The sequence below is a fragment of the Macaca fascicularis genome, chromosome 4 (assembly GCF_037993035.2).
Source record: "Macaca fascicularis isolate 582-1 chromosome 4, T2T-MFA8v1.1".
Taxonomy (NCBI): Eukaryota; Metazoa; Chordata; class Mammalia; order Primates; family Cercopithecidae; genus Macaca; species Macaca fascicularis.
In genome coordinates this window covers 37,950,357-38,070,794 of record NC_088378.1, presented here as the reverse complement: position 1 = coordinate 38,070,794, position 120,438 = coordinate 37,950,357, and the positions used below count along the sequence as shown (strand labels likewise).

At 40.5% G+C, this 120,438-nt stretch overlaps 2 protein-coding genes across 4 annotated transcripts; one reads left to right on the top strand and one right to left on the bottom strand.

Moving 5' to 3' along the window:
• The first annotated feature begins 16,683 nt into the window (after positions 1–16,683).
• On the top strand, positions 16,684–79,983 carry SLC2A12 (solute carrier family 2 member 12). 2 transcript variants are annotated; one of them, XR_012433452.1, is made up of 6 exons: positions 16,684–16,942; positions 39,945–42,947; positions 43,237–43,302; positions 63,258–63,380; positions 68,048–68,180; positions 79,157–79,983. XR_012433452.1 is itself a non-coding variant. In XM_045391505.3 (5 exons), exons 1-5 carry the CDS (start codon positions 16,828–16,830, stop codon positions 79,308–79,310), a joined length of 1,866 nt encoding a protein of 621 aa, XP_045247440.2. In that variant the 5' UTR covers positions 16,684–16,827; the 3' UTR covers positions 79,311–79,983. The 2 variants fall into 2 exon arrangements, 1 of the variants encoding a protein (XP_045247440.2); XM_045391505.3 differs by lacking the exon at positions 43,237–43,302 and having other exon boundaries at positions 39,945–41,285.
• A 2,218-nt stretch (positions 79,984–82,201) lies between these two features.
• TBPL1 (TATA-box binding protein like 1) lies at positions 82,202–118,657 on the bottom strand. Of its 2 annotated transcripts, none has more exons than XM_005551890.5 (7): positions 117,959–118,657; positions 90,242–90,420; positions 87,859–87,941; positions 87,629–87,692; positions 86,015–86,118; positions 85,823–85,917; positions 82,202–83,502 (listed from the first exon to the last, which is right to left on the bottom strand). In XM_005551890.5, exons 2-7 carry the CDS (start codon positions 90,374–90,376, stop codon positions 83,423–83,425), a joined length of 561 nt encoding a protein of 186 aa, XP_005551947.1. In that variant the 5' UTR covers positions 90,377–90,420; positions 117,959–118,657; the 3' UTR covers positions 82,202–83,422. The 2 variants fall into 2 exon arrangements, with proteins under 2 accessions (XP_005551947.1, XP_045247441.1); XM_045391506.3 differs by lacking the exon at positions 117,959–118,657 and adding an exon at positions 117,261–117,459.
• Positions 118,658–120,438: the final 1,781 nt, after the last annotated feature.

Here is a 120,438-nt window from a genome sequence, read left to right as displayed (position 1 = left end):
TTTATCTGTCTGTCTTTAATGGCCTTATGTTCCCACTTAGGCTACAAGTGGGGATTGGGGAGTAGACAACATGGAGTGTAGGAAAAAGAGGGGTGGAGAGCTGCAGTCTGTGAGGCCCTTCTGTGAGTCAGCGGGCTGGCCAGCAGGAAGCACTTACAGAGGAGGAGAGAGGGCCTGCCCTTCGGCCCTTCAAGGCAGGGCAGCTGCTCAGCTCTCCCAGCTTTTGTCATGAGGACCTGCACAGACCCTTGCTTTACCTCCCCACAATCCAGCTTTGGCAAATCTACATCCAGTGTAGACACAGAGAACAACTTATAGCAGCTCTCAGTTCAGAGACCCAGGGCTGGCCTCATATCACCTTCCCTGCAGCCACTCGCCTGCCTCCACATCCAGGAGCCAGCCCCTCTCACCGCTGGGCCTCCAGCAGCAATTCCCTGGGCGAAACCTCGACCCTGATTCTTGAACCCTTCTTCTCTAAAGTCCCAAAGAATGAAACATTTCTCTCCCTTCCCACCCAGTTTCTTCCCCCAATCTTGAAATTTTCATTTGTGGTTTCAGATCTGCCCCTTCTCAGGATGATCGTGGGAACTGCCACCTGCTGCGTGGAGCTGCATCCCCACTCCAGAGGGGTTGACCTTCTTGTTTGGTGCCAGCAAGACAATGTGTCTACTATGTATAGCAGAGCAGACAGTAGACTGAGTCGTCTACTGTGATAGACACCATTGTCTTATTGGCACTACATTATTGTAGTTCCCCAAGCCAGAGTGATTTAGTCTGGTGTCACACCACCTGCAAGACATCGATGGACTAGTTCAGATTGAGCCTGGTCAAATCTAGTCCAGGTTTGTTTTTTTTTTTTTTAATATACTTTTTTTTTTTTTTTTTGGAGTAATTTTAGGTTCACTATAAAATTTAGCTAAAAGTACAAAGATTTTCCATATACCACCCACCCCCACTACACAGGCACAATCTCTTTTATTCATCTCCCCTACCAGAGAAGTCCATTTGCTAACATTAGTGAGCCCACATTGATGCATCACTATCATCCAGAGTCCAGAGCTCACATTAGGGTTCACCCGTGCTGTTGTATATTCTGTGGATTTTGGCAAATGTTTAAACACATGTATCCACCATTATAGTATCATCCAGAGTAGTTTCACTGCCCTAAAAATCCCCTGTGTTCTGCCTGTCCATCCCACCTTCCTCCCTAGTTCTAGCAACCACTCATCCTTTTAACCTCTCCATAGTTTTACTTGATCCAGAAAGTCATCTTTGGAACCATACAGTATGTAACCTTTCCGGATTGGCTTCTTTCACTTAGTAGTATGCACGTAGGGTCCCTCCATGTTTTTCATAGACTGACAGCTCTAGTTGCTTTTTCACCATTTTTCAGTATAAGTTGGGGGTTGGGCCTGCTTGCTCCTCCTGCAAACTTCAGGTCTCAATTCCAACTCATAGTGAGTCTCCCTCCCTCCCTCCCTTCCTTCCTTCATTCCAGTTATCATCAATTTATTTTAGAGTAAGAATTCAAAAATGAGGATACTGTCACAGAAGATGCACATGTATGTTTTTATCTGAACTTAAAAATTTGCTGGTGGAAAATAAGTATTATTTGACACTTGGTTTGACACCAAGGCTGATTAGCATATGTAGCAGATGTTATCTACAGATTGGATCTGTACTTCCTTGCTTTGATGCATATAATAAAGGAATATGCATTATACAGTACCTTGGAAAATATAGACTCTGCAACTATTTTAACTTATGATAAAATACTTAGATGCCATCTTTAAAATGTGTGAAGATGTGTGGAGTTTTTGAGTTTTTTGGCCAGGTGTGGTGGCTCACGCTTGTAATCCCAGCATTTTGGGAGGCCAAGGTGGGTGGATCACTTGAGGCCAGGAGTTCAAGACCAGTCTGGTCAACATCGTGAAACCCTATCTGTACTAAAAATACAAAAATTAGCCAGGCATGGTGGTGTGTGCCTGTAATCCCAGCTACTCAGGAGGCTGAGGCAAGAGAATAGCTTGAACCCAGGAGGTGGAGGTTGCTGTGAGCCGAGGTTGCACCACTGTTCTCCAGCCTGGGCGACAGAGTGAGACTCCATCTCAAAAAGAAAAAAAAGAGAGAAAAAAAGAGCTTTTCAAATTATTTCATGGTGTAAATGAGCAAAATGTTGAGGACTGTATTAGTCAGTGTTCTCTAGAGGGACAGAACTAATGGAATAGATCTATACATCTAAATAAAGGGGAGTTTATTAAGTATTAACTCACATGATCACAAGGTCCCACAATAGGCTGTCTGCAGGCTGAGGAGCAAGGAGAGCCAGTCCAAGTTCCAAAACTGAAGATTGGAGTCCAACGTTTGAGGGCAGGAAGCATCCAGCACGGGAGAAAGGTGTAGGCTGGGAGGCTAGGCCAGTCTCTCTTTTCACATTTTTCTGCCTGCTTATGTTCTCACTGCACTGGCAGCTGATTAGATTGTGCCCACCCAGATTAAGGGAGGGTCTGCCTTTCCCAGCCCACTGACTCAAATGTTACTCTCCTTTGGCAACACCCTCACAGACACCCCCAGGATCAATACTTTGTATCCTTCAGTCCAATCAAGTTGACAGTATTAACCATCACAAGGACCATCAACTAGAAGCAACTGAGTGAAGGAGCAAAGGTGACTGTGTATTTGACCCATCAGTTACTCTTCAGGACATCATTGTATGACAACACAATGCACTCATTACCCAGAGTAATCCAGAAGATACTCATTCTGGTTCCTACCATATGTTAACTAAGGCATATGAATTAGGATAGTTAAAATAAAATTTCAGAGTGGTCATCAAAAAATTTACTAATTATCTAGTTCCCTAATGGTGGCAAATGTGGATATACTATACATTTATAATTGCCTACTATGGTGTATAAATATTTTGCCATGTATAGAAGAAAATAGAAAGTATCATTGAGGATAAGGAATAGAAAGATCATAGTAAGATTATAGTTTATATTTAGTGGTGTTTGATATTCATCTTTGTCCTATTCTTTTTTTTTTTTTTTTTTTTTGAGACGGAGTCTCACTCTGTCTTGCCCAGGCTGGAGTGCAGTGGCGTGATCTCAGCTCACTGCAGCCTCTGCCTCCCGGGTACAAGTGATTCTCCTGTCTCAGCCCACTGAGTAGCTGGAACTACAGGTGTGTGTCACCACTCCTAGCTAATTTTGCATTTTTAGTAGAGACAGAGTTTCACCATGTTGGCCAGGCTGGTACCGAACTCCTGACTTCAGGTGATCCGCCTACTTTGGCCTCTGAAAGTGCTGGGATTACAGGCGTGAGCCACCGTGCCCGGCCTTTGGCCTATTCTTCACCAACTCCTCGAACTTGGACAAGCAGATTCCCTTGTCAGTCCTTTCTCAGGGTGAGGCAACGTGAGAATTGCGTCTGTAGGGTCCAGGCCACAGCAGCACCAATTGAGATTCTGCAGCACAAGTGATACAGACTTAACTAATGTTTTTTGATAATTTTAAAAATTAAAGGTAACATGAAAGTAGTAATTCTACTACCTAATAGTTGGCGGTTCACTTTGTAAACTAAAGCCACTGAGTAAGTCACTATGTGGCCAACCACTTAACCACGGACGGGGCTCAATTTCTCTATCTGTCAAAAGGGGTAGAAGGTCTCTGAGGTCACTTTCAGTCCTTACATGTTGTAATTCTTAGTGATGTCATTATAAAGCTGAAGAGAAGAAATGATCAGGAATCATTTTATGTATTCAATTATGACTGCACATCAGAAAAAAAATCTTTTAAAGCCCTAGAATGGTTAGGCTGTGGGTAGAAGACTTTAGAAAAATGCAGATCTCCTCGTCCGGGAAATAGTCTTCTGGAATCCAATGAAGAAAGGTATCTCAATGTTGTTCTTCTGAAAAGTGCTCACTCTTTGATTAACATGTTTGCTAACTCCTTTTTCTTAGCTTTCTTCGACTTATCAATCTTTGAACCTGGGTTTTCTCTTCTTTCACTCTCAAATGTTTAATTAAGGGGTAGAAGGATCATTTTGAGAAGAGGAAAGTGCAGTTCGCATGAGATCAAATTATTATCCATTGGATAATCCACATCCTATGGATAATATCAATTATCCATAGAGTTGATTGGGTTGTGGAAGGGCTTAAAATGAATTACGATGAAGGTGAAGTTTGGGGAGAGGCTAGACTCTGGTTGCTGGTGAGTTTGTTGGTGGAGCACTCGGGACAGGGTCGAGGAGAGGCCGCTGTCACTGCTGAGCTGTCCAGCGAGGTGGATAGGTCCCAGTTCTTCTACCTTTTTCAGAAGGCAGATATAAGGTGTTGTTTACGCCGGTCTAGCAGACATTCAGAAAGCAATAAAAAAGAACAGTTTTCATCCAGCCAGTGAGTCCTAGATAGGAACTCCAACAGTAAGGAATTTGAAAGGCTCATCTGCACATCAGAGCTTCCAGATCCCCAGAATCAGTAAGCTGTTTTGAGAACAGATTTCCAAGTGCCCAGGATGACTGAAGATTTTTTTTTCTTCTACCACTTTACTTCTCATCAGTAAATACCATATATTGATGATGACTAAAGTGGCAAAGTACCTCAGCCTGTCTAGGCCACTCTGTGTTGCTTTGAAGTGGGGCAAGACTCTAGAATTAGGAAAAAATCCTTAATTGCCACTTACAAGTTGCTGTAAAGTTAGAGCAGCCAGGAAAGGGTTGGAAGTGCTAAACACTGTCTCATGACCTTTGCCTTTTTTTCTGTAGAAATTTTTAAGTGTTCTATTTCTTGTGAACCATCACAGAATAGTGACAGCTCTAGATATTAAGAATTCCATTAAAATTTCTTCCCCGAGTGAATACCCTTCCATGCCCAGGGTAACCCCAAGTAGTGTATTCTGTGACACAGACTCTGCCTCCAATGTCAGCAAAAAACAGAATAAAATAAGAATTCTGGACATAGTGAAAATATGAACCTGAAGAGGCCATTTATAACTAAAAACAAAAAAAAAAGTGTCCTTACTAAACAGAATTTGGGATCTGGGAAGCTGTGAAAAGTTGGTTGTTGGATGTGATGTGATAAGAAGAAAGCGATCTTAGATCAAAGACTTCAGTCTTTCAGATTCACATTTAGAAAGGAAGAATCTTAGAGTCAAAGAAAGGTCAGGCACAAGTGTAATGAATATAGTCAGCCTGGAAGAGCGTCTGGTCCTTCGATAAGAATGTCTCACTTATCTTTCTCTTTGTATCTCCCTGCACTGCACCAGGCACATGGTAAGCATCCAATATTTAGAGGGAGGGATAAGTGTCTAAATGAACGCCTGCGCCCCCTTTCCTCTAGGGCCCAAACACACCTGGGCAGGCATAGATAGAGCACAAACAAGCAGCTAATAGGTCGCAAAAACTGTACAGAGCAGTTGACAGGAGCAGTCCTGAGGATTCAAGTGACTCTCTCTTTCCCTGATAGACTCTGTTACCAACTTGAAGTCTCCCTCCTCTGTCCATTGCACTGGAAGCCTGTTCTTCCCTCCATCTATCAACAGGGGGCAGCAGACAAGAGAAAATTCAGGTTTGTGGCCTGCTGTGAGCAGAGCTACCCCACTCCCATGAATGACTCAATGCAGATTTCCCAAACTGTGTTCGTTTAAACGTTACCAGCATTTTTTTGGGGGGGGGGTGGGGGGCAGGGAAATTAAGAATCCAAAATTTAAAAGTGTGAGGAAATCTACACTAAAACTGTTTACACATGCAAAATTTCTTAGACATGAAACTTTTTTTATGTCCTGAGAACAGCATATAATGTGAAGAATTTCTCAAACTTTTTGAACGATGAAACAGCCTCCTCATTTTTTAATTCCACAGAATATCTATTAACATCTCAATGGTCATACAAGCTCTGCAGAAGATGAGTTTGGAAGCTCTGTCCTAGCAAGTCCCGTCCTATTTTCATGCTGAAGTTGATTCTCTCAGCTTTCATATATCGGCTCTCTTTCACAACAGGGAGAGAAGGATCGCGACTTTGACAAATGCCATGTCATGGAGTAGACTCTCTGAAGATGGAGCCTGAAGAATGGAAATATACTCCAGTCGTTTATACTTGCCCTTTCTCCTCCTGGTAGCTGTCTCACCACTCCTGGGAAGTAAGGGCAGCCCCGGATTTTCACCTGGAGTTAAAAGATCTCACCGGGGGCCTCCAGTTGTGTATGGGCCTCTATGAAATGCTGAGTCAGGCCATGCTATTGTAAAAACTGGAGATGCCTGGACCTTTCTGGTTTTTCACCACTGTTTCAGTTGCCAGTCTCCTGTCATATGCTGCTTCTATCATTATTTAGAAAGGGAGAGCATGGTTTGAATGGATAAACAAATGGACTAAGCATTAACTTGATTCTCTTCTACAGTTGTATTGCTGTTGCCTTGGTGAATAGTTCATATTTATATAGCACCTTAATAGTTTTTAAGATGTTTTCAAATACTTCAACTGATTTTATCTTAACTAAAATCCTTTGAGAGAGTTTATGTTAGAGAATCTTTGCACTCTGGGTCACACTAGCTAAAAATGAATTTGTTGCTTGGCCTTTGAGTGGTTCATAGAACTGAAGGGAAAAATAAGAAGAACGAAGTCTTGGGCAAAAAACAGAATAACTCAGGAGAAACAGGTCATAGAAACTGATAAATAGATGGTATTTTTTGAGTTCTGCCATTGGGCATGGCTGTTCTATTCAGGTGTACTCTAATGCTACCTCTCAAGACTCTCATTTTTGGGATAGAATATCTAATTGTCATTGCAGGTAGAGGGAGGTAAACATTAATTGGCAGGTACATCAAATCAGTACGCAATACGCAATCCTCCCTTGCCCCGACCCTGAAAAAAAAATTACAGGAATATTGCCAAGAGGAGAGAGCTTGGCTTCTGGGCAAGCAATTGACAGCTTTATATGAGGGAAGTATATGTCTCCCTGCCTTAGAGATGATGAAACTGAACCTAAAGGGATTATTAGACTTGTCCAAAGTCATGGATAACAAAGTTCCAACATTAGAATTTATATTCTCTTACTCCTGAACCAATAATTTTTCTCTTTTTTTTTTTTCCTTTTTTTTTTCTTTTTTGATGCAGGGTCTTACTCTGTTGCCCAGGCTGGAGTGCACTGGAGTGATCGAGGCTCACTGCAACCTCTGCCTCCCAGGCTCAGGTGATCCTCCCACTTCAGCCTCCTGAGTAGCTGGAACTATAGGCATGCACCACCACAACTGGCTAATTTTTGTATCTTTTGTAGAGATGGGGTTTCACCATGTTGCCCAGGCTGATCTTGAACTCCTGGGCTCAAGTGATCCACTCACCTCAACCTTCCAAAATGCTGGGATTACAGATGTGAGCCACTGGGCCCTGTCCCAGCATTTTTTCTATTATTTCTTTATACTTCTATGGAGTCCCTTGGATGCAGCAACAGCTATTATTTATTGCAGATGACTATGGTCAGATACTGTTCTAAATACTTTCTATATATTAATTCATTTAATCCTCACAAGAAGGTTATGAGATGGCTTGTCCTTCTCTATTAGAAAAAAGGAAATTGAGGCATTAAAGAGATTCTAGAGCTTGCAAGTGGTACAGCCAGAATTAGAACCAAGACTAGTCCTAGACCCTACTTTCAAAAGCATGCTGCAATGAAACAACATAATTTGATTGGAAGTTTGGTTGAGTATACCCTTTTCTCCTTCCTCCTTTTCTCCTGGATTTCTTTAAATACATATTTAGTGAACAACTCAAGGTTTCAGACACCATGCCAAACTCTGAAGGAGTATGAACAAGGTGCGCTCACAGTGTTGACACACTAATAGGGAAAACAGATTTGTGAATTATCACAGCACTCTCTGTTTAATGCTCCATCCGTGAGAGCAATATGTGCCCTGGGAGCAGAGAGGAGAGCACTTGGCCCAGTTCTGGGGGAGGGAAGGTCAGAGAAGACCGAAGCGCCTTGCAAATGGGGATGGGTAGGGACTGAGGGGGGATAGAAAAGAGGATATCAGTCAGTCCCTCAGCATAGAAGGGCAAGTGTAAAACACAGCCAGGGCCAGATGCAGTGGCTTATGCCTGTCATCCTAGCACTTTGGTAGGTGAATCAGCTGAGGTCAGGAGTGAATCAGCTGAGGTCAGGAGTTCGAGACCAGCCTGGCCAACATGGTGAAACCCCATCTCTACTAAAAATACAAAAAATTAGCCAGGCGTGGGTGTGGTGGTGGGCACCTATAATCCCAGCTACTCGGGAAGCTGAGGCAGAAGAATCGCTTGAACCCTGGAGGTGGGGGTTGCAGTGAGCTGAGATTCTGCCATTGCACTCCAGCCTGGGCAACAAGAGTGAAACTCCATCAAAAAACAAAACAAAACAAAAAAACAAAAAAACCCACAGCCAGGCCTCATAGAAAACCTGAAGCCAAGACCATTGTCATGGGGCCATAGAGTCTCGCTTCTGCTTCACTCTGTGAGTTTCCATTGTCCAGCACTCACCCTTCTTTTACTATGCATGTCCCTTTTGCTCCTGCTATTATAACTTCGGCTTACACAAGCTTTGGCCTGCTAGGGCCCTGACCTGAAGCCCCGGCTCATATGATCTATTAACACAAACATTCGCTATGATGCTGGATACAGCAGCGTGACCCTCTCAACTTCCATCCTGCCTTCCCTCCCACTGGAGAGATTAGAAAGCTACATTTCCCAGGTTTCCTTGCAATAGGGTTGTAGATATCAGTTAGATGCACCTGCACGAAGATGAATATGAAGGGAGTGTTTTTGTATTCTGTTTTTTGTTTTCCTCTTTGGAGAGTTTCTGCTGTCCTAGGGAATCAGGCAGATATGAGATTTTCCTGAGGTGGCATTCCAGTATCTACAGCTTCCTAGAGAATGCAGATATGGGAGCAGAAATGATCTGATCTCTGGGTTTAAACAATGCATTCCTGAACTCATGGCTCTATTGGGCAGCTTAGATGTAGGAGCCCAGCTGATGAGTCAGCTCTGTATTATTCTGGGAGTCATTCCTGAATGCTTGGAATCTTTCAGGCTTTCCAATGAAAATATAAGCACCCAATTCTCTGTGCTAAATTTCTTCCTACTAAAAGTTCCTGCACCAAACTCTGATTGATGTAACAATCCCTAACCTAATCAGAGAGGCAAAGGTTCTGAAAGAGGGGACCCTAGCCTGTCCTATCGGCTCCCTGAGCATGAGTCATCTACTCCTGGTTAATTTAGTTTTGCTGGAGGCTGGTGGGGGGCAGGAGTGGGTGGGGAGATGGGAACCACAATAAGATGTGAGACAAGAGTGTCTAAAAGAATATCAGGTTAAGGAGGCGATGATTGGCATCTCCACCATATAGTTCAGATTGCAGAGGGCAAGTCAGGAAGTGGCAAGAGATGGACCTGGAGGGATCAGACCATGCAAGACCCTGTGGGGCATTTTAAGCCTTGTGAAGAAATTTAGGCCAATCCTAAGAACAATTAGAAGTTGGAGAAAAGTTTAAAACAACTGGAAACCATTTAAGTATTTAGATTTTAGAAAAAAAATATTGGCACCACTATGGAAAATGGGCTTGGGAAAGCAAGAATACCCACAGGAAGACCTGTTAGAGGTTATTGCAGCTCTCCCCGTGGGAGATTATAAGGTGGCCCGGATTTAGAGAGTGGCAGCGGTGGGGATGGGGAAGACTGAATGGAGAGGTATGAGGTTTTTAGTAAACATGGTCATCTGGAAAGAACTTCTCCAACATATTCATAGGGGCAGATCCAAGTTTTGTGGGGCCTGATGTTTATAAAATTTGGGGACTCTGTTTTAAAAAATGAGAATACAAAAAAAAGAAAGTGAATATGTATTTTGATAAATTACAATTTTTAAAAAATTGAGACAGGGTCTATATAGCCCTGCCACCCAGACTGAGGTGCAGTGGTGTGATCTCAGTTCAGTGGCATGATCTCAGCTCACTGAAACCTCTGCATCCCAGGATCAGGAAATCCTACTTCAGCCTCCCAAGCAGCTGGGACTACAGACATGTGCCACCATGCCCAGCTAATGTTTGTATTTTTTGTAGAGAAAGTTTCACCATATTGTCCAGGCTGGTTTCAAACTCCTGGGCTCAAGTGATCTGTCCGTCTTGGCCTCCCAAAGTGCTGGGATTACAAGCATGAGCTACCATGCCTGGCAGTAAATTACAAATGATAAAAAGCTGCTGAGTATTATAAAAATTGCATAATCCAGGAATTACCTGATACACTTCCATAATACTTTCTTCCCTTCATTTATTGATTGAATACATTTTGGTCTTTTTTTCACAGCACAATGTTTTTTGTGTGTGACATTACTTTCTATATAGAGAAAATCAAAGAACCCAGTCTGTCCTCTAGCATGGCCCTCTGCCATGGCCCTGGGAGCTGTAGGACAGGTTCACACTGAGAGATAGCCTCTAGCCCTGTGCTTTTCCATCTTTGTGCCACGTGAGTGATAATGTGGGATATGTATGGCATGAGATGGCATAGTGAGGAGCAAAAGAATTCCTGGAAGTCCTTTCTATACCAAGAGAGCTAGTGAGAGCTTAACTGCACATTAGTTAAGTGCTTTTGAGCCATCTGTAAGAAACCAAAACCAGACCCAGTACAGTGGCTCATGCTTGTAATTCCAGCACTTTGGGAGGCTGAGGCAGGTGGATCACTTGAAGTCAGGAGTTTGAGAATGACCTGGCCAACATGGTGAAACCTCATCTCTACTAAAAATACAAAAAATACAAAAAAACAAAAAAAAAAAATGAGCTGGGCGTGGTGGCGTGCACCTGTAATCTCAGCTACTCAGGAGGCTCAGGAAGGAGAATCAGGAACCCGGGAGGCAGAGGTTGTAATGAGCCGAGACTGTGCCACTGCACTCCAGCCTGAGTGACAGAGTGAGACTCTGTCTAAAAAAAAAAAAAATACAAAAAAAAATATTTTTCAAACTTAACTGATCTTAAGTCAGATCCCAAATATTCCATGGCCACCCTTATGTCACACGACACAAAGGAAATGAGATGTTGCTGGCCAGGTGCAAAACATTAGTGGTCTTAACTGATTGCAGTTATTTCATTTTAGCAAATTTTACAAAACATATCATTATATAAATGCATTGCTGGGTGCCTCCCAGGGCCTTGGAAGGGCTGGAGTGAGTGAGGGGCCCTGCAGCTTAAACTTCATTAGCTTTCTGATTAATCTGCCTCTGCACACACAAAAAAGGACTTATCTAGTTGAGTCCGGTGTCATTCCTAGTTCTCAGTTTAAAGCAACAGAAACCAACTCCAACTTGGAAACTGTAGTCAAGAATAACTCCCCAAATGCTGCTTTGATCTAATCTAGCCACCCCTGAGCACATACCTAACAGCATATATCTAGCAACTCTGACATTAAATATTTTGGCCAGAGCCACTGCCACCATCCTCGCTGGAAGGTGGGGCCTGTACATCCTGCTACTTTGTGCCACAGCTTCTGATGCAAAATCCAAGGTGTATGAACTGCTTGGCAGAGCCTGGTCCTAAGTGAGAAAAGGGAGTATCAGGCTTTTCCAGCTTCTGTTTAGGAGACAGGTTCTTCCTTGCGGAGGGGGATTCCCAACACAGGAAGGGTCTTCCGATCCTGGGCAGCCTAGAAGAAAATAAAAGCCCACGACAAGCTCTAACATGTCCACCTGCACTGAAATGTAAGGAGTTCATCTTCAGAAGCTGAGCATGAGGTTTCACATTTCAGTAAGCTTTGTGCTCCAAATTTTCCCTGAGTTATTCAGATTATTTAAACTTGGAAAGTAGTCATTTTCTGTGCAGTGTCCTCCTCATTGTCTCACAAACAAAGGACATGTAATGAAAGTGGACCAGAGCTCCCAACCCAATAGCTACTGCTTGTTGTCATGTATGATCAAGCAACTTCTTCTGACTTTATGGTATCAAAGGCAGGTTAATCTCAAGGAAAGGGTTAATCATTGAACAGCTTTTTGTTAATGGCTTCCATCCAAGGGTCAGGGCAATCGGACTGAGGGAGAGTTTTAAGTTAAAAATACTTTATTTGGAAAAATAGCTGATCAAAGGAAGAACAGTGCTCATGCTATGTAGCTGGGCAGTTCAAAGACAGGCATAGGCCAAACTAATAGATGCGACGTTGGTGTGATTTAAAGGGAGCTGAGAATTTGAACAGCCCCATCAGTTGCCCAATGTACCTTTGAGCAAATTAGAAAAAGCTGCCTTTTCTTCAAGATTAGTATTGTCATATTCTGGAAAATTTGCTTTATAAATAAGCAAACGTCTGCTGTCTGCAAATGAGAATGACCCATTTAGAGTTGTACTGTGTCCAAATTGCACAATGGTATATGGCAGCCCTAAGTATGAAGAAGTTTTCTCCAGATTTATATTTATTATATATACAATCTGATAGAACCATTAAGCAAAAAACTTTTAAGAGAGTACTTTTTACACATGACTTACCACCCCAACTTATTAGTTATTTTCAGTTGTTCCAAGTTTCCTTCCAGTCTCTACCAATAGGCGCATATATTTATAAAAAGTATTGTAATAGTAATGAGTATGCAACTTTCTGTATGGCACTTTGATTCACCCACTTAAAATAATTGAAAAACTATTTTCTTGCATGGCTACATTGTCTTTCTTTTAGTGACTTATCACATGTTATATAAAGTGAGCATACCATAATGAATTTAACCACACTTACTTTGTAATTTGAGGAACTTTAATCAACATGTTATGACTGATAATATTCTACACCTAAGGAAAGAAGTCATAATGAAAACTTTCAGATAGAGAAGTTATTTAGATAGTATAAACAGGTGAAATAATAAATATCCTTCCAAACAATCATACCAAAATGAATATTTTATTGGAATAAGGCTAAACAAGAAGTGAATTTGTATTTCGAATTTTTTTTTGTTTGCATAAAGACCATATTTTCCCATTTGTGTTTACACTGTAATGAACCATTGTAGAAGGTGCATTCCACATCAGTGTGCTCTGCAGGGTGCACTGTAGAGAAGCAATAGGGTGTAGTGAAAAGCATGTGGGTTTTGGAATCAAATGGACTTGAACTGCTGTGCTCTGAAATGTCATGTTCTGCAACAAAAGACTTGTGCAAGAATGCTCATAACAGTTTTATTTTTAATAGCAAAAAATTGGCAACAGCCCAGATGTCCATCAATAGAAAAAAGAATAGACTGCAGTATATTCACCCATATAACACTGTTCAGCAATAAACAAAATGAACTACTAATATACATAAAAACACAGATGGATATCAAAACTACGCTCAGTGAAAGACGCCTTACACAAGGCTGCATTCTCTATGGTTCCATTATATGAATGAAGGTTTAGAAGAAGCAAAGGTAATCTATGTGGAAAAATATCAGAAAATTGGTTGCTTCTGGAACTTTTTTTGTCTCAAGAAAAAGAACCTAAACAAGTATTGAACTCTATTTAATAATATGCATTCTGAAGTATTTTAAACTGACTTTGATATGTATAAAGACTAATATGGATCGAAAGATGGATGGAAGAATTATTATACATAGAGGTGAATGAGCAAACATGGTAAAATGTTGAGTGTAGGTTTTCCTGTGGGATTCAAAATTTTATAATTCAACATTGGAAAATTTTTTGATCTTGGAAATGTTTCATAAGCTTCTTGGTTTCAATTTCTGCAAAATGGAAGTAACAGTATTTACTTCACAAGGTTGTTGTGAAGCTTTTAAAAAATTGCCATGAAAATAGGCATGCTCTATGGTAGATGTTTACATGCCCTGTGAATCTGCTTGTCTTCTCTTTCATCCCTTCTTCCCTGCTGTGCCAGTTCATAAGTCAGGATAGGTGTTTTTGGATTTGGTAGCATTGCCTATGAGCAGTAGTCTAAAGTGGTAGGTAGCAAAAGTATTGGGGTTATGAAGAATGAACTGTCTGCTGTCTGCTGATTATGTATTCCTTGAGTGGAGGAACAGATTTTAATAATGGAAGTGGCTCAAACTCCAGAGAAGAGGGATAGCCTGTGGTTATACTTGGTCTAAAGGAATTGGCAGAAAGCAGAGGAAGGACAAAATGTTATAGGCAATCATCATATGGATTTTCACATTTAAAAACTAAATAGTTATTTAGCTCACTAAAAGCTCTATTTGTGAGCCCTCATTTATCTAACAAATATTTATTAAGTGTCTACTTCATGCCTGGCATTGTGCTAGGAGCTGGATGAATGTGCAAGATAGAAATAGGTGCCTGCCCTCTTGGAGCATACATTCTAGTATTGCTAAAGTTTATTGGATTTACAGGGATCAGTCTGTTAGCCAGCAAATACTTACTATTTGCTGAGTGCCAGACACGCAGAATACTATAATAAAGTAAACAAACATAGTCCATACTCTCACAAAGTTTGCAATCTAGTAGAAAAGGCAGATTTAATCGAATCACTGCATGTGACTATATCAAATACACTATATTGTGCAAAAGACTGGGAAGGAGAAGTACAGGGTTCTTAACAGAATTGAGGCAGAGTTCCCCCCCTCTAGTCTGGGTGAAAAAAATTTTCTCCCCTAAACTTTTCTCTGAGTTAAGAGATTGAGGTAAGTACAAACAGAGCTTGAGACAGCCAGTGGCCCAGGTCAGATCACCAGCAGAATAAAGACAAAAATTAGGAGCACCAGGAGGTGATGTTGTCAGTTGCATTGCTGAGCATTCTTTTTGAATCCTGGTTGGCTTACTATGCCTGTGGTTTGGCTACACAAAACAGAGTGGGAAATGTTGGACTGCTTTTAACCATAGTAAAGTATTCTGGAATTAGGTTTGTCTTCTGCCTAGTCAAGCACTATAGCAAACACTCAAACACTCCCATGGGGCCGAGAAGCTGCTAGAAACACAGGTCGTGGGATAACGGAACAAAGCAATGATACAACTAATCCATTGCAAGAACATTTTACCCCTAATGAGGTCATTGGTTCTGAGCAGAAAGAAGTGAGAAGCCAAGAGAATATATAGAACTTATGGGAAGCATGTGTCTCACAGATAGAAATTGAGACTCCTATATAATTGTAACGCACCCTGGGAACTAATAAAATGAGTTGCTTCAAACCATCGTTGCATTACACATTCTTTAGTGGGGACACTGATGTGTGGGATTCTGAACTTCTTACCCTCTTAATCAGAAGGGGCCTGGATTATGCCTGGACGACTTCCATTTTCCAGCACTATCAGCAGACATACAACGGGTACATAATAAATAATAGTTGAATTATTATAGGTTTGTTTCCATATGCTACCTGTTTCCCTGAAACATAAGAAAAATATATAATTATGTAGCGATGAGCAAAGGAAATGTACAAATAAGTGAATTGAGAGCTTTGCGGTGATTCAGCTAAAATGTTGAAAGGAAGTAACAAAAATTTAGCTTCTGCTTATACAAGCACAAATTTGTTTTCCTGTCCAGAGAAATGCCTAGGACTAAAAGCCATATTTCATGGCATCTTCTTAAAGTCAGGTAGGTCTGAATGTGTAGGAAGCCAAGAAAATCAGAAAAGGACAACGCTGGGAAGTTAGAATATAGGAGAGTTACAGTTTTAGACTTCCTGGATTCATAATCTCAGCTCTACCACTGATTAGCTGTGAGACTGTAGGCAGGTTACCCAACCTCTATTTCTTCTTCTATAATGTTGGTACCTGCTCAAAGTTATCATTTGAGTTATTGCGCTTAGCACAATTTCCGGCACATAAGTGCTCCATACATGTTAGTTTTTATTCCGAATGATTTTTAAGATGATCTCAATTTCCTCTATGAGGTGTTTTTTTTTTTTTTTTTTTTAAATAAACATGATTTGTTGAATGAATAACTGAAAGTAAAATGTCATAACCTTGTAAGATTTTTTAAATAAATATGTTCACAAATCAGAAAAAGATCCTCTCATGCCCTGATTTTGTTTGAGATTACATGACCACCCCACCCACACAATGGGTCACTTAGTCTGGCCTCTCTGAGTGGGGAGTATCCTCCTCCTACCTAGGCAAACATGAAATCTAATAGAAGATTCAGTGTTAATTTGTCTCTTAAAGACAATTCTGCGTTAAAAAATGGATTACTTTGCTATAACCTCAGCATATAAAAAGTCTAAAGAATCTGCGCATTCTGAGTTTGTGTATTCTTGATTTCAGGCTGTGATTTATCTGACAGGCCTTGGAGAGAAAGATACAGGCATTTGCCTAGATGAAAATCAGGTTGAAACAATAAAGGTATTTTATGCTTTGTGTAAGCTGGTAAATACCATGACTTTTGGAATAACAGTCTCGCTGAAAAATTGACACACTTTTCCCTCTGGTATGTCTTTGCATAAATTGTTCCTCTTTCTGCAAGATTAACTGATACTATCTGCGAGTATTCTATCTCCACTCTCAGCTTGCATTTAAATCTGCATGTTTCTTTTCTCTGCCTCTTTTCAAAGGTGCTAGAGTACAAGAGCTACCCTTAGCTAATGGCCAAATACTCCGTCTGAGCTCCCTTTCTTTTAACCCCTTGCTTCCAACTCTGCATCTAAAGGCAAAAACAATCCTCTGACTCACGGCCCTCCCCCTGCCTGTGATAGGCTGCTTGGAATAGCAACAGCCTGTGTCACCGAAAAGGGCAAAGCCTTCGGAAATAGAAACAAAGTTGGTCACAAATCACATTAGCTTTGCCCGAAGTTTTTCCCCACACTCTTCTTTAGCATGCTATTATGGGGAAAGTGACCTCTCGTGGGAGCGGGGGTGGTCGGGGCTGTTCGGTGGCGGGGGAGCGGCTGTAACTTCTACGTGACCATGGTACCTGTTGAAAACACGGAGGGCCCCAATCTGCTGAACCAGAAGGGGACAGCCGTGGAGACGGAGGGCAGCTACCGAGCCAGCGGCAGCCGGCATCCTCCCTGGGCGAGAGGTAAAGTGAGCCTGCGGTGCTCGGGTGACCGCAGAGAAGCAAGCTGTACTCATCTCCCGAGTGTACTGTCTCCTGAGTCTGCGTGTGTGTGTGTGTGTGTGTGTGTGTGTGTGCGCGCGCGCGGCGCACGCGTGTGGGCGCGCTGGATGCGTGGAGAGAAGGGGACAGGGTCTGGTGGGACGTGGGATAGCTCTGAGCTGTAATGCTGTGAAGATCGAAGTCTTGGGGGAACCTTACGTGCCAAGAAAATACAGGTTACACATTCACCACCGGTATGATGGATCCCCTTAATTGTGTTTACATAATACAATGTATGAATCTTTTTCATATTGGAACGGTCCACCGGCAAGGATAGTCTCATTTGTAAACACACACAGGCACACGCATGCCCACACTTTTTCATTTATTGTCACAAATGTACACCGTGTAACCAGTTGACATTATAACCACTGTTTTGAAAATCAGTATTTTAAACAGGCTTCATAAAATTATTAGTTATGTAATCAATGAGAACACAAACTTCCTTTTTAAATTCCCAGCACGTTTGTGATGAATTTGAGCGTTACTCAGAGCCTGAAACGCTTGCTTTGCTGGGTGCTGCCTTCTTTTGAAACTGGCCTTGCAAACTGGGTTTGTTTGCTATGTTGTCCTTCTGAAGGTGAAATTTGGAAAAGTTTTTTCATTTAAGCCATCTTTGATAAATCAGGGGCTGGTCTTCCCTTCCACATTTACAATTCCCACAAATACATTGTACACTTTTTGCTGCCTCTTCCTGTTCATTTAGTTTGTGCTGAAAGGAATTGAAAGTAATTGTAATATGAAATGACAACAAACACAGATAATCTTCTCTTTCCTACTACTTTCCTCAGCTCTGTATTCTTAATCAGATATTACATTCCCAAGCAGCATATAGAAATTTCATGCAAAATCCAATACATTAAACGATACAAAAGACATCTGTCTTTCTCTTGGGAATGGTCCTAATACTGACGTTTGCCTTGTGGGTTTGTCTGATCCTGGGGAATTGAACCTGTGACCCCTAACATCGAGGCATGAAGCGGCCCTCTTCAGGAGTGGAGAAGCCCTCCATCTTCCATGTCTTCGTCTCAGTCTTCTCTTGCTTTCACACTTCTCGTCAAGAATGAGGCTGGGCGTGGTGGCTCATGCCTGTAATCCCAGCACTTTGGGAGGCCGAGGTGGGCAGATCACCTAAGGCCAGGAGTTCCAGACAAGCCTGGCCAACAGAGTGGAAACCCTATCTCTACTAAAAATACAGAAAAATAAAAAAATTAGCTGGGCATAGTGGCACATGCCTGTAATCTCGGGAGGCTGAGGTATAAGAATCGCTTGGAAGTTACAGTGAGCTGAGATCACGACACTGCACTCCAGCCTGGGTGACAGAGTGAAACTCTGTCTAAAATAATAATAATAATAATAATAAAAGAATATCTGAGGTCATCTTTCAATATGGCCTGCCGTCTCTTATGCAGAGGTGCCCTTTTCCCTAAGTGTTTGCTACTCATTGGCCCACAAGTTCCCTCAGAGCAGGGAAACATATTTGGAGATAAAGGGAAAGAGTTGCAAAGTTCTTTTCTCCAAATTCCTGGAAACATGAGCTGCAGTGTAGACTGCAGAGCAAGCTGAGGTGGTGATGTTAACAAAAGGACTCACTAAATAGAGTCAGTGATAATGTCACAAAGAAGATGAAAAGAAACTGCCTAGGAAGTCCTCTTGTAGTAACCATTAAAAATGGACTGTTTATTTTGATACGGCTTTGAAGGTACAATGTGCTCTTAATAGCTTATATTGTACAAATTCATAATTATCCAGAAGAAAGATAATGTGTGTTTACATTTGCAATAGTTGGTTACATGCATAAAATTCAACTTAAAGTGCAGCTGTTTTCGTTGTTGTAAAGAAATAATAAATGAATAAGTACCATAAATTATCTTTCAAATTTCATTTTAAATTAACTTTCATTATGTAGCACAGAAAGCCTAAATGTTTCCTTAAAATGTCGGAGGAACACAGCTTCGATTTGTGCTATATATAATATGCATTTACATGAATGCAAACCTTTTATTTCCTACTTTTGTAAATTTTCTTAACTTGTCTTAAATGTCTTTTGGCACCCGAAAGCAATTATACACACATATGTATAAATGAATGCAAAGTGCAGACTTGCTGTATGGTTTTCCTAAGTTACTCAAAGTCTCCATTCATTAATACTGGGATGGTATCTTCATCTATTTTATGAAGGTGTTGAGATTTAATGAGATCATATTTGTCAAATACTCCATTTGGCTTCTTCGTATTTTCAACTTCTATAGTTGCTTTCATCTAAGAAATTCAGAATATTTAAATTATGCTCAACAATGATCATAATATGTCTGCATTTGAAGGTAGCAAGCTTTTCTACCTTCCTAGATGGAAAAATCAAAGCACAAAGAGGAATGAGTTATATAACTCAGGACAAGGTAATTAAATCATGTGAGATACTGAAAAACAAAGCAAAACCAACCCCCTAAGGTCTGCAGTTGAACTCCCTTGATGCTACTGTGCACAGTGAAAAATTTTGGCAGGTCTTTCTTGACTAACCCTCTTTAACTGAAAAGAATGCTTTGTTCCAGTGACTAGAAGCTAATGAACTTAATTCATTTTCAATAAGCTATGACTCAAAGTGGTTACATTTTTAGTAAATTTTTTCACTTTCATGGACATGTTCCAATTCATCTTAGTATAAGGCAGGATTAAGCTCAGTTTGAAATTCTTGTGCCTAGAGTTGACAACAGACATAAGTGAAGTGAGATACTAGATGGATGGACCAACTCACACAAGCGAAACCTGAGGTCAGAAGATGTGTGATTGGCCCAAGGTCACACAGAGGATGGTGCAGAACTGACCCTGGTGGCCTCTGGCCCAGGAGATTCAACACTGACTTCTGCAGCTCCCAGGTTTCCTTTATTTCATGATCCAAACAATTGGCTGTGGAGAGAGTCCTCTTAAGTTTCCCTTCACCCCCATCTGCCCAAAGGTTCAGAAACCGAGAACAATATTTACCGTATGAGTGCAGGTTGTCAGCACTGCAGAACTCTCTGGCAGTGGGACCCAGAACATGAAGAACGGGACTCATGAACCCAGCTGAAAGGACTGTCCTTCATCCCCTCTGAAGATGCCCCAGTCTGAAATTTAAGAAATACATACTTCTGCTCAGCAGGTGAGCATTCTAAGCCAGTTGTTCTGAAACACGTTTAAAGCTGTGAACTCCTTTTTCCTAAATGGAAGCTGGGCAGGTGGTGAGTATGTAAGATGTAACTGTAACTATGTTCCTGCTGAGTGCTGGTCTCCCGAGTTTAGCTTAAACTGGGCCCCCTGGAATTTCATCCGGCCAGGCTTTCTCAGGCTTCATCAGTCAGCTCTAGGGGAAGTCAACTTGTAAAAGAGATGGAGACTTGGAAACAAACTCATCCTCAGGGAAGAGAAAGTCAGGCCAACCAGCTTGAGCAGAGGTCAGAGCTTTGGTTGTGAGAAGACAGATTCTAGTAAGAGGCCAGTTACCTTGGGCAGACCCAGGCATCTCAGAGTTTTTGATGCTGGGCCATTCCCATTTTTCCACACTTTCTATATATTAAAAAAAAAATCAAGCATCAAAACCCGTGACAAAAATTATAGTGCTTTAAAAACATATGTATTTAAAAAGTCAATATCTGACAACAATGATTGTGTCTACTGTGATACGCATTTCCAAGGAAATAACAGGTGTTTTTTTGTTGTTTTGTTTTTTCTGAGACGGAGTCTCGCTCTGTCACCCAGGCTGGAGTAAGGTGGCACGATCTTAGCTCACTGCAACCTCCGCCTCCCGGTTTCAAGTGATTCTCGTGCCTCAGCATCTCAAGTAGCTGGCTACTTTTTGTATTTTTAGTAGAGATGGGGTTACCATGCTGGCCAGACTGGTCTCCAACTCCTCACCTCAGGTGATCCTCCTACCTTGGCCTCCCAAAGTGCTGGGATTACAGGTGTGCTCCACAGTGCCTGGCTGGAAATGACAGGATTTTTAGACATGTTCATTTATGGAGGACCACTTGCTCTTCTGTGTGGTCACGAGACCAGATTTAAACATAAACATCTCCTCTTTCAGTCCAGTCAGCGTATCTCTGTGACTGTACATTTAAACTCACTTGGAAATCACATCAAAAGTCTAGATTTGAGGCTTTTCACCACTCTGAGCATTGGGCAAATGGCTCCTCTGGGATCTCCTGGGAAGGGAAAAGGCTGTCAACATGGTGGGAGATGTTTCTCTGCAAACTCTGGGTGCTATGCGTCATACTCAGCAGTGGGTCCTGCTCCTCTTTAAGGACGTGTCACCCAGAGAGGGCAGAGAGGTTGCCACAGACCCCCTCCGAGGCTCTGAAGCAGCAGCAGTCACATGCTGCAGGAAGCCTGCCCTGCCAGGGCCTGGCAGACCCGGATCAAGCCATCCTGAGAGCAGCCGGTCAAGCGGTGGAGCCCACCTGAGCAGGCTGAGATGAGCTGGTGCACACCAGCATGCCTGAACCAGTTTTTACAGCCATTCTGATAGGTCGGTGCCTCTGTTCTAGTTGTTAAATATTCTCAACATCACCTTTCTCTCTGTCAGATTACCAACAGTTGCTGAGGCAGCTGAGAGCCCAGGAATAGGCCTGATGGTAGCTGATAGGACCTGAATATGAGCCCACAGGGTATCTTTCTTGTGAATTCTCAAGAGGGTGTTCTTTAGTGGTCTAGGGCTTACACTAGTTGGTAGAGACAGAACTCAAAATATACTGAATCTACCTTGGAGCAGCCGAAGGGAGCTGAGATTTGCATGTGTATACAAAAGATGAATCCGCCAATTTTAAAATGCAATTTTTAATTGCTGTAGGTATGTAGGATTTTATTATTCATTCAAGAATAGTTTGTCTTTGAATCATGGTTTCATAGGGAGCATTTTCTCTGTACTATCTAGCCTTTGGGTTAAAAAAGTTCTGAGAGCTCTAAAAGGCCCTCCACCACTATGCAACAGTTGAAACAGCTATTTACTCAGTGTATGAGCAAAAACGAGTTATATAAGATTTTAAAATTGAGTAGAGTCAGAGCTCCTTCATTCAGTTTTTTTTCTCATGAACAGTTTTCCCCAGAAGGATGAGTTATTGAAAAAATTAATACAATGGAAGCCACTTAAAAGATACCAAGTTATGGTGATGAGAAAGGAAAAGTTGGAATTGGCTCCTTCCCAAGAGGCTATTTGACCAAATATCAAATGTGGATGATTTCTCATCCCTTCTTCCCTTCAAAAGTACTCAATCTCAGTTAACGTCACTGAATATGACATCCTCAAAATAATTCCCAGCTGAAACTGAGTCAAGTATATTACCATTAGAGTAAATCATAAATTCAAATGTTTTTTTCTGTATTATTTTGTTTTGTCTTTGCACATTGGCATCATTTTTCTTCCCATGTTATAGCACACTTACTTATTCTTTTGCTAAGTGACTATGCCTCAGTAATATACTAATCATTCTTTTTTAAAATTTAAGACAGAGTTTTGCTCTGTCACCCAGGCTGGAGTGCAGCCTCAGCTCACCGCAACCTCTGCCTCCGGGGTTCAAGCAGTTTTCATGCCTCAGCCACCCAAGAAGCTGAGATTACAGGCACTCACCACCACACATGGCTAATTTCTGTAAATATATTTTTTAGTAGAGACAGGGTTTCACCATGTTGCCCAGGCTGGTCTCAAACTCCTGGCTTCAAGCAATTCACCCGCCTCAGCGTCCCAAAGTGCTGGGATTATAGGCGTGAGGCACCGCTGCCCACCTAATTATTCTAAACTACTTAGTAGAAATAATAATAAGACTAAAATAATTTATTACATCATTCTAGTTTTAGGAGATTTCATTATTTTTGAACAATGATTTATTTCATACTGTTTTGCCAAAATTCCACGGAGAAAAATGCAATTCTTTGTTTGACTTTCAGGAATATATTTTTTAAGTAAAGCAAGTGTAATTTAATTTTAAACTGTTAAATTGTGATTGCCTTGGAAGTAGCTGTTTCTCAAACAACCCATGACTCAGGTCTGCCTGGCATCCCTGGGCTCTGGAGCTGTTAGCACTGTCCATTACTATTTTATACAAAATGTTTTGCTCCCACACACATCTCCACACTTCATGGAAGTCAGCGTTGGGAGTCATGTGTAATGCTAATTAAAAAGCCATGACAGCTCAGCTTCAGATGTGCAAAGTTTTTAAGAATAGGGGAAACGGAAGTTGTAATTAGGGTCAATTTGTGTGGTGAGAGCGCATCCTCACACTAATGAAATGTTTTATTTATATTGGGAAACTAAGCTGCAGAAACCTTCAGGCAAAATCACAGGAGGAATTTTTCATGCTGCAAGCCCAATTATGTAGGTACTGCCAATTTTGAAAGCAAAGGAATTCAAGAATTTATGAAAGACACAATTGTTATGCTGGAAATAAGGTATTATTTTATTTCTGTTGCTATCAGTAAAAGGCTGTTTCAAAGCTTTACCTCTGTATTATGAAGATTTTACCTTCTAGATTCAGATTAAAGGAGCTTTTGTTGAATGATTCTTGTGGGCCAAGTGGTTCTATTACTGTAATCCCTTCAGATCTTTACAACAACCCAATGAGGCACCCCAGTTCACAGATACGGAAACTGAGGCTAAGAACAACAGCCAACATTTACCAATCACTTATTACCAGGTACCAGGGACTCTTCTGTCTCATTCATTCTTATAACTCTACGGAGGAGGTAATATTATTATCTTTATCTTGTGAATGAGGACACAGAGAGACACAAATCTTAAGGGACTTGTCAAAGTCTAGCCGGTAACTAATTAGGCCTCTGATTCCACACTGTCCTTCACCTTTAAGTCCAGGTTCCTCCTGGAAAGAAGCAAAGGGACTTGTCCTGGGTAACACAGATATTAGAGGACAGCACAGTGATCTGAACCTCACTTTCCTAAATCCAGGGCAGGTTTGTTCTCTTGACCAATATTACCAGCCAGCACTGATGTTTCTACTTTCTGATCTGTGAATTTGGGTTCCAGTTACACTCATTTCAGGACTTGTTTGCATTCTATTTTAGTTAATTCCCTAATTTTTTATGTAACTTGTATTTTTCTATAAGATTATACGTTTCTGGATAAAATATGTATTTCATGCACCTGTCAGAGCTCTGAGCTGACTGACAGTGCTTGGAAAGTTCTGTGCGATTCATAATAGGCTGGAATCATGCCTTTTTCTCTGTATTTCAAGCCTACGCATGAGGGATCACATCTATGCGGCACAAGTACCAACTTCTAGTGCCATTAAATCCAGATGTAACCTAGGAAACATCTCAACACGATGCTGCCAGCAACCACGAAGGCTGATTGCAGTCGCCATCAGATGAAACTTGCCTGCCAGACAGTGCTGGCACATAGTACATGCTTAATTGTTGAAGGAGTCAATGAGTAAAGAAGCGATTGGTGAACTAAAGAGCGTTTTACTTCTGCAAATACATATTGAGTACCTACTACATGAGAGGTACAGTGCTGGATGCTTCAGGGTTAAAAAATGTATCTAAGACATTATTCTTTTTTTTGAGACAGAGTTTTACTCTTGTTGTCCAGGCTGGAGTGCAGTGGCGCTATCTCGGCTCGCTGCAACCTTCTCCTCCTGGGTTCAAGCGATTCTCCTGCCTCAGCTCCCGAGTAGCTGGGATTACAGATGCCTGCCACCACATCCTGCTAATTTTTGTATTTTTAGTAGAGATGGGGTTTTATCATGTCGGCCAGGCTGGTCTCAAACTCGTGACCTCAAGTGATCCACCCACCTCAGCCTCCCAAAGTGTTGGGATTACAGGTGTGAGCCACCATGCCCAGCCTATTATCCTTGTCTGTAGGTTTTACCAACTTATCAAAAAGATAAAAATCAAAATAACTGCGAGATAACCATTCAGCAAATACTGAGTGGGTAGTAGGAATCAGATATGATGCCAGGCCCTGGAGTCTGGTGATAAACGAAAGGCATCCTCACAGCGTGGATGCTTATTGCCAAATAGCGGAGAGAGATGAGGGATCAGGAATCCTTTGATGGAGGAGATGGCTTGATATTATAGATAATACTATGATAGCAAAGGGGGAAGTTCAGCCAGTCCCTGAAGACTCCCGGAAGACAGGATGGCTAAGTTGAGCCGAGCATGTAAAACTGAAGCCAGTAGTTTTACAGAGCATTCTAAGGAGGGAAAATAACTTGAACATGTTTGGAGAAGAGAGAATAGCACATTCAGGGAGCTACACATATTTCGGAATTCTGGGAGCACAGAGTTCAAAGCAGGAAAAGAGAATGACAAAGGAATCTGAAGCTGGCAGCAGGCACAGCTTCCTTAGCTTAAAAAGGATGTCACAAAACCTTTGTGAACTAAGTACCATGAAAGCAGGAATTCTTAGGAAGGAGACCATATTAATTTAGAGAAATCAAGAAAATTTCTTTTTTTTTTTTGAGATAGAGTCTCACTCTGTCACTGGGCTGGAATGCAGTGGCATGATCTCGGCTCACTGCAACGTCTGCCTCCTGGGTTCAAGCGATTCTTCTGCCTCAGCCTCCCAAGTAGCTAGGACTACAGGAACACACCACCATGCCTGGCTAATTTTTACATTTTTAGTAGAGACGGGGTTTCACCATGTTGGCCAGGATGGTCTTGATCTCTTGCCCTGGTGATCCCACCATCTCAGCCTCCCAAAGTGCTGGGATTACAGGTGTGAGCCACCACCCCCGGCCTGAGAAATCAAGAAAATTTCTAAAAGTGCTGGTAGTGGTGACGGAAGTAGGGAGTTTTAGAAATCCTCGTTTACATGTCTCCAAATTCTGTAGCTTTATGGGGTCACCATTCTTTTAATATTAAAATAAAAATAACCGCAGGTCCCATGTGGCTAAATCCACATGCCTCCTTCCTCCCCACCAGCCTCCCATCCAAACACACACAGTGCACTTCAGGAGTTTCGTGGTTCTGATCACCCTCTTGCACCAACTTCCTGCTTTTTCTGGGTCCTTGCCCTCCACTCCAGCAACTGGTCTTTTCTCTTATCCCTGCTCCAATCCATTCTTAGATGACAGCAGCCGTCTTTCCTTCACATTCTTGAATCCCATTCATATATACTCTTTGTAGATTTTTACTAAGCATTTGAAGAGGGCTGTAGTGCAATCGAATATTAGGTAGGCCCATTCTAAGCATTCTCTCGTCAAATCCACCATAAGGAGTTTCTTTTTTGGGGGGTGTGTGTGTTTGGTTTTTGTTTTGCTTTGTTTTGAGACAGAGTGTTGCTCTGTCACCCAGGCTGGGGTGCAGTGGCACAATCACAGCTCACTGCAGCCTTGACCTTTTAGGTTCAAGCGATTCTCCTGCCTCAGCCACCCAAGTAACTGGGATTACAAGTGCACGCCACCACACTCCGCTAACTTTTTGAATTTTTAATAGAGACAGGGTCTTACTATGTTGCTCAGGCTGGTCTCAGACACCTGGGCTGAAGCAATCCTCCCACCTCAGCCTCCCAAATGTGTGTGTAATCTGTTGGGGTTACAGGTGTGAGCCACTTAACCTGGCCAGGAGTTTCTTGTAAATCAACTTGTAAAAAATCCGCAGGTTTCTTATCATACTGAGCCCTTGGTGTCTCTCTTTCTCCCCATTCCCCACAACTTGTCAACTTGTCCTGACCTTCTATTTTATTTTTTTTCTATTTCTGGGCTCTCTCAGCCTTTCATTCTCTCTTTCTCTTTCTCTGTCTCACTCTCTCTTTCATCAAAATCCCCCCTTTGTATTTGATAGAGCACTTCAGACTTTTCTCCCTCCCTCTCTCTCTCTCCCATAGGCCATCTGTCCATTATCAACATGATAATGGTGAGCTTAACCCTTAATGTTCAGGTGGTCATTCAGGTATTAATTTTAGTAAATTGCTCTTCCTAAAAGGACCTTCATCCACAGGCTTCACAAATATAACTTATATTCTTCCCATTTCATTTCCCTAATTAAATAATTTATAAAGCACTATTGGTGATTCTCAACCATTATTGAGTGCAGGAACTCCTTTTAAAATATAAAAACAACTTCAAATCCTCCCAAAACAGTCTTCGCAGTTTTATATTTATCGATTAGAAAATATAGAGTGACAGAAAGTTGCTGTGTACTCACTAGCACATTGAATTTTTTTAAAAACAACTTTCCATCCCATTTATATACTTTTGAAATTGTGAAGTACAGATAAGTCTTTTTACTATTTTTTCAAGATTAAATAATGTTTAGTGGACTGGGGATCCTTTCGGAGATGTCAGTTTTCAAATGTCCATGGCTCACCAAGGCTCACACACATTGAGTATCCCCTTCCTGGAGTGTCAGGGGACTCTAGGAAAGACAGCTGCGGGTTTATTCTCCAGGTTCCCTCCCTCTTTACCATCTGTCATCGAAAATCTCCACAAAAATACAGACAGAAGTGCAAAATCACCACACCATTGAAAGCCCGAATATTTGTCAATGAATTAGGATTTAACAGTAAATAAAATGGGGAGCCTAATGTATAAGATTGGGGCGTAAAATGTTGGATTCCCATAGACTGCCACTGTGCCTCCTCATTTGACAGTGATGGAACTTTCACCAGGCAAGGAAGGGAAAGAGCTTCTCAGACCCTCAGAGCTGCTTTCTCTTAGGGTCAGAATTTCTTGCCTTAATACCTGATTGATTCTTCAATCCCATCCCCCCATCCTGTCATTATCACTTCCCTCTCTCTCTCTCTCTCTCTCTCTTATTTATTTATTATTATTATTTTTTGTTTGAGACAGCTTGCTTTGTTGCCCCAGCTGAAGGACAGAGGTACAATCATGGCCACAACCTTGAACTTCTGGCCACAAGCAATCCTCCCACCTTGCCTCCCAAAGCACTGGGATTACAGGTGTGAGCCACTGTGCCTGGTCATTTCTCTTTCTGTATCTCTTCAGGGACTCCCATTTCCATGATTTCGACAACTCTGGGCTGGATAGGCAAGACAGTGACTCATGGCACTTTGAAATATGAAACTAGTGTTAAGAAGGGATAAAGTCTGTCAGAGCCACTGGAACAATGCACTCCAGAAGTTTGTTTTGCACCCACTGTTTCTGACAAGTAAAGAACTGCAGGCTGCTTTAAATAATCCAGGAATGATCTCCCTCATTCATAATCGGGGGATCAAAAAGTGGAAGCAAAATAAATAAACAAATAAATAAATAAAAAGTTCCTTTCTCGGTTCAATGGAACCACACCAGAAAAATAACAGACAGACATCAGAAAGTTGGCTAGCAGCTGTACACATCAATTGCACCTCCAGTGCAAGAGACCTAAAAGGAGTTTCTAACTGAAACCAGGTGGCTAGAATAAGGTGTGTCACACACTGAATATACAACAGCCTTTCCAACTCCCCTCTGATTTTCTACTTTTCCTACATGGAAACTAACTAACTAAAAGATCAGATACACACTTGTCAGTCTCTCTCACAGCCAAGTTTGACCAGTCATCCAATGGTTCTGGTCAATGAGATATTAAGTAAGTCTTCCAGGGTGCTTCTTGAAAGTTTTCTTCCTGATAAAAGGAGAGAGGCACAGGAGGATAAACCCTTGTCCCAAGCCTCCTTCTATTGTCTCCTGCCCATGGATGTGGTTGTGAGGGAACATAATTCCCAGAGCTGCGGCAGCCACCTTACACATATGGTGGCAAACCAGGGGACAACAGACAACCCTTTGAGGAAACGGGAACAGAAGGATGAGTACAGTGTGAGTCCTTGGAGATACCAAACCCAACCTGGTCTTTTAGTTAATTAAACAATAAATGCCACTATGATGGAAGCTTCTGTTTTTCAGGGCTTGGGGTTCTTGCAGTCTGTGTTAGCCTGTTCTTACATTGCTATAAAGAAATACCTGAGGCCCGATGTGGTGGCTCACACCTGTAAGCCCAGCACTTTGGGAGGCTGAGGTGGGAGGATCACTTGAGCTCTGGAGTTCGAGACCAGCCTGGGCAACATGACGAAACCCCATCTCTATCAAAAATACAAAAAATTGGCCAGGTGTGATGGTGTGCTCCTGTAGTCCCAGCTACTTGGGAGGCTGAGGTGGGAGGATCACTTGAGCCTATGAGGTGGGGAGGTGGCAGTGAGCTGAGATTGTGCCACCGCACTCCAGCCTGGGTGAGAGAGTGAGATCCTGTCTCAAAAACAAAAACAAAACAACAACAACAAAAAAACCTGAGACTGGGTAATTTATTTTTTAAAAAGAGGCTTTACTGGCTTACCGCTCTGCAGGTAATTCAGGAAGCATAGCGGTATCTGCTTCTGGGGAGGCCTTGAGAAGCCTCCAATCATGGCAGAAGGCAAACGGGGAGCAGGTACATCACACGGTGAAAACAGGAATGAGAGAGGGAGTGTGGGGTGGGGGGAGAGAAGCCACACACTTTTAAACCACCAGATCTTACCTGAATTCAGAGTCAGAGCTCACTTATCACCAAGCAGATGGCCCAAGCCATTCATAAGGACCCCCATGACCCAAACACTTCCCACCAGGCCCCACCTCCAACATCCAGGATTAGAATTCGACATGAGATTTAGTGGGTATATACATTAAAACAATATCACAGTCTTGGAATGGGACATCAATTGCGATAAAAAAAAACAAACAAACTATGTCACAGTCAAAAATATCATAATTGATTTGGGGGCCAGGTGAAAAGAATGCAGCAAATCTAGTTATTGCCAAGTATGTTTCAAATACAGAGGAAAAGGGTGCATTCTAATATTTCTATTTATAGGAAACATAAATAAATTATGGAAAGCATCTGATTTCTGTTCTCAATATAATTTTTGAAAATAGACTCTGTGGCAAAAGATGTAAACCACGTCTGATGATAAGAATAAACTGAGGTGAAGATAGAGCTTGCTGAGAACTGAGATGCAAATAGATCCATGATGTGTAGAGTGGAAGGGAATGAAACTGCAACAGCAGAATCATCATCTGAAATCTGTGATGTGGAGGATGAATATGAGATGCTCTTCCGGATGCAGATAAAAAGGATGAGAAGACAAAGATGAAAGAGGAAATGAATATATTAAACTAACATATAAATAATTATGCCTAAACAAATAGAACAAAAATACTTGAGGAAATCTTTTCTGAATGGATAAAGAACTCAACAAGTAGCAGAAACATTTAGAAGAAAATGCACCAGACTTATCCTGGTGAAAGTTTTGAATTGAAGAAGGGAAGAAAGGAGGCCGGGTGCAGTAGCTCACGCCTGTAATCCCAGCACTTTGTGAGGCCAACGTGGGTGGATCTCCTGAGGTCAGGAGTTCAAGACCAGCCTGGTCAACATGGAGAAACCCTGTCTCTACTGAAAGTATGAAAATTAGCCAGGTGTGGTGATAGGTGCCTGTAATCCCAGCTACTCAAAAGGCTGAGGCAGGAGAATCGCTTGAACCCAGGGGCAGAGGTTGCAGTGAGCTGGGATCACGCCACTGTACTCCAGCCTGGGTGAAGGAGCAAGAATCTGTCAAGGAAAAGAAAAGAAAAGAAGAGAGGATAAAAGGAAGAGCAGAAAGAAGCCAGGCGCGGTGGCTCACGTCTGTAATCCCAGCACTTTGGGAGGCCGTGGCAGGTGGATCACTTGAGGCCAGGTGTTCAAGATCATCCTTGCCAACATGGAGAAGCCCCGTCTCTATGAAAAATACAAAAATAGGGGGCATGGTGGCCCACACCTGTAATCCCAGCTATTTGGGTGGCTGAGACAGGAAAATCGCTTGAACCTGGGAGGCAGAGGTTGTAGTGAGCCGAGATCACACCACTACACTCCAGCCTGGGCACCAGAGAGAGACTCCGTCTCAATAAAAAAAAAAAAGGAAAAAGCAGAAAGAAAAAGAATGAAAGTCATACACATACACATAATCAGGCAGAAAAAGTGAACCACAAGTCAAAGCACAGGGGAGTACTAACATGCAAATTTAAACACTGCCTCCTCTTAATACCTCCTCAGCCAATAGGAGTGGAAGAATATGAGAGTTTCAGGAAAGGATGTCTGTAAAATTGCCACTAAATCAAATCCGTGTTTGGAAAACTAACAAAGAAAGATAGCAACATTTCTATATTTTTTTCCATAGAAAATTCAAATAATAATAGATGTTAAGAGAGGCCAAAATTCCTGTTGGTCCGAGTTTCACTGTGTGCTGAGGAGAGGATCAGGGTGCAGGGGAGGGATGGGAGATAGTAGCTAGATAAGCCTTGTACCCAGTATCTGTCACTACAGGGGTGGCCACGCAGGGCCCAAGGCCAAGGAGCAGCATGTTGGACATTTGGTGGGCTGGAAACACCACACCAGCACTCACCCTGGGACGTGCCCTCTGGGAGGTTATAGGAGGTGAGCTTTCTGCTAAGCTCCTGCATCTCCTTCCAGGGGCATCCTGTAACCTCTACTGAGCACTGGCCCCCATGATACAGACATTCCTGCTCCCAACATGCTCCCAGTCTAAGGCAGGATACAAACCTAATGAAATATAATCCAGGGTGCTGTAAGACCTTGGACGTAAAGGCAAGAGAGAGAAGGGAGATTAAAGCTAACCTGGCCAGGTGCAGTGGCTCACACCTGTAATCCCAACACTTTGGGATGCCGAGGCAGGCAGGCAGATCACGAGGTCAGGAGATTGAGAACATCCTGGCCAACATGGTGAAATCCCATCTCTACTAAAAATACAAAAATTACCCAGGTGTGGTGGCACACGCCTATAGTCCCAGCTACTCTGGAGGCTGAGGCAGGAGAATCGCTTGAACCTGGGAGGCGGAGGTTGCAGTGAGCTGAGATCGTGCCACTGCACTCCGGCCTGGTGACAGAGCCAGACTCCGCCTAAAAAAAAAAAAAAAAAAAAGCTAACCCAAGAGGGTAAGCCTATGGAGGAGGGAATATTTGAGCTGGCCCTTTAAAAATGAATCAGGGGCGGCCCAGGCAGGAGAATCAGTTGAACTTGGGAGGCAGAGGTTGCAGTGAGCAGAGATCACACCACTGCACTCCAGCCTGGGTAACAGAGTGAGACTCCTCAAACAAACAAACAAAAAAAATTGAATCGGGTTTCCTTGGGCTGTGAAGGAAGGCGAAGGACCCTGTGGTGAGGGGAATAGCATGAGTCTCAGCACAAAGCTGGGAAAGAGCACAGAAGATTCTGGAAACAGCTAGTGGTGCAGATGGGCTGGAGTGGTGGTACCTGGAGAATGTTGTGAAACCTGAAGACCTGGTCCACTGAAACAGAGCTGCTAAACACTCTGTCTGAACAACTGGAGAACAATTCCATGCATAGGGCTGAAGTTTAATAAAATATAAATATAGTTGTGACAATAAAACACTTTATGGTCCTTGAAATGGTGCTATATCAGCTAGCTAAACATAGTGCTAAAACCTTCATAGAAATGCTAACGGATTGCTATTCAATTGCTAAATATTTATGTGAAGATAAAGTTCTAGATGCTAACCATTATATAACACTACAGATTAACCACAGTCTGTTGATACAACTGTGGGGAGTAGAGGTGTAAGGATCAGTATCCTAGAGTGTTGTTTTCATTCATTCATTCACTCGGCAAACATTGAGTGTTCACTTTGTGCCAGAAGGCTGGGGTGAAAGGACAGGTCTCAGCAAGGCAGGGTTCTTGCCTTCAAGGAACTTCCAGTCTAATAGTGAAGACAAGCAGGTCAATCAAAGAGTGCCTTAAAATGAGATGGACTCTAAACACACATTCTGTGCACAGTGGGTGCACATAGGCTGGGGGCAAAGTAACGCTGAGGACTGAGGAGCGGGCTTCAGAGGTGAGATGAGGTGCTAGTAGAGATGACTATTGGAAGATGAGTTGGGATCAAAGGCATTCAGGGAGAAAGAGCAGAGGAAGGGCAAGCCGTAGACGCAAGGCCATTTTTGGACAACTGCAAGTTTTTCTTGAACAAAATATGAAGTGGGGGTGGGGGAGTCTTTTAAATTTGTATTCACAGTTGGTCAAGCTACATAATTACCTGGCTGCCTGCCAAAGAAAGAAAAAGAAAACACCTGTGTATGCATGCTTTTCAGCTGGCTGTAGGATTTAGTCAGCTGGCAAGTGTTTATTGCGTGCCCATTATGTCCATATGCAAAAAAAGGCATATGGGGAAGAAAGAGACGAAGGAAGCAGGCAGAAATTCAAATATTGTGAAAAATGGATTGTTTTGTGTTGAGTGCCAGCTACAGTTGTGGTTTCATCTGACTCACTGTGACCAGCAGACAATGCAGCTATTGTGGTGGTGGCTGGCGCTGCAGTCTCGTGGCGCCCTTGGTGCTCTTGCGCTGCAGGTCTCAGCACCTGTTTGCATAAAGCTGTTGATTGAATCACAGCTTTGATAGGAATGGTTTTACTTTATCAGCTTAATAAAGAATTGTCATTGCATCAAAAGGCAAATTGGAGATCTTCCTCCTACTGCTGCTGCTGTACTTCTAGCAAAGCAGTGTGGAGACAGAAAGGTGTGATGCTGTTCCTCGTTCATCAAGGGTCACAGCTAACACTCCTATCACAGCAGACAGAGTGACAAGAGAAAAGCATAACAAATTTAGTTAATCAAAGTTTGATGTGACATGGGAGGCTTTCAAAATGAAGATCTAAAGACTCAGGGAAAAATGTCTGATTTTATGCTTAAGTTTGATGAAGAAAGGATGGGCGTGTAGAAATGTGATTGAATAAAAGGATATGAGTTAATAGTAATAAACTGACAGAGGAACCCAGCAAGGCCTGCCCAGATTATTTTGGGCCTCACTGTGTGGCGTTTCTTCCTCCTGGGCAGAGGGCAGGACTCCCATGAAATAAGGTTTTCAAGGGAAAAGGGAGAGAGTGACCTTTCTAGGTTTTACGATTTGCTTTGGGGCAGAGTGGTTCTGGTTTCTGTGACCCACCTTGGGGAAAGAAATTCTGCTTTCCATGACTTGCTTCAGGGGAAAATGGACGAGGGTCAGAAAGACCTTGTTTCTGGCTGAAATCCTACAGCTAGCTGAAAAGCATGCACACACAGGGTTGTTTTTTTGTTTTTTTTGGCAGGCATCCAGAGGCCTTTCCTACGTTCCTATGTCTAGTTCAAAGTACTCAGCACACCAATGTGCCATACTTTGGGGTATCTTGTTCTGAGCCCCAACAGTAGGAAGAAGACAGGATAGGCATAACCAAACCACCTGTGGGTACCACTTACAAGTCCCCAGGTAGTTTCCACTTCTGTGATGTCCACAGAAAGCCAAGAATTCCCCATGGCACTCTTTGGGAGACCTGGGATGTAAAGGAAGGGCCCCTGTGAAGCAAAGCCATGAGCAAAATGGCCGGGAACGCTCTACTTCATCATTATTAAGGGCAGACTGGCCTCAGAGCTGGGTATTTTTTGGAAAAGCATTAATTCTGAATCCTCATCTTCCTCTGTCCTTCAGCACTGGCAACTTCTCAGTCCATGCGGCTGCCCAAACTCTCACCTCTGTGTGTAGACAAACACAAATGCCACCTTCCTGCCAGTGCTTCAACCTACATTCTGATCTCTCGCTTCCTGCTCACTGCCAGATTTCTTAGAAAAAGGTGTCTCTACTTTCCAGCATCCATAGGATAGCATCTTGTTCTTCTCGTCATCGCTAATCAACACACAGGAAAAACCCACTCCTTATGCCTCTCTTCATTGTTATTCCGTGGTAAAATAGCACCAGGAAAACTTCCTATGGTGGAAGTCTTGAGGTATCAAAGCCACAATCTCAGAAGCACTAAGGACTAGCCTTATACGGTGAATTAGAATTCAAAATCCCGGATGGGCAGGCTGAGGATCAAACAGCAGTCCTAAGTATCAGTAGGAGGGGAACGGGGAAAGCTAGTTTGGGGCAGTATCCCTTAAAGCATACAATAGGGAAGATATTAAAATTCAGAAGACTGAGACCATAGCTAAATTCTGTAGCGTATAACTCCATGTTGGTAAGCCCTCCACGTGGGACTAGGGTTCTAGAATGATCTTGTGCAAAGTTTTAACCTCTTAAAGGCAAATTGCCCAGAGATAGGAAGGTAGAATAGAAAGATGGATAGCAAGCAACAGATATATGTCATCATATAGAAAATTGAAAAAGGTTTTTATGATTCATATAAAAATAATTCTTTAATGTCGCTGCAGAATTATACTCCATGGGTTTCAAGGGGAACGTTGACAAACTGGGATGGCTTCCAGACCCTTTGCACATATTCCCATTTGTCAGTGTGCTATGAGTCCTGGCCCGAGAAACCAGGCAAATGATCTAAGTCCAGAAAGCAGCAGCAGGGATTGGTTGCCTCTTCTGTCAGGAGCTCTTTTCTCCAGACAGAGAAGCCAGCACTTAGCAAACCACTTCAGACTCTCTAAGGTAGGATAATGGAGCACAAAAGGAAGGGACTCTTGCATCTCAAGGCATCTTTCTCATTGTAGGGACACAGTATTTTCCATCTAATGAAAGAAGAAAATAAGAAAGGAAAAGGAGAAGTGCAGGGTGGCAAGGACAATCTTCTGCTATTAAAGCAGTTACAGCATTGATTTCCCTGTGTCCTTAACTCCACAGCCCCAGGTGCCCTCTGTCACACTACACGCCCTTCCCAGGTCCCTCACTCAGTCTGGCCTCCCAAGTGGTCCATTCTCCAAATTCACTTATTTCTCCAATCAGAATGTCAGAGACCAATCATCAATTGCCAAAACACACACACTAATCAACACAGCAAACATAGATAAAATGAACAATGACAAGTGGAGATAAGAATAATACAATATTCTTATCCAAATGTGGAGATTTGACCTAATTCTCCTTGTGGTAGAGGCATTCGTTGTTGAGGATTTTAAGATCACATGGGAAAAAGAATATGGAAACCGTGGACATGAGTGAACCTATAAGAGAGTACTTTAAAGTCATTTTGCATGCCAAAAAAGTCACATAAAATTAGTAAATAATAGGTAATAAAGGTATCACCAGAATGTTAAGTTTTTTGGCCCCATTATACTTGGAACACAATGAAAAGTCATAACTGTGACCCACAAGGCCTTACTTGAAGTGCCCCGTCTGTACTTGTCCAAATTCACTTTAAGCCCTTTCTGTCCTACCTCTCCAGGCTCATGATGTGCCCCACATGTTATATGCTGGCCATCTGACAGTTCCTACAACATAATGAGAACTTTCCTGTCCTAAGGGCTTGGAAATTGCTTTCTCCTGGGCCTTAAATACTCTTCCCTCTGCTACTTTTTTGTTTTGTTTTGTTTCTATTTTGACAAGTTGCAAACATATAACAAACATCTGTGTTTCTTTTTTTTTTTTTTTTTTTTGAGACGGAGTCTCGCTCTGTTGCCCAAGCTGGAGTGCAGTGGCCGGATCTCAGCTCACTGCAAGCTCCGCCGCCCAAGTTTACACCATTCTCCTGCCTCAGCCTCCCGAGTAGCTGGGACTACAGGCGCCTGCCACCTCGCCCGGCTAGTTTTTTGTATTTTTTAGTAGAGACGGGGTTTCACCGTGTTAGCCAGGATGGTCTTGATCTCCTGACCTCGTGATCCGCCCGTCTCGGCCTCCCAAAGTGCTGGGATTACAGGCTTGAGCCACCACGCCCAGCCAAACATCTGTGTTTCTACCACCAAAAATTTATATATATATATATATATATATATCAGTGAAACAGAACAAATGTGGTATCAGAGCCATAATCTCAGAAGCACTAAGGACCAGCCTTATACAGTGAATTAGAATTCAAAACCCCAAATGGAAAGGCTGAGGATCAAACACTAGTCCTAAGTATCATAGTAAGGGAAGTGGAAAAGCTAGTTTGGGGCAGTATCCCTTAAAGCATATAATAGGGAAAATATTAAAATTCAGACAACTGAGACCATAGCTAAATTCTGTAGCATATAACTCCATGTTGGTATATATGCTATATATATAGCAGTGAAACAGACCAAATATGTATATGTGTGTATATATATATATGTGTGTGTGTGTGTGTGTGTGTGTGTGTGTGTATTTCTCCCTGTACCCAGGTAAATGCCTGCCATGTAACGGTGCCAAATATTTTGTTTTCTGATTAGCTAAATTGCTGATTTAACTTCAATTTACTAGATTTTGTTCAAAATGCTCATAAATTTGCTTTATTTCTTGTGGATTATCGCACCTTTATTTGCTCCTCCATCTAAATATTCAGTGCTTTTATTCCCCTTATTTTTGGGGCTGCCAAATTCCTATTTCCTATCAGGATCCTACAGATGGAAAATACCTTGAGTATTTGTGATAGAGTTTTAGATCACCTCACCTTTATTTGACCTGCTTATTTCACTAGAGCTGAATACCTTTTTTTTTTTATTATTATACTTTAAGTTCTAGGGTACATGTGCACAACGTGCATGTTTGTTACATATGTATACATGTGCCCTGTTGGCGTGCTGCACCCACCAACTTGTCATCTACATTAGGGATATCTCCTAATACTACCCCTCCCTCCTCCCCGCTCCCCACAATAGGCCCCGGTGTGTGATGTTCCCCCTCCTGCGTCCAAGTGATCTCATTGTTCAATTCCCACCTATGAGTGAGAACATGCAGTGTTTGGTTTACTGTTCTCCCCCAACGCCAAAAAGGCAGCCTTAGCTCAGCCTATGAAAACTGTGTGCCGAAGCACATTTCTAACATTTGAGTTACACCTCAGTTCTGATTCTCCTCCATCTCTTTTGCTGGCGCTACTTTTCTAAATATTGGCGTTGCCTAGGTCCCAGTCTTGATCCTGCTTCTCCTTTTCTCCTATTCTATCTTCCTAAGTGATCTCACCCATTCCTGTGGCTTTAAATACCAAATGAGTGCCGCTGGTTTCCAAATACATATGTCCAGGCTTGACCTATCTTTAAGCTCCAAATCTGTATACCCAATCCCCTACTTAACATTTTTATCTGAATGTCTTACAGGTAAAATAAATAAACCATTTTACTAAGTCCAAAATGAAATTTTTTTATTTTTGCCCCTCCTCTTATCACCACTCACAACCAGGTCTATTCCTAATCTTCCCTGTGTCGGTACGTTGCGCTACACAGTATATAGCACAATGCCCTCTACATCTTTCAATGGGTGTTGGCCCCATATAGTACTGTATTGAGTATATAGAATATTGTAAATCACCCACCCAACTGCTCAAGCCACAGAGCCATCCTGGGTTCTGACCCACTTCTTACCCTCCATCTCCAATTCTTGAACAAGTGTAATGGTTTTTTTTTTGTTTTTTGTTTTTTTCGTGAGATGGAGTCTTGCTCTGTTGCCCAGGCTAAGTGCAGTGGCACGATCTCAGCTCACTGCAGCCTCGGCCTCCTGGGATCAAGTGATTCTTCTGCCTCAGCCTCCCAAGTAGCTGGGACTACAGGCATGCACCATCATGCCCAGCTAATTTTTGTACTTTTAGTAGAGACGGGGTTTTGCCATGTTGGCTGGTCTTGTCTTGAACACCTGACCTCAGGTGATCCACCCACCTCAGCCTCCCAAAGAGCTGGGATTATAGGCGTGAGCCACCACACCCGGCCTTGAACAAGTGTAGTGGTTTTTAGCTCCAAAATAAGTCTTGGAATCTGCCTACTTATCTCCAGTTCCACTCTTAACACCCGAGTCTAAGCTACCATTATCTCTTGTCCAAACCAAGGCAACAAACTCCTCCCTGCTGCCAGTCTTGCCAGTCTTGCCTTTTGAAGAACTAATCTCTACATTGCAGGGAAGGTGGTCTTTATAAATAAGAAACCGATAGCATCAATGCCCTCTACACCTCTCAATGGATGTTGGCCCCATTATACTTGAAACACAATGAAAAGTCATCACTGGGACTGACAAGGCCCTACTTAAAGTGCCGCCTCTGTACTTATCCAAATTCATTTTAACCCCTTTCCGTCCTACCTCTCCAAGCTCGCGATGTGGCCCACATGTCATATGCTGGCCATCTGACAGTTCCTACAACATAATGAGAACTTTCCTGTCCTAAGGCCTTGGAAATTGCTTTCTCCTGGGCCTGAAATACTCTTCCCTCTGCTACTTTTTTGTTGTTTTGTTTCTATTTTGAGAAGTTGCAAACATATAACAAACATCTGTGTTCCTACCACCAAAAATCAATAGTTACTAACTTTTTGACATTTTTCCTTGGATTTGAACATTAACAAAAAAACAATATAAAGGTAAAGTCTCCTTGTTCTGCCTGTGTTCCATCCCCCTTTCTCCTTACTCAGAATGAGTAAGGGATATTGTTGGTTCCTTACACTACATACATTTCTTCCTTCCTTCTGTTTAGCAAAACCTTGATTTTGTTAAGGCATTCACACACTGCCCACTCCCACCTCCACCCTCTGCCCCAACACCCTCCTGTGTTCAGCAGAGCCATTTGCAGCACGATTGTGGCCCAGGGGATAAGAGGGCAAGTTTCCTGGAGGCTGTGTTTCATTTTGACCCAGGCTATCCAGCAGGGAGCCTGTAGCACTTTTAGAGGCTCCTATTCTCTCTCTCCTGCCCTCAAAGATTTGCCTTTAGAGAACGGGGATGGGACCAGAAGAGTCAGGCCCTTTGAATTTCTGATCCACTGCCAAGGCATGAACAAAATGATATTCTTGTTTGTTCGGTCTTCACCGTGTGTCAACTTCTTATCTCAACATCGCTGTCTGATCTAAACCAAAAACATCAACATCATAAATAGAAGGCAACTGGACTTCCTACATGTCTCCATGCCTCTCCTCCCAAAAAAGAAAGAAAAATGATTTCTCCTTCTATATCAAATCATTTTTTGGTTAGTGTATTATTTTATCACAATTGTGTGCGTGTTTAAACTCAGTGCTGTGAAAGACTTCTACAAGGTTAAATCTCCTCCCCAACACAAAATGTTTAAAATCTCAACTGAGAACTGACCTCCCTGTCTCTTCTCTCTGCTTGTAGGTTGCGGCATGTTTACCTTCCTGTCATCTGTCACTGCCGCTGTCAGTGGCCTCCTGGTGGGTTATGAACTTGGGATCATCTCTGGGGCTCTTCTTCAGATCAAAACCTTATTAACCCTGAGCTGCCATGAGCAGGAAATGGTTGTGAGCTCCCTCCTCATTGGAGCCCTCCTCGCCTCACTCACCGGAGGGGTCCTGATAGACAGGTATGGAAGAAGGACCGCAATCATCTTGTCATCCTGCCTGCTTGGACTCGGAAGCTTAGTCTTGATCCTCAGTTTATCCTACACGGTTCTTATAGTGGGACGCATTGCCATAGGGGTCTCCATCTCCCTCTCCTCCATTGCCACTTGTGTTTACATCGCAGAGATTGCTCCTCAACACAGAAGAGGCCTTCTTGTGTCACTGAATGAGCTGATGATTGTCATCGGCATTCTTTCTGCTTATATTTCAAATTACGCATTTGCCAATGTTTTCCATGGCTGGAAGTACATGTTTGGTCTTGTGATTCCCTTGGGAATTTTGCAAGCAATTGCAATGTATTTTCTTCCTCCAAGCCCTCGGTTTCTGGTGATGAAAGGACAAGAGGGAGCTGCTAGCAAGGTTCTTGGAAGGTTAAGAGCACTCTCAGATACAACTGAGGAACTCACTGTGATCAAATCATCCTTGAAAGATGAATATCAGTATAGTTTTTGGGATCTGTTTCGTTCAAAAGACAACATGCGGACCCGAATAATGATAGGACTAACACTGGTATTTTTTGTACAAATCACTGGCCAGCCAAACATATTGTTCTATGCATCAACTGTTTTGAAGTCAGTTGGATTTCAAAGCAATGAGGCAGCAAGCCTCGCCTCCACTGGGGTTGGAGTCGTCAAAGTCATTAGCACCATCCCCGCCACTCTTCTTGTAGACCATGTCGGCAGCAAAACATTCCTCTGCATTGGCTCCTCTGTGATGGCAGCTTCGTTGGTGACCATGGGCATCGTAAATCTCAACATCCACATGAACTTCACCAATATCTGCAGAAGCCACAATTCTATCAACCAGTCCTTGGATGAGTCTGTGATTTATGGACCAGGAAACCTGTCAGCCAGCAACAATACTCTCAGAGACCACTTTAAAGGAATTGCTTCCCATAGCAGAAGCTCACTCATGCCCCTGAGAAATGATGTGGATAAGAGAGGGGAGACGACCTCAGCATCCTTGCTAAATGCTGTATTAAGCCACACTGAATACCAGATAGTCACAGACCCTGGGGACGTCCCAGCTTTTTTGAAATGGCTGTCCTTAGCCAGCTTGCTTGTTTATGTTGCTGCTTTTTCAATTGGTCTAGGACCAAGTAAGTACTTTATTCTTTATTCCTTCCCTCTCTCCCCCGTGAATATTAATGTATTGCTTTTGACCAGTCAGAGCATCCTACTGCTATAGCACCTCATGCATATAAGTGCTAGAAGGAAGACAAGGATAACATTGGTTATCTGATGTTCCTTCTAATGCAGATGGTATGCTTGGCTTATATCTGCTTCTGAAAAGTACAGGGCTAGTATTCAACTGAAAGATAAGTTTCCCATTATCTGTCACATGAGGATACTTTAATTCCCATTAATTGAGGATGAACCAGACCTGGAAACATATTTATTGCCCAAGGGAATTACATTGCTTTATGAAAGCAAAATTTGCTTTCGTAAAATGGTGTAACGTTTTCCTCCATATCATCTCTGAGTTTCTTCCTATGTAGAAGAAAAAAATCAAGTGTTTAGATTTTCTTAAAGACACAATAGTAGGTGCATTCCAGTGATAGTAAAGAAGGAGGACATTATGAGTTGAGAAGGAGAATGCATTATTATTATTATTATTATTATTGAGTACATCTTATTCAGTAGAGTAGCCCCCCGTGGCACTTTACTCTTGTCCATTAAACAGAAGCATGAAAGTCTAGTTGCTATCATTCAACATAATACAAACAATTTACAAGGACATAGCTATGAGGTTGTTTTATTTTATGTAACTAGTCTGCTCTAATGACAAAGTATAATCACCTCTCTTGGGCAAACTTTTTACAGATGGATTTACTAGAATAGGCTGTTTGTTGCAGTTATCTTGTCTATTCACCTTACATCTAAAGCCTGAATGTCTCTGTAGGGAGGCTGTGAAGGGTCTTTTGTATACCTCACTAGAAAAAAAAGGAAGACTTAAAAGCTTAAAGGTAGCCTCTATCACCCTACCTCCTACCCCATTCCTCTCTCTCTTTATTCCTCTCCTTCCTTTCTCTTTCTTTCTAAGTCCCTCCCTCTCTATCACAAAGTTGGTTTTGAAACTTGTTGACAAGGATCAAGGAGGCAAACAAATTGACTCAAATAATGGGAAGCATTGGAGGCTTAGGCCAATAAGAAGACATAGGCTGTGCTGAAGAAGGAATTTCGTGGGGAGATGTAGGGCTCTGGTTCCAGGTACTGGACAGGGTTTCTGGAAAGAAAGCCATGTAAGGGGCTTGCTCTAGTCATCCACTGCTAACTCATTAACTATTCATTCAAGCAATATGTATTGAGTGACAAATTTTTTTTCTTCATAACCAAGAACTATGCTAAATATTGGGGAAAGGGTAATGAACAAGACAGACACTATCCCTATCTTCAGGGAGATTGTAGGTGAATGGACTGAGTTATACTCTCTGTATCTGCCTCTTTCTGGTCATCAACCAGCAGGTTTGGCCTGCTTAATCTCAATTAATAACTAGACTTGCACATGGCTGATATGGCCTCTCCTGCTCTAACTCTACCTCCTCATTTTTCAGCTTCTAATCCCACTTTTAAGTGCACTCAGTCTCTAGATATTGATTTGTTCAAATTCCAAAGAGAGAGAGAAGGGTTGGGTGAGATCTGATTGACGCTACTCTTTGCTGTGCCAAGTCAGAGATGGAAGTTCAGGCCTAAAGAGCTGTGGCAAGATTGGATCATGGTCCAAGACATGGAAGACCAAGACATGGCCCTTCCTCTGCACTGTGAGTAGACATATTTCCCCCATAAGACTGCTTGGGCAGATAGAGTAAACATTACAATACCACCAGCCTCTGATGCCTCAGACTTGCTTCTGAACCTTAAATCTGCTTTTTAAGAGCTAACAATGATAATTACCATTAATGAACAGTTTCCTGGAAACAGATTTCTACCATTATTTTGGGATTCAATTATCTTGAGTGTGTACCTATGAGATACTTATATGGCTATTATGAGACTTTAAGCTAATGAAATTTGAGCTAACATCTTATCTATTTACATTTTTATTTTAAGAAACTCTTCAAAGCAGAAGGACAAGATATAGGTGCAGTCTTGTACCAGGGAGCAACTCAGATTTGGGTATGAAACTTCTCTATGTTAACAAGTACAATAAGCTTTGCTCATTTGATAAACTTCAGGTGGTAGTTATTGTTCCATTGGTTTCTTCTGCAAGCATCTCTTGTTCTTCTTGTATATTCATCATAAAACTAAAAATATTTCCTTTTTACATCAATTTTCTTGGTCCAATTTTTTGAAATGTCAAGATTAGCTAAGAGTCTAAGAAAAAGCCACAGAAAAAGAAAGGGATACCCTCTTCTTTCTAATTCAGAAAACCTCTCGGGTTGAAAGAGTATATGTCATGGCACATATCATAATATGAGAGACATTCATCTTAGGCCTCCTGAACCAACCTACTCATGGTTAGAGTCCTTTCAATCTCATGCTACCCATCTTTCTTTAGTTTTGGGGTAATTTTGAAAAATGCAGCAACTCTTCCAGTCTCTAACACATCATTTGATACCTTATTGTATTAGAGCAAGAGTTCTCCTTTTCAGAAAACCAAATTTTATTTTTAAAAAAATTACTGGAGGCAGGGCATGGTGGCTCATGCCTGTAATCCCAACACTTTGGGAGGCTGAGGCTGGTGGATTACTTGAAGTCAGGAGTTCAAGACCAGCCTGGCCAACATGGTGAAACCCCGTCTCTACTAAAAATACCAAAAATAGCTAGCATTGTGGCGCACAATTGTAATCCCCGCTACCCAGGAGGTTGAGGCAGGAGAATCTCTTGAATCCGGGAGGCAGAGGTTGCAGTGAGCATTGCATTCCAGCCTAGGTGACAGAGTGAGACCCTGTCTCCAAAAAAAGAAAACAAAACAAAACAAAAAAAATTCTGGCAACTGTTTGTCTTTCAATAACATTCTATGCTAATTCTTTTAAAATACAGTTTAAGCTTTAGATTCCACTAATATTTATCGACATCTAGTATGTCAAATACTGTGCTAGGCAGTTTTTACATACTTTGGAGTACTTCATTTTACCTTCAAAACAAGCCTGAGAAGAAAGGATATTCACTGCATTTCACAAATGAAGATACTGAGTCTCAGAGAAATTAAGTGACTTGCTGAAATAAATGAAAATATGTTTTATCTTCTGAAATTCAACATTAATCTGAAGTCTAAGACAGATATAGGCAGTCCTGTGTTGGTCTTAAGAGTAAATGTTAGTTTTAGTTCAGTCTTCTTCTTGAAAGTCCACTAGAAGGAAGAATGAATAAAAATAGTGTATCATTGTCCATCCATCAGGATACTAATGGATCATTGTGCATTTCTGCAAAATGGAGAAATAGTCTCTCCTTTTCTGAAGCTCTGCTAAGTAAGTGAACATGTACTTTTTGTAAGGCTGAGTTATAGGATGAAAGAGAAGATGGGTAATAACAAGAAGAGCAATTTTGCTGTGCATTTACTTGCATAACTGAATGTATTAAGAAAATGTTGGCCAGGCACAGTGGCTCACACCTGTAATCCCAGCACTTTGGGAGGCTGAGGCCGGCGGATCACGAGGTCAGAAGATCGAGACCATCCTGGCTAACACGATGAAACCCCGTCTCTACTAAAAATACAAAAAATTAGCTGGGTGTGGTGGCGGGCGCCTGTAGTCCCAGCTACTCGGGGGGCTGAGGCAGGAGAATGGTGTGAACCCGGGAGGTGGAGCTTGCAGTGAGCCGAGATCACGCCATTGCACTCCAGCCTGGGCAACAGAGCGAGACTCTTGTCTCAAAATAATAATAATAATAATGATAAAATAAAATAAAATAAAATAAGAAAATGTTGAATGTAGAATTCAAGCTCAGCAGATGTAACAAGGACCAAAATAACAATGGCTTAAACAAGTTAGAAGTTTCTTTCTCTCTTACTTAATAGCTGGAGTTGGGTAGTTCTGGGGGTTGTGGAGGTGCCCAAGGTCAGACACCTGAAGTCTATAGTTTTTCTGTACATTATTTAATCCTGGTTTCTAGTCTGTCATGATGGCCATTTATATAAGATGCATTTAAAAATCTCATGCATATTAAGATGCATTTAAAAATCTCATCATCATTTACTAAGAGCTAATGGTCCCTTGGGAATAAGTGAAAATGCACAAGTGCAGTCAACTAAAGAGAGATGGGGTATAGTAGGGCCTGGGTAATCTGTAGACAGCCTGAGCAACTGCAGCAGGGAATTAGAACCACTGCGAGTGATAACGATAAGAAATTTCCTATAGGGATTCGGCATCACACAATTGTAGGAGAAGCTGAGAACACAAAGGTCTAGAAGGGGACAATTGGGGAAGAGGGAAAAATTTATTAATCAAGGCACAGAGGGAAGCTGGTGAAGAAGCATGTGGAAGTCTGCGGTCTTGGCATCTGGTGGTGGCCTTCTGAAACTTCTGCTTGACAGCAGGGCAGGCCGGAGGAAAAGCTGGACTAAAAGTAGAGAGAAGCAGAGAGGACTCACTGAATCCGGTAGACAAACTGGAATCCATGCGAGGAAACTGCAGCACGCGCATCTTTCGCCACATCACTCCAGTGAGGCCGGCGACCTGCAGAAAAACTGCTGCCTTCTCCCAGAGCCCGGTCTAGTGCTTGGAGAAGTTATAGGAGGAGATCTGGCCAAACTCAAAGGGCCCGCACTCCACCCAGGGGAACCAGTGATCGGCAGCGGGGTGTACGAGCTGCGGTGGTGGCTAGGGCCCGGCACCAACGCCTCCAGCACAGCACTGTGGGGTCACTTTGGCCTTCCAAATCATGCAAATTTCTCTTCTTTCCAACCCTCGTCCAGAGCTACCCAGGGAAGAGAATTCTGGGAAATGTCCTTCTAGCTTAGCTAAGCAACACAGCACAAAATCACCACAGTAACAGACTCTGGCCTAAGAGAGAATACATGTGACTACCGGGGAAAAAAATTTCAAAAAGTCAAGGGCCCTAAATTCAGTCCATTGCTGTGATAGACTTTAAAAATCAAAATGTTAGTTATTCAAATATACGACTAGCTTCCATTCCATCTAAAACAAGAGGTGAGGTCATTTCATTAAGGTCTCCTGGCCTTCTGTTTCTTTAGCTATAAAACTGAAAAACACATTTGCTAATGCATTGCAAAGGCTTTCATGCTTGTTTTCTCAGGAACGTTAATTATCTCCCTTGAGCTGATGACTCTCGCTTATCTCCGGTTCCATCGTCTCACATGACTTCTGGTTCCTTTTTTCCCAATGAGTACTAAACTTTTCCCCCTGGAAGCTTCACTGTCAGCCAAACACAACACCCCCAAAGCTGAATTCCTTTTCCTTTTATACCAGGATTCTTTACCACTTCCATTCCCTTTCCAGAGGGCAGTCACTCTTCCTGCCACTCGGAGTGATGCTCTGGAGCTTTTCCTCAGTTCAGTCAATCATCACAATGGCTCTTGCTTTTATGGTTTCCTTCCTATTTCTGCCATCCTATGCTACCTCTTATCATCTCATTGTCAGGTTACTGGGATACCCTTCAAGAAGTCTTTGTCTAGTCCAGGCCCTTCTCACACCCATCCATCCTCCAGACCACTGTCAGCCTAAAATGAGTGACCAACTCTCCAAAGCAAAGAGTTTAATAGGGAGTAGCAGGGGTGTTGCAAACCTGTGATATGCATGCTGTGATGGTTCATGACGTATCTGGGGGTTGGGGCAAAGGAGGAGCTTTTAAAGACAAAAAGAATTCCACATAGACTGTAACCAAAAGTTACAAAGGCCAAAGGTAACAGGGGTTTGTTATAGGAGTTGGCATTAGCCAACTTATTGGTTGGTTGAGACAGACTTGCTAGGCAAGTGTCTTTGTGAAAACAGATTATTTGGAATACTGCAGTCTTGAGGGATTTCCTTGCAATAAGTCCTGTTACAGGAAAACCATGTAGTACCTGCAGAAATCTCTCATGATAAGAGCTCCTTCTTTCTTGCCCTCCTGACTCCATTTTGTTTGTGTTTTGACATACGTGACTCCATTTTGGTACTGGCAACTTTCACATCAGTATTCCTTAAATACTATTTTCCTCATGTCATCAATGTTTACAAATCTTCAAAGATTTCCTCCTTTCTTCCATGACATACAGGTCAAATGCCTTTCAAGATGAAAAGGAGATTAGAAATGATCTGGCGCAACATTTTTCTTTTATTTTCTTTTCTTTTCTTCTTTTTTTTTTTTTTTTTTTTTTTGGAGATGGAGTTTTGCTCTTGTCGCCTAGGCTGGAGTGCAATAGTGTGATCTCGGCTCACTGTAACCTCCGCCTCCCGGGTTCAAGAGATTCTCCTGCCTCAGCCTCCCAAGTAGCTGGTATTACAGGTACCTGCCACCATGCCTGGCTAATTTTTGTATTTTTAGTAGAGTCGGGGTTTCACGGTGTTGGCCAGGCTGGTCTGGAACTCCTGACCTCAAGTGATCTATCCACCTCAGCCTCCCAAAGTGCTAGGATTACAGGCATGAGCCATTTAATAGAAAAAAAAAAAATAAAAGAAAGTCTGGGAGATTGAGGACACACAGATTTGGGACTAGAACCTTAGGTACCTGAAAGCTAATCCATGTTCTTTCTGCTTCTATATCACCTATGTTTCAGGCAAAACCTCTGGTTTTTCAAGACCCTCCATTATCTCACCCAGCTCTACTAGGGCGTCTGCACTACCATAGGGCCACGATTTACTTGTAGTCTAAGTTTTGTGCTCCAGGGTCACCAGAGACTCCACGTAACAGAAAAGTGAATGACGCCTCCTGGGATTGTGCAATGAGGCAATACTTTGTCAGTGTGGGTTTATTCCCCACTGCTCCACACCCAAGTCAATACACACAAAGCACTTGTTGCGGCCTCTTCCTTCCCCCTCTCCTCTATCCAGATCCTTCCTCTTTTTGAAGTTTAATGGAAGCTTTATCTCCTCTTTGAATCCACTCCATTTTTTAGAGGTCTTTATTTATATGAACTACTACTAGTGTGTTTCTAGAGTAATTCGGTTCTGGGCTACAAAGGGTGTAAATTTAAAATCAGAAAACCTCTGTTCTAATCCCAGCTCTTCTACTTACTGGTGGTGGGACCTTTATGTGATTTTTCTTCTCTGAGCTATTTCTAATCTATGAAATGGGCATAGTAATATCTGTCCTATCTCCTAGAGTACAGGTGCACATCAGATGATCTAATGTATACGAGAGTGCTTTAGACGCTATAAAATATGAGAGTATGATATAATGTAGGTTACAACGTGAGAACACATCTTAGTTCTTAGCAATAGTGTATTACTTCTGTATGTTTATTTTGGTTTATTAACCAGAATGTAGTTATGGACTGTAAGCATTTTGAAGGAAGAAACATCTCACATATTTTCTTTCTGTCCCTGTAAGTGAGCACTGCATGAGTCTGTTTAAAAATCATGCTGGTTTATTTACCTTTGTGTTTTTAAGAGAGAATGAGGAAAAGGACTTAAAAATACGATGCAGACATAGAAAAGATCTCAAACTGGGCTTCTTTACTTGTGTAAAGATCTGGCTAGTGGGCAGGCTAGGAACTAAGTAAGCTAGAAATACTAGGATGCCAAAAAAACTTCTGTTCCTGCCAGACACCATCACGAGGCTTTTTGCAGAACAATCCATCACTTGGACATGATTTAAAAAAAAATCTCTTTCTGATTTTGGCTGTAAGAAAAGATGCAGGAGATTTAGTAGTGTTAAGAAACAATTGGTGGGATATATTTAGGCATTTCTTTGTTAAGGCATAAATAGTTATTCGAGAATTTTGAACACAATATCTAACAGTTGTTGTGGATGCTTTTTGGATCCTCTGCTTTTTGCTACAACATGGAGAAGAGGAGCTTCAGAGAACTACTTAGACCAAAAGCAATGCCAGCAAGATGGAGAATCTCAAGGTTGAAGGAAGTTTGGATCTAGGAAAAGGAAATACTGGACTGTCCAATTTATAATTGCAGGTGCAAGGACTGGCCTGGGTAATCACATGTGAGGCTTGGAGTCATGCTGTCAGAGGCACGAATCCAAATCACACCTTCTAAAGAGAACAGTCATTTCACATTCTTATCCTGAGGCTATGAATTCCCCTCGTGTTTTTAAAAGAGACCCAAATAATTCTCCATTTTTTTTCTTGCCAAGAGTCAATCCTTTATGTCCATATTCACATTTTAGTTTCTTTTTCTTTTCTAAAGAAAATATACCATAGTAATTTCATTTCAACCCCCAATTGTATTCTAGGGCATTGGTATAAACTATATAAACTAGTTGGAGCTTAAAGAAGATTTTTATTAGGAACAAGCTTTTCATACCAGATCATGAATGCATTACCAAACTTATTAACCTGATGCGATTAGTGCTCAGGTATTTAGAGAGTTTATTGCTTGTAATACAAACAAATCCTTTGTGTAAATAGAGGTATGAAGGGAAAAGTACTTGCTGTTCTAAAGTAACATTGAAAGCAAGATTAAACCATCCTTATTAGACCTTCTTAAATATGGACTGGCTCGGAACAACATTCCTTAATAGTGTTAGATCACAGCATGATTTTCTTCTGCCAGGAAAGTGTGTCTATTCTTAGGTTAAAGCGGATGTCCTACATCATTTTACTTTCTGGTCCCCTGTTCCCCTAACTGTAAAATAATGGGGTTGCCCCAGAATTTAGAATTCAGGAGGGAGTACTCATGTAATCCTATGTACTTTTTTTTTTTTTTTTTTTTGAGATGGAATCACTCTGTTGTCCAGGCTGGAGTCCGGTGGCTCTATCTCGGCTCACTGCAACCTCTGCCTCCCGAGTTCAAGTGATTCTCTTGCCTTAGCCTCCCGAGTAGCTGGGATTACAGTTGTGCACCACCACCATGCTTGGTTAATTTTTGTAGTTTTAGTAGAGATGGGGTTTTACCATATCGGCCAGGCCGGTCTTGAACACCTGACCTCAAGTGATCCACTTGCTTTGGCCTCCCAAAGAGCTGGGATTATATAGCCATTGCACCCAACATCTCATGTAATTTTAGAATGCATTTAAAATATTATTCTAAGAAGAGGTCCATAAGCTTCACCAGCCTACCGAAGAGGTTCATGGTCCCAGAGAGGCTAAGAGCCCCTCCCTTCCATTTTTCTGTAGCTAACATTAAAACTCTTAAATCAAATAAAATCAGGATATATACTTATTAAGCACTCTGTTGTCCATATCTTATCTTTCACTTCAAATGTGTTCAAAATCTTACCTCAGCTCTCCACTGTTTCTGGGGTGCTCTTCATAATCTCTTTAGTTCCCTTTAATAACAGAATTTTTCTGACATGGTTCTTTCACAACATAGAATCACAGATTCTTGACATTGTGAAGACACAGAACAATGCGAAGATTTTTGTATTCATGCTTCACAAGTAAAGTCAAGATGAGCCAAAACCCAAGGCATAATGTTATTATTTCATGAGTTCATGTGAGGTGATACTTGTGTAGAAACCCAGCCCTCCTGAAAATAGCCACTGTAACTCAGAAAAATATGTGTGACTTTTTAAAATGATAATTATTAGGGCTTTTTATCCAAAAATTCATATGCCCATAAATTAATTAATTGACCTCTTCTTTCATCTCATGATGAATAATTTTTTACGGTGAGCAGATGAAAGGCATTTTTCCCAAGGCCACATATGAAGTTAGATAATAAAGCTGTGACTGTCATCCTTCAGCTACTTTTGTATTCACATATTCAAGTGACAGATGACACCAAATAATCTCCCCTGATCTCTTCTACCAACTCTGAGGACTCAAATGGGCAGAAATTCCAGCAAGAAAACATCTTAGAGTGAGCAAGAAGAAAAGATAGAGAGAGAAGTGGTAGGGATTCATTGATTCACTCACACATCCAGCACATGTGTCTTGCCCACCCACGAGATGGCAGGCACAGTACCAGGTGCTGGAGATCCTCATCTTATCTTCACGAGCTAGTGATGGGGACAGGCAAAAAGAAAAAAAAAATGAACACACCTATGACACAGTTTCAGGAGACAGAAGTGTTAAAATTTAGGTGGAGGTAAGAGTGACAAAGAAAAATACAAGAGGGTAAGTGAAAGGGCATGCTTGGAGGAGGGTTATTTCCAATATGATAGTGGCAGAAGGCATTTCTGACCAAGGTTTGATGAAGAAAGCAGTGTGACAATCTCGGAGGAGGGGGTCTTGAAGCAGGGCGAATGGCAGGTCAGATGGCTTTGAGGACATGAGCTTGAAGGGTGAGGAGAGCTGCAAGAAAGCCATCGTGTTTGAATTTGGACCAGACTTTGCCATTGGACTACCTGGCCTTGAATCTGGCACCACCGTGTAGGACTTAGGGCAAGTCTGTTGCTCTCTCTAGCTTTCAGTTTTCTTATCTGGAAAACAGGGCAGTTGTATTCACTTGATGGCCTAATTGTGGAGTTAAATGAAGGAATCTGTATAATGTGCCCCTAGTTCAGTGCATGGTGTGTGGCATGGACTTCATACACTTAGTCATTAGTGTTATTAAATGTCTGGCTGTGGTCTAGACATGAGGTGAACAGTTCTGATAATGCCAGCACTGACTTCAACAGGCATTTTGCTTAAGTCACTCTGGGACACACAGGAAGTGCTTCAAGCCCTTTATTGATTTACGATGTTGTGGTCTTCTTTCCCTCCCTCTACACATAAATCCAGCTGAGTCAGGACCACAGAGACCAGATTGTGGCTTTGAGAAGTCTAGTTCAATCCTAGGTCACCTGCAGTCCAGAGGACTTCCTGGGAAACCAGACAGGTTTTACAGAAAATCATGAAGCTTTGGTAAAAGAAGAGGAAAGGTGAGATACAGGCTGAGAAACAGACAAATGTCCATTCTTCTGTTTTTTTTTTTTTTTTTTTTGGAGACAGAGTCTCGCTCTGTCGCCCAGGCTGGAGTGCAGTGGCGCGATCTTGGCTCACTGCAAGCTCTGCCTTCCAGGTTCACACCATTCTTCTGCCTCAGCCTCCCGAGTAGCAGGGACTACAGGCGCCCACCACCATGCCCAGCTCATTTTTTGTATTTTTAGTAGAGACGGGGTTTCATCATATTAGCCAGGATGGTCTTGATCTCCTGACTTCATGATCTGCCTGCCTTGGCCTCCCAAAGTGCTGGGGTTACAGGCATGAGCCACTGTGCCCGGCCTACATGTCCACTCTTCTAAGTTGGTACAACGAATTTAGACTGTATGTCCTGTGCAAACATCAACTCTGCCCTGTTCACATTGGCTTCTCCAGGCCTAACATGGCACCCGGCCCACAATTGGGGATCAATAAATATTTGTTGGATGAATAAAAAAATTCTTTCTAGAACTCTTTCAGCTTCCATAATTAAGGCGGAGCTGCCTAGTCTGGGGCTGGATATCCTGATCTCCTCTGATATGACTCTGACCTAATATCCAGGGAATGAGAGGTGAATATGGCTTGTGTGGAACCTCACACACATTTGGCCAAAAATTATTTCTGAGTAAAGCTACTAAATTGAGGACGCAAGGCCATCTCCAATATTTGGTGACTGAAGAAGTTTCATGTTTTAGATTCACTAAAATGAAGACCATTTTAAAAAATGTACAGTGTTAGACAAAATTTATTTTAAGTTTTTCCATGTTTTTCTCCAAATATGAGACCCAGCTTCCTCTGACAAAAAGATTGAGAATAGCCCATCCAAGGTAGGATAATTATTCCTACCTTGGTTTCATGTAATTGAATGTTTTTAAACTTGACTCTTTACCAAAAAGATTGGAGGAAATTCCTTCATGGTTCTCCTAAGAGAAATATGTGACAATCTAAAGCTGGAATCTGGGAGGGAAGTGTTTTTGCTTACCTAATTAAACATTAGAGTTTATAGAAATATTTCAATGGATTATCTCAGCCTTAAGAATCACATTAAATCTCTCAGATGTGAATGGGCAATCTAAAGTTGATAACAGTACTCAAAGATCTTTGTAGAAAAATCATACCATCGCCACAAGTAATTAAGCTGTCAATAAGTGTAAGGGGCTGAGATTTTACCCCACTTGCAAGCTAACAAGTTAGCCTGTCACAGTTTAATGATGTTGACGAGAAACACAAGAGTCCTTGGTCAGAGACAAAGGGTAGTTTATTATCCATAGCAAAGCAATAGCCAGAATATCAACACTTGCCCAGGTTCTCCAAGCTGCAATACAGGTTAACATGAAGGGGGTCAGATAACACCTGCATATATTTTCTTTTTTGAGAGAACACCCCAGTCTAGCAAACCCATATTTTTTATAATAGAGACTAAGTCATCCTGATGTCTTCCCCAGAGGGAGACATTTTATTTATTTATTTATTTTTATTCTTTGTTATTTTTTCTAGGAGATGTTATCTTTAGCGGACAGTCAACAAACTTGCCGTTTGTTCCAGAGGGTGACACTATCTCTATCTCCAAGACTATTTATTATGCAGCCTACAACAAGGCTATTATACAAACAGCCTTGGAAAGACAGCTTAGAGCTGTCAGTGCCTTTTCCCACAAGACATGAAGAAATGTGAGAGACCCATGGAGAACTGGCTCCCAACCCAAACATCCTGAAACTCAGATGTCTTTCTTTCTATTCGAAACAACAAACTAGAATTTTGAAAAACTCAAAGACCATAGAGCCTAACTTTTTGTTCTGTTTGGTTTTATGGAGCGGAACCAGCCTATTGGAGGGTGGGTATCAATGTTGGAAGCATGAGTCATCTGCCATAAAATTTAAACTTAGATTTAAACAAATAACTCTGGCTCTTAAAAAAAATTTGTTCATGTGATATTTGCACAGCTAAAGATTATGACAGTTACAAGGATGTGGAGCAGCAGGTTCTAATTTGGAAGTTTACTTAGTGGCTTCATTTCAAGACCTACTGGGTTTCAGGCAAAGGGGCTGACATTGCAGAAGCACAGGTGTTTCAAAAAAGATTCTGGTATTCTTCAGATTTTCTCCAAGGCTCCAGGTCCTAATATGCAGAACCATCACAGTCAAAGGCTTTTTTTCTGCTCATCTTGCTCTTCCACCATTCTTATGGGATAATTACATATCTTTAGAGAAAAGGCAATTTCAGACACTGTTATTTTTTGAACAAGAGAGGATTATTTATTTTTTAAATATATATTTATTTCCAACTTTTATTCTAAGTTCAGGGGTACACATGCAGAATGTGGAGGTTTGTTGCAATAGGTAAATGTGTGCCGTGGTGGTTTGCTGCACAGATCATCCCATCACCTAGGTATTAAGCCCAGCATCCATTTGCTATTCTTCCTGATGCTCTCCCTCCCCACACACACTCCTTCGACAGGCCCCAGTGTGTGTGTTGGTCCCCACCCCCCACATGTGTCCAACAGTGTAAAAGTGTTAACAGGAGAGTTTTATTATTAAATGTAGCCATTATACAGTAATAGTCACATAATGAGTTTACGTTGTGCATCTACCTTTAAGATATTTCAAATCTTATTTTTCCCGTTAAATCTTAAGTTTCAGTTATCACCAATATTTACACAAACACTGTTCATTTTTCTCAGCTAATTAAGTCAAAGGTCATTTAGAGTGACTGGAATCGTGAATTATTATATGGAAAACGGCATCCATGTGGTTTTGTACTAACTTTGCATCCAAACAACCAGGAAAAACTTAAAGAAATATGTGCACTTAGCTAATTAAATCCTGTTTTTCCTTTTGGAGTTAGATGATGCAGCAGTAGTACCTAATAGAACCAAAGAGTTTAAAACTACATTTTTGTAGCATAAGCACAGCTAGAAGTATGGCAAAATGACACCATCAATCCTATCACCATGGGCAACTACTCACATGATACGTTGGTGTTTAACTTATCTCTCAGTCTAATACTCTAATTATAGTTCTATGACCTTGAAAATGATAAATATTGGACTGTAAAAGATGTTAAAGTGTCAGGCTAAGGTTTTAATACTATCTTAATAAACACAAGTATTCATGTGTTACTTTACTGTTTTCCATGACTCAATGTTAAGAATTTTTCAAGGATAATTTGCAACACTTGAAACTATAATACTATCCTAATTAAAGTATCAATAATGAAAAATGTACATCAAATATTATCTCTGAAGCCATGACATTTAAGTTATAGTTCAAACTAGAAAAGACTAATTTCTTGCAGCGCCTTCCCTTTTGGCTTGGCATTTTGAACTATTAGTTCAGTGGTCTTCAAACTGGGGTATGCATGCTCCAGGGTAGGGGTTCCCAACTCCTGGATCATGGACTGGACCGCTCAGGGGGTTTCCCAACTCCTGGACCATGGACTGGACCGATCAGGTCTGTGGCCTGTTGGAGACCCGGCTGCACAGCAGGAGATGAGCTGTGGGTGAGCAAGTGAAGCTGAGCTCTACCTCTTGTCAAACCAGCTGCAGCATTAGGGTCTCATAGGAGGGCAAACCCTAGTGTGAACTGCCCATGTGAGGGATGTGGGTTGCATGCTCCTTATGAGAATCTAATGATAAATGTCATGTACTTGAATCATCTCGAAACCATCCCCCCTGCACCCTGTCTGTGGAAAAATTGTCTTCCATGAAACCAGTCCCTGGTGCCAGAAAGGTTGGGGACCACGGCTCTAGGGAGTTTACTTTCTGAAGCATACTTCTTCCATGATAATTCAAAGCTAATCAATTTCCAGAGATTCAGGTTCAAAAAAATCTGTTCTTTGATATTTCTCCTTCTGCATCTCCCCAGTTATAACTGTTCTCCCACTTAAAAGAAAGCACACTTGTTACTATCAGAAATATTATTTTGATACATATTCAAAATTGTAAAAACCTGAGAATGCTAATCAAAAAGACAACTGGAAATATTGGTGTAGGTGTTCAAAAATGAGTCTAAAGCTTAGATAATCATCATTTTATAAGTCAAGATATTTCTGATAATTTATCAGCACTATATTATTACAAATAACTTCTATTACTTAATTCTTTAATTCTTCTATTAAAAAATTTTTCAACTCCCCATATTTTAATTATTCTTGAGAACAATAATTTTCATCCATTTAAAAAGTAGAACTGTATCATGTTATTCTAGAAATAAGTGACATTCAACCACAGATACAAAATAAAGAAAAAAACTCCCCATCCATCTAATTGAGAGGTATTTCTAATACATTTTCATTTTTCCTGTTTAATAATCATTTCTAAAATATGTAAGATACTTTTATAATTTTTATCTATTTATAGTAATTATTATGTTAATAGTTTAATTCAGACAAATTCTTAGAAGCTCTTAGAGTAAATAAAAAAATTCCAATTTAAGGTCACATTTTAAAAAATTATTATTATTATTAATATTATTGTTTGAGACAGAGTTTCACTCTTGTCACCCAGGTTGGAATGCAATGATGCAATCTCGGCTCACTGCAACCTCCACCTCCCAGGTTCAAGCAATTTTTGTGCTTCAGCCTCCCAGCTAGCTAGGATTACAGGCATGAGCCACTATGCCCAACCTAAGGTCATAGTTTTTTTGAGAGATGTATGATGGGATGATCAATAAAAGACTTTCCAGATTAAAAATGCAGTACAGTAGAGTAAAATACTAAGTTCAAGTGAAAAAGAAACAATGTAAACTTTCTATTAAATACCTTGTTCCTATACTATTTATTTATTTATTTATTTACCTTCCAAGAGACAGGGTCTTGCTCTGTTGCCTAGGCTGGAGTGTAATGGTGTGACTGATCATAGCTCACTGCATCCTCAAACTTCTGGGTTCAAGCCATCCTCCTGCCTTTGCCCCCTGAGTAGCTAGGACTACAGGCATGCACCATTATTCCTGGCCATGTTTTTTAAATTTTTTTTGTAGAGAGAGAGTCTAGTTATGTTGCCCAGGCTTGTCTCGAACTCCTGGTCTCAAGGGATCCCCCTGCCTCAGCCTCCCAAAGCACTGGAATTGTAGGAGTAAGCCACTGCACTGGCCTGTTCCTAAAATTTTTTAAATGGATGACAATGGCTATCAAATAGGCATGGTATTTGAATTCCACAGGAAACATTTAAAAGAGTAATACAACTATTCTACGTTAAATGTTAGAATTTAAATAAAATACAAATTGCATCCTTTGCTATTATTTAAATTTATGGTGAAAAATGTTAACTGTTGGCTTATAAATTAAAGAAAATTGTTTTTAAAATTCCAGGCCGCTCAAGCAAGAGAGTTTGAAGATCACTGCCATAGTTCTCTCTTATCCCCAATTGGTGCCTGCTCACAAAAGAGTTCCATTTTTGATTCTAGCGTTCATTATTGAGGGTTATTCCATTTAGTCCAATTTCCCTTTGTATACTTTTTTCAAAAATCATTTCAGTTGGTTTTGACTAGAAATCTTTAGGCAGAAAGATTAGAGAACATTGAGCCTTTATTTAATTGCCTTTTTTAGTTTGTAATTTAAGTAATCCAAGATAATATTCTTGAAAAAGTATTTCTTTTACAAAAGGCCATGAGTAGATATGACTCAGGGAGACTGAGAATGCAAAATAGAAAAAGAAATTAAAGCAACCACATGACTGCCAATGTTGGGGATGGTATCCTATAGTGGGGTTTATTTATTTATTTATTATTTATTTATTTTTGGGGAGACAGCCTAGCTCTGTCTCCCAGGCTGGAGTACAGTGGTGTGATCTCGGCTCACTGCAACTTCCACCTCCTGGGCTCAAGTGATTCTCCTGCCTTAGCGGGATTCCATAGTAGCGGGGACTACAGCTTGTCTACCACGCTTGTCTAAGTTTTTGTATTTTTAGTAGAGATGGGGTTTCACAATGCTAGCCAGGCTGGTCTCAAACTCCTGAGCTTAGGTGATCCGCCCACCTCGGGCTCCCAAAGTGCTGAAATTACAGGCATGAGCCACCTCCCCTGGCCTATTTTTTTTTTTTTTTTTTTTCGAGACAGGGTATCACTCTGACGCCTGGGCTAGAGTGCAGTGGCATGATCACGGCTCACTGCAGCCTCGATCTCTGGTTAATAACTTAATTCAGAAAAACTCTTGGAAGCTCTTAAATAAAAAGAAATTTCAATTTAAGATTATATTTTTAATTTGATTTTAAAATTAAAAGAGCACTCACTGCAGCCTCGATCTTCCTACCTCTGCCTCCTAGGTAGCTGAGACTACAGGCATGCATCACCACACCTGGCTAATTTTTGTACTTTTTATAGAGACAAGGTTTCACCATGTTGCTCAGGCTGGTCTCAAACTCCTGGGCTCAAGCAATCCACTTGCCTCGACCTCCCAAAGTGCCAGGATTACAGGAGAGAGCCATCACACCCAGTCGTGTACTTATTTTTAAAGAACCCAATTTCTCCACTTCGGCAACTTATGAGGCCAGAATTTAAACATCTGGTTGGAAGCGATGGGCACAGTCCCTCCAAATTCACATTTTAATTACTCCTTTGCGGTCAGAGAGATAGGTGTGCCACTTACAAAGGCAATAAAAACCAAGGATTTTTCACTCCTACGAAGTATAGGGCATGGCTCCTTTGCAAATCAAGTTGTTGAAAACTCTGCAGCCTGAGTGTAGAGCTTCCTCCAAATTGTTAGTTCTCTGGCAAGACTTTCAAGACCTCTGTGAGCCTTTCAAACCCTGGGCTAGCATGCCAGGTGGTTTCGGAAGGACTCAAGCCAAACAGAAAGTGTGCCTGGAGAGCTGCAGAATTTAAATCTGAAGGCATAGAAGTTTAAATGACAGTTTCTGTGGGAATTAACTGGGGCAGGAACCTGAAATAGGTAGGAGGGTGAAACACACAAGTGGCAGGGCTGCCATTTCCATTGAATACCCTTATTAATGCAAGTCCATGTCCTCAACCGGACACAGAGAGACTTCAACGTACTTGCCCTTCATGATCTTTTTATGACATTCTGTGTAGCCATAAGCACTCTGTCTGTGGATTTCATCTGGATCAGGCAAGTTCTGATAGGCAGCCCTGATGATTTAATACCATGTGAAATATGAGTTTCCTATTTGTTTTCTTGTTTTTTTTGTTTTGTTTTGTTTTGTTTTTTTTGAGACAGAGTCTTGCTCTGTCACCCAGGCTGGAGTGCAGTGGCCGGATCTCAGCTCACTGCAAGCTCCACCTCCCGGGTTTACGCCATTCTCCTGCCTCAGCCTCCCGAGTAGCTGGGACTACAGACGCCTGCCACCTCGCCCGGCTAGTTTTTTGTATTTTTTAGTAGAGACGGGGTTTCACCATGTTAGCCAGGATGGTCTTGATCTCCTGACCTCGTGATCCGCCCGTCTTGGCCTCCCAAAGTGCTGGGATTACAGGCTTGAGCCACCACGCCCGGCCGAGTTTCCTATTTGTAAACAATCACCACTCCTCCGCCCCCCACAAATCCAAAACTTCCTCCATCATTGCAACATAGACAAGACCTTCAAGATTCGTGCGGACCCTGACATTTATAAGGTTATGAATTGCTGAGGCAGTCCTGAAATGATGGGATTGAAAGTGGAGTAATAGGAGTCAAGGAGAATCATTTTAGTGCTTGCTGAACTCCAGTGACTGCGCTCACTGTAAGAGTTCACCGTGTCTCTGTTATGAGTGCTCTGTGGATTCCTGATGTGCAAATAGGGCAATGTGCATCCCCTTTTGGCGTGTCATCGGGGTAGGGAATAAAGAAGATGCCCAGAGAGAGTCACTACTTCTTTACTGTGGTAGTGAAAGGGAGCCCTCCCCTGTGGCAATAATTTAATTTTCCTTGGGGAGAAATTGGGCCATCTCATTGGGAAAAGGAATTGGTGATTTTAAGAAAACTCCCACCTGTTACTATAAACATAAACACTAAATCCCCATGTAGTGATTCATACCTCTATGAATGAGTAAGTGTTTCAGTCCTTGCTTATGAACTGAAACTGAGTTTCTCCACTGCTTCTGCTTTAGGTATTGACAGCATTCTTTCCAGAGAACATCAAGGCTGGTGAGATTCTGGCACTGTCTTGCTTCTAGGTCAGCCATGGAAAGACTCTGACCCTTTCAGTGAGTCTATCTTGTTGCACATGATACTTTCAGATTTATATTTCCCTCTCTCTGGAGCTGAAAACCTGTGATTCTACAATCTGGAATCATTGTTTAAATAATATTCTTTCTTTTTTGGGGTGAGGGACAAAGTCTCATTCTGCTGCTCAGGCTGGAGTGCAATGGTATGATCATAGCTCAGGGCAGCCTTGATCTCCTGGGCTCATATGATCCTCCTGCCTCAGCCTCCCAAGTGGTTGGGACTATGGGCATGTGCCACCACGCCTGGCTTTTTAATTTAATTTAATTTTATTTTATTTATTATTTTAAGTAGAGACAAGGTTTCGCTATGTTGCTGGTCTCTAACTACTGAGCTCAAGCAATCCTCTCACCTCAACCTCCCAAAGTGCTGGGATTACAGGTGTGAGTCACTGTGCCTGGCTCAGTATTCTTATTTTTAACTTGACAGGCTCCACATTGGGAGGTTGAACTATCCTTGTCAAAACATTTGTCAATTTTTGTGACATCCAGTTTGTCAATATTAGATAAACCAAGCCATCAATTCTTTAATTCCTTCATTCAATCAAAAAAGAAGTAGACTCTTTCCGCAACAATACAGTTATTTTTGGAAGCATCAGGTGTAGGGCTTGCTTGACAAGTTTCTTTTTGAACAGAGACTGAGGGAAGTCTCTTTTTCAATATTCAACTCACTGCTCGCTGACTGGTGAAACTACTGGAGGACTTGGCTTAGCTGTTATATTGAATGAATGTCTAGGACAGGCTTGCAATGTGGATCTCGAGTTTTTCTAGACAAGCCCCTGGCAGTTCAGACTGAGCACATACAACTGGTGTTTTGTGCAACTGTCCCATCTTCTTGTTGGCGAGGTCCACTTTCTATCACAGCAGGATCAACTCATTTTCATTTGAGGCCAAGATGGTTCTGATGAGCCTAGCAATGATTCTCCCCAAACCTCACTAAGTAATTCCATGGCCACCATGATGAAAGATGGGGAGGGGAAGAAGGAGGTTTGAAAGGTGATGAGGTGAGGATGGAAGTTGAAACAAGAAACCCTGAGCTATCTCCTCTACTAAAAGAAAACGAGAGTGCCCTTTACCCCACCTCCTCCTCATGGCTTTTAAAGCAAATGATTGTAGGGACCCTCAGCTTCACCTGGCCAGCATCGAATACTCATGCCAGGAAAGGGTATAGGGAGGTTGGTCCATGGCATATATTATTTAGCTTAAAATTCAGATTTATATAATTTTATCTTGCATTTGTCCAAGGACAGGTCTTCATTACAAAGGCTTCACCAGAATTATGCAGATATCAGTCTACTCAGAGCTGGATCTTCAGTCTTGCAAAGCTCAAGACAGGGTTACCTGAGCACGAAACTGGTCTCATTAAAAGTAAAGCGATTCCACCAAGGATATAATCTGCAAGAATCTAGTGAAGCTCTTTCAGCATGGATAGGGGCAGGGGAAGAGAGGTGAGGTAAGAGTGTGGCAGACATGGGGTTTCCTAGTTTTGAATTCCCCATTAATAAGAACAATAATAATAATTATACTACTTTTTATTATAATTATCTTCCACGCATGAAAGGTAACCCTATATAGATTCACTTGGAGAAGATAAGAAAAAAATAGATTTTTCCAGTCTTCTGCAATCAAATTTAGTTTTTTCTTCCTTTAAAGCAGCAAATTTATACCCAGCAGATGTTTTTTCTACAGGGTGTAATCTTGTCAGGAGAGGCAAATTTTAAGTTAGAGGCATGACTGACTGCTGGATTCTGGCACAGGGAACCCAGGTGGTTGCTGGCCAGAGCGGCCTCTCCCTGGCTTCTCGTTTCTTCTTCCCGTCCCCTCTTCTGGGATAAAATTATGTAGTTGGTTGATATATCAGTGCTAGTTTTCTAAAACACAGTGAACCAGCCAACAGTGAGCCTGAGCTGGGGCAGTGCCGAAGGCCTTCTTTCCACTGAATCAAAGATGCTTACACTCCACATTTATTTATTAATTAATAAATATTTATTGAGCCACTATCAAGAAAGCACAGTGATAAAAAAGCATGAATCCCAGAGACTACTAGGGATAATGCCACCTTTGTCACTTACATGCTCTATGACCTGGGCAAGTTAACTCTTCTAAGCCTCCATTTCCTCTTCAATAAAAGAGGTATCGTAATAGTTCCTACCTTGTTGGGGTCTGTGAGGATCAAATGAGATGAGGTTGTAAAAATGTTTGTAAAAGCCCACAGTAAGAACTCCTGGCTGTTTTTCATTAGGCAAACTGGGTTTGATAGGCTGTGAGCAGAAGACAAGTTAATTTGCTCCTTTATTGCCCCGTCTGATCCCATCAGCCAAGCCCCATAATGTTTCTTGTCACTCTCAGATAATAAAAAGTCCTCTGATGAATTTTGGTGCCAATAAGACTCTCCTTCTAGTAATGCAAATGTCCAGTCTGGTAAAATAATCAAATCTTGTAGCTCTATTTAATTTAGAACTTCTCTCCACCCAGCTTGCTTCAGGCCAGGACGCCCAAGTCGGAGAAGGGAGAGTAGCCGGCTTCCTCATGCCCTCCTGGCTCCATTTCCTACCCACTCATTAGCTGTGATTTCTGACTCCTCCAAGGTCAGGGGGAGAGAGACAAGGAAACAGCCCAGTCCTACAGCAGGTACACCTGGGCTCTGGCACTGAGGCCCCTGTGCTTGGCAGATGTCCCGAGCTGGCTCTCTTGTTGCTGCCAGGCAGGTGGCCCCCGCCTCTGCCCTGTGGTTTGCATTTCTTGGGCCTGTGTCAGATACCAGCACTTCATGCCCCTCACCCTATCTGTGGGGACCATGGTCCAGCTCTCCTAATGTTTCTGTGAGTCCTTTCTTCCTTGGCTGGAGGTGAGGAGGCAGCACGTCCCTGTACTGTCCTGGCCTTCTGAGGTAGGAAATGGCCCTGCTTCCCAACCACAAATGCCGGCAGGATGAGGGCAGGGAGAGATCAGGGCGCGGCACTCAGATTCAATGGGTTTTCGCTAAGTGTGCCGTGGGCCACCCACTCTTCCCTTTCTTCTAGTGCCCTGGCTGGTGCTCAGCGAGATCTTTCCTGGTGGGATCAGAGGACGAGCCATGGCTTTAACTTCTAGCATGAACTGGGGCATCAATCTTCTCATCTCGCTGACATTTTTGACTGTAACCGGTAAGAAGTCTTTGTTTTCCTCTAATGTCTTTGGTCCTCATAGGACAAATGTTCGGGAATCACACCCACCTAAAGACCATTTTTTCGTGAAAAATTTCAAACACACTTAGAAGGAGGACGGCCATGACCCTGAAGTACCCATAACCCAATTTACACAGTTTTCAATCTAAATCTATTTTAACCCCACCTGCTCTTCCCCCTACCCAATTATTTTGAGTTACATCCCATATGTAATGTTGTTTTGTCTGTAAAATTTCAGCATAGACCTTTAAAAGACATTCAAATATAGCTACAATGTCATTATCACACTTAAAAATATAAATAATCATCCCTTAGTATCAAATACCCAGTCTGTGTTCACGTTCTAATTGCCCTATAATTGTTTTTTATATGTGATTTGAATCATGACCCAAATACATAACTTACAAGTCCCTGAAATGTGTCATAATTTGTAGGTTTTGTCTCCATCTCCTCTATCTCCTCACCCCCCACTGTACCTCATATTTCTAAAGAAATTACAAATCTATTAAAAAACAAATGATTTGTTTCATAGCATTTTCCAGTCTGAATTTTGTTGATTATAGTCATGTCACGTGTCCCTTTCTGTTTTCTTTTTTTTTTTTTTTAGACAGTCTCTCTCTCTTGCCCAGGCTGGAGTGCAGTGGCATGATCTCAGCTCACTGCAACCTCCAGCTCCCGGGTTCAAATGGTTCTCTTGCCTCATCCTCTGGAGCAGCTGGGATTACAGGCGCACAGCATCACACCCAGCTAAGTTTTGTATTTTTAATAGAGACAGGGGTTTCACCATGTTGGCCAGGCTGGTTTTAAACTCCAAGTGATCCACCTGCCTCAGCGTCCCAAAGTGCTGGGATTACAGGCATGAGCCACCATACCTAGCCTTCCTCTGTCTTTTATGTTTCTTGTAACTTGCTATTAGATTTAGATAGAGGCTTGAGGAGAAAGGGAAACCAATCCACAATAACAAAACTCATGTTTAGGTGTCAGGCAGAATTGCTTGTAATAATAACGAACTTTTATTTTCAAGGGGAATCTCATCAAATTTAATGATACAGAGAAGCAGAAGCGAGATTCTTTTTTATTTTTTGTTTGTTTTTGAGACAGAGTCAAGGGTCTCACTCTCTTGCCTAGGCTGGAGTGCAGTGGTGCGATCTCGGCTCACCACAACCTCCACCTCCCGGGTTCAAGGGATCCTCCTGCTTCAGCCTCCGAAGTAGCTGGGACTATAGGTGCGTGCCACTACGCCTGGCTAATTTTTTTGTATTTTTAATAGAGATGGGATTTCACTTTGTTGACCAGGCTGGTCTCGAACTCCTGACCTCATGATCCACCCGCGTCAGCCTCCCAAAGTGCTGGGATTACAGGCGTGAGCCACTGCGCCTGGCAGGGAGATTCGATAAGGTCAGGCTCATTGTTACTTTCACTGAAGCCTGAAATTCAACCGCGTTGTATAGAAAATTTGAGGATCCCTATGTCGGAAATAAGGCAAGGCATAAAAAAAGTGTTACAAACAAAACAAAACATTGCTGTTTGTCTGTTCCATTCAGCAGCCCCATAAATTAGATTGATACATTATAATAAAATAACCCAATATTAGGGATCAAATCAGAAACAGAAGCATTTGCCTTGTTTTCCTAGCTCCAACTTGTAAACATGGGCAGAGTAAGAAGGGAGACCCTTGGGGATTACAAAGAATGATAGAGCTAAAATAAATAAATAAAGCCTAAATTTATTTAAAAAAAAAAAAAAAGAGAGAGGCTTGAGGAGATTTAGATGTCATTTGTTGGTGAACTCTGTGGCAGCTGCTGCCGTGTGAATTGCCAACAGGAGGCACATGAGGCCTGGATGTCTTGCTGTTTGTCACGTTGGCCTCCTTTGATGATCATTTCCCAGACCTACTCATTATATCATTCCTTCTCCAGTTTTATCTGAAATGCCTCTCTAAAGAGAAATTTCTTCTCATTAGCTCTTTGGCTACCCTGAAGTGTGGATCATGTAAGAAAGGTAAAACACGTGCTTGAAACTTTCTCTTTATTTTCTAGTTTTCAAAATAATGTGGCCGTTCCCCAGTATCCACCAAAACTGACCAATGAGTCAGTTTCTCTTTATTTAATATACAGATGAGGAACACGTAGCATGACTACAATCAAGAAAATCCAGACCGTGGGAAATTCTGTGAAACAAATAACTCAGTTTCTTCATTTCATATATATTGTCTTTATAGATGTAATTTTCAAAAGTGGATGTTTGCTCAAAACATGTGCATATATATAAACACACATATACACATATACACACACATACATACATATATATTTAGTATATCCACTTTTGGAAATTAACCTTTGGAGTTACTATTTAAGCATGGTTTGGGTTTTTATATAACATTTTCAAATGTTTCTCTCCTACCTTTTGAGAAATAGCTCAAGATTAAAGGAAACAAAGAAACTGGTCCTACTCAGATCACATACATAAACACGTGCCCTCCGCCTTCACATGTGCACACATGTACACAACATACACATACCCTCCATGTGCTATTTGATGTGGAGAAAGAAAAATGTAAAAGAAAAAATGGAATTGATGAGGGATGGAAAAGATGGCTCACATCTCTGGGAGGGTGATAGCTAATACACTGGAGGAGCCAGTGAAGCTTTAGAAGTTCTGTACCGGCTTTTAGAACAAATGTTAGGAAAACAGATCCACTTACCAAAAAAAGCCTAGAATGATCTACAACCTTTAGATGACATTTAATCGGAATGCTTGACATTTCCTACTTATTTTCAAAAATCAATTTTCCAAGTGTGGGATAGAGGGATCTAAAAGATGTGAGGTTCTACTTGGCAGCAAGCCCTTAAATACCAACATTTTTATGCAATTTCAGCTGTATCAATAAAAGCAGAATGTTCCAGATAGATAACTGTACTCTGCAGTGGTCATGACACAATTGTAGTATTGCATTCAGCTCTGAGTAAAATATCTTGAGAGAGCCATTTAAAAATTGCAGTGTGTTCACTGAAGGAGGGCGGCCTGAATGGCGAGGGCAGTAACCTATGCTGTGGGAAGAATGGCTGAAGAGTTCAGGATGTTTGACTTGGACAAGGGGATTCTCAGAGAAGGGCTGAGGTGCATTCAAATATTTGAATGGCTGCCATGGAGAAGGGGTGGGGAGAGCTGATTCAATGTGTGTCCTTCCAGAGGACAAAGCACAGCCTCTGAAAGGCAGATTTAGGATCTAAGCAAGGAATAACTTTTTAGCAGATGCAGCTATTTCACAGGGCAATAAGAGGCTTTGTGAAATGGTGAGCTCCCTGTTACTCAAAATGCTCAAACAAAACTGGGGACAATTTGATGAGACAACCTTTGGGATTCTGACAATTTCTATATTCTGGTTTTATGCTCCAGAGAAGGAAGAAAACCCAATTCTACAAGGACTTTATTAAGCAATCACTTGGGCAATACCCTGTGCCAGCTAGAAAAGCACAGAGAGACAGGAGTTTAATTAAAATTGCCAAAACAGCTGCAGTGCTGTTCCTCCTTCCTGCTTCTCCCACCCTCAGCACAAGTCACCGACAAGTGGTTACTATGCTTCGATTCTTTCATGCTGCATTTACAAACACTGCCTCAGTACACAACTGCTCAGTTTTCCTGCCTGACCAACTATGGTTTGTGGCTGCAGCTGTTAAAGGCTATTTGTAAAATCTTGTTCATAGTTGGTTTGAGCCTATGTTCAGAAAGAGCCATCTTCTTTCCGACTACTCCTTGCCACACTAGACCTTCTGCTGCTGAGTCAGGGGCCGCCACAATGCAAATAGCAGACTCAAGTGCATTGGGGGCCACTGCTCCCCACTGAATGTGCCTTGACTTGGTCCATGACTACAAAGGGACTGTATCTTTGGCTGGAAGGGGTCAGAGGAAAAACTAGGTTTGCAGATGAGAGTCATCAGAATCTTGAGGATCCTGCTTCTTGTGATGCATCTTGGCAAGTTGATGCCTTTTACTGGATCCATGATCACTTTTTTCTCTGAACCCAGGAAGAAGCATTACAAATACACTGTAAGCTATTAAAAATGATGAAATATTGCCAGCATGAAATGATTTATTCAAATCAGAGCAAAGAAGGGTGAGCTCATTCCAAGAAAAATTCATCTGTACAAATGTCATTAAAAATGTCCACCATTGGGAATGATAGTAAGAGGGGGAAAAAATTGTCCACCAAACAGAAACTAAACTGCTACCATGGCGATTCCCAAGAGGGGAACTGAGGAGGGGGAGAAGAGAGATTTTACCTTCTACATCATATGTTTCCATGTTATTTGAGGCTCCTTTTTTGCATGTGCTTTTTTATATTAATAAAGACACATTGCCATTTTGAAACAGAAAGACATGCCCACCAAGAAGATGAGATTGGGTGTAAATTGTGATGGTTACAAGACTGTTATTTACTTCACCAGAGAAAGCTAAGGTAGTCTGTAAAAGTAACACTTTCAGAGCTGGCTACATTTTAAATTTGTGATTGCTATTTTCCTGGATACTGCTGGCATGTTTGAAAATACATATGGTATTATGTATGCCCTAAGTGGCTGTTCACAAATGGGATCAAAGCCACACAAAACACATTTATAATCAATTTCTTTTGTCCTTTATAGATCTTATTGGCCTGCCATGGGTGTGCTTTGTATATACAATCATGAGTCTAGCATCCCTGCTTTTTGTTGTTATGTTTATACCTGAGACAAAGGGGTGCTCTTTGGAACAAATATCAATGGAGCTAGCAAAAGTGTAAGTATTACATGCATTGGTTTCTGAACAATACTCTTTGGTCAAAAGTGCAGCTTTCATATGCAGCAAAGGAATAATATCTGAAAATATTTTAGGACATTCCCTTTAGCGTAAGACTATATCTTAGTGCATAATTCCAATTTCCCTGCCTTGTCTTTAATTTGGGTGATGCAGCTAAGGAAGAATAACCATTTCTTCCCAACGAGTGAAACTTTTTTTTTTCAAACTACAAAGTGAATGCATTTGATTGGCAAGTGCGAAATTTCATTTATCGATGAAATATTGTACTGAATTTGAATAAAATCTTTACAATTGGATTTTTTTTTTTTTTTTTTTTTTTTTTTTGAGACGGAGTCTCACTCTGTCTGTCGCCCAGGCTGGAGTGCAGTGACACAATCTCGGCTCACTGCAAGCTCCGCCTCCCGGGTTCACGCCATCCTCTTGCCTCAGCCTCGCCCCGCTAATTTTTTCTTTTGTATTTTTAGTAGAGACAGGGTTTCACCGTGTTAGCCAGGATGGTCTCAATCTCCTGACCTTGTGATCCACCCACCTTGGCCTCCCAAAGTGCTGAGATTACAGGCATGAGCCATCGTGCTCGGTCTACAATTGGAATGTTTTTAACATGTTAGTGTTTTATAATTATCATCAAACTGTAATGCTATTATTCATTACTGTGACCAACCAATGTATAGGTGCAAGGTTACAAGCTTTTTCCTTTTACACAAAACAAAAAAAAAAAATACGTCATTGTAATTAAAAAGCATTAAACCACACTTTCCTTTTTTTGTAATGTAATAATTTTTAGTAGAACAAAGTTTAATATTTTCACTGTCTGCATTTCTTTTCTGAAAGAGAAACTGTTATTACTGTTGTTTTACTTGATTTTTTTCTGAAATTAATTTTGTTGTATAGAGGATGTAATTCTGCTGTGCTAAGGATTAAAACTATCTCATTAAAAAATTTTTTTATTTCTGTAGATTTTTGGGAAACAGGTGATATTTGGTTACAGAGTAAGTTCTTTAGTGGTAATTGTGAGATTTTGGTGCACCCATCACCGAAGCAGTATACACTGAACTCAATTTGTAGTCTTTTATCCCTCACCGCCCCCCCAGTGTTTCCCCCACCCAGTCCCCAACCAACGGGTGAACCTTTTAAAGCTCTACTCAGTAACCATCTCAGAACTTCTTCCGTCTCTCCAGCTCCCCCTAGCAGGTTTTCTTTGTTTGGGGTTTGGGGTGGGTCCTGGAAATGTAGATATACCATGTTCACCCTGGGCTAGGAGCTTGGGCCTCAGCCTTTCCATTTCTATCAGACTTATGGCTCCTTCTCTGTGCCCTAAACACTTGCTAAGGCTAAGATTAGCAGAAACACTCTCAGGCTTAAACGTCTACAGTTGTTCTAAATAGTGCACATTTAAGGTAATTTTAAGAAAGATAAGCTTCTTATATGAATAGGCATTTAGAAAACTCGTTAAAAAATTTCACAAGGAGAGACTGTTTAAACAATTTAACTTAGAAGTGGAACATTTAATTTAGAAGTGGGTGGCAGAAAATTCCTTTTCCTTTTTTAGTAGCTCTAATTGCCAAAACCATGTCCTGGGGGAAGAGGTGAGACATAGGGGCTAAGAATGAAGGAGAACTTGTTACTCTTCCTAGGATTACATAATTTCATTTAGAAATGCAGGGATACTTGTTCTTGGGTTTTAATATAATGGGAGGAAACTACATTTTCACAATTTGTGATTTTCTTTTAAAAATACTTTGAAAACAGTAGAGGGAAATGTATGATTATAGATACTGTGGGCATAGCGATTCTTCAGCATTTACTTGAAGGAAGAATAAACCTGATAGGTGAATTGTTAGTAGGTATATGTGTGCATGTGTATTTATATTGAACCAACCATTAATCCTGGCTTATTGGGGGTATGGTAAGTAGGATTGTGGAAAATTTTCACTTTGCGCTTTATACACTTTTAGATGGTCTAAATTTTAAAAATATTTTACTTTACAAAAAGCAGAAAAAAATTCTCCCAGTTTAAGCTTAAGATAAATATCAAATTATAAGGCTTTTTTTTTTTTAATACAAATGAGGCCCTGTTTTGAAAAAAATAAAATGAAAATGATTCATTTACAATGGGAAATAAAATTGTGAGGAAGGCTGGCTATATCCTTGGACTAACCAATGCACTGCCTGACTATCCAAGTGGAGGTCAAAATGATTGGATTTCTTGGTGTGCATTGGACTCTGAATAATGACTATCAATTACAAATATGATTTAAAGCATCAGTGGCCTCAGACTTTAATAACTCAATGTATCCACCTGTAAACTGGCAACATTCCTCATGGATTCAGGTTTTTTCCATAACTGAGATCCCAGGACATTGATGACTTCCAAATCTATTGATCTTCCTTCATTTCTCATCCTTCCTTGTGCCTGTTTCATATCAATTATCCATTGCTGCATAACAAAAGCATCCCAAATGTAGCAGCTGAAAACAATGGACCATTTCCAATGATTCTTTGGTTTGGCTAGGTGGTGCCTCTGCCTGTTTTGCCTGGGCTCACTCACGTGTCTCCCTGGGCAGGAGGGCCCACAATCACACAGGACTTGATCACATAGGTGGCAGTAGGTGCCAGCTGTCGATGGGGAGCTTCAGTTCTTCCCAGTGGCTTCTCATCCTTGAGGAGGCAAAGTGGCTTCCTCACATGTCAAACTCAGGGTAGCTTTCCAAGGTAGTGAAGGCAGAAAGAAGCTGCAAGTCTCTCTGAGGTTTACATCAGGAATACACACATCACTTTGACCACTTTCTACTGTCAGCACAAGTCCTGAGGCCAGCTCAGATACAAGGGGTGAAGAAAGAGACCTAACCTCTTGATGAGATGAAGGGGAAAGAATTTCTGACCACATTTAATCTACCACACCTACTCTTTCTTGAAGTTCTTTTAGCTATGTGAAACAATCTTCTTTCCTGGATGGCCTCCTAGCTCACGACTCTAATCTCCTGATTTCTCCTTCTGTTCTTACGTTTTACCTAGCTCTGAAGATTCAGCTCTACATCCTTATGCTTTTAGACTCAACTCAAGTACTCATCGTCGAAGTCCTGAGTAGCTCTAGCCCTGGAGAGTAATCCTTTGTCCTAGATTTTCAATATCTTCTCGCCCTCTTTTCTTCTATACTGCGTTGGCTAGAACTCTCGTGGTTTCACCTTGTTAATTAATAAAGTTTTAGTTTCCAGGAATGCTCTGTCCATTATCTTTCTTATGTAACTCCTACAAAGCCTACCTAGCTTAATATTGATTTCTGGTAGATGATTAAAAAGTATCCACTGTTCAATTTTATAACTTGTTTTGTTGGCTTCGTGGTAAATCCACTTTGTGTATATGCACCTTTGAACTACTCATCTACTAACTCAGGGAGCAAAATTCCTGTAAACATTTTGTGGCCGGGTGTACTGGCTCATACCTGTAATCCCAGCACTCTGGGAGGTGAAGGCAGGCAGATCACTTGAACCTAGGAGTTCGAGACCAGCCTGACAACATGGCAAAACCCCATCTCTATCAAAAACACAAAACATTAGCTGGGCGTGGTGGCTTGTGCCTGTAGTCCCAGCTACTCTGGAAGCTGAGGTAGAAGGATCATTTGAGCCTGGGAAGTTGAGGCTGCAGTGAGCTGTGATCGTGCCACTGCACTCTAGCCTGGGTGACAGAGTGAGACCCTGTCTCAAAAGAACACAGAAAAATAAGAGTAAAATTTTGTGAATTCTTGTGAACAAAAATAACTAAAAAATGGAGGCAGGGAGAAAGTAACAATTAATTAATTGAATGAAACTATATAGGCCTCCTTTACTATCACAACCCACTGTACTCTCTTAAAAAAGTCTAACTTGAAAGCAGAATGTTCTGCATAAGATTAAGGACTTTCAAATCCCTTTTTTCATATAAGGTTGTCAGAATGTATCAAATTGCAAACCAAATGAAAATTCAATGACAGAACTTAAGAAAATCTAATCTTTCTTTCTAGTAGGCTTCCAGAATAAGATATTCCTTAAGAACATATGATGTGGGTATCTAAAACGCAACAGAACTTATTAATTCAGAATTTGGGGTGGGGAAAGAATCTGTCTAAATTATTAAAATTCTGACTTATGAAATGTTTTTGAAAGAATCACATTTCTGTTACTTTTGAGTCATGCAATTACTCAAATTTAAATCCAGACCGTCTCCAAGAACGTTATAAATTGCAAATTAGGAGAGGACCAAAAGTCAAAGGTATGTTGACCTCTAAACAGACTATAGGAGAACTGCAAGGTTTGTAATGAAGAACAAAAATACAGGCAATTAAGAAAGATGAGATGGCAAAACAATTTTACATTTTAAAGTCATTACAGCAGTAGTAATACCTACTAGCTATAAACCATGAGGAAGCCCAGTACTGAGGACAAAAAGGAAAAGGTTCTTTTAGAATTTTTTTTCCAACATTTATTTTAGAATCAGGGGGTACATGTGCAGGTTTGTTACAAAGGTTTACTGCATGATGCTGAGCTTTGGAGTATGAATGAATCTGTCACCCAGGTAGTGAGCATAGTACCTAATAGGTAGTTGTTTAGCCCTTGCCCACCTCCATCGCTCTCCTCTCCAGTCGTCTCAGTGTCTATTTTTGCCTCTTTATGTCCATGAGTACCCAATGTTTAGCTCCCACTTATAAGTGAGAACACACAGTACTTGCTTTTCTGTTTCTGCATTAGTTCACTTAAGAAAATGGCCTCCAGCTCCTTCCATGTTGCTACAAATGATTTAGTTCTTTTTGATGGCTGTGCAGTATTCCATGGTGTATATGTATCACATTTTCTTTATCCAATCTACTGCTCATGGACACCTGGGTTGATTCCATATGTTTGCTATCATGAATAGTGATGCGATGAACATATGGGTTCATGTGTCTTTTTGGTAAAACGATTCATTTTCCTTTGGGTATATACTCAGTAATGAGATTGCTGCATCAAATAGTAGGTTAACTTTTTTGGGGGGGGCGGGCGGAGTCTCGCTTTGTCGCCCAGGCTGGAGTGCAGTGGCGCAGTCTCGGCTCACTGCAAGCTCCACCTCCCGGGTTTACGCCATTCTCCTGCCTCAGCCTCCCGAGTAGCTGGGACTACAGGCGCCCGCCACCTCGCCCGGCTAGTTTTTTGTATTTTTAGTAGAGACGGGGTTTCACCGTGTTAGCCAGGATGGTCTCGATCTCCTGACCTCGTGATCCGCCCGCCTCGGCCTCCCAAAGTGCTGGGATTACAGGCGTGAGCCACTGCGCCTGGCCTTTTTTTTTTTTTTTTTTTTTTTTTTGAGATGGAGTATTGCTCTGTTGCCCAGCCTGGAGTGCAGTGGCCGGATCTCAGCTCATGGTAAGCTCCGCCTCCTGAGTTCACACCATTCTTCTGCCTCAGCCTCCCAAGTAGCTGGGACTACAGGCACCCGCCGCCACGTCCGGCTAATTTTTTTTTGTATTTTTAGTAGAGACGGGGTTTCACCGTATTAGCCAGGATGGTCTCAATCTCCTGACCTCGTGATCTGCCCGCCTTGGGCTCCCGGTTAACTTCTATTCATGTAATACTGTGAGCCAGAGGCTTTTCTGAGCTGAACCAACAGGTTGAGAAAAGCTTTTAAAATGACAATGTGAGCAGCCTGGCTTATGTAAATTGACCAAAGTATCTATGAAGGATATACGTTAAACAAGGTTTCCAAGAGAGATATGTCAGAGACAAAAAAAATACAGTAAGTTATTAAATTAGTTAAGAAAATGTGAGGTGGTAGAAAGCCCATGGAACCCGCTTGTGCACAGAAGCTGAAGTGAACTTGAAGAATAAGGAAGAACACTGCTGAGTTAAGAGAGTCTTCATGAATTTAGAATAAAACAATGAATCAACTTTTGTCACCAAGGTAATAGTCCTGATGTAGAAATCCCAATGTCTATTTCTAAGAAAGTAAACTACAATATAAAATTAACTTCAACCATGATACTACACATTGCCTAGCATTTTCCTCTATATTTGGAGTTGGGTTCTTCTACCCCTATTTCTAAAAAGCTGAGAAAACAAATATTCTTCCAAGGATGTTAAGTTTCTTATAAAATAAACAGTGACTCAGCTGAGAGGTCAGAAAAGATTTCTGCAATAATGTAATTTGAAAAGATTTTATTTTGAACTTCTGCCTTGCAAGCTACAAACTCAAAATGGGATGTGATGTTTGCCATATTTGCTGTTTCAGCTGTGATTTACTTTTCCCCCAGCTTAAGTGGGCACAAATGGAGAAAGCAAACAAGTTAATGTTTTTAAATATTTCAGTTCTGAGGCAAACTTATTTTTCACTTCTAGCAGTTAATTTGATGTGGCCATTTCTTCATTCATTCATCTGCCCAATTCATTTATTCAATAAATATTTATTGAGCATCTACTATGTGCCAGGCACTGATGTAGGTTCTACAATAACATTGTCAGCGAGTACAATCACCATGAGATTTCCAGTATGCTGATTAGATAGTGACTAAAGGGCTACTTTCAATTGGGCAGATCTGAGAAGGTTATTCTGAGATGTAACATTTAAGATAAAACCTGGGTAATAAAAAGCCAACCTTGGAAGATAGGGGAGAAAATCCAGGCAGAAAAAACAGCTAGTGCAAAGGCTAAGTCAGAAACACACTTGACTTGTTCCAGAAATGGAAAGAAGGCTGTAATCTTTGACGAGTTAGGAAGCAGGTAGAGACTAGTGTGCAGGGCTTTGCAGGCTGAGTGAAGAGCTCGGTTTCAGTCTAATTGCAGCGGAAGCTACTGAAGGATTTTAAGCAGGGCAGTGACATGATCTGATTTACAGTTTAAAGTGTGCCATAGTGAGTGTCTGCAGCCGTCCAGCCGAAGGAGGCTGAGAAAGCAGGCAATTGTAGTGCTGGGTCTCTTTTTCCATCACGCCCATGGACCTTAAGTGGCCTTCAATCACATGTGGCAATCACACATATCCCTAGTCTTTTAACTGCTTCTCTCCTAGACAAACGCTCCAGATCACTTTCTCTCCAGAAACTTCCTCACATCCTCATTCCTCACCGATGGCCTTGCTTCTGACTTCACTGAGAAAATGGACATAATCAGGTGGAAACTTCCACCTTCCACATACACGACCATTCCTCCAGGGCCTATGTAGGAATGCAGTCCTTCCTATGAGAGGCCCCTTCACCCCCTCTCTCCTCTCTCCCTTCTCCGGCACATTCTCCAGCAATTGTCCCGGCTCACTGCTGCATCACCTGCATCTTTATCTACTCCTCATCAGCACGGAAACCTGCTGTGATTCTTTCTCCATCTTTTTTTTTTTTTTTTTTTAAAGATCTTTTGGTGCCATTTTCTCTCCAGCTTTTGCCCTATTTCTTGGGTACTATTTATAGCCAAGTTTTTCTAATGCATCGTCTGTATTCACTGTCATCACTTGTGCTTCTGCTCTTCCCACTCTCAAGAACCTGCTCCAATGAGACTTGTTATGGCCATTCCGCTCCTGAAATTACTTTTTAATGTTCCAGTTACCTCCATGTTGGTTAACTCTGTGGTCAATTCTCACTCCTCATCTTAGACTATCCCCAGCATTTGACTGGAGATAGTGCGTTTGCCTGGGGATAGTCCTCCTTCCTGAAATGGTTGCCTCACAGCCTTATGGGGCCCGTCCCCTGTTGTCTCTTACCTATGGGTCTCTCTTCCTCTGCTTCCTCTCTTAAAGTTGGTGTGCCCTGGGGCTTAGTCCCCTGACCGCTTCTCTATCACCCTCACCGGCTAGTTGATCTCAGTCAATGACAGTTTGTATCTCATTAATATGCCAGGGTCTGAAATTTGTCTCTAGCTATCTCTCCAGAATTCAAGGCTTGTTTATTCAACTGCTTACTCTACGTCTTTCCAAATGTCTAACAGATACCTAATACCTCGCATGTCCTAAATTGAACCTGTGATATCCTCAAACCCATTCTACTCACAGCCTTACTCACCTCAGTGGATGTCAACGTTATCCTACTACTTGCTTTGGCCACAAACTTAGGAGTCTTCCCTCTTTCTCTTATACTCCATCCATGTTCAGTCCACCAGGAAGTTGTGTTGGCTCTTATTTCAAAATATATCCAGAGCCTGAACACCTTCCCAGCTGCCCTGGTCTGAGTCACCATGATCTCCATCCTGAATTACTGCAATACCCATTTATTGGTTCTCATTTCTGCCTTTGTCCCCTCCCATCAGTTCTCTACACAGTGGCCAGAATGACCCCTTAAAATGCAACCAAGGTATTCTTTTTCTCCAATCCTCCAGTGGCTCTCCAGCAAGAGCAGAAGCCTTCCAATGCCCTTCCAGCCCTGCACAGCCTGCTAATCTGCCCTTCTCCTCTCACAGCCACACAGGCCAAAGGCTGCATCCCAGACACATCAGGCATGCTCAAGGCTCTGGATCTTGGCACCTGTTTCCTCTGCCTCAAATTATCTTCCCCTAGATATCCACCTGTCTTGCTGCTTCACCTCCATCAGACTTTTCCTGTCCCTCTATTTCAAATACCAGTTGTGTATCCAACTCTGCACCCACTTTCCAATCCTTCAGTTTTAACCAAAGCAGAAACACTATATTTTACTTGGTCTACTGTCTATCTCTTCCTGCTATATTTAAATTCCATGAAGCCAGGGAATTTTGTATATTTTGTTCACTGTTGTTTCCCAACACTCGGAACAATTCCTTGGCATATAATCAAAGCTCAGCATTGAATACATGAAAAAATATGAACGAAATGGATCTAGGAGTAAGGCAATGAAGCAGTCAAGATGACACTGCAAGTTTTAACTTGAGAAACTGGACAGGTGGTGAGATGGGGAAGCCTGAGAGATGACTAGGTTTCAGGGCTCGGGAGAGAATAGAGCTCGGATTTGGAGATATTAACTGTGAGATGTCCATTAGACATCAAATAGAAACATTAGTAGTAGGCACTTGGATATATAAGTCTGAAATTTGGAGACTCTAGGGGTTAGAGTCAAATGTGAGTGGCCATCAGCTAAGTGGTATTTAAGTCATGAAGCCAGATAAGCTTATCTGGTCAGAGAACAGAGAGAGAAGGGACTAGGCCCAGTTTTGTGCCAACCTTAGAGACCGAGCAAAGAAGAGAGTGTTAAAAGAGACTGAAAAGAAGCCAGCAATGAAGCTGGAGGAAAGCCAGATGTGTTGTAGGAAGGTGGGACTGGAGAGACCAGCCACAAAGACAGAGGTAATCATAGGCTTGACAGACTCAGGCTCAGTGGAATGAGAGGACAGACGCCGACTGATATGGTTGGAGGACAAAATGGAAGTGAAGTGAAGAAGCTACAGTCCACTCCTTGCATCAGTTTTGCTGTGAAGGGGAGCAGAAAAGCAGAATGGCCATTTCCAATCACTGCTTCATTCACAAGCATTCCACTCACCCTCTAACCACTCATCTCTCCAGCCCACTTCCTCAAGTACTGGCACTTTAACAAGTCTTCAGCCCCACCACAACCTGGAGGCTCACGCTCTCCCTTCCTTCCTTACCCTGCTTCCTACTTTCCATGGCCCACCACCCAGGCCACTTCTTTGCATTTCACCTTCTCCCTTTCCCCTCTTCTCTCTCCTTCCATCACTCAGGCAAACCTTAACTCTGACCAAGTCAACTCTTAGTTCATTTTATCCCTGCATTCAAGGAGCTAAACCTGGCTGAATCAAACACACCACCATGCTGATCAGCCTTGTTTTAAACTTACGAACATCAATCTCAAGTAGCTCTTGAGGAATATCGTGCAATATACCACATTTCCCTGTTGAGTTGACATTCCTACTTTTAAAGACGATTACTTCACACCAATACTTTTCCCAAGCCTCCAGCACCCCCTCCCACTTCCTCACTCTAATTATTTTGCTTTTTAGTTCACTGAGAAAGTAAATTGAGACCATCTCGTCCTCCTGCCACAAGATCTAACCTGCCTACATCTATGCCCACACATTCTGCCTTGCTGCAAAGGTCAATGCTTCCATTTGTACACTGACTGCATCAATTTCCCCCTCCTATGGGATTATCATCATGCACACACTCACAAAACTGCAGTATTTCCCATCCTGTAAAAACACCTTCCTCAGATTCCCTCCAGATACCAACTCGTTTCCCTGCCCCCACTTCTCAGGTCTCTGGGATTCTTTGCAGGGTTCCCTCCCTAACTTCGTTCCATTTTCTGATGGTCACTGCTTTAGAGAGATGCCACCTGGGTAAAAGTCTGTCCTCTCCCACCTAACGAAATCCTTTTTTCTCCTTCTCCGTTTATTTCTCATTAGCACTTCTACTACTTCAAATTATATGCTTGTCTCCCCTCTAAAATCTAAGTAAGCTCCTTGAAAACAGGAGTCTTTATCTACTCAACCCATACCACCTACATACTGTGGCCACTCAAATCACTGGTTAAATTACAGAAAAAGGTATTTGAAAAGGGAGGTTCAAAGGCAGCTCTTCATTTTTAATAAAGGTAAAATACAATAGCATCTTTTTGTGTTGATGGAAAGAATCCTGTAGAAAAATTTGTTAATGTAGGAGTGAGGGATGACGTAGAAGACAGAAGAGATATAAATATAGGCACATTGCTGGAGTTTGAGAAATGGAAAAAAATAAGGTCTGGGATGAAACCTCCACTGGTTCTCTGTATGTAATACTATCCTTGGAATCCTTCCCCACAGAGCTGACTGCTGGGATTGTGTTCTGAGAAGACACCGTTACCCCCTGCATGAGACTGACCAAAGTCTGCAGCATACTGAATTTCATGATGCAGCAGGCTTCCTAATAAAAATATGTATTTATTTTGCATAGCTAAAACATTAAAGCCCCAGGGTGGTTTAAAAAATAATAGCCTACACTTTTTTTTTTTTTTTGTATGTACTGTAAACTAAGAATGACATTTTCATTAGTGCCTCTTTTTCTTTCAGGAACTATGTGAAAAACAACATTTGCTTTATGAGTCATCACCAAGAAGAATTAGTGCCAAGACAGCCTCAAAAAAGAAAACCCCAGGAGCAGCTCTTGGAGTGTAACAAGCTGTGTGGTAGGGGCCAATCCAGGCAGCTTTCTCCAGAGAACTAATGGTCTCAACACCTTCTGAACGTGGATAGTGCCAGAACGCTTAGGAGGGTGTCTTTGGACCGGTGCATAGTTGTGACTCCTGTGCTTTCTTTTCAGTGTCATGGAACTGGTTTTGAAGAGACACTGAAATGGTAAAGACAGCCTTTAATCCCCTCTTCCCCAAAAGGAACCTCAAAAGGTAGACGAGGTACAAGGTCCTAAGTGATCTTTCTTATTCTGAGTAGGATATCAGGTTAAAAAAGAAGTTACTGGCTGGTTTCATACTTTCTACCTTCACAGAGCAGCCTTTGAATAGACTATGTCCTAGTGCAGACATCAACCTCTGCCTTAAGCTATGTATGTACGGAGGCCAGTCACAGCTTTATTATTCAGACACACAAGTGGTCTGGACGTAAGGGTACAGGTTTTGCCTACCAAGACACTGCTTGCAGTGGGTCCTACGCAAAAAAGAACCAGAACACACAGTGTGGACAACTGCCCATGTATTCCATCTAGATTAGGAGAGGGTCCTGGCTAGGATTTTAGTGGTAATTCCTAGTTACATTCAACAAGTATAAAGATTATAGAGCTTATTTTATGAACTATAAACTACAATTTAATGCAAAATATCCTTTTATGAATTTCATGTTAATATTGTGAAATATTAAAATTATTCTGCAATAGTTGAGAAAAATGAGCATTTTTTTCCATTTTTAAAAAATGCATAGAAAAGACAATTTTAAAATCCTGGGACCATATTTATTTAGAAGTAGCTGTTAGTAAAACATTAGAAAAGGAGTCAGGCCATTAGGTTATTTATCCAAATCTCTAAGCAATTAGGTTGAAGTTATTAAGTCAAGCCTAGAAAAGCTGCCTCCGTGTAAGGCTTTCATGACAATGTATAGTAATCCACAGTGTCCTGCAATTCTTCACACTCCTCAGGAATATCAATACCTCAGGTTACGGCACACAGGCTACACTCGATGATGACTTTCAGTGACCGAAGACACAATAAATGACATTCAGACATCAGGACAATTCCCTCGTATGTTCTTCTCTATGATGGCGGCCTGTACAAGCAATGTGGGTTTCACCCACACAACGATGAACTGTTCTCTACTTCTCCAGCTGATTTTAAAGACTTGGTAAGAGGTCTCACTAATAAAATTTGGGTATGATGATAGAAAATCCATAATCAAATCTTGAACCAAGTAACATATTAAATTACTAATACTGTAAGTGATGGAAGACACAGAAAAAACGTAAAAGCACGAACAACCTAACTTGAAAAAGAATTTTAAAATATGATTAACCTAAAGAGAATCCTAAGAGCCAGCTCCTTCTTACTTAGCTTGGAATTTTCCCATTGGTTCCCAATAAACTGTCCCAATGTCATATAAGGCAACATGATCTACTACATTCCTTTATAACAATGTGGAGAGACTATAAACCTATGTAAGTAGTAAAACTATAAGATCAGAGACTCAGGAGACTGACTAAAAGGCCTGATCTGCAGTGTATTATCTGTATTAAAATTGCAGGCGAAGCTAAAAGGAAAGGAGATTTGAGATCTCAATTCTATCACAGTGTATTTCACATGCAAGTCAGAGCATGCATTGTTGTTTGTTTTTGGAAAGAGAAGGGAAGTGTGTTCTGCCCCACGTTTCCTTCCGTGTTTATAGTTCAAACACTATATATACTTTAGTTATTTTTTGGTTTAGCCATTCATTATAAATGGGCAGGAAACTGTTTATCAGCCTAGCCGGTTTATTACTAGTGACCTCGACTTCAGTATCTTGAGTATTCTTTTGCATTTTTATTTTAATATCCCGAGTCTGTAACTAAACAATTTTGTCTCTAAATTTGTATCCAATGTTCATTGCCCCACACCAAATCAAGCTTTTTGATTTTCAAAAATGAAAAGGGGGAAATACTTACAACTTATACATATATATTCACAGTTTTTATTTATAAAAAAAATTTACAGTACTTATGGAGAGCCAGCAGAAGACATCAGAGCACTCACTTCTTCCCATCTTTGTTAAGGTTAGTGAATTACCCATGGACACTGCTAGGTGAGGCTCACTCAGCAGCCCTGAAAACAGACCCGGTCACACTGTCTTTACCCTCTCCCTTCAGATAAAGCACTTCGATTAGCTATTGATCTGCACAGTTTTCAAGTCATGTGAATACTGAAAAGGTTGTATCATCTGGATCTGTACCTTGGCTATATAAGCATGTTTTCCCCCATTCTACATTTCTTTTTTTGGTGAACATTGCAAAACAGGAGGTGACTTATTACGGTTAATTAAAACTAAATGAAAATGTCAAATCTTTAAAACAGTGAGCTTGTAACTCTTTCATGTAATTTTATTCTCTATATGAGTTTGGCTATCCTACTGAATCTTAAAATAAAGGAAATAAACATTTTTTTTTTTTAAAAGGAAAAATAAAAGTCTAACAATTCCAATGAAATCTTTCCTAAGAAAGAAAAATGTAAGTTCGCCTTTGCCTTCCACTTTGGAGTAAGAAGCAGGTTAGGGAAGGCATTGAGAAGAAAAAAGATAAAAATAAAAATAATAAGTGTTGTTCAGTGCAGTGCCTAAGCTAGGTTTTCAAGATTTACTTTATAATACGGTAAGGAAAATGTACTATATATGGAGGTTAGGATGTTGCAACTTTTCCACAAAGCTTTGAAAACATTTTGGAAATACAGGTTTTTGTGGAACATTGTGTTGAAATATTGTCTCCATTAAGTTTCTCCTGAGAAGCTAATTGGACTCTCCACTCAGCTTTACTTCTAGGTATAATCACTGTTGGTTACACTAAACTCCTACACCTAAGTGATAGGGCACAACTACGCTTGATCCTGTATTACCACATCAGGGCTCCTGGGTGAGCCAGAGACACTGTTTCATAAATGCGTATTTATTATAACTTTAAGAGTAGCAATCTCATATACTGAATAGTCACTCTTTAACTCCATTAAATAAGATACAGCAAGGGGAAGGACAATATCGCACAAAATGGCTTTCAAATTCAAGAGGGGCTATTTGATAATTACATTGTGGCACAGAGGCGGCTTGTGGGCACTTCTTGTTAAAACATCTCCATGTTACCAACTTCTGACAAGACTCTTAGTATAGGCTTGGGCACCAACCCAAGATTAAAGTCAAGAACCTCAATCACTTCTCTACAACTACAGGTGTTGAGTCTTTCCAGAAAAACAAAGATCCAAATGAGGCACCATTCATCACAGCTTCTTTCTCATGGCCATCTAGTGGGTAAGAGGTTTCTCTTCTTAAAACTACAATTTCTTAACCTTTACAAGTTATTTAACATTTTCTATCATATTAAATTAGCAACATAAAACATTATCCTTTATCTATAAACTTCTAGTCTGGTTCTCTAGAGTTTATATACACGTTTTTATTTCTAATCTGCAAGAAAAAAAAATTCCTATTTGTTATTTGGTAACAGAGCATTAAAAGATACTATACACATGTGGTGCATATATATGTATATATATACACACACACACACACAAAATACACTTCAAAAAGAAGCCAACACACTTTAGCCAAAGTCTTAAGCTTGCATAGATTTTAAAAAAAAGTATGAATACAATTTTTGTTAAAATAGAAAATGGGGAATAAAAGTTACAGAATGGATATGAAGAGAGATCTTTTCCAAACTTTTATTTGTGCACATTCAATTGAAAAAGATAACTTTTACAGGTTCTTTGGTGCCCATATTCAGCATACAAAAATGTAAAAGACTATTCACAAATAAAACACATTAGCTCAAAATGGAAAAAAATAACAATGACAACAATAAAACAATCTAAGGTAGTGCACACTGTGACAGCTCTGCTTATGGGGACATGAGAATTACTGCGAAAATAAATAGAATGTCCTTTTGTAAAAGCAGCAATGTCATGTCTTGTAAACTTCCTTTTATATTACAGCAAGGTTTGGAATAAAATCCAAAGGGACTGGAGCTTACACTGTAGCCGTGAAAGAATAAAAGAGTCTATCTCCTCAATTACTGTTGGTCCAGTTTTCCTTTTGAGTCCAATGTGCAGCAGGTTTAAAAGGTGCTCAGTTAGAGATTCTAACCAATTAAGTGGTGAATTATAAAATTTCTTTCCTGCTTTCAAACACAAATGGGTAAATCTGTTCCACAGCAGTAGCAACAGCCTTTACATTGGGCCCTGTAATAAACACAACGGAGGAAGGAGTGAGAAGAGTTGGAAAAGGGAGCACTAGGAAAAACTGATTTTCCAGAATTAAAAATATTCAAGTGGTATAGAATATCACGTTAACTGTTTAAAAAAAACTACACATATAATTATACACATAGCCATAATAAGTAAAAATAATACAGATTTTGTTCTGGGCAATTAAAGGACACATGAAACACAAAATGAGGTTATTCACTTTGTTTTAGGGCACCAGACCGAAAAAAAAAGTATATAAAAAACTGCATACAAACTATCATGGACTAATACAAAAAGTACTGTAATATAATATGTACATGAAAGGAAGGAGTAACAAATGGGACTAGATAACAGCTATCCTTTTGATCACTATCATCTGGCTTCTGGTTAGGCTACAACAGAGGCTCAGGAATATGCAGGAACACAGCAGAGTGAAACAAAGCTGCCACCAAAATGTTGGGAAACCAGAATGCTGTTTTAAAATATATGGTTTAAAAATCCCCACAGATTTACCACCACTGGGTATCCACATGTTTATTACCAATCTGGTCATTTCACCCTCAGAGCTTATACAAGTCAATAGAAAACAAAGCACAAGGCTACGAGGTGACCGTGCATTATGTTAATTCTTGAACAACTTTATAAAAATGTAATCTTTCATTTAAATTGTTAAAAAGAAACATAAAAAAGGACAATGAAAACTATTTTCATAAAACTTATTTTGAATAAAAATGGCTTCACTAATGCACACTTACCTCTTTTGAAAGACCCAGGAAACTAACAAATCCACCCACTGTAAACACTCTGATGGTCCTAACCACATCCTATCTTGGTGAGGTCCTTCCTGACTCACTTTACCCCCACCCTGCTATGCTTTGCTCATGGGAACCAATTCAATATTACTAACATTTCATAGGATATTCCTGATCTAAGTAAACAATGCATACTACTTAACCACGTCAATTGTCTTCAGTTTATTATTGTTTTGTTTAATATCTAGTAACTCAGTAAATACAGAGTTTTACATATGCATTGTTTTATTATATACTTAGTAGAGATAGATCAATAGGCTTTGGGCCTGCTCAGACATCCAGCCTCCAAAGTGTGGAAACAGAGAACAGAAAGAAGGGAACAAACAGACCTGTCCCCTACCATCCCATATTTAAGATTCAGGTGGGATCCTGGGAATATGCTTTGAAAGTCCCCAAGGAAGATGGGAAAACCCATGGGATGAGTCAAAACTAAAATTTATTTGTTGAGAGACTAAATTGTTATTTTCCTCTATGGACTGAATAAAGAAAAAACAAAGCTCAAGGACATTGAAGACATTTTCTTTAATTCTTTTTTGCCTAAGGTTGGGCCTGACTCCCAAGCAACGCCTCTGCACAATTTATAATCATAGTACCATTAAAATGTCACACAGCATGCTAATGCTACCCTTTGACATGAATGCCTAGTTTTCTGAAACCACCCTTTCTCCAAATAAAGATGCAAAAGATATAGCAAGATAAACATAACAAACAGGTACCAATTATATTTAATATTTTGCTTATGTAAAACTGAAGTTTATAAAATGAGTTTCTCATGAGAATTTTAAATATAAGGTATCATAAATTTACATACTATGGATACATATACCAGAATATATATACATACACATATATAATATGTGTGTGTGTATATATATATATAAATTTTTCTTTTTTTTTTTTTTGGAGACAGAGTCTCACTCTGTTGCCAGTCTGGAGTGCAGTGGTGTGATCTCAGCTCACTGCAACCTCTGCCTGCCGGGTTCAAACAATTCTCCTGCCTTGTAGCTGGGACTACAGGTGTGCACTACCACGTCCAGCTAATTTTTTGTATTTTTAGTAGAGACAGGGTTTCACCACGTTGGCCAGGATGGTCTTGATCTCATGACCTTGTGATTAGCCCGCCTCAGCCTCCCAAAGTGCTGGGATTACAGACGTGAGCCAATGCACCCGGCCCACCACAATATTTTTAAAGCACCATACTGGAAACTACTCAAATGCCCAATGAGAATGAATGATAAAAACAACTACACAGAACATAATATAGATGAAACCCACTAAGATAATGCTGAGTGAAAAAAGACACAAAATAGTATGTGTAACATTTATAAATAGTACAAAAGTAGGTAAAATAAATCTACAGTGTTAGAAGTCAGGAGACCGGTTCCTCTTAAAGGGCAGAAGTAACTGAAAGGAACAAATCAGACATTATTTCTATCTTGGTGTAAGCATCTTATATCATTCAATCCATAATTTACAAGTTTGGTTTCAATATCATAGAATACCTGTTACTGTGATACTTCCTGTCGAAAAAATCTGTAACGTAGCTCTTAGAGATTTTATCCGATAGCACACAGCAGGATGAAGTTCAGGTTCATAACTATACAAAAGAAGCCACAATTAATATAAATATTTACACCCTGACTAGTAATTTCAAATTTGGTAATGAATCAAGATAAATTGCTTCAAAGACTTACCTGGCATGAGGTCTATTGTTCTTTGTGAATTCTGGCAAACGGATTTCAAATGGCATGTTACACACTGCCAGAACATTAACAACCTTAAAATCTGTAAATATTACCTTTAGGAGAGAAGTAAAACTCAATAAATTTATTTTGAAACAAACAAAAAAATCTGCTCATCATGGCAATCCTTAATAACCATCAATCCTTAAAGCCAAGAGCAAACAAGATAAAACAAAAACATTTTAAGTGTATGTTTAGTACTGTAAGTTATGTAGCATTGAAAGCTTTAATTCAATTTTTTAAAAAGCCCAAAAACTTCATTAAAAAAATAAAACCAGAGGTATTTGCATGATTAAAACAGTATGGGTCTTTCTAATCACATGTTTAATTTCTTAATACTTTTAAGTGAAATATTTAAAACTACTGAGAAAGGACAGAGAATAGTGAGGGAAAAAATTTAAGTCCAGGTCATCCTGCTAGAGTAAAAATGGAACACATGTCACCTTAGAAAGTCAGTAAATACAGAGTGTACACTGGGCTCCAAAAGTCAGATGTTTTTCTCATATGGAATAAGGCAAAATGACATTTCTGTGATAATATTAGTTAGATGTTTATTTTCTTTCTGGGGATAGAGTGATAGAATTGTTTTTAACTAACTGGGATTTCTCTCAACACTTCTAATGTTACACTAAAAGAAGTTCCAAGGCCGAAAACAATGCTCTTAACCTTAATAACTTTGGTCACTCCTACCAACATCTTCAACTGTTTCATCTCATCTTTTCAAACATTCCTCCTAAAACCACAATTTTGGGTAAGCTAACTATCCTTCAACTCAGCCTTGCACACAGCAGTTGCGCAAAGCCAGGAAACTGCAAAGTGGCAGCACTCTCAAATCACAGTACAACTCAAGACTCTCTCTACTGCCACCCTCCCTCAAGCACCAACCCCCACTCCCCACCAGCCATTCAGTCTCCTCCTATCACCCTCTACTTCAGAGAGACTGAGTCATCAGAGGCAAACGTAACTTCCTCTCCCCACTTCCACAAACTTGTCTCAATCCCAAACAGCCTTGCCCTCATCTTCAGGGACCATTCCCATCTTTATCTTTCATTTATTCATCATTTGCAAGTGACCTAGCAAGTCCATAATATGTAATCATTTTATTCAAAGGTATATACCTCTATCAAGTTATAGTGATGAGGCTGACATGCCGGTGACAGTCACGTTACATGTGTGAGAGCCTGCCAGCTGGTGTGTCCATGTCAACGGGCCTCTGCCATTCTCTATTCACCACTCTGACCTGGCATTCTTGAGATAACCAAAAACGATTTTGTTTGTGTACATCAGAGGTGAAAAAAACTTAGAGTTGAAAAGGAAATTAACTTGTGAGGAAACAAGTCTCTTTATGGGAAAGGAATTAGGGAAAAAGCTAGGATCCTTTACAAATACCCACATGGCCAAATTTTGCTACAAATTTTCACACTGAAGGGCAGTATTAAAAAACCTAGAAAAAGTTCAATCATAAGAATAGTATGTATAGTGATTTCTTGAGTCTATTACAATTTTTAATTCTACAAAAATAAATCCTTAAATATTTATAGTTTAGATACTGTTTGAAAATGTTACCTGAAAACCTAGTTTCTGCAGACTGCGGGCTAAGCGTCTGGCACCAAATTTAGCTTCTTCTTCACTATGGTATTAAGGAAAGAAAAAGATTATCAGTTATACAGGAAATAAATTTTATACTGAGGAACACAACAAACTTCACATATGATTTTGCTGTTAAGTCTAGGAAAATGTCCGTTCCATGAGGGAAAAAGCAAAAAATAAAAACAAAAAACCCAAGTAGCATTTACCTTGTTGCTCCAGTGCAAATAATTTTTCCTGAGGACCAAATTGTAGCTGTAATTCTAGGTTTTCTAAGCTTCATTAATACTTTCTGGGGGAAAAAAAAATCTGATTACCTCATAAGCATTATTTTTCACTTATGGTTCTGTTCTATATAGTCATATTAATGTCCAAATACTACTCTCCAAGCTTATCCAAGACTGCAATAACTGCTCTCCAAATCACCCATTTTGAAATCAAGTACAATACTGAACACAAAGAACATATTAATCCAAAAAGACATTTGATTAATTAAAAATACAAGGTGTATAGAAATCTTTCACTCTATATACTTGAAATCAATGTACTCCAAGTACATAAACAATTCAACTCTCATTCCACTCCAGTCACATAACTGGAACTTGCATGGCTCCTCACACACACGAAATCTGTTCATGCCTCAGAAGCTTTGCAGTAGCTGTTGTTTTCATTTGGAATAGTATCCCCTCAATATTCTCACTTCATTCAGGTCTCTTACCAGATGTCACCTCCTGAAGAGAGGCCCTCCCTAACCATTTTCCCTGAAACACCCATCACTTCATCTTTTTCTAATTCCTAACTCTGCTTTCTGCTGTTTCATGGTACCCATCTCTACTTTATATTGTATCCTAGAGTTGAGATGCTTATTACATACTCTAGTCCAACATGGGCATCTTGAATAAAGGAGAAATGTTGGAGCTGGAGATGTAATTAGAAATTCATTAGCTTTGGAAGGCATTTAAAGCTATGGGTTAGAATGAAATAACTACAGAGTGTGTATCAATAGGTCAAGGACTAAGCTCCAAGAAAATATGCAAATTTTAATTTTCATTCCAACTATTCATTAATGGAAATATTTGTTAGATGCCCATTCTACATAAGAAAGACATAAATGCTCACTGACTAACATATAAATGAATCAGATGTTTCTGCTTAAAATTTTTGTTACATTTTGTGTTCTTCATTCTCTGTCATATGCCATATTATCAAACTAGAAAGCTATTAAATCTGGGCAGACTTAAAATTTACCAAAGATCAAGATAAAATTTGAACTAAAATACATCATAAAATTTCATATACAAGTGACTGAGAAACACTTGACTGAGTTTATTCCACATTTAATTGTCTCTCACCGCCACCAGCTTGTCTATCATCTCAGATTTTTCAATTAACCTTCCTTAAAAAAACTATTTCCTTTCCATATGTCATGGTGAAGTACCAAAGCAGTGTTAGGCATATTCCTCTCTAAACTTTTGAGCAGACATATTGATTACTTTTCTAAAGGAAAGATGGGATTGCTGACAAACTTGAAAATCTTTGTGGGTCACTGAAAATTTTAATTGAATTTAATTCATCTTTACTTAGTTTCTAGTACTAAGAATTAATGATGGCCAGGCATGGTGGCTCACGCATATAATCCCAGCACTTTGGGAGGCTGAGGTGGGTGGATCACGAGGTCAAGAGATTGAGACCATCCTGGCCAACATGGTGAAACCCCATCTCTACTGAAAATACAAAAATTAGCCGGGCATGGTGGTGTGCACCTGTAGTCCCAGCTACTCGGGAGGCTGAGGCAGGAGAATTGCTTGAACCCAGGAGGCAGACATTGCAGTGAGCCGTGATCGTGCCACTACACTGCACTCCAGCCTGGCGAAAGAGCGAGACTCCGTCTCACACACACCCAAAAAAGAATTAATGACAATTTACATAGGTATCCTGGCACCTAATTTTTAAAGCTAAACAGAGCCTTGAGATGCATTCTTAATTTTCATAATAAATGTGTAAAATACATATCCATCTCATCAATCTTTGGTTTATAATAATGTCCAATGTCTTTTATAATGTTAATCTCAAAACACTAAGGTTTTATTATTACTTATTAATATTCAGGCTTTAAAATATTACAGGTTTATCAAAAACTAAAATTCAAGATGTCCACGTCAAGATATAAATCATATTATTTTCAGCAGTTTGTTATGAAAGAAAACCATCTACCTTTGTTAAAGAAGAATATGATAATTAAAATACTATAAAAATTATATATAAAGGCATCATTCAAATATAATTACATTTTAATAGGTACATGTGAGAATATAAAGGTCCCTTTCTTCAGTTAAAATAAACTGAGAGAACAATAAAATGTCTCTGTAACCAATGAGTTCTTTGCTGATTCAGGTACCGGCACTCTATGTACAAAAGCTTGAACCTCCATGAGAGGAGGGACTGCTTTTACAGGGCTCACTTCTATATCCAGGACAACCAGCACATGGTAAGGTGATCATAAATTATCTGTAGAATGAATACATTTTAGTATCACTCATAGAACTATAAAATTAGGCTATGTAGTACAAATACGAAAACTCAAATACTTACTCCAACATCACGTTTATAAATTACATTTGCTCCTTCCAAAGCAATCTTCCTTAAGTTTAAATGGCATCTTGTTCTAAAAACACAGACTACATTTGTAATTAGAATGTCCAATGCAACATCACTGTCTGCATCCATTGGGGTGGTTTTAAAATTTAGCTTTCCACCACGAAGATCACATCCTGAGAAATAAAACAAAATAAAGTCATTAAACTTAAATGTTCTGTTAATTCACTTTTCACAAACAATCTTGAAATTGAAATGTAAAAAATGAATCTATATTATTTATTTTTCAAATGTTACTAGAATCAAATCATGTCCCTGGCTGGGCACGGTAGCCCCCGTCTGTGATCCCAGCACTTTGGGAGGCCAAGGTGGTTAGATCATCTGAGGTCAGGAGTTCGAGACTAGACAGGCCAACATAGTGAAACCCGGTCTCTACTAAAAACACAAAAATTAGCTGGGCATGGTGGTGCACGTCTGTAATACCAGCAACTAGAGAGGCTGAGGCGGGAGAATCACTTGAAACCGGGAGGCGGAGGTTGCAGTGAGCCGAGATCGCATCACTGCATTCCGGCCTGGGCGACAGAATGAGACTTGGTCAAAACAAACAAACATTAACAAACAAACCAACCAACCAAATCATGTCCTTTCTTCTCCTCACTAAAAATGTGATTTTTTAAAAAACTAACATGACATCTAATGTACTTCAAAATCTAGGCCTAACTTTCATTCCTTAAATTAAAAAGTAACTTTTACTTGCCAGGAGCTTGCCAGACTCATCTCCTGCTATTCCCCTCTACAAACACTATGTTCCAGGTGTACCACAGTAATGACAACTCCCTAAACGCGCCACGTTCAAGGGTTGGATTCTGGCCCCAATGTCTAACCCTTAGTGGCATATAACCCATCTCATGCAACTTGCTGGCACTATAAAAAAACATGGCATACTTCTATTTCAAGCAGAGTAACTGACTTAAATTTAAAGCAGCAAAAATATGAATAACATTTACTAACAGAATTTTCTCATTACTAACCATTCATTCATTATTTTCTTTCTGAACACCTCTAGACTGAAGATAACGGAGGCAAAAAAATTAAGGCAAAGTCTTTTGTCCTCAAGGAGTTTGCAAACTTGGGTGTACAGGAGGAGCTCTATCAAATAATTTGCATAATACCATTTTTATCAAGATCAGAATCTCCCAACATATATTTGCCCAGACTCTTATGATTTACACAAACAAACAAGCCCCAGTTTTTACTAAGTATGTGACCCATGACCCAGATAAAAAAATTCTCTCTTTGTGTTTTCACACGTCAAAAAATAAACAATGGCAATTTGGCTTAACTCACAAAAAGATCAGAAAATAGTAAAAACATACTATATTTGTCTTTAAAGTTCCTTGCAGCCACAATGTAAAAAACTAGTATTCTTTATAATAAGGATTCGTAATATATAACTACAACAGTGAAGGGGCCAAGAGTCTAAATAAAGAAGGTCTTGTCTCTGCTTTTCAGTTTCTGAGAGAACACAGTGGCAAACCAGACCAAGACTTCTGACACCTCTATGGGACCATATGGCATTCAATTCTGTGTATCAATTGTACCTCAACTTCATTATATTTTTTCACTCTTATATTCCCATATTCCCTTCAATCTGTGTATCTTTTTGTTTTTCTGTTCTTTGTACATGTTTGAGCTACCTCAAATAATTTTTATGTATGAGGAGTGAGGCAGGGGTGACAGCAGGAACTGATGGATAGATATATAGGCAGACAGATTAAAAAGCAGAGGCACAGGGCCAGTTTATTACCATTGGTCTTAAGCATGCGCAATGTCTGACTCACCACTTACTAGCTATCAGAACTTGGGCAAGTTATGTAACCTGTGTCTCAGTGTTCTCATATGTAACATGGAATAGATCATGCCTACCACAGAGCAGTGCTGTGAAAATTATATAACGTATGAAAAGTACTTAGTATATATATCTAGGATATTGTAACAGTAAATGATAGTAAGTATTGATGAAATAAGTTCAAATCAACAGGCAGATCAGAGGATTTCTTCTGATCATGGGAAGTAATCACTACTTCCCATGATTACATTAGAGCCCAGTTACTAAGCCATCTGGACAGCAGCAGGTTTTCTGCTAGGCTCCTGGCTGCTTACCCCAACATCCATTCCACCCTGCCTTCATGACCACAGCTCAGATGTTTAGCTGGGTACAATGTGGCAGAAATAAAATACTATAGACGTCAAGCTCCCTGGCAACAACTGGTATAGCCAACTGGCCACCTGAATATGTTCTGGTCAATGAGACATAAAATAAAATTGTTATGTACCTTCTGGGAAGTCTACTTAGAGCAACCAACTAAGCCAGCAAGGGCTCCTTTGCCTTTCTGCCCTTTTTCATTCTTGCTGTCTAGAGGTTGGATGTGAGAGCTAGAGTTCAAGTAGCCAATTTTGCACCACGAGGCAATGAGGATGACGATGGTTAGAACAACAAGATAGAAGCAGCCTGGGCCCCTGATGCTGTGAATCTCCTTATTCTCCCTGTTCTTCTTAATTCTAGACCTTATGAGGATGAGAGAAAAATCAGTTTCCCTCATGCTGGCTTTCTGTGATACACAGCCAAACCTAATCCTAACTGTTGCACTTCCCTTAAGGATAAGCTACCACAAAGCAACTACTTAAGAAGAAACTCATGCGAATCAACTATCAAATTTACTATTTTACTTGTTTTTATATAAACAGGAGAAAACAAATGGACTGAGATTTACTACTTTGAGTTCTACTCTACTCTGAATTTACTATTTTGAGTTCCACCTGAGGGGACAACACTAAGGACGATATAAGTAAAACTAAGTCAAGAAAAAAAGAGTAAAGCAAATCTGTGTGAATGCAAAAAAGGAGCCTTGAAATTAATTCAAAATTGATGACTTTTTCAGCATTTCAGCAACTTGAATTTTAAAAATAAGGTCATGGGAATAGTTCATCATAAGTTACTAAGTATTCATATTTTATAATATGAGTAACCTGACAAGCAGGCTCAGAAAAGATTGCTTTAATAAGAAGTTTTCAATTAAAGATGCAATATAAAAAGTCAACACTTTTTTAAAAGAGGCAACCCACATGAGAGACCACATTTTTCGAAGCATGAAAAAAGGCCCACTTGCAATCAGTTCATCTGTCTTGCAGAACAAGAGAACAGAACTGGATATTAACAAAGATTTAGTTTTTAAAGCTAAACATATTATATCCCTTTTCAATAGGATAATTAGAATGACAGCCCAATGAAACAGACAAATCTCAATGCCTTTTTTTTTTTTTTTTTTTTTTGAGACCAAGTCTCGCTCTGTCGCCCAGGCTGGTGTGCTGTGACACAATTTTGGCTCACTGCAACCTCCGCCTCCTGGGTTCAAGCAATTCTCTGCCTCAGCCTCAGGCGCCCTCCACCATGCCCAGCTAATTTTTGTACTTTTAGTAGAGACAGGGTTTCACTATCTTGGCCAGGTTGCTCTTGAACTCTTGACCTCGTGAGCTACCCGCCTCGGTCTCCCAAAGCGCTGGGATTACAGGAGTGAGTCACTGCACCAGGCTGACAAATCTCAATTTCTACAAAGCATCTGACTGCCTAACAGGTCCCTTGTATTTTTTTAAGTGTAGTGACATAATTTATCGATGAGTTAAACAGGTCTATCTGACTAAATATTAGTAGTTCAGAGGCTTAGGTTATTCTTGAAAACACACACACCACTTTGTTTAAATTAAAACAAGAAAAACAAAACAGCTAAAGGAAAGATGGAAACTAATTCCCAGAAGGGAATATTCCAAATTGTTTATGACTATGATGGTACCTACACTTAAACATCAGAATCATCTATTTCCCCTATTAAATTCTAAGCTTCTTGAGGTGAAAGACTGTTTTATCGGTCTATATATTCCCATGGCTCAACATCGTATCTAACACATTGTAAATGTTCAATTATTTGACATATGAATGCTATGAAATCCAACATTTCAAACTCCTAACTATATTAAATTTCTCATCTACCTACAATTCCAAATTATTTCTTTTAATTCTAAGCATGAAAAAAAAAAAAAACTGTTAGCAAGGCTGAAACTATTTCCAAAGCCACCTATTTTCACTGAATGCAAAAGAGTTAACGATCTTTTTTTTCCTACAAGCCCTTTGACACAACATTCATGAAAATGCATATACAGTATACTTCATTATATTTCATGGTGGTTTACAAATGATTTTTTTAAACTGGTTGTATAGATTCCAAGGGGAATGTGTTTAAGCAACTCCACCAAAAATACAGCATTTGAAAGCGACATTTAAACTCACAAGGCTATTAAGCCTGATAACCATGGCACTACCATATATTTAAGATACACAAAAAGGCAAAAAGAACACAACGAACATCTATGTACCCATCATTCCGCTTAAAAAGTAAACATTACAATACAACTGATGCCTCCCCATGCAGTTCTTCCAAATCACATCCTCCTCACCTTTCCCTCCAGAGAAAGCCTCTACTTTCAATTGCAGTCTTATCATTCTCATGTTTCTCTTAAACTTATTATACATACACAGTGTTATATCCCTAAATCCAACTAATTCTTGATTTTTAAAAGATTATTGATGAATCTGGTTTGCTAATACTTCCTTTAGTTATTGGGTAGAATTAGCTTATACTCTTCCTTTCTCGTATTGTCCTTATCTGGTTTGAGCATCAAGGTTACTATACTAGACTCATTACACAATTTAAGGTGGTTTCTTTTTTCTTTCTTTTTTAATTCTCTGGAAGACAGGTTAGCAGATGTTACCTGAAAATTAACTGCAACTGTTTGTTGTTTGAAAAATTTTTAAAGACAATTTCTAATTTTTAAATTAGACTGAATTTAAACTTTTAACAGTGTTAAAATAATTAATGTCTGCTTTCTTCAAGTCTATTTTGCTAAATTATATTTTCCATTTCTTCTATATTTTTAAAATTTACTGGGCATACGATTCTTCATGGTTGTCTTAATAATCTTTTAAAGTCTCTGTTGTAGCCACTTACCCTTTTTTCATTGCAGTGTCATTAACTCCTGTTTTTTATTGCTCTTGTCAATCTTACTTTTCCACTTTGGTTTCTTCCCAGAACAAACTATCAGTAGCTGATCCTCTCTATTGAATTTTTTGCGCATGTCCATTGTTTCCTTCCTTCTACAGATTTAATATATTCTTTTTCTAATTTCTTACATTAAAGTATTTAAGTTGAATACTGAACACTTTAGTTTTTAACTGTATTTTCTTGTATAAACATTTAAGACAATTATAACCCAGTGCCTTAGGTGTGACTGAAGCTGGATATGTGTTTTCATTATCCCTTAATTCTAATGATATTAAAATTCATTTTTTCTTAGACGAATAATTTATTTAGCAGTTCTCTGCATTTACTAGTAATTGAAGAAATGCTAACTTAAAAGAATAAGACACCACTTACTTATATTGGCAAATATCAAATGGTGTTGAAAGTGTGAGTAAATCAGCGTTCTCTTATAGTCTGGTACAAAGACTTTCTATAGGAGATACTCTGGCCGTGTGTATTCAGATAACTTAAAATGTGAATGTATGTGGAACTACAGTCAATGAGTAACGTTAAGAAATAACTGAACTTGGCTGGGCACAGTGGCTCACGCCTGTAATCCTGGCCCTTTGGGAGGCCGAGGTGGGCGGATCACAAGGTCAGGAGTTTGAGACCAGCCTGACCAACATGGTGACACCCTGTCTAAAAATACAAAAATCAGTCGGGCGTGGTGGTGCATGCCTGTAATCCCAGCTACTCAGGAGGCTGAGGAAGGAGAATTGCTTGAACCCAGGAGGCGGAGGTTGCAGTGAGCTGAGATCACGCCACTGCACTCCAACCTGGGTGCCAGAGTGAGACTCCATCTCAAAAAAAAAAAAAAAAAAAAAAAGAAAAAGAAAAAAGAAATAACTGAACTGACCTAAGTATAATAAGATGACATACTGCAATTTCATTTATGGCTGAAACAACCTGCACATCCAATGAAAAGGAACTAGTTAAATAAAGTACAGTACAGTCTTATATAATAGACTACTAAATGGAATTTATAAATTATAAAACTAGATAGATGTAGAGATATAGACAGAGGTCCATAATGTTTGTGAGAGTAGAAAAAATTATATGTCTAATCATGAGTTCATTCTGGCTTATGAATCTACATATGCACTTACATAGTTACATCTGCCAAAATGTTAACAACTGTTTTATTCAGAGAATTGGCACAGCAGGGTGACTTTTTTTTTTTTTTTTTGGGGTAAGGTCTGGATCTTTTAAAATAAAAAAAACAAATATTATATATAGTTTAATATAAAAAAAAGTTGTTCCCATTTTGATTTAAATACAAATACCAATTATTTGCCCACTGCCCAAGTCCTAATATTAAGACATAGCTTGATCAGGTGTTTTGTCCTGTTTCTCAAGGAAATGGCTTAGTGTGATTTATCAAATATTTTCTTAGAAAAAAGGCAAACTTCAAAACTGTAGCTGTCTTCCCTTCAGGAAGTGGCACATTTCTAGCCTTCTATTAAAATGCATCATAGAATTTAAAGCACATTCTTCCCCACTCAATGATTCTGTGTACAAGAACACATCATCTGTATTTTTGGTCCTCTTTCTAGTGGTATTCAAGAACATTACTCCAGCAAGTATAAGGAATTGAAACCTTAACTGGAAGACATCGCCACCTTCTGGCTTTTACGACAAATGGCATCATTTAAAATTTTCCACACCAGGAAAGATACTTAAACTGAAAGGCCACAATAAACCCTGTCATAAACACGAAGCAAAAATAAATCTAAAATCTAATTGAAAGACAAGAGAATAAATAAACCTGAGAATATAGAAAAGAAGAATCTAGCTACTTAAAGTGGACTCAAGTTGAAGCTGAGGATACAGAGGAATGCGCCTCAAGGTTCTAACCACAAAATTACCATCTATGATCTGAGAAATGGCAGAAGCAGGGAAGGACTGATAATAGACCAATTTGCAAACACAATATGAACCCACATGGTCTCCTAGAGATAGTTCTTTTCTAAAAGAAAGACACACCATACAAAGTAACCTCATATCCTTTATAAAGCTCCCAAAATAGCAGATTAGGAAATAGACATTTTGTGTCCCAATCCCAACACATTACTTGACAGTCTCTCAACACATGCCTAGGATCAAGATGAAGAAAAGCTAACATTTGCCTTTTAGAACGATGTTCTTTTGTATCTGTTTGATAGTATAAAATAAGCCTTATAAAAGGGGGCTCTGACCTAGTGTTTCCGTTATGTGACACTGGGCCACTTACTTAACTGCTCTCTAAATCTTCATTTTCTCATCTATAAATTGGTGAAAATATCACCTGTACCTCCCAGGGTGCTTTTAAGGATTAAATATTATTATCTATGCCAACTATATAGCATACAGTATGTGTTCATTAAATGGTGGCTATTACTGACAGACGGATTCACCAATAGTTGAATATTAATTGTATTATTTAATGAACTGATGCAAAACTTGAGAACAGTTACGGGGGGCGGGGGGAAACACCAAGATCATAATGGGTTAGGCAAGGGTCAGCACACTACAGCCAATGGGCCAGTGCCTGTTTTCCCTGTTTTGCAAAAGTTTTATTGGAACACAGCCATGCCCATGTGTTTCCATAATGACTATGCAGCACAACTGAGTAGTTGTGACAAGAACCAAATGAACCACAAGCCTAAAATATTTACTCTCTGGCCCTTTAAGAAAAAGTTTGCTGATTACCGGACAAGCCCAAAGAGGTACTACCAAGAAAATAAAATTTATCACTGATAAATGTAAGACCCACATTTTTAATTAAAATGACAAAATGTCTGTATAACATGGTCCTTGATTGGATCCTGGTTTTAACAAATCAGTATAAAAGATATTTGAGAGAAATTTGAGTGATTTGAGTGGATCTGAATAGATTTGAGTGACATGAAATTATGAAATTACTGTTAATTTTTTAGAAGAGAAAACAGAGTGGTTATGTAGACAGACTTTTTTTAGAGATGTACACTCAAACACTTGGGGGAATGTCATATCTGCAATTTAACTTTAAAATCTTTCACTGTTTGAACTCAGTAACAAATACATTGAGATACAATTTCAGAAGATTCTTGATGTCTGGAATCTTGCCATCAAACAAATTTGGATAATCTATTCTAAGATACAGCACAGACTTGGATGTTAGTTATCATAGTATTTTAGGACCAAAAAATGCTGTATTACTGCTTCACCTCTTAACGATTATTAGATCAAGATGACAGAGATTACATCAAACTAAAAAGCTTTTGCACAGCATAGGAAACTATTAACAGGGTGAAAAGCCAACCCACAGAACAGGAGAAAGTATGTGCAAATTATATATCTGATAAGAGATTATATCCAGAATATATGTAAGAAATTCAACCAACTCAGCAAAAGAAACAAATAATCTGATTAAAAAATAAGCAAAACACCTTAACAGACATTTCTCAAACGAAGATACACCAATGGCCAACAGGTATATGAAAAAATGTTCAACATCACTTATCATAAGGAAACCGCAAATCAAAACCACAATGAGATACCACCTCACTCCAGGTAGAATGGCTATTACAAAAACAACAACAACAACAACAAAAACACCTATGTATTGATGAGGATGTGAAGAAAAGGGAATACTTTACACACTGTTGGTAGGATAGTAAACTCATACAGCCACTATAGAAAACAGTATAGAGGTTCCTCAGAAAATTAAAAATAGAACTACCACATGATCCAGCAATCCCACTACTGAACACATATCCAAAGAAAATGAAATCAGGATGTTGAAGAGATTTCTGCACTTTGCTATTTACTGCAGCACTACTTATAATAATAGCCAGGATACAGAATCAATCTAAGTGTCCAACAATGGAAGAATGGATAAAAATGTGAATAATCAGCTGTAAGAAATAAAGAAATCTTGTCATTTGTGACATTAGTGAACCTGGAGGACATGATGTTAAACCAAGCCAGACACAGAAAGACAAATTCCTCATGATCTCACTCATATGTGGAATCTTAAACAAAACAAAACAAAAAAAAAGAAGGTGTTATCATAGAAGCAAAAAGTAGAAGAGTGATTAAGAGAGACTGAGGAGAAGAGGATGAGAATAAAGGGAGGTTGGTCAATGGATATAAATTTACAGTTGGATAGGAGGAATAAGATATGGTGTTCTATTGCACAGTAGGGTGACTATAGTGAACAGTAAGTCTTGTATATCATAAAATAGCTGGAAGACAGGCTTTTGACTGTTCTTGCCACAAAGAAATGATAAATGCATGAGGTGATAGACGCCCTACCCTGATTTGATCACTATCCAACAAATTTGTACCTCATAAATATGTACAATATGTACAATCATGTGTCAATTAAAAAATAAAAAACCAGCCTGGGTAACACAGAGAGACTCAATTTCTACAACAAATTTTAAAATTAGCCAGGTATGGTGGTGCACGCCTGTGGTTCCAGCTACTTGGGAAACTGAGGTGGATTGAATCTGGGAGGTTGAGGCTACAATGAGCTATGATGGCGCCACGGCATTCCAGCCTGGGTAACAGAGTGAGACGCTGTCTTAAAAAAATAAAACAAAATAATAATAATAATAATAATAAAACCTTGGTGACAGATATATGAGTGTTTATTACACTAGTCTCTCCACACTTCTGCCTACAAGTTTCCATAATAATTTCTAACAGCTGTTTAAGATTAGGACTTTATTTAATAAAAGGTTAAGACAACATGGGGTTCAAAATGTACTGTACTACTTAAACAAACACATACTCACATAAACCTAGGTTAGATAAGAGTGTCCAGATGAAAGAAAGTAACAGCCTTTGCTATTAAAATATCTGCAATATCCAGAATTTATCAAATTATTAAAGATATTATTTCCAAATATCCAAAGGAAAGTACGATGGTGTGAGATATAAAAACATTGAGCTATGTGAAGAAAATCTTAGGACATTTAGCATAAGAATGGAAAAAGAGTAGTTGTTCTCAAATAACTGAAGAAAAAAGAAAATTGACAGAGTCAATTGAGGTCACAAGAAAAATCTCATGAAGCCACACAAAAAAACCACACACTTACACTGCAAAGTGGTGGGCTCTCCAGAAGATACGTGTCCAAAAAGGGAAGGTAGGGCTAGATAATTAACCAACAGTTAGGAGTGGCACAAAACAAGTCTTCCATTAGATGAAAGATGAGACTAGACTGATGGTTTTTAATATTCCCATCTAATTCTAAAATCCCAGGAGTCTAACATATTAGATGAAGATACATTCTAGACAAACGTAGGAATTATACAGTAAATTTCCATTTTAATTCTAGAAGTATTCTGTTAGTTTAGATAAATTATCATCAATTCTGAACTCCCCACTTTCCCTTCAGCATGCATTTGTGTTCAAAGGGGCAGTAATGGGAGAGAGTTAGATGCACTAAGGTCTAACAGTTGAAAACCTTGAACTTGTTGGGCAGGATGACATTCTATCATGAGGACATTTTTGTGTCTGGCCCAAGAGCTTATACTTTAGGAGTCAGTCCACAGGGTTGGCATTTTTGTAGTCTAGCCACATGAAGAAAACTTTACAGTTTGCCTGGCCATAAAAAACCTTGTATCTTCCAAAGAAAAAGACTGTATACTATACCACCCGTAAAACACTTAACAAATGCTTAAGTGAAAGCAAAAGTATTTGATGTACAAAAACCATCATTACATTAAGTTAAACAGAAAGTTGAAGTATCTTCATTACATATGTCTACTTACTATCTATGAGACTCAATCAAGATACTCAGTCTGAAGGCTGTTAAGCAGGTAGCATTCATGTGAATAATTTTGTATCAAAGTGAATTATGGTTAAAAAAATCTACATTAAGAAAGCTACAAGGTACTGTTTTTTTAATGGAAATTAGTCAACAACTCTGAGGTTGCCAGCATCTATTTACTAAAAAAAAAAAAAAAAAGGGTATTTTATGCTTTAGTCAATGACATTATTTGTAATGGTGTTTAAAAGATGATGGGGAAAGATTTAAATGATACTGATTTTCTGAATGACTGCTTAAGAAAAGATAAGTTCAATGGTTTACGCTCTCATGAAAAAGTTCTCGTCGAAAAAATGAAATATTTTGCAATATAAGAAGATATATCTTATATTGAAAACCTATCTCATCTTAATAATGTTTAAACAGTAGCCTAGTTAATATTTTCACTGTTTCGACGAATACCAAAATATATCTATAAAGTAAGAAAACTTGGATGCTGGCTGGGCATGGTGGCTCACGGCTGTAATCTCAGCATTCTGGGAGGTCAAAGTGGGTGGATCATTTGAGGTCAGGAGTTCGAGACCAACCTGGTGAAACCTCGTCTTTACTAAAAATACAAAAATTAGCCAGGCATGGAGGTGGGTGCCTGTAGTAGCTACTGGGGAGGCTGAGGGAAGAGAATTGCTTGAGCCCAAGAGGTGGAGGTTGCAGTGAGCAGATTGTGCCACTGCACTCCAGCCTGGGCGACAGAGTGAGACTCTGCCTCAAAAGAAACAAAACAAAACAAAACAAAAACACTTGGATGCTAAGACAGTAGACATGAATTGTAATGGAAGCTACACGACAGTGGACTAGTTCTGAACTGCTCGTGTTCTCATTTGTAAAACACAATACCATTTACCTCTCATGATTGTTTTGAAGAAAAAAAACTCACAAATTTTGATATGCGCTATTAAAGTAATGTATTAGTCAATGCTAACAATAATATTAACTAATATACTATTGTGGATAAAGTAAAAAAGTGTATTTTACTGACTACAACCTTACATTTGGAAATTTAAACTCAAAGATGAGAAATTTGGCATTTGATTCCTTGTTATACAAAAGCAAGTTTTATTTTGGATAAGACTTCTTAATATTTCAGATAAATTGTCCAAATATACAAGATTTAAGGAAGACAGCATGTCATTTTCTGATTACATAAGAAATACTCAAATAGTCACCTGGCCAGGTGGATCATGAGGTCAAGAGATCGAGACCATCCTGGCTAACGCCATGAAACCCCGTCTCTACTAAAAATACAAAAATTAGCTGGGCGTGGTGGCAAGCGCCTGTAGTCCCAGCTACTCGGGAGGCTGAGGCAGGAGAATCACTTGAACCCGGGAGACGGAGGCTGCAGTGAGCGGAGATTGCGTCACTACACTCCAGCCTAGTGACAAAGCGAGACTCTGTCTCAAAAAAAAACAAAAAAAAAAACAAAAAAAAAAAGAAAAGAAAAAGAAAAAGAAAATAGTCACCCATAATCCTAACAGTGATAAATGCTTTTTTCCTATGCTCATATAAGCACATGGTTCTAAGCTCTAAATCCATATATTTATCTGTGCATATGAAACATGATTGGGATCATATGCACACGCTGTCTTACCTAGTCACCAAAGGATTTTATAAAAATCTTGGACAACCTGAGATATGAAAAGCAGCAATACTGAATTAACTGATTTTCCCTGAATACTAATGAGGGTGAATTTTTCAAATACAGTTAGTCATGTGCTGCCTAACAATGTTTTGGTCAATAACAGACCCATATACAACTGTGGTCCACAGTATTAAAATACTGTATTCTACTACACCTTTTCTATGTTTAGACACCCCAATACTTACCATTATGTTACAACTGCCTACAGTACTCAGTAAAGAAACATGCTGTATAGGTTCACTGCCTACAAGCAATAGGCTATACCATATAGCCTAGGTGTGTAGATTCTACCATCTGGGTTTATATAAGCATACTCTATGATGTTCATGTGATGACAAAAAACTCACTTCTCAGAACACATCCTTGTCATTAAGTGATGCATGACTATATTACTAACCATTTGTATTTCTTTGTTAGCTGCCTCCTATCTTCCGTTCATTTTCCTTCTAAGATTTCTTGTTGATTTATGGAAGCTCTAATATGTAAAGAATATTCACCTTTTGCCCGCTTAATCTAATTCATTCTGCTGAAAATGATTTATGCCCACTTCTACATGTGATCCACTCCCACTTGTTCTACAGCTCAGCATCACCTTCATTCAATCAATTCTATAACAATGAACTGGAAATCTAAGCATTAAGACCCATACTAGGGGATAGGGACTTGGTAGTGAACAGACTTGGTTCAGGAAACAGCAGATGTTCTCAGCTGAGTTAAGAGTATGAACTGCTCAGGCCTGAAGAAAGAATCAGCATGGCTACGGTAGGAAAAGTGAAAAGGAAAGTGGCATAAGACTAGGTAGAGATGCAGGGAGGGGTCAAATCATGCCTTCTATGCCATGTTCAGAATTTTCATGTTTATCTCAAAAGTAATGGTTGGCTAAAAGAGAAGCAAGACTGACATCACATATTTGCATTATAAAAATCTATCACTACCACTCTGCAATGGGAGGATGGACTGAAAGAGAAGAATGGGTAAGGGGATCTAGCACAGCAGTCCAGGCAAGATGACAAGAGGAACACAGTAGTAGTACTGTTTGAAAATGCAAAGTAGCAGACAGAAGAGAGATAGTTTTAGGAGATAGAGTGAACAGAATTTTGTGATTGATATGGAGATGGAAAAAAGGGAGATGGAGAATGACTGCAGGTTTGTGGCCTATTTACTAAGATAGTAAACACTGGAGAAAGGGCAGGCTTGCAGGGCAGATGAGAAAAGTAGGAGGGGTTAACAATTCTGTTTTGGACATTTTGAACTGAAGGAACTTGTGAGACATCCAAGAGGAGATACGGAGCAGTTAATCAGCTAAAAGTCCATTGCTCAGGACAGGTCTAGGTTAAGACTAGAAATGAAAATTTGGAAATCCTAGTACAAAAGGTAATTAAAACCATCATGGGTGAAATTTAAAAATCAAAGGAACTCAGAAATCTGATCCTCAATACTAACCTAGAGTGTCCCTATTCTAAGTCCCATTTGGTCAATGGTAATGTTACTATACATACTTCTATCACAGCAGTTTTCCACACTACAAACTACGGTGAAATCTTTCCTATTTGTAGTCTCCTTGGTAGACAATAAGCTCCTCAGATGCATAATCAGATCTTATTTCTGTACCCCAGCCTAGGCACAGTTCCCAATGCACCATACACATTCAGTAAAATGTCTGCGGAGTTTAACTGTAAGCTTGAGGTTATTAAAAAGCAATGTTTACTCACACACCCACACGACACACACACACACACACACACAGGCACACACACACTCTCTGTATTCTCTTTCTGTCTCCCTCTCAAGTTGAAGAGCTCAGCAGAATGCCTGGGTTAAATCTAGACTCTACCACTTATTAGTCATATGACTGTGGGTAAGTTAACACCTTTGTGCCTCAATATCCTCCTCTGTAAAATAATGCAGATAAACAGAACCCATCACAGTGTTGTGAAAATTAAATTTCATATAAAGTGCTTGGCACAGTACTTGCACACGATAAGCATTCAAATGTAGCTGTTTTTATTGTTACTATTATTATATCTCCTTTCTTCATCGTCTATGGACGGAGAAACGTTCACAAATGGAAAGGATTTCTAGCTACTCACTGCAGTCCTCAAGCTTTGCAACACAAAAACAAATCATATTCCTTCAAGTTTAAAAGCAAGTGGTAAAAATAAAGAATACAACTTTGATGTATCTGTTAAGTGAAATGAGTACTGAAAAAAGCACTAAATTTAGCAATGAATTAAAAAAAAAAAAAACCACAAAACTCCAACAATAACAAAACCATCAAATCAAAGCAAATAGCTGTTGATCATGGCATTCTTTTTTGGTGGTGCTGAGGGGAGTGGGAACAGGGAAGGTGGTGAAGGAAACAGGAAAAGATTGACCAAATCTACTATATGTTATGAAATAGATATTACACTAAATTTTACTTCATTAGGTGCCTGCAAAAAAGCAGGAAAATTAGAAGCATAATGGATTTGGATATTAAACTATGATACAAGTTTATGCTGTTCACTTCATTTAAATTGTAAGGTATTTGCTTTCTTGAGCAGGTCTTATATGTGTCCCTACTTCCCATATTATGGACTATAATTTCAAAAGCTAAAAAGTTTCATCTCTTTACAGAGAAGCTTGATATTTGTCCTAAGCTACCTATAAGTGACTATAAATCTGTAAGACTAAAGTAGCCATTAAATTAATGCTAACGAAACTGCCTAATTTTTAAAAGATTATTTTAATTTGCAAATGTAAATGTTAATTCACTATGGTAGCTAAACGACTGAATAAATCTTCTCATAAGTTGGCGTCAGAATTGGCAGGCATCAAGATCAAGCTTCTCTATATTCTGATTTATTTCAAGGGTGTGAATGCAGGGCTCAAACTTGAAGCACTGATAACTCATCAAGAATTTAATCAAGAGAAAGTACTGCATGGGGAAAATACACAAGTGAAACTTCCTCTTTTGATAGTTTCAACTGTTTTTACAGGGTTACTCCTCATATAGAATGCTCTAGCATAGACAACCGGTTTAAGGTCTATGTCATACACAAATGCCATTTTAAGAAAAGGAAGGTCAGATTATGAAATTAGCTACTTGGGAAAATAAAACAGAGTTCAGCCGGGCGTGGTGGCTCACGTCTATAATCCCAGCACTTTGGGAGGCCAAGGCGGGCGGATCACAAGGTCAGGAGATCGAGACCATCCTGGCTAACATGGTGAAACTCCGTCTCTACTAAAAATACAAAAAATTAGCCAGGAGTGGTGGCGGGCGCCTGCAGTCCCAGCTACTTGGGAGGCTGAGGCGGGAGAATGGCGTGAACCCAGGAGACGGAGCTTGCAGTGAGCCGAAATGGTGCCACTGCACTCCAGCCTGGGTGACAGAGTGAGACTCTGTCTCAAAAAAAAAAAAAACAAAAAAACAACAAAAAAAACAGAGTTCAAACATTTCTGGTTTAAAAAACAGTACAAAATATACTTAAACAAAACAAATATGATTACATAATGAACACTCTTTCCACATGTAAGAACCATTAGGAATTTGTTATTTTACTCAGAACTTGTCAGATCTGAGTAACTGCTTGAAGGGTACACGTCACTCAAAAAAGATAAACACAGAGAACTTGGCTAGAGATCAGAAGAAAGCTATACATTTTTAAAACCTGAAATTATGGTCTGTGAGGAAGTTAAGAACACTAGCACAACAGGAGGGTGAGAAATTTGATGATAATATACAAGTAAAAGAATGAGTTCTTACACAGAACACACAAGAGTGATAAGGAAGTTTTCTGATCGGAACATTGGTTTTTTTTTTTTTTTTTTTTTTTTTTTTTTTTTTGAGACGGAGTCTCGCTCTGTCGCCCAGGCTGGAGTACAGTGGCGCTATCTCGGCTCAGTGCAACCTCCGCCTCCCGGGTTCACGCCATTCTCCTGCCTCAGCCTCCCGAGTAGTTGGGACTATAGGTGCCCGCCACCATGCCCGGCTAATTTTTTTTTTTTTTTGGTATTTTTAGTAGAGACGGGGTTTCACCATGTTAGCCAGGATGGTCTCGATCTCCTGACCTTGTGATCCACCCGCCTTAGCCTCCCCAAACGCTGGGATTACAGGCGTGAACCACCACACCCCGCCAGTTCTTAACTATTAAGAAAAAGACAAGGCCAGGCCTGGTGGACTCATGCCTGTAATCCTAGCACTTTAGGAAGCCAAGGTGGGCAGGTTGCTTGAGCCCAGGAGTTAGAGACCAGACTGAGCAACACGGGGAGACTCTGTCTCAGCAAAAAAACACAAAAATTAGCCAAATGTGGTGGTGTGTGCCTATAGGCCCAGCTACTCAGGAGGCTGAGGCAAGAGGATTGAGCCTGGGAGGTCAAGGCTGCAGTGAGTTATGATCACACCACTGCACTCCAGTCTGGGCTACAGAGTGAGACTATGCCTTACACAAATAAATAAAAAGACAAAAAGACAAAACAACAGAAACAACATAATAACCATGAAGATGCTCAAACCTCACAGATACAGATTTAACTGACCTTGACAGGGCCCTAATTTTGAAAACATTTCCAAGATGTTTCTAATGGGTAGTCGGTTGAGAACTACTGGGTTGAAACACCATCATAGGCAAATAAAATAATAGAATTTCCCTTTCTGTAAGTCCTTAAAAAGGGCTCTATTCTTCTATCAGTACTGTTTATCAGAGAACATTAAGACTTCTACACTCTGTTTACCATCCCTTGTTTCCCAAACTCCATTTCATGCTCTAAACCGGCATAATCTGTCTTCTACCTCTACACAGTACAAAATGTTACAAATGAATGGCTCATTGCTGAATTCAATGGCACACTTGAAACTCCCTCCTACTCTAGAGCATAAAGCACTGGGAACCTCTGATTCTTCAACTGCTCCCTTGCCATGTCCCATCCCTGGCTTCTGAGGAAGCTTTACTGAATTCTCTCCCCATCTCAAATGTCTGTTCCTCAAGTCAGAAGTTCTTAACTGAAATCCATGCCAGACCCTGAAAAGCTCAAAAATAGGTTCCAGAGGTTAGGAACCCCCTGAAATTGCATGCACACTAATCTATGTGTACCTGAGCAGGCCATTGTTTTCATATTACCAATGGGTTTAAGATTGCTAAAGGTTATAAACCACTGCCTGAAATCCTTTTCCTCTTTAAACTTTCCAGGCCTCAGTTGCTATCTATGAGCTTGTGGCTGGCTCCTACATCAATCCTGACCTACCACATATCTGAATCCATATTCCCAATCATCTATTAGGCATATCTATTAAAATCAACACATCCAAACAAAACTCATTAAGCACCTCAAAAAATCTTGCTCTATCTCCTTGTAATTTTGTGAATGGAGTGAGCCACAATTAACACTCGCTCACCTGAACCAGAAATTTCAGAATCATCCTTCATCTCTCATTCTTCTCCTCTGCTCAGTTAACTTTTAATCTAGCTCCTCTTCTGCACCCAAAGCAACAATGTTTTACTTTAGGCCAGCTCACATGTCATTATGGCTACAGGCTTTTAATGGAACTCTCTGCTTGCATTCTCCATGCTCTAATCCATCTACCAAATAGCTACCAGGATTATCTTCCTAATTGTCTCCCTATCTGAAGAAGCATCTCTTGGCTCTCTTAGAATGAAAAACAGAATCTCATCTGCTTGCCTTGGAATGCAGTGGACTTCCCACCCCCGATCTTCCTTATATAACCTAACTTCCAATTCCAACACACCTTAACATTCTCAGCTTTACACAATTCCTCTTCCAGTAACAGACCGTTTCCTGGTTTTATAGCTGCCTAAATTGTCCTTTAGGCACTCCTTCAACTAGGAAACTTTTACGCATAATTGCATATTTCGTATGCAACTCACATGAACCAAGCTCTGCGGGTAGACAATGGGAATACAGCTCAGAACAAAATGGTGAGGCAAGGAACTCTCATGGCAGTTGTATTTCAGTGGAAGAAAAAGACAACAAATAGGTTGACAAAATAATCAAGAGAATGTGATCTATGTTATAAAGGAAACGAGATAACGAAAGAGAACACTTCAGGAGGAATGATCCAGGAAAGGTCTTTCAACTTTCTTAAGAGATAAGAAATAATTCTTGGCTGAGTGCGGTGGCTCACACCTGTAATCCCAGCACTTTGGGAGGCCAAGGCACACGCAACACGAGGTCAGGAATTCAAGACCAGCCCGACCAACATGGTGAAACCCATCTCCACTAAACACAAAAATTAGCCGGGCATGGTGGTGTGCTCCTGTAATCCCAGCTACCCTCCTGGGGCTTGAACTCGGGAGGCGGAGGTTGCAGTGAGCAGAGATCGCACCACAGCATTCTAGCATGGGTGACACAGTGCGACTCTGTCTCAAAAAATAAATAAATAAAGAATCTTAAAATGAGATCTTAAAGGATAAGAAGGATAAGAAGTAGCCAGCCATATGAAACACTGGGAGAAGAGCAACCCTGCAGAGGCCACAGTAAATGAATGGTACTGTTGGTGTTGTAAGTGTTTACTGAACTTGCAGACACCAAGTTCCTTGAAGATAACTGTTTAATTTAAATACGTGTCTTTAGAACTTGGCTCAATTGCTGGCATTTGGTCTTAAACTCAATAAAAACTTGATGAATTAAATGAATACCTTAAGAACAACTGAGAAAATGGTTTGTGGGGTTGGGGGCAGGTATGTGTCTTTCACTACAGCAGTAAGAATCTGAGTAGCCTCAACCAACTCAAGTTCTCCAACAGTATCCTATTCTTACCTTATTTCACTTTCTGGTATGTTATACTTAGTGCTCCTACACTTAACAAGTTACTAATCATTTTAGGCCAGACCCCCAAATCCTGAAGAGCAACTGTGTTCCAGGAGCTTTTACAAATACAAAAACATATTTCAGATGTAAGAAAAGAATTATTTTAATTGAAACACACCTACTGACCTTCAGCATTTTTTATATTCCCTTTTCTCATCCTCTGAAAGTTACTATCTCCTTTACTTCATCCCCAAGGATTCGAACTCACCCATGTTCTATAGCCTATAGCTAATTCCACTACAGCTGGTCATCAGAGAATGGCCACCCTGTCAGTCACTTCCAAGATATCAACCATTCAGTTAAACAAGGTATGATGATAAAGCCATTTTTCCTCTATTCCCAAAGAGAGAGTAAAAGTATATAACCAAGACAAATAAATTCAGAATATGGCTTCAGGCATTTGAAACTCTTCTAATTTTAAGAGGCCAAAACCAAAGGCCTAGAAAGAGTAAATCAAGAGGCATATATTCTAAATGTACAGACAAATTAAATAATTATCCGAGTTGTTTTGCACTGCGCACTGAAGTGGAAGTTTCAAGATTACTGGTCACAGCCAAGGAGTAGTGTTGAATTTCTTAAAATTAAAAAAAAAAAAAAAAAAAAAAAAAAGGCTGTCAGCCAAAGGCTTTCTCTGCTATCCTGGGACCTACAGATTCCATTAGCAATATAGCTTTTAATCTGTTGAGCCACTCAGCATCCCTTACTGAAGGCCTCCCCCTACCACCTCCCTACAAAAGAAGAGTAAAGAACAGAGTACCTTTAAGATTAGCACGCTAATTTCTGTTGAGGAAGGTCTAATGAATTAGTCATTGTGCCTTCAATATGGTTGTTTGTTATCCCTGCAACCACCCTAATCTGTAACTAGCAAAGATCCTGGAATGTGGTCAACCCACAAGCAATTAAAGTATGCTCATTACAACTTTCCTAGGTTGTACATGCACACAAGTCACTGGAAATGCCCAAGGAACACACTGCAGCCATTAGTAGGTGAGAGGAAAAACACTTGCGGCTCACCAGAAGTATCTGACAAATTAAAAAGGATGGGGTGGTTCTTGTTCCACAAAAGCTTCAAGTTCATTAACTGAGTTTCAAACAGTAACAGGCTCTATAAATGCTGTCCACAGTCATAAATCAAATCTCCATCTTCCTATTTGCACTTTTGGGTTACACATTGACTTTATTATGTTCATATCTGAAAGACAGCAACATCTGTCCCTGAAAGAGTGTGACAGAAAGAACACTAGGTGGTCGGGTGCAGTGGCTCACGCCTGTAATTCCAACACTGGGAGGCTGAGGCGGAGGGACCACCTGAGGTCAGAAGTTCAAGACCAGCCTGGTCAATGTGGTAAAACCCCATCTCTACAAAAAATACAAAAAAAAAAAAAAAAAATTGGCCAGGTGTGGTGGTGTGTGCCTGTAATCCCAGCTACTCAGGAGGCTGAGGCAGGAGAATCGCTTGAACCCAGAAGATGGAGGTTGCAGTGAGCCGAGATCACGCCACTGCACTCCAGCCTGGGCAACAGAGCGAGACTCCATCTCCAAAACAGACAAAACAACAAGAACAACAACAACAAAACAACAACAACAAAAAAAAAAAAAAAAAAAGAACATTAGAGAAACATTAACAATGTGTTCGACAGAATTTCGTCTCAAAACAGGCAAGGTTTTATTGTGGACTATAGTTCTGATAACCTTGGCAACTTGTTTTCCTAAAAATTTCCTAACACAGGCCAGACATGGTGGCTTGTGCCCATTGCCCATAATCCCAGTACTCTGGGAGGCCCAAGACAGGCAGATCACTGAGGCCAGAAGTTCGAGGCCAGCCTGGTCAACATGGGGAAACCCCACCTCTACTAAAAATATAAAAATTAGCGAGGTGTGGTGGCGCATGCCTGTAATCCCAGCTACTTGGGTGGCTGAGGCACAAGAATCACTTGGACCTGGGAAGTGGAAGTTGCAATGAGCTGAGACACCACCACTGCACTCCAGTCTGGGTGACAGAGTGAGAGTCTGTCTCAAACAAAAAAAATTTCCCAGCACAGTCCTCAGGGTATCTAAAACTAAAGGAAATATATATCTCTATCTATTTGGTGCAACACTCATGATCATTTCCTCTCTTAAACAGGAAAACAAAAGTCACACCTCTAAATACAAGCATATTTGCCAATCTCCTTAGTGTGTGGAAGCTTAGAAAAACCAGCTGAAACAGATAAAACCAGCACAACATGGAAGAAGGAAATAAAACACTTTACCCTGTACATTTAAAGCAAAATATGCTTTTAATAATAAATTTTATATAAACCTCTATAGTATATATTTTATAAAAATAGATTTCAACTAAAAATCAAGACCTGGATATTAGCCAGAATAGGAAAGATCAGTCTGCAATTCACTTTGTTTAGGCAGAAACATTTATTTTTAGTCAGCAGTTTCCAATGTCCACACAACTGAACTAAAACATTTGGTCTTCACTTTTTAAAGTTAGCTATTTCAGCAGCAGCCCAAACAAAACTGTAATTATCAAATTATTTTCCTGATTAGGTAGCTTCAGTATTTGTTTTTAGCCTTACCATAGACAAATAATTTTGCAATCCTACGAAGTCATTCTTGAGCCACTTGAATTACTGGAGCAGAGCAGCAATTTTAGCTACTACTAAAATTACAAAAAAAAACTACTATTAGAACATTTATAGTGGCACAGAAAGCTCACAATACATGGCTTTACACTGATACAAGTTTCAAATTTACCATCAACTAAGATTATACAAGTAAAAAATGGTGCCTTCTAAAGAAAGCCTAATTCTGTTAAATGAAACCATTGGGGTCTATTCCTTTTATTCAGAAGTATCATACAGCTAAACAAGTCAAGTCCACAGGGAAACAGTATTTCAATAGCTGCACCACGGTGCCAGCCCAGGCTTTGTTGGCCTTCCTTTTCCAAGAAACAGAGATGTCTCTCTTTACTTAGTCCATCTGCCATCGGTGATAACCAGATGCCTGTGTGACAATTCAAAACTTAAAAAAGTACTTCCCCCTCCTAAAGCCTAACAGCAGAGATGAGTCCAACAGTCAGTGATCAGAAATAAAAAGAATTTCAATGCTCCAGTAGAAAGCCTCTCAACCAAAGAAACAAAGCATCCAAGTGGTCCTACAGTTCACCTTTAATATACTATCCAGTGCCACCGCTACTAGCACCTGCTAGCACTTTTTTAAGCTTTTAACTAAAGTTCTAAGTGCTTTATGCTTAATTCTCACAGCAACCCTGTAAGGTAGTAGTAGTATTAACCCCCTAGTACAGAAGAGGAAACTGGGCCTCCGGGCAGTGAGAAAGCTATTTAATATTTAAGGCCATGCCATTAATTAAAAGCACAGCCATGATGCTGAACACAGGCAGCCTGCACCCAGAGTCCGTACTCTTTAAGTGTTGTACCAACCCCAATCTCAAGGAAAAGTAAGTGATTCTCATCAAAACTCGTCTCACAATGAAAATACTTGTAATTTATCAGGAGCGGGAATGTTAACACCTGATTCTTTGGAACCATTTTATTAATAGTAACACATTTTTTTACTGCTTTTAAGACTTAAGTCCTATCTAGTGAGTTAAAAAAACCAAAACATACCGTGGGCCAATGTCTACACACAGATGTCTATCTTGTGCTAAGCACAATTCAATGCTGAAGTCATCCACATATGTCCTAAGAAAACTCTGTCCTTAAAACCAGTTCAAAAATCTGGTTTTCAGTCTTTTTTTTATTAATGGATGGTAAAAGTAACCAACAGCCAATCTTCTGTGCTGTACTTTTTGGTGAAATTTTAAACAGTTTCATTATTGACTCCCACATACAGGCACATCTGAACTGCCCCAGAAATCACCCTATTGAATTTTTTTTTTTTTTAACATTTAATGGGATCCATAGCAGCATGCTTCAACCCACAAAACCAGCCATTTAAACCAAATTCTCAACTTTATCCCCCTTTAGTCACAGATGAGTAGAATTTCTGATGTGACCTGATTCCTTTCCACTAAAGACATACTTCCAGAATCTTGCTTTTTCGCAACTATACAAACACACAAACTCCATCTGTCTTCTAAAGAAAAGACTGACTGGTTAATAATACAAAAATCAAATCTGTCTACATAGCCTGGAAAAACCTTAGATATGTATACTGTCTCTCATCCTTTTGAAATTTCCCAAAGTGGTAGTCACGTGACAAGAGCAAATATCGTGTCTACTCAAGTGAAGGGAGTCCATCATTATCTTTATTGTTTGAATTGGTTAGAAGAAGGCTCTAATCATACTTGAGAAAGTGTCATTGCTTATAATTTGCATGCCCACAGCCAGAATACAAAGTTGAAATTTTAGGCATCAAGAATTAGATTTCAAAAAGGTTCCCTTCATACACTAGCTAAGCTCTTGAAGTGAAATAAACAAACATGTATCTCCTTCTATTAACAACATAATCTTCAAAATACACACACAGGGCAGGAACATACAATATGATGGCAACTCATACTCCTGATCCTCAAGAAACTTCTAATTTAGCAGGTATGATGAAGTCCATTCACCAACAATGACAGTACCAGGCAGTATGTAATAATTTAAAATTCATATCTGTGTGTGTCACGTTTTGTTACACACATAGGACATTTCTGTGCTATCTGCAAGTGCACAAAAAGCACCTGAAGGGAAATACCTCTTTCATCCCGCTTTGCACACCTGACACGACACCAGGCATACAGAAGGTGCAACAAAATGGATGTAAGTTTCAGGGAATCTTTATTAGTTTGAATGTCACAATACAGCTAAAATTTGAAAACACCAGAGATTTTAACTCAGAGACAATGTGGAAACATTCTACTATAAATTCTTCTAAAAATCAGCTGCAATGTCTGTATTTTATAGCAATAATTTCATCACATGGTCTATGATGAAACACAAGGAAATCAATCACCTAGGTTATTACTGGTCCCCTTCATCTAAAACCAGTCCTCATGTTCACTCAACTAGATTATACAATATTTTCTGATTTTTAAATAATGTGCCACGTCCACGAGAAGAACTAACTCTCTCCAAATACATTCAGCTATACGTTTCATAAGTATTTGTTCTACTTCATAGCAAATTCTGCATTCTATATGTGTTCATCCACAAAAATGTTGATGTGACAATTTTCTATGTTAAGAATAACTTGGGGAAATCAGTGTAAGTAGTTCCCTCAAATTTGGCAGAATATAATTTCAGTCAAGATTGATTTTAAGAATAATTTTTTTAGAATAAGAATCATGAAAATCTAAGGTTCAATTTAAAACACACAACAGGCTCTGCAATACTTTTTTTTAAAAGTGACTGTCTACAATTACAGTATTACCATGTGGACTTCTAATGTCTTTCATTCTGCTAAGTTCAAAAATTTTAATATACCTTATTTTAATATAAGCTCTTGAGTTTCAGCACAGGCTCTTAACCTGTTGTATTCACAACCAACAGTTATTCAGAATGAATACAGAACATCCAACCTGACAACTCCAATTTTCCAAATAAAGAGGAGGGGTACAGAAGGAAAATGCAACAGATAAAATCACATTAATGAAACGCATATGCAGGCGAAAGACACGTTGAAAATGCCATAAGAAACAGAAATGATACAGCATAAAAAATCATTTTTGATTGGGACATGATTAAGAAAAGAGAGTAACTAAACCACCACCAAAGTTGGGAGTATTGGGGCGTAGGAGGGCAGGGAAAGCAGACACTGGATTGCTCATAAAGGTGGAAGCTAGGGCTTGACCCTCACTCAAACAATGAAGAGACAGACAACGGCAAACAAGGTCTAGGTCAAGTGAGTCTGATGGCAGCCCTAAGGTTGAGGGACACTTCGTCAAGTCTCATATGCACAAAGATAATCCCAGGACTCAACATCCGCAGCCTCAAGTATGGTTATCTCAGCATATCTTTCACAGAACTGCTACAAAGATTAAGTAACAGTCTTTGATTCATTAATCTATCTTTTTCTTCTTAGAGTCTTAAAATGCAACTTAAGTTTCCCAGCGTTCACACTTTCCATCCTGTCCAATTCTTTACACATGAATGAAATTCCTTTAACAGACACTGGACCTCAATTCCATATTAAAAGCTTAGATGAAAACGCCTGAGTTAAAACTATATTCTGGCTAGCCCTCATTCAGGAATAAGTCAACCCAATCAAGGGCACACAGCAGTAGGTCACTAGTTTCTGATACTGATTTTGAGGGCAGAGGGTATGCAAAGAGGAGGTTGGGGAAAGGATGACACCTTTTTGCTTAAGAGAAGTCAGGTTTAACAAAAGAGGTGGGGGACAAACAGAAGCTGTGGTTGACCTAATTGCTCCTATGATTTATCAATTTTATTTTCATCTTTAATCTTCAACTTTACATAAAGAACTTTGTATGTATATGTGGCCTTTTCATTGTGCTACAGGAAAACATCATTTACTCACCTAAATTGATTCTGAAAAGTATAAAACCATTAAGCAGCTTGTGATGTAAGACTAAAGAGATAACATAAACTGGTATTTCACTGGGCATACCAAACTGTGAATAAGTCTTTCAGCCAGATAGTGTTAACAGTCACTTCTCAATTGGAATGAACTGCCATTTTCTCAAAGAGACTGCGAAATTATGCCAGGATGGCTGAACCTTCTTTTATGTCTCCTTTTAAATTTTCCCAGAGAATCCACATTGCTTACACACACACACACACAAACCACCAAGCTTACTCCCTTTTCTTGAGTCACAGTTTTAAGGCACTGTTCTAAACCCTACATACAGAAGCTCAGGCACTTACTGCCAGTGTCGCTTTGGAACTGCAGGTGACAGATGCAGTCAGAGAGCTCACAGATGTGGACTGCAGTTTGAGTCTTATTGCAGTGAGCACATTGACAGAGCCTGCAGATGCACATCTCGGCAGGAGAGATTTTCTTTTTAAGCCCTCATGCCCTATTAGATTTACTTTTAGGGCTTTTATTGGCTATTTTTATCACTTATCCCGACTCTCATCCCTGCTTAGCCCTACCCACAATTCAATTTCTGTTCTTCAGTTCTAGATCCTTCTCCATCAATCCTAATTTTGGTCAAAAATAATAATAAAACAAAGCGGGGCTGCCGGCATTGCCAGAACCAGAAACCGACCAAGCCGCTTTTGGGGAGCTACTAGAGAGGCCGCTGTAAGTTTTCTGAGAAGCAACGGACCCCTAGCATCTTTGCACGGTCCCTCTTCCCCTGGGTGATGGCTCCAGAGACAGATGAGGAATCTCCCTTCCCTGTCTTTCCCAGTGGTGGCTTAAACGAAAGATAACCCGTCTTTTTTTATCCTACACTAGGTTCGATAACGCTCCCAGGTACGGACGCCCCACCCCCAACCCGTTATCCCTAACAAGATCGCCAAATATCGCCCGGTCCTTTTCAGAACTGAGCCCTCCCTCGGCCACCGGACCGGTTTTCCCCACCTCAGCGGCTGCCCTCCAGTCGCCCGCCCCCAACACATCCCGCCCCAAGTCTGGCCCGGGCTCCGCACATGCCCACCCCGCGCCAGACGCCCCGCACCCGGTGCTCAGGCCGCTCAGCCGCCCGCGCTCCCCGAGTCCAGGGTCGCCTAGGGGGTTACCGTGGGAAGAGGGAGCGGTGGCTGAGGACGCGGCGGCAGCGCTGCTGCCGGTTGCGTCGGATGCGAAGGAGAAGCTGGAGGACAAGGATGAGGATGAGACGGGCGCGCTCCCCAGTCTCCATGGAACTCCCGCCCCGGCCCGTTGCTAGGAGCCCCCGAGGCTCGGACTCCGTCTTCCTTGCTTTGTTGTTCCGGGTGCGAGGCGGCCGCCGCTTCCCCGCGACAATAAATAGACCAGACGCTGGGTAGCATAGAGACAGCGCGCGTGGGCTAGAGCGCCGCCGGACAGGGCGCTCCTGGGTGCCTCGCTAGCCACTCATTTCCGGCTCTCACTGCTCCCGTCACTTTCCCCGTCCCCCGCCCCCACCCTTCCTTCCTCCTTCCTGGTCCCCAAATCAGGCCGCTCCTGCCCACCCCGCTGGGCGCGTCGTGGGGTGAGAAGTGGGATGGGGGCGGTGCTAATGGGCATCGGACTAGACTTTTTTGTTTAAGAACGGCTTGAAAGGGTTCTGAAAACACCATGAATCCCTTGTATATTTTTAGTTGATATCAAAACATGTGTAGTAATTTCTGGCATACAACCGAATATTTAGGTGGACTTTTTTGTCAAAACCGTAGAACTTTCTCATTAGCTCATTAAATTTATACAAAAGGTTCTCCCCACCCCCCATTATACAATTGGTAAAGCTAGTCCTTACCGGCCAGACGAGACTTGTCTTCTGCCTGAAAAAACTCCTTCGCTTTTTCAGTCAAAATGAACCCGTTAATTTATGATGCTGCGATAAATTCCCTAGTGAGATTCCTCACTAGGCGAACTGGAATCCTGGTCTTAGAGCGACAGGGGATGACAGATGACAGACAGAGGGAAGGAAACGGGGAGAGATGGAGGCACAAGGTGTGGCGAGACGGAGGGATAACGCAGGAGCGTATGCCACTTCTGTCGCCTGTTCCTTCCACATTCCTTACTCTACGTGGGTTTGCGGTCGGGACTGTCCCTCGGGAACCGAGAGGCGGCTCCAGGAAGGATGGGAGGTGGGAGAGGGCGGATGCTGGCGAGGACTCAGGCCGCCCGGGGTAGGAGGACGTCTAGGAACGGAGACCCTCCGCAGCTCTGCGCCCAGGTAGCGCTGCAGGGGCCGGCGGACCCCGGGGGCGCACACGGGCCCGTTTGAACCGTCGCGCTGGGGCCCGAGTGCGTCCTCGGGGTCCCTCGGGGGTGGTCTGAGAGGCGCTGTCCGCGGGAGCGAAAATCGCGTAACGGCCCTGAGAGGGCCACGCCACGCCACGCCGCGCGGAAGCCCCTGGCTCCCAGCCCCACGCTTCCCACTCTCAGGCCGGTATCGGCCTCTCCACCAGTGCTCGGCTGCAGTCAGAAGCCTCTGGCGTTAGTTGAGGTCAATGGCAGCCCTGATTTAATTATTAAAAGACCACGCCGAGCGGGGTTCATGGGTACCTGGCCTCTGATTGGTGGGAATCAGATGAAAAAATGAAAATGCCACTGCCTTTTTAAAAGAGAAGACGTGGGCTGAATTCTTGGGGTTTTGGCAGTAGGCAACCATTTGGGTATTTTGTTATTTACAAGATCTCCAAGGATGCCTCTTGATTTTTTGCTTTCCCCTCTGAGTGTTCAGAAACATATCTGAGCATTTGAAAGCTCTGTAGAATGATGGAGTTTGTTTTCATTTCTGTACTACTTTATTTTTCAAGGTATAGTAATTATAGTTGGGTCAGGTTTAATGAAAAAAGTGAACAAGAGGCTGGGTTAGAAAGTAATGGCTGTGTGGTGGTGGGGAGAGGACTTTTAGGAGGTAACGTCTCAGCCAATTTCTAAAAGGGATGGGAGTGGGAAGGAGGTATATAAAGTGTTCCAGGCAGAGGGAACAAGATATGCTGAGTACTTGCTGTGCTGGGGTATTAGTGTGGCTAGGGCATCAGGAAACAGAGCAACGGAAGAATGACAGCCATTGAAATTGGAGGGAAATCAAGGTCTTGAACTTTCAGTGCCTTGTAGACCGTGGAAGGAGTTTGGACTTTCTTCCAAGTGCTAGGGAAAGTGGGGTTTTAGGCTGGAAAGTAACATGATTTTACCAAGGAAACGGCAGGTGAAACAGTGTATTCCAGCGGCTACTGCCACTGCTGAAAAGTCAACGTTACAGCAATGGCGACCAGTTCTAAGGTCGTTAGGAGGCATTCTCTTTCAAGGGGACCAGCCAAATACCTAGAAGCAGGAATGTCAATTACTTTAGACTCCCTTTTGTCATGGATCAGCCAATAGTTTGCTTCCCTACACTAGTTCCTCATTCCGGAATTGGGTTTGGTTTTGCTGCAAGCACTATTCCCTATTAATTACAGACCTATTATACTATTCGGGTGATGGTTAACACTAAAAGCCCAGATTTCAACCACTACGCAATGTATCCATGCATCAAAACTGCACTTGTACTTCTAAATTTATACAAAATAATAATAATAGACCTATCACATTATCCCATACACCATTCTTCTAACCAAAGGCCATCGGCTTCACCACTCTTATAATGTGACCCATTATTCCCGTGCCAGCTAGGAGACAATGCATTGTAAAGTTAGAATATGCAGTATATGTTCTTATCCAAAACTATTGATCAGTACAGAAATTGATTACCTAGAAATAGGGAATTGTGATTGCTGACCCTTGTATTAAGGTTTTCTAGAGGGACAGAAGTAATAGGATATATCTATCCTATTAGGATAGATACATATAGGATATCCTAATAGGATAGATAGATATATCCTGTTATATATGTATATATCTACTACTTAATAAAATATATATATGGGAGTTTATTAAGTAGTAGTTAACTCACATGATCACAAGGTCCCACAATAGGCTGTCTGCAAGCTGAGGAGCAAGGAAGCCAGTCTGAGTCCCAAAGCTGAAGAACCTGGAGTTCGATATTCAAGGAAGCATCCAGCATGGGAGAAAGATGTAGGCTGGGAGATGCAGTCTATAAGACAGTCTAGCCTTTTCAGGTTTTTCTGCCTGCTTTTTATATCCTGGCCATACTGGCAGCTGATTAGATGGTGCCCACTCAAATTAAAGGTGAGTCTACCTTTCCCATCCCACTGACTCAAATGTTAATTTTCTTTGGCAACACCCTCACAGACATACCCAGGATCAATACTCTGTATCCTTCAA

What these genes read in the sequence shown, in the direction of transcription:
- SLC2A12 (XM_045391505.3), top strand. Translation starts at nt 16,828, where the DNA reads ATGGTACCTGTTGAAAACACGGAGGGCCCCAATCTGCTGAACCAGAAG. An exon ending in TTCAATTGGTCTAGGACCAA is followed by an intron (nt 41,286 to 63,257) that starts GTAAGTACTTTA and finishes CCTTTCTTCTAG; the next exon opens with TGCCCTGGCTGGTGCTCAGC. An exon ending in GACATTTTTGACTGTAACCG is followed by an intron (nt 63,381 to 68,047) that starts GTAAGAAGTCTT and finishes TGTCCTTTATAG; the next exon opens with ATCTTATTGGCCTGCCATGG.
- TBPL1 (XM_005551890.5), bottom strand. Translation starts at nt 90,376, where the DNA reads ATGGATGCAGACAGTGATGTTGCATTGGACATTCTAATTACAAATGTA. An exon ending in ATTTGCACTGGAGCAACAAG is followed by an intron (nt 87,693 to 87,858) that starts GTAAATGCTACT and finishes TTAATACCATAG; the next exon opens with TGAAGAAGAAGCTAAATTTG. An exon ending in AGGAAGTATCACAGTAACAG is followed by an intron (nt 83,503 to 85,822) that starts GTATTCTATGAT and finishes TGTTTATTACAG; the next exon opens with GGCCCAATGTAAAGGCTGTT.